Source organism: Bidens hawaiensis, unplaced genomic scaffold (genome assembly GCF_021521415.1).
Source record: "Bidens hawaiensis isolate Kalapana, Puna unplaced genomic scaffold, B.hawaiensis_p1.1 tig00003244_1, whole genome shotgun sequence".
NCBI classification, from domain to species: Eukaryota; Viridiplantae; Streptophyta; class Magnoliopsida; order Asterales; family Asteraceae; genus Bidens; species Bidens hawaiensis.
In genome coordinates this window covers 2,156,597-2,274,849 of record NW_027491178.1, presented here as the reverse complement: position 1 = coordinate 2,274,849, position 118,253 = coordinate 2,156,597, and the positions used below count along the sequence as shown (strand labels likewise).

The window sequence follows — 118,253 nt, the reverse complement described above, 5'->3', positions numbered from 1 at the left end:
TAGTGTTTCTTCATTGGCGCCATCCGTGCATAAAAGCTAGAACTATTTTAGTTTTTTCACAATTTCTGAAGAAATGGTTAACGTTACTCCGGTTCAAAGGCCAGTAACTGACCAAGAAACCCCGGTAACAACCCCAGCAACTGGGGGGAACACCGGCGGTTATACAATCCTTACGAACACTACCCCGACTACCCAAGCCGGGGCAAGTGGAGTAAATATTCCATTGGGATTCTCCGATACCCAACTGGAAAAACGAACGAAGGTCCCTCGCCAAACACTAGATCAAGTGAAGGCGTGGGCCGAAGCACGGCAAAGAGAATTCCAAGCCGAATTGGACGAACGCTTGCGTTCAGTTCAACAGGCTGACGAATTCGCCAGTACTCGCCAACACCTCAATATGAGCAGTGACTGCGAGTACTCAGACGACGAGTTGGAGTCCGACACCGACGTGAACCCTCGCCATAAGGCGAAAGGGAAGCGTAAGGAAACGGACGTCCAACCAAAAAGGAATTTTGGGGAAGCCTTTAAACCAATCGCGGAGAGAAACCCGCGTGACTTTTCCAAAACCTTTAGACCAACTGCTACAAATGCAGGGAAGTCAAAGTTCGCAAGGGACATTGCGGAAGCAATCGCCCCGAGAAGTGCCAAACAAATGTCCAACATTGGCACTTATGATGGTCTATCCGACTCAGACGACCATTTGAACAGGTTCATTGCGGGGGCTACCTTCAGCAACTGGACGGAACCCACGTGGTGCTACATGTTCCAGATGACTCTGGTCGCCAGGGCATGGTTCGATCGTTTACCGATCCACCACATATATGACTGGGCGGACTTTCAGAACAAGTTCAGCCAGCATTTCAGCCAACAGAGGAAGTACACTGAAGAGCAGTGGACGATCCTCAACTGCGTGAGAGAGGAGGATGAATCTTTACTAGACTTCATCACTCGCTTCAATTCCAAAAAGCTTAGTCTCGGCAACATAAGTGAGGATCTGGTTCGCGCCGCCTTCATCCAAGGCGCCGAATACCCAGAACTTATCCGCACATTGACGGGTAAGGATGGCATGCCATCAACTTGGGATGCCATCATGACGGCGGCAAAGCGCTTTGCCGAGACGGAAAAGCAACTGGGAAGGGATCTTCCCCAGAGTACACACCTCTACACGCAGAGGACCAGAGAGAACAATGTCCGGATCGCCCGGCAGAACAAAAAGAGGAGGCTAGGTATTTGGCAGTCAAGGGTAAACTTTGACACCTCATCCAGCTCTCGCCCTCTTGTTGGCGGAAGGGACAACACACACCCTTCAAACCGAAAACACCGGTGGACGCCACTCACGAAGAGCGTCACGGAGATATTTGCCACGGAAAAATTGCCATGGCCTAAAGCCCCATTGATCCGGCAGAAACCTAATGCGGATCAAAGCAAATCCTGTGATTTCCACGGGACAAAGGGTCATGGTACTGAAGAGTGCACATCCTTGAAGGATATTATTGAGACATTTGTCAAGGATGGAAGACTTGCACATCTTGTGGCATCGATCAGGAAGGGAGGAAGGAATGACAACCGGTACAGAGGTAACGGACGAAAGCCCGTCGATATCAGCATCAACATGGTTCATGGCAAGGTCAGAGGAAGAAAAAGACGGGTGGCAGAACCATGCGCGTGGAAGGAAGCTGAGGTGCGCTTCCCGCGAGTCCCAGGAGGCCCCAGCAAAGAAGGCCCCATCGTCATCAGAAGCCAGCTGGGGCATTACATCACTTCACGCACTCTTGCTGACAACGGCGCTTCGTTGACAGTGATGTACAGGCAGTTCTTTGATAAGCTGGATGATGAAGACAAAGAACGCTTGGAAACGGTCTACGCTTCAATGGAAGGGTTTGACGGAAGTACAGAAACACCCCTGGGTATCCTATCTTTCCCCGTTACTCTTACTGATGGGAATCATTCACGCACAGAAGACGTGGATTTTGTCGTGATGAAAAAGCCACATCACACGTACGACATCCTATTCGGAAGAGACGGGATGGCAAGATTCAACGCCGTGGTATCTTCAGTCCACGGCATGATGGGATGGCCAACAGCTGAGGGTGTAGCGATGATCTCTGGCATTCCCCAGGTATGCATTGCATCTGTTTCATCTAAACCCAAACCAAAAAAGGCTAAACCAACCATCACTGAACCAGAAAAATGGGCCTTCAATGGCAAATACCCCGACCAGGCCGTTACCATTGGACCAACAATCGTTGATCCCACTCGCACCTTACTCAAACGCTTACTGCAGAAAAACGCTGACATCTTTGCGTGGGCACCAGCTGACATGACTGGTGTACCCCGAAGTAAGGCGGAGCATAAGCTCAAGTGCGATCCGGCTGTTACGCCAGTCGTACAAAAGCGCAGAGTAATGGGGCCTGAACAAACTAACGCGTGTAGAACCCAAGTTAAGGAACTCCTTGACGCAGGCATCGTACGCGTTAGTAGATATCAAACATGGGTTGCAAATCCCGTAATGGTACCGAAGAATGACAAACAATGGCGCATGTGCATAGATTTCAAAGATTTGAACAAAGCATGCCCCAAAGATTGTTATCCGTTACCAGAAATTGATCTCAAAGTGGATTCGTTGGCACCATTTCGCCTTAAATGCTTCTTGGATGCGTATAAGGGGTACCACCAAATCCACATGGCCATTGATGACCAGGACAAAACCGCATTTCGGACGCCCGATGGGACATTTTGTTATAAAATGATGCCATTCGGACTTAAGAATGCAGGGTCCACGTACCAACGACTAATGGACAAAGAGTTTCATGCCCAAATCGGGAGAAACTTGGAAGTCTATATGGATGATTTGGTCATCAAAAGCCTCGAGCCAGAGGCGATGTTGAAAGACATTGAAGAAACTTTCAACACGCTCCGAAAGATAAACATGAAGCTCAACCCGAGCAAGTGTTCATTTGGGATGGAAGAAGGGAAGTTCTTGGGAGTCATTGTTACTAAAGATGGCTTTAGAGCGAACCCTGAAAAGGTCGAAGCCATTGTTAAAATGGAATCACCTACCACCATCAAACAGGCTCAGACACTGAATGGACGACTAGTCGCACTTAATCGCTTCTTGGCAAACCATGCGGATAAGTCGTTTCCTTTCGTGTCAACATTGAAAAACTGCTTGAAGAAAACGCACTTCCGCTTGACACCAGAAGCGGAAGCAGCTTTTCAGGAGATTCGGTCACGCCTGATCGAACTCCCAACACTTACAGCACCACAAGCGGGAGAAGAGTTAATCCTATACCTTTCCGCAACAGATAGAGCAACCGGGGCAGTCCTGCTAGTAGAACGAAATGGCATCCAGATGCCAATCTATTATGTTAGCCGTGTACTAACAGACGTAGAAACCCGGTACTCTACCCTCGAAAAATTAGTCTTAGCACTTATACACGCTTCACGCAGGTTAAGACGATATTTCCAGGGCCACCCAATCACCATTCTCACCAACTTCAAACTCTCAAACGTTCAAGGCAAACCCGAATTATCGGGACGTCTAGCCAAATGGGCAATTGAATTGGGAGAATATGCAATTAAGTACAAGCCAAGACCAGCCATAAAAGGCCAGGTCCGGGCCGATTTTATTGCAGAAGTCCCCGCTTCGCGGGAGAAAGAGTGCCAGGAGGAGGCTCAACCCTCCCCAGCACAGGACGTCAATGATGTCTGGCGACTCTACACTGATGGAGCGGCCAGTAACGAGGGTTCAGGCGCAGGGTTAAAATTAACCAACCCAGCAGGCCAAGAATATACTTACGCTATTCGGTTGGATTTTCCAAGTACGAATAATGAAGCCGAATATGAAGCATTCTTGGCCGGTTTGAGAATTGCGCGTAAGATGGGAGTGAAAAACTTGGAAGCCCACGTGGATTCCATGCTGGTGGCTAACCAAATAAATGGGACGTACACGGCTGTGAACGACACCATGGCCCTGTACCTCGCCCAGGCAAAAACCCTTATGCGTGATTTTAGTGATTGTAAAGTCATACACGTCAAGCGCAGCGAAAACAAATCTGCGGATGCGTTAAGCAAGCTTGCATCACTAGCCTTCACCCACTTGGGAAAGGACATCCGCATTGAACTCCTCGAAGCACCATCAGTCCCGCACAAGGAAATTTGTGTCATCCAAACCAGTACAGAAACGTGGATGACACCAATAATAAATTACCTTGCAGCAGGAAGACTACCAGAGTCAAAAACACAGGCAAGAAAACTACGCTGTAAAGCACTGAATTATCAACTCGTCAATGACATCCTTTACAGACGTAACTTTCTTGGCCCACTCTTGAGATGCGTGGACAACCAAGATGCCAACTACCTCCTTAGGGAAGTACACGAAGGCATCTGTGGGGTACACGCAGGTCCCCGCGCTGTTGTAGCCAAGCTAAACAACGCGGGATACTTTTGGCCGGGGATGCATACGGATGCACTGGCATACATCAGAAAATGCAGGTCTTGCCAGCTTTACGCACCTAACACGCATCGCCCGAAAAACAAACTGGTTCCAGTCACTTCTTCGTGGCCATTTCAGAAGTGGGCCATCGATGTGACAGGCCCATTTCCTACAGCAGCAGGAAATGTTCAGTTCCTAGTGGTAGCCATCGACTACTTCACCAAGTGGATAGAAGCAAAACCTTTAGCCCAAACAACCGCAAAGCATATCAAAAAATTTATTTGGGAATTTATAATTTGTCGTTTTGGACTTCCACAGAATTTGGTGAGCGATAACGGCACCAACTTTGCTGACAAGAAGCTACAACAGTGGCTAAAAGAACTTCAAATCACCCACACCTTTACCTCAGTGGCACACCCGCAAGGTAATGGTGAGGTGGAAAGAGCAAACAAAAGCATCGTTGATGGCATAAAGAAAAGACTCTCGGAGCACAGATCCGGCTGGGTGGACGAGCTTCCGCACGTCCTTTGGGCAAACAGAACGCTGAAGAAGGCCAGTACGGGAGAAACCCCGTTCAGCCTCACTTATGGCACTGAAGCCATGGTCCCGGTCGAAATTGGTCTACCCTCACCAAGGGTCTTGAGTCAGCCAGAAGACAATGATGCGGAAAGACGGTTGGATCTTATGCTAACCGAGGAACGCAGAGACTTAGCCGCAGTGCGTGAAGAGAACTACAAACGACAAATGCAAAAGTACTACAACACGCGGGTAAAACTCTGCAACTTCAAGGAAGGAGACTACATACTGCGCAACAACGAGGCTTCAAACCAAGAGCGCTCAGGAAAGCTGGCCCCGATCTGGGAGGGGCCATACATTATCAAAGAAGTCCTGGGAAAAGGCGCATACCGGCTTGAAAGGCTCGATGGCACTCCTATCCCAAGAACATGGAATGGAGCTCAATTACGCAAATGTTATATGTAGATCAATTCCAAACTTGTAAAGAAAAGGCCTAGAGCCACTTCTAATGGAAATGATTCTCCTTACACAATGTGTTGATAGCCTTGCCTTTAACTTATGAACTTCCCATGTGCCGGTATTCACCGCACCAATGCGTGAAGAAGTAAGTAGTTGCGTGTGGAAGGCGGCAAAACCCGCATAAACATAACGCTAAAAATGTTAAAAAGTTCTAAGGAAAACCTACACGCAGGTCAGACGTAAGTTAAGTTTAGCCATCCTTGTGAGTGCAAGTGACGGTCTTACCCGCACAATCACGAACAAGGAAGCAAAACTTCAACTTATCATCTACCACGTTCAAGGGTTAACTTATACTAAATAATAAGGAAAGCCTACACGCAGGTCAGATGTAAGTCAAGTTTAGTCATCCTTGTAAGTGCAAGTGACGGTCTTACCCGCACAATCACAAACAAGGAAGCAAAACTTCAACCTATCATCTACCACGTTCAAGGGTTAACTTATTCTGAACACTTAGAAAATCTCAAGGAAAAGATAAGGAAAACTTCCACGCAGGATAAATGTAAGTTTGGCCATCCTACTAAGTGCAAGTGACGGTCTTACCCGCACAATCATGAAAGAGGAAGAAAAAATAAACTTATAATTTACCATGTCAAAAAGTTAACTTATCTAAGTACTAAAGAAATTGCCAAGTGTAAACATGCGTTAAATAAAGAAAAGGACAAACACATTCTTTATTTCAACTTGAATATTACAAACATTGCTGGGTATATACCCGCATATAAAAGAAGTAAGAGCAAATATCTACGCTAGTGGTGGAAAGGGATCTTTTGGATCATGCTTCAGGACCACTCCCACTTGGACCCGCACCATCAGCAGAGTGTGACGGTTCAAGGAAAGCTCTAAGGACAGCAAGCCCATCATCAGCAGCAGCAATTTCATTTACCTTCTCCACCACCGGATGCGGGAAGGCAGCATAATGGTTCACTGCTTGGTCATAAATAGTTTCGGTATCCGCATTATACAGAGGGAAGTTGGAAGGCGGGACGCCTTTCTCAGCAAACCCTAGACCAAGCAGGAAGCCGGTCCGTTCCCCATCCTCATGAGAAGCGTTGAGAACTGCGCTCATAGCATCGTCGTAAGATGTCTCTGAAAAGACCCGATGCACAACCTACAAAAAATGTACAAGTATAAGAACTATTCTACAAAGGAAAGCGTGACGACATAAAGCTAAAATACCTGAGGCAACGCTTCTCGAAGAAGCCATTCCTTGGCAGCCAGAGCTTGGGTGCAGGCGCGTTCAGCTTCGTTCTTATTAAGATTGGCGAGAAGCACATCCTTTGCGGCGGCCTCTTCAACGCCCTTAAGCTTCTGCTCGGTCTGCGCAAGCACACCCCTCTGGTCCAGGATCTCTTGAAGCTTCTTCGCATCCTCCATAGCCAAGGCATCATGAGCCTGTTGAAGAGCCTCTAACTTAGCTTTAAGTTCTTCATTCTCCAGGCGGAGAGGCTCAGCAACAGCTTCAGCCTTGGTGGCCCTCTCGGTCGCGTTCCTCGCAGTCTCCTTAGCTAGCCGAAGCTGTTCGTTAACAGCTTGGGCAGCCTTGGAGCGGGCCTCGAGTCGCGCTTGAACCTCAACCTCGAGGGCCTTGAAGGCCTTCTCCTTCTCCGCAGATACCGCGGTCAGTTTTTGGTTCTCCTCCCGGAGAGCACGCGCCTGAGATATTTCTTTAACACGAGCTGCTTTCAACTTGTCGTTTTCACGACAAAGCAGCTCGACGCGTGGCTGCATCCGGGCCAGGAGAACCCGAAGCTCGTTGGTTAGCCTACCCTCCTGGTAGCTAACCATGGCTTCCTCCAACGCATCATGGGGAGCAGCGTGGCGAGCCCAGTCCACGCACTCCACAGGTGTACGAAGGGTTGTTCCTCGGCGTATGTTCCATCTTGGAACATACACTTCATTGGAATCCGACACTGCAAAAGAAACAAAGCAGTTAGGAAAAGATGATAAAAATTACATAAAGGACAAAAGAACCCTACGCACCTGTAGGGTCGATCACAGGCCGATAGCCACCGAACCCATCACCTGAACCTAAGGGAAATCCATCCAAAAGGTCAGGCAGATGGGAAGGTAGCAAAGATCGGCGAGAAGCCCCGCGCGTACCTGAAGGTCCAGCCGTCGAGGCCGATGGCGGAGGCGGCATGGTTTCCGCCGCAGTCGATGGCGGAGGCATGGTGTCCGTCGCGGACGCCGCCGAATAGTCAGCAGCAACAGTAACCGCCGGCTCGGTGAACGATGCTGTAAAAATTGCACTCACCGCCGGCGGTGACGTCATCTCGGCTGGAACAGTCGGCTCAGAATGAGCAACTGAACCAGCGGAAGCAGGCGCAGGCGCCTGGGTCGACGCCTCAGGTAGGCTGACCAAGCCTACCGTCATTGGCGGAGAGGTTGTACTCGGCCCCTCACTCTGGAATGCGCCAACATCCACACCTGCGTAAAGAAGAAAAGTGTTAAAAAGACTTGAAGATTAAACTATGAAAATAAAAGCTAAGAGTTGTACTTACAGGGTTTCTTCCGCTTGAACGTACGGACGGGCGGGGACGAACCCGATGGAGCCGGTCTCTTGATGCCGGTCACCGTGGTTGTCATTGGTTCTCCAGAGGTAACAGTCGTAGCCTCCGGAATAGTGGTCTTCTCACCACCGGGCTTCCCCCCGCCTCTTCACTATCTGACTCAGTGTCAGATAGGAGCACTGGATCGGCTGTGGAGGCCGCCTTCTCCTTCCCTTTCCCCCCGGCAGCCCGCTTCTTCCGCACTAACGAAGGACCATCTGCGGATTCCTCAGAAGAAGACAGGGTGTAAGGAATTCCAGCAGCGGGTACAGCACTGAGGGGTGGAGGGGAGAATAACGCCTTACCTGGCCGCCGGTGGCTCAGGATCTCGTGGTCCAGCGGATAAACCTCCACAAACCGATCCGCTGTTTGCTCCAGGATGGGCAACTCGTTCTCATCAAGAGCACGAGTACCCATCCGCACAGGATCGTCAGCTTCCCGCGGGTACAGGAGCGACTCCAAATTGTTCCCCTCTAAGAGAAAAGAAACAGTTAGAAGACAAACTCATATCAGCAAGAAGGACAAGACGTACCATAAGGAGTAGAGTTCAAACCGTATTCGAGAAGGATGGGAACCTGAGACGCCTCCTTCCACACCCGGCTCATCCCCAGCATCACCATCCCGGACTCCGCAAACCGGTAAACCGGAGATTGGACCAGGGATATCTTCGAGAACCATTCTGCCTCCTGGTAGTTGGGGGCGTGAAGGCTCGGAATTGCTTGGCCATTTTTAAACTTCATGGCAAGGGGGACGGCGCAGGCGGATATGTAGAAGAACTCCCGCTTCCACGATCGGAGACTACGCTCGGTCGCACAAATCTTTAAACCCTTGATACGGGTTGTCAGGGTGTACTACCCCTGGATGCACCTCCAGGTATAGAAGGTCATCAGGCGGTCCACATGGGGCTCGATGCCCAGAATCCGGCACACCCACTCGAAGTGGCGAATCTTGGCGACCGCCATAGGGTGCAGCTCGGTCAAATGAACACCGTGCCTCTCAAGGACACGGTAAACAAATTTTGTCAATGGGAATCTAAGATTCCCATAAACAAAAAATGCAGCATAAACCCCGATCTTGCCTCTGGGGGCATCGTACACGGTCTGGTGGGATTCAGGAAACTCAGGCTCGAGGGGATCGAGCATGAACTTCCTGACAACATACCGGTACTGATCGCCGGGCAGAGCACACTGGCACTCGCCAGCAGTACTCCTGTCGTCGGCCACAGCTTCAGCATCACGTGAAGACATCTTGCAGAGGAAGAAGAAAACGATTTCGAGAGAATGCTCGATTAAATAAAGGAGTATTCGCCGGAAATCGCCTTAAAGATGAAGAGAAGAGTGAAAAGTGTGAATTGCAAATAACCCTCTCCCCCTTTATATAGTAATCGCAATTAATGCGGTGAATTTAATGCGGAGGAGAGAGAAATCGAAGGTGCAAGGAAACTATGACACGTGGCAAAAAGCAAGCTGGCAACAGCTGTTGACAGGACGCGTGCCAGTAATTTCGCGGCCACGCGCCCGAAAAATCGTGCCCACGCGCCTGAAAAAGCGACTGGAATGACCATGTTCTGTCACGTCACCATAATTTCCTGCACGTCCTGACACAGTCAGAAGAAACCGTCGCACGACGTTTCAGATATCTGGACTGTTCTTATCCTTACCAACCTTTCGAATTTCAAAATTCAAAATTCAAAAAGATTCAAAAGTAAGCGGGAAAATACCCCTTACCTTGGCAACCAAGTAACCATAAGACGGATGCGGGTACAGTGTTCAGGCAAAACCCTTCATATACCTAGCACCCGCAGGGAATTGAAGCCAAGAAAACCCCGGCAACAAAGTAACTATAAGGCGGGTGCGGGTACAGTGTTAGGGCAAAACCCTTCACATACCTAGCACCCGCAGGGAATTGACGCCAGGGGTACCTTGAAAGTAAAGTAACTGTAAGACGAGCGCGGGTACAGTGTTATGGCAAAACCCTTCACATACCTAGCGCTCCGCAGGGAATTGAAACCAAGAAGGATCTTTTGGGCAATGCTTGTGGAAACGGAAATAACATCCCCGCATAGCGGGAACGTCGAGAAATACATTGTTTTGAGGCTTCAGGATGGAATTGGTGGTTTAAACATAATTGATCACTATGTTCAAAACCACTAAAACCTCAAGGAGAATCCACACAAGTGAGACTCAACGCTCCTGACTTGCGAGAAGGTTACATACCTACCCGCATCATACCCAAAGATCAAGCAAAAAAAAAAAAAATCGGGAATTTTTGCAAGTGACATTAGGAAATCCGCGGGAAGAATCCCCACGGAGAACCTTAAAACTAAAAACCTTTTCAAAACCCCTTGCTTAAAGTCCAAAAGTTCACCTCACTTTATTAAACATTCGTGAGAAGAACATTGGACTGGGGGGACTTGAAGAGGTAGGTCCCAGCAGAACCCAGTTGGTCCCGCAAGACTCACCTTGAACAGGGACGTCGGCGCAAAGACCATCTGCTCCCGCAGGACCCACCATGCTCATAGAACCTTACGCGCAGTACGCAAGCTGTACATGCAGGGAAAGCCTCCCAATGGTGAAGTACCCCGCCTGTTCCTGCAGTTGCGGATACAAGCCATCAGGGAAGGCTACCCGCAGACAGCAGGGCTACACGCACAAGACAATAGTTCCTTCAGTAGTCACATGAAGGAATGAGCAAGGCAGGAACAATCCCGCCTAAATGAGCCAGTCTGTATGATTCTGAAAGATCTTTTGTACTATACCTACCAAGGTATGGACAGGACAGACGATCTGACCAGAACAACCCATGAGCCAATCACAGGGTGACAGCTCACCGACAACAGTGCGAGGAGGAGCACCCTCTAGTACTGTTTGTCACTATTAGCCGCTGCCTACTCACCAACCCTTACTGTGGGACATGCGCAGCCTACAGTTGGTGGAATAGTGTTACTATTGGCCGTAACCTTTTCACCAACCAGCATGGCCTGCGTACAATCCACAGTAGGTGGGACGTGCATAATCTACAGTTGGTGGAATAGTGCAGCCGACTTTGTCACTGTTGGCCGTAACCTACCCACCAACCAGTATGGCCTGTGCATAGTCCACTGTTGGTAGAACAGGAATACTATTCAGCCGGCTGTACCTGCTTGGAAACCTACCTTCGGCTATAAATACTCCAACATCTTGGAATGGTAAGATCATCTGCTACCCAGTTATCTAGCAATCTCTTAATATACACTTATATTCAGAGCAATCTAGTCTGATTCTCACGCCGGAGGGTGGTCACAAGGAGGAACCCCCCCTTCTCAGTGACGAGCTTACGGTGTTTGTTTTGCAGGTCTCCTGAAGAACAGCCTTCTCAGTTAGACCTCATCCGTGGGAAACATTACTTAACCCCCAGATTATCTATAATCTGTCCAGATTATCTATAATCTGTCCAGGGTTCACTTAGTGTTTCTTCACAAGGAAAAAATATTTCTCACGTAGCAACATACATTTAGGCTGTAGCTACCACAGAAAACTAGTAACCTTTTTTTTAACGACGAAGGGGCATAATACGTGCTAACACATGAATTAACTACGTTCAATTCATGTAGCCACGTTTAATTTATCATTTCTATTTGATTGCATGTTTTCCATTTAAGTAGTGCATGTAGTGGGTTAGTTGCATGAGGTCCATGTTCTATTAGTTTTGCATGTTCATGTTCATGTTCATGTTCATGTTCATGTTCATGTTCATGTTCATGTTCATGTTCATGTTTATTTCTTCAAGTTAATTGTAAGCCTATATAAGGCCTTATTGTTTGTTTGATATTAAGCCGAATATAATTAAGAAGAAAAATGTCTACTTCCCTATCTTATTTCTTTGGAGTCTAGCCAGCTCAAAGGGTCTACCACTTGTGAGATTAGCCATCTCGAATCGGCTTTCTACCAGGGCACTACCACTTAAAATATCTCGGTCAAAGCAGCATGTGTCAAACGTGAATACCTCCTGAAGCTACAGGCAGAACACCTGGTAGAGAGACCCAATCTTGGGTGAAATAAATACCGCGACTTCTATCTTTTTCAAACATAGAAATTTAATTTAGTTATTTTCTGAAAACAATCTTTAAGATTTTGCATAATATTCCTTTCCATAAGATGGTTCTGAACGTCAAACTTTATAATCTGAAATTCATAGAACAAAAGTTAAATTTGCCAGCTAGATAAATAATAGATATGTGGCATTCATGATTCGCACGATATACAATTTAACAGGAAAACAAAATCAAATATAAGTAGAAAACTGAGGCAAAATAGTAAATGTAAATAACATAGTTTTTTTTACCCCTTTGAATTTTATAGAAAACGCGATCAGCACACTTCTTGTGTTGATTTATAACATGATTAACTTTAAATTCACATTTATCAACATTACTAATCAGATCATCAGAGTGAACATGTGGAGACTTCTCATCAGCAAGATTAACTTCGTTTATAGGCCTATTTTTCGTTAGAAATCACACCCCTACTCAGTTTATTTGAAACATAACCGCTTAAAATAAAAAAACAATTGAACTTTATACGTTTATGTAGCTAGTTTTTGTTTCCATTCGTTTTTATACTTACCGGAAACACTGTGAATGTGATACTTACTTTCATGGACCTTACTATCTTATTATTGGTATGGGGACCCCGATATGGCTTAGAATGTACTAGTTTTACACTCTTATGCACAAAAATAATAATAAAAAGCCCGACAAGTAGATTGCACGAGCTCAACACTTTAACAATTTTAAGTCACCCACAACAAGTAGTTAAAACTATTGTATCTACATAGATATAGTAGATAATGTACAAGCAACTTTGGTTTTTAGTATATATGTAACAATGAGAATTACATATTCATTTCTATTGGTCATAATATTTAGGAAAATTGGTTTTATTGGTCCCAACTATCGTCTTTTGGTCACTGTCGGTTCCAATTAACGAATTGGTTGTTGACGGTCCCAACTTTTAACGTATTTGTTCCTAACGGTCCGCGACTAACAGAATTCTATCGTCGTTAGTTTCAGGTCGCCGGAAAAACGTTTTTGGCCGGAAAACACATTTTTTCCCGAAAACTCAACAATTTTGTCCAAAACATCATGGTAATTTTGTAGCGTACCTTTAAGAACCATTTTCTCGTAAAAGCCTCAATTATTGAGGTCGCCGGAACCCTAGAACCATCATCGGAATCAGTTGATAGTGCTTAAGTGATGGTGGTTGGTTGACGGTGAGTCAATTGGTGGTGGTGGCGGTGTTTAAGTGGTGTTTTCCGACAAAAAAATGACTTTCCCGGCAAAAAAACTTTTTTCCGGTGACCTGAAACTAACGCTGTTAGGATTCTGTTAGCCGCAGACCGTTAGGAACAAATACATTAAAAGTTGGGACCATCAGTGACTAATTCGTTAGTTGGGACCGGAAATGACCAAAAGGCAATAGTTGAAACCAATAAAACCAATTTTCCTTAAAAAATAATATGTAACTTTAAATATAAATGAATTTGATCTTTATAAAATGGGATAATCTCCAAAATAATCATTTTGACATTCATCTTTCCATTTTTGGTCATCATACCCATAAAATCCTTAAAATAACCACTCAAGAACCCTCGCCCAACGGTAGGACTGTTCAAAGGGTATGACCCGACCCTTTTACCTAATACCATACCTGGACCCTCTACCCTTTTAGGAAAAAATGTGGACCCGAGACCCTACCCTCTAAACAATAAAAGGGCCGGGTATAAATAAGGGTTTCAAGGGCTCAACCCCTTTACCCTCTAAGATATTAATCATATCTTCTTTTTTGTATTTATTAGGTGCATATCTCATATATGACTTTAATATATGAATCCTAGAACAATTATACTTTTATTTATTAACATTGTAAAGTCTAATTTCGAAAGTTTATCAACCTTTTGAACTGATAAAAAAATATTCATATTCACAAATTACATGTAGAGAACATTTCAGTGATTTCCATATATATGTTTCCATTTAGTGGTATGGTCCTTTGATTTTAATTTTTCTTAGTAGTTGGGAAATTTATGATAAATCATATATGAAATACAAACCTCTCATAAATTTCAGATTAATCGTGAATATGATGTATATCTATATAGTAAACGGGTCAAGGGTTTGAAAAGGGTCGGACCCTTGAAACCCTTTTAACATTTAAGGTGAAATTTAAATACCCTTTACCAGACCCATATTATTTATTCGGGTCTAATTAAGGGTTTTAAGAGTCGGGTAATCGGGTTTCAAGGGTCCGACCCTTATCTTGCTCACCCCTACCCAACGGTTTTCTCATCAACCACCAACGAAATTCGTTGACCTGTAAAATATGGCCACATGTCAACGTATTAATGGACCCGACGGAATTCAATAAAAAACTGTCGGATCTAATGGAATTTTTAAGGGATCCGAGGGAATTTGTCATCTCCAACCTCTCAAACCATAAACTTTTATAACCAACCTCCATCAATGGCGCGCCAGTGGTCAAAATGATCGTTCATAAGAAACGCACTCATCAAAAACCCCAAATGTAGCGCAACTTATATATGTTATGTGAATCGTTTTCTATCGTTGATGTGGTGCCCCTACCCATGAGTGACAAGAGGGAAAGCATCTCTCACTCTCATAACTATAATAAAACTTACCATGCATATGTCATTATGTCCTACAACCTATGCCATGCATTTATAAGGGTGGACCAGAACAATTATATATCTACAAAATTTATGTTGAGTCACATAGAGAACCATAATTTTAATTAACGTTTATGTCAGAAACATAAAGATGATGGGCCTCCAGTTTTGGGATGCCCCTACCAAGAAAGGTCAAAAGATAGAATGTATGCCACAATGCATTGCATGCAACCAGTAATATTGTATATATCCAACCTTATATATATCTCCAAAAGCTGTGATTAATGGTACTCCTATGAACACGTTTTCGTGTGGTACGTTCGTACGTGAAACTAGTTCCAAACGGTCCTGCATATGGTTAGGAGAGTTGTACCATGAAAGATCCAAGACGTGTACCACAAACGCTAAGAAAGTGATCACTCGTCGAGCTGACCACAGGGTTCAGAGTGTACAATATTTGTACAACTTTGAAATGATTAACATGTGTTATTATAAAGTTTGATCGAAAAACTATATGTATGTAGATGCTATATTATTGTTCATTTGAATAGATTATGACATGGGATCATGAAAATTAAAGTTTTCATATAGTTTGAGTAATGTTTTTGTAGGAAAACTAGATAAACTAATATTCTAAGAACACAGTCAAACATGTGTTTTATAGACCACCACGACTACACTTCATATATAACGTAATCTATAGATACATTTAGCATCATCCGTAGAACCCAACACTTAATCAGTAGATGCATGAACAACATATATACTCTGGTGTTTTTGTTTGCGCCGGTGTATTGGTTCCATTTTGGGTCCGTGCATTGGGAGTTTGTTTATAACGCATAGTCGTTCAAAATAAAAGATACATGATCAACAACATGAAGAACCCGCACCCCTAATGCAGTTTGCGGGTCCTGAAATTTTTAGACCACTGCCTAACTTCATGTTTTCAATCATCGGGTAATGGGCATAGTGTAATACTAATGGGCGAATGCACATCCCTTCCAAACATTCTTAATTGCGTATTTACCAAGCCCAAATTCTCAATTGCACTTATTCCCATTCTTAATTGAGTAAAAAGTTAAATGGGTTGCAATCAATTTGTAAGCGTGCTAAACGGGTTAGATGGTTGTAACTAGTGGATTAAAGACTGGGATGTGCATGGTTTGGTCTGGGTCAGTTTTGACCCAAAACCGTAACCGTAACTGTACTTTTGACAAATCAAAAAATGATAACAATCTGTTATGTATAAGTCGATTATGACTATTTGGTTTTATATGTTGATTCGGTTTGATTATGGGCTGCTTAGAAGTGAACTCGGTTTGGTCATGAAATGTTTGGGGCTGACAAAAATAGCTCAAAACGACATATATGTTCATGAAAGTTTAGGCTTGAATATTTTTAAATTTTAACCACTTAATAAAAATGTTATTAAACATTTAAGCATAAATAATTTAAACTTTATCACTACATAGTATATATACATAGTTTAGGCTTGAATATTTGTATATACTGTATATACATAGTGGGAAACCAAACCGGTATAGTAGAAACCGGTTTGTAACCGATAATAACCATATATTAAGGACTAATTAGGATTTTCAAATAGGAACTGGTTAAGTGAACATCGGTTGATAAGGTTAATTTCAATCATTTAATGTTAAGTTCAATAGGCTACCATATGTTAATGAATGGACCGAACCGATTACATATGTTAGGGATTTTTCACTTAAATCCCAATTAGCAAACATTATTGAGATTAACCGGTTTTGACTGTTAGAACAAAAACCTGATTGGTTAATCCAGAAACCAGTTAACCGGTATTTGCACATCACCTCCAGTCACAGAGGATGCCGTTAATCATTGTCTTCTGGTCTTCAATTTTCCTGATTTTAGTCTAGCAATTCATATATTAGACAATTCAAATATTCAATTATCAGCTATCATCATACAGACTTGCAGCCTCACATTTAATCTAGACAAGTTAAATCCTATTTAAAAAACATTAACTTCCAAATCTATAAAAGATTCAACTAACATAATTTAATAAAAAGTAAAAAACCTTAAATTACCAACTCAATATACTTGTAATATAACATACTAACATCATCACTATAATCTGTGTATTTATTACATTACCTCTAAAAGCCACTTGTGAAAACTCTAGTGTACCATATAGAATGAAGAATCATATGAAACAAATCATACTTAACAGGCTCTGAATGCCAAAAGAAATGTTCTCTTACCTTCTTCACACTCTCATACATCTCAACATACTTTTCCTTCGATATCGAAAGCAAAATCGATTTCAACTTAGGAATATCCTGCTCGGGTATAAAAACCGCAAACGATCCCCAATTCAAAACATCAAAAAACGGGAGCACGTAGTTATCCGATATGATCACGGGGACACAGTTGTAAAATAAAGACTCGACCACGCGTGGGCTGTGGACCGCAAACCCACGAGCACATATACAAAACTTGCTTGTTTTCATTTGGTTAATGTAGTTTTGGTTGCCTTTCACGTGTGGCATTCGAGTTAGTATTTTCATGTCGGTGTCGTTGGCCCAATGGGCTAGTAAAGCAGGCCGGACCTGACCGTGCATGTGGCCCGCGAAAAAGGCTAAGGTCGTTCGATTAGAAGGGGGTTCGCCACCGACGTTTTTAAGAGGGTTTTTTGCGGACTGTACATATGTTGTTGGAAGTGAAACATCTTTGCCTATGTGGAATCCTGTTTGAATGTCAGCATTGCAAAGGGCTCTTATCGTGTTTAGTAAACGTCCCCTTGTTTCGGCTGGGGCCTGAAGAAATGTAAGAAACCTATTAAACGAAACTGAAATAACCGACAAAACTGAACACGGACTAATAACCAACGGTTCGAGTTTGTCTTTTTTTAACCAAAAAGTTATGTTTCGGTTTTGGTTAGCCTGAATCGCACCAAAAGTGTACCCAAATAACCAATCCAAAGTAATAACCAACAGTTCGGTTTTGTCTTTTATTTTAACCGAAAGTTATGGTTCTGTTAAACCATGACCGAAACAAAACGAACTTGTTTAATATGTTTGTTGTTGAACTTAGGACCCAAAGTCATTATTTGAGCCAAAAGTTTTAAATACAGTTAACATACTTTTCACCAAAAGTTTCAGACCCAAACCATTATGTTGTGTTAAATTATTCGAACCAAAACATTAAAGCCCAAGTGTAAACTGAAAACCGAATCAACCCTAAACATAAAACCGAAATAACTGACAAAACTGTAACCGACTCAAATTGATAACCAACAGTTCAGTTTTGTTTTTATAAACCGGAAGTTACAGTTCGGTTCGGTTCGGTTTCGGTCATGCCTCGTTAGAAAATCGAGCCAAACATGCTTATTATGTTTGATTGGATTAATGGCCCAAAGTCATTATTTGGGCCAAAAGAACTGGTTAACATACTTTTGAACAAAAGTTTCAGGCCCAAACTCACTATTTTGGGCCAATTTATTGGAGCCCAAATGTAAACCGAAAACCGACCCATAAGGCCATAACCTAACTGAACCTATAAGTAACACCAAAATAACCGATAAACTGAGCCCAAATAACTGATCCATTCTAATAGCCAACGGTTCAGTTTTGTCTTTTCTTAACCGAAAGTTACTGTTTGGTTTTGGTTATGCCTCATACAAAAACAGAACCAACCATGTTTATTATGTTTGTTACTAGATTTATAGCCCGAAGTGAATATTTAGAAAAAAAAAAAGGTTTTATACACAAATTTATTAATAACAAGTGTTAACTTGTTTTATACACAAGTATTATACTTTAGATCAGAAGGTTCAAGCTCAAATGTAAAAGTAAATGAAGGAAACACATACATACCCAATCATGGCAGGCTGCTAGAAAATGATCTGAACCATTAGTTCTGTTCCAGAATGGATATTTTGTCATAAGCATCTCAGTGTGATTCTTCATGAACTGAATCAAATTATCACGACTGTGTGAATGCGGGACGTATAATGTTAATTCAAGCAGCCGTGAACTAAACGGTATGTAAAATAAATGTGCTTCATTTGGGTCTTGTGTAACAAACTGTTTATTAGATTCCATTAGCTTCAAAAACCAACCCTCACTTGAATATATTCCCTCTAGAATATAATCATGAAATATTGGTTTTTCACCGTCTTTGTAGATGTACACTTTAAGTGTTTGTTCCATTATCTCATAACTCCTGCATATTTGATGATAAAATGTTGTAAAATTACCACAAAATGTAACTAACTTTCACTTTTTTGTCATTATAAGTATGAAAAAAGAATGTCTTTTTTTTTTCCATTGAATGCAGTAATGCAACTATATACATTCTGCAGCGATTAAATGGTGATGTGGCAAGCTGTCAAATCTTCTGAAAACCGTGACACTTAGTTTCATACGCCACGATGAAAATAAAAAAATATGTTTATATTTTCATGTAACTAACTGTTACGGGTGTAAATGGGCCAAGCCTCATGAGATTATTTAGATCGGCTCGCTAAAAGCTCGAATCGAGCTGAGCTTGATTAAACAAGCTCGAGCCTATAAATAAGCTTTTTGATAAACGAGCCTAAACTTTACTTATCGAGCTCAAGCCAGTGAGCCTAAATGAACCTATCATTCATATAACTTTTATTTATTATATGAAATATAAATCTATATTGTAATTATATTATATATAAAATTATGATAAAAAACAGCTAAATAATATATGTTATGATATGCATAAAACTTATAATTAAAATATATATAAAAAATAACTATAATGTATGTAAAGTAATAAACGAGCCGAGCCTGAGCTCGAGCTTGAAAAACTACCTCAAGCCAAGCTCGAGCTCTCCTAAGTTAAACGAACTGACGCATGGGTTGTCTCGTTTACATGAATATGCGTTATAAAGGTACCTTTTAAACATGGAAATATTCCTATAAATCGGGGCGTAAAGATCTGAATCATTGTTCACAATTATCGCATTCTCGATTTGTGATTTTGCCTCAAGTAGCTGTTGATCAACCCGTGACAACAACCGAGACGTCGTCTGTAAATAAACAACACAAACACAATAAAAAAACATATGAACACAATATTAACAATCTTTTCGCATAAACTCAAGTACACTAACCAAATCAGCATACATACGACTGAATGCGGCGAAGACCGACTCTTCCGTAGCAGTTCATTCATCTCGGAAACCGACATTACTGGCAAAGTCTCCATTTTGGTATTTTTATTATCAACAGATGATGCATTCTGTGTACTTTTTTCTGACCCGTTAAAGCCCGAATGCGAATTGTTTAGCTTGTGTGACGAGTTACCGGATATTAAACATGAAAAACTGGTAAAAACTTGATGCTGAGAGTACTGATACTGAACAGTTAATAAAACAGCAGATGCAAGTCCAAATAAACATATCCATTTAATAGTTTGCTTTAGATATAGATAGTGAGTAAACCCGAACCCGCGATCCATTTAGATCAGACGTGTTGAAACCCGATATCTAAACTTCAAGAATCACTAGGAATATGCAACAAATTTGAAACCTGATCAAATAAATGTAAAACAACAAAATGAATAAAAATAATATTAGTTTAAAGGTATACATACAAACTAACCCATGAAGATTTACTATTACAAATTCTTGGAATTAATTAAAACATGATCTATTAGAGATTTATTATAATGGGTATTGATTAAACAGATGAATTCTGTGATCAGATTAGAAATTGCATAAATATTATTAATGGAACTGAATTGTAGTAGTTTATAGGATTTATAATCAACGAACATATTTGATGAGATTGGAAATTTAAATAATTTATATTATGAATGAAAAAAGACAGGATTTAAGGAAGCACTTACTGTTAATGATCACAAGGAATAAAGGATGAAGTTGTTTGAGAAATAGTGTTTAGATCAGATTCAAATCACACAAGAAAGTTATTAATGACGAATAATGTTGTTTAAAATGGGAACACGATACTCGAGAGTCAAGCCACATGTGTCTAATTAAATTTATTTTTTCTTTTTCTTTTTTAAACCTTATTTTTTATGACTGACGGAGTAACGGATCACAAACTCATCCGATCATATTCATCTCAACTTTTAATGAGGAAGTCGCCAATAAATCGATAAAAGCTCAGCCCTTATTATTTTCTTTTGTCACAGGTGGAATTTAAACCTAAATCTTTTTTTAATTAAATACTTGAGCTGGAATCACTGACAATACAACAATATTTAATCCCCAATATTTATAGTCACTTTTAAAAATATCATTGAGATTTGTAAGAATGAGTATTTGTTTTAATATTTCATATGATTTATTTGAAATTATAATTTTTGGTTTTATAGTTACAAATCTTGTTATTTCCATTCAAGTTGTTAACCCTAGAGGTGCAAAAAAAACCCAAACTCGAAACCGGTTTTTTTATACTCAAGTTTTTAATACCTGTACCCGATCCTACCCGTAGGATACGGATAAAGTTCGTGTTTTAGTACCAAAACCAGTACCCGAACCGGACCTGATTTGTATCCGATAATACCCGAAAACCTTAAACGGTTCCATACCAGGAACCGGGTTTTTCCAATACTCGATTTGTGCACCTCTAGTTAACCCCAACTATTTTTTAACGATAAATTAAAGGAATTTCTTTCTTTTTAAATATTTGTTTATTTTATTCTTTTATTAACTCAATGTAGTACTTTTATTTTTATTTTCAATTTGTTAAAAGTTAAGTGGGTTATTGAGTTATTGTGTTCACGAGTTTTACTTAAGAGAAAAAAGGAAATAGATGAAAAGAATGAGATGATTGTGTTCTTGATTTTCATTTAAGTTGAGAAAGAAAATGATTAAAGAATATGTTTGTTTAGGAGTTTCATTAAAGAAAATAAAAAAAAGAAAAAATAGGAAGAAATGGTTACTTTCTAAATTGGTAAAATCGGAAAGGAAAAAAAGTACCGGAAGAAAGGAAAGAGAGGGGAAAAGAAAGAGATGTCAAAGGAAAGACCTCCCTTTTATTTCCTTTCTCTCGTTCAATAACTCGAGAACACATCAATTAAAATGGGTTATTGGATTTGAACCAAGAGGGATATCATTCCATCATACCAATAGGTTCAATAGTTCATATAAAAAATGGGCGATGAAATTACCACTAAAAACAATATGTTATATTCATTTACGTGCATATAAGAATATTTGTAATGGGCGAAGATTATGAGCGAATTCAGGCGAAAAGGCATGCAAACACCTCACCCCCTCCCCCCCCCCCCCCCCGAATTTTTGGGGATAAGGGGAGGGGCGCGGGGTATTTGTCGCCGGCGTTGTGTGTGTGTATTATTATTATTATTATATGTGTGTGTGATATATACATGGGGCTATAACACCATTACACCCTAAAAACAAAAATTTATCATTTGCTGACTGAGCGTCACCTGGCGCAAAACCCTCCATTTTATAGCCCCCACTACACATAGTCAATTTATCATTGAAATTCGTGTAAAAAGGATACGTTAGAGCTAAAGCCATAGTCATATATATTTTATATTGGATTTTCGGAAGGTTTAAGTGTTTTAACTATGTGGATGAAAATTTGTTTATTAGCTAAATGCTAAAATACAGTTTAATGTAGACAGATTACCCACCAAAGTCGATTGTATCGGTAACTTTAGCTTGAAAATCTTTCATTAGATAGGAAAATTGCTATCAATACAAAATATATAGCAGACTCATGTCCAAAGCAAGTGACATATTTTATTGAAGCTTGTTATTAGAAACCGCAATAGACCCACGGTTATTACTTATTAGTATTGTTAAAAATGCTGGATCAGATTTTACATCAAATGAAAATATTTTATTATTCATTACATAAAAGGAAACACAAACGAATACAGAAAGTAATAAGCTTCATGAATTCCTAGAACCATTGCACAATTTATTCAGGTTATTCCTAGTGGCAACATGTGATATGATTATATGAATAGCTTCTTCAACATGGTTATTCAAGCTTCAAATGAGATATTTAAACCATCAAACTTTTCTTTGATGACCTCGTCCAAAGTATGAATCATTTCAGTTGTAAGATAATTAACATAATCACCGACAACGCCTTTCCTAAAAAAGATATCATTAGATAAAACCTTAGACGCTTGCTTTCCATCCTTGTTTACCTCGCGTAAGTTCTCAAAACCACATAGTTCGATTATCTTTTGCATTGTTCCATTATATTCCTCTTCTTCTGTAAAAGGGTTGTCTATGAACTTGGCTAACTTCTTAACCTCATTTTCCGGGTCCTTTTTTAAATCCTCATACTTTAGGAACAATACTTTATCTGGACGTGCTAAACTTGCCTTATAGTACTCTATCACATGATCCCAGAAACTACCATATACACTGATACCCGCCTTGAAACACTCAATTAATCCATCATCTAGTTTCAGTGGCGTAGAAACATCTCCTCTTACCTTGTTTATGAAGTGCCAAATGGAAATTAACACATCTTTAGGGTTTCTACATATATAAACAATCCGACAGCCAGAGCTAATGACTGATTTAGGTAAAGAAGTGTATGGTATATGGGTAGCGAGCAGTCCATTTGCAAAAGTTGGGTTGTGTAAGAAGGACGCGGTCTCTATGAAGGGGACACAATCATGGGGGCTAATGGTGAGCAATGGGTGGGTTGTGCCTATTTTGAATTTGGTTCGGTTCAAAATAGCAAATGCAAGGGCCTTAAGCCATGTTGTGCCCGATTTTGGATAACTTGCCAAGACAATATTAGTGGGTATTGCTTGGAAATCGTCTTGCAAGGCCATAACCGCCTCAAGTGAGAAGTCAGCTTTTGAGTTAAATGAAAAACCTTGGAAATACCAAAAACCCTCATACTTACAAAGGTTATAATCCGTATTTTTGGGAAGAGCTTTGATTTTGTCTTTATATCGCTCCATGATGGTGGCCATTTTCGCCTTTAGGGCCTCTTCTTCATCTTCTGTAATGGTTGCTACAGGCGAATAGTAAGCAAATGGACCGGATAAGGAGGACATTATAATGTAAGTAGGCTCAAATGCAATATTATTATTATTAGCTTGAAGCTCATGTGCATGATCGACAGTGTATATATAACAGGATTACCATAAACAAATACGTGCAATAACCAGGGGCGTAGCCAGCCTTAGGGGAATGGATTCGGCCGAACCCGTATAAAATTTTGTTTTAATGTTATATATTAGTGTATTTTGACATCGAACCCGTAGAAATTTCAACATCGAACTCGTAGAAAACCCAAATATAAGTGGTAAACAGTCGGTCTTTTGTCCCTCAAAAATTTTCGAACCCGTAGGAAAAAATTTCTGGCTACGCCACTGGCAATAACACGCTGATAAAAAATAAACCTCAAGTTGTATTTGTTTATTTTTCTTGCTCCAAGTTGTAATTTGTTTATTAAATAAACTTAGATCTACTATTACAACTTTACAAATGGTAACGATTGACTTTTAAAACACGTCTAATCAAAAACTCTAAATCCCAAAAAATAATTCACGTGCATTATGCTTAATTTCTGATTAAACTTAAGGGAGATCTAGATCTCACCTGTTGAGAAATTATACAGTCATATATCTAATAAGACTAATTATAAGATTTTGTAATCAAAGAAGATCAAGAAATAAATTGTTAACGTAAAGTCGTGAGATGCCCAAAATGATATCGGCAGTTCGACACATTTTTTAAACAAAAGACAAAATCGTTAACGTCAAAGTTGTAATTCCACGGTTCTAATAAAATTTATATTCGAACGTCACATTGCAACGCTATAATCGGAATTTGACACATATTCTAAACAAATAAAATAAAAGTAAAACTAGTAGTTCTTGTTATAGCGAAGTGCCATGAAATTTGATATATAAAAACCAAAAAACACGAGAAAGTTTAGTTTTAAGAGGCTCATGTGAATTTCTTGTCGGACCCGCGTGAAGAAATGTCTACTCTGGTTATGTTTCTTTTTTTTTTCTTTAACATTTAATTTTCATTTTTTACAATTTTTGCCTTTTTGTGAGGTTTAAACCCTAGTGTTAGCTAGGAAACACCAACACATTTACCACCGCATCAAAAGGGATGAGGCTCAAGTTATGTTTCTTGATTTGTCACTGCAACGCGAATTATTAGTTATTGTGCCCATTTTTTGGGTTTTTTTTGTCCGGTGATTCCAACGAATTCACATTAGCTCACAACTGCAAAGCTCGGTTTTTTTGCTCGCCTATTTTTCTTTTTTGTTTAAACATGTTAATATGTTATATTTGGGCATGGACATAATTATTTTTTTGCTTTACCATAGGTGTCGTGACTTGATACTGACCAAATTCACGTTAGTTCACCACCAAAATGCGCAGTTATGATAATTTTTTTGTAACATACTTTTTTCTGGTGTTGTAACCCATCACCGATCAAATTCATTTTGACTCACAGAATTGTGGACGACACACAATAAGTTTTCTCTCGACAACTCTTAGATGATTTTGTGTTCATGAAGATGCAAGGCTAACCCTCGCGTGACCACTTCAGATGTAGGGTTTTGTGTAAACTAATTATAATCGGATTCTATGTGCTTCATTAATATAACAGAACTTATGCACAAAGCAAGTGACATATTTTATTGAAGCTTGTTATTAGAAACTGCAATAGACCCATGGTTTTTAGTATTGTTAACAATGTTGGATCAGATTATACATGCAAATGAAAATGGTGTATGATTCATTACATAAAAGGAAACGCAAACGAACTACATGAGAGTAATAAACTTTATAAACTCCTAGAAGCATGACACAACTTATTCAGGTGATTCCTAGTGGCGACATGTGACTTGAATAACTTCTTCAACATGGTTATTCATGCTTCAAATGAGATATTTAATCCATCCAACTTTTCTTTGGTGATCTCGTCCAAAGTACGGATCATTTCAGTCGTAAGATAATTAATATAATCACCGACAACGCCTTTTCTAAAATAAATATCATCAGACAAAACCTTAGACCTTTGCTTTCCATTTTTACTTACCTTAAGTTCTCAAAACTACATAGCTCAATTATCTTATGCACTAATCCATTACATGCTTCCTCTTCTATAAAAGGGTTGCCTAAGAACTTGGCTAACTTTTTAACCTCATTCTCTGGATCCTTCTTCATATCTTCGTACTTTACGAACAATACTTTATCTGGTCGTAGTAAACTTGCCTTGTAGTGCCCAACCACATGATCCCAAAAACATCCGTATGGACTCATACCCGTTCTAAGAAGCTCATATGCGCCATCCAGTGTCAGTGGCGTAGAAACATCTTCTCTCACTTTGTTCAAGAAGTGCCAGGCGGAAATGACCACATCTTTAGGGTTTCTACATATATAAACAATCCGACAGTCAGAACTAATGACTGATTCAGGTAAAGAAGTGTAGGGTATATGGGTAACCATGAGGCCATTGGCAAAAGATGGGTTGTATAAGAAAGACTCGGACTCTATGAAGGGGACACAATCATGGGGGCTAATGGTGAGCAATGGGTGGGTTGTGCCTATTTCGAATTTGGTTCGGTTCAAAATGGCAAATGTAAGGGCCTTAAGCCATTTTGTGCCTGATTTTGGATTACTTGCCAACAAAATATCCGTGGGTAGTGCATGGAAATTGTCTTGCGAGGCCATGACCGCGTCAACTGAGAAGTCGGCTTTTGAGTTATACCCCAAACCTTGGAAATACCAGAAACCCTCATACTTACATAAATGAAGATCAATATTTTTTGGAAGAGCTGTGACTTTGTCTTTATATCGGTCCATGATGATTGCCATTTTCGCCTTTCGGGTCTCTTCTTCATCTTTTGTAACGGTTGCTACAGGTGAATAGTAGGCAAATGGACCGGACATGGACATTATATTGTAAGTAGGCTCAAATATATGTTTATATTAGCTCAAATGTGCATGATCGATCGACTACGCATATATATATATGATAGGATTCCCATAACCAAAGACATGCAATAATTGCTGATTAAAAAAAAGACAAATTAAATCATCAAAATTCAAGTTGTATATATTTTGTTATCAAAAACCGTTTAAAACCGTCCAACCAGCAATGATCTATCTGTATTTTGAGCAAGAAAAACTTCAAATTGTACTTTAAAATTTGATATAAACTAAAGAGTGACGTTCATAAATATATAGTACTAGTATTTACTACAAGTGGCAACGATTGACTTTTATAGCACGCCTAATTAAAAACGAGTTTGACGTTCATAAAACAAAAAAACTAAGATATACATATACCATTACAAGTGGTAACGTTTGACTTTTATAACACCCCTAAGGCCGTGGGGTATAATCTAACCCCTACATAGGTTAAAGTGACATGACACTTTAAAAATGGATTAAATCACTGCTCACTTGTGTTAAGTGTGTTAAAAAGGCCCATGAGTTATGCTCTTAACGGGTTAAAATAAACAATATGTATTAATTACTAATTGATTTGTTATATTAATTATGTGTTAAATGAGTTAAACCATTTCCTTTGGATGACATAGGGTGAAAGTATAAAAAAATGATGATGTGGAGCTTATGTGGAATTAAGATGGGTTAGAGTATACCCCATGGTCTAACTAAAACGAGTTAATTTGACGTTAAAGTAATATGTAAGTGTATCAGATAGAAACTCGAAAAGTTGGAAAGTGAAACAATATGCAAAATTTTCAATAACAATAACAAATTAGTACTTTACCCGTCCGGTGGACGGGAACATCAACACAGGAATGCGACGCTTATATTAATTAACTTAAATGAGCAGAAGACAGGCCATATGAGATACTGAGGTAATATGGAACAATAAGTGTATGCATGGTTATATTTTGACGTGTTAACGGGTATCTTTTAGGTTTGTTTCTTGCTATACTATGCAATCCACGTTATGTGAACGGGTTGTATGTTTTTGCCTTACCAACGTTTGACATCTCAAAATATGTATTCTATAGCAATGTATGTATGATTAAAATCATTATAAACTTAGAAAACCAGCCCGATGCTACGGCGGCATGGTTTTTTTTAGCAGGACTTGCAATGTTTGATTAAAGTAGGGTTGACCGGTTGACCATATTTGGAATATTTTAATTTCATTTTATCCTTAAAAACACCATATTTGGAACTTTATAATCCATTACTGATAAACCTTGCTACACAATATATATTATATTAAAAAACCATTATTTACTAAACATTTACGGTGAATTTTACCAGCAAAGAAAGCAAAAATGGGTCGTTTGGATGCAGGTTTACGTCCAAGATTTTGTATTAGGTTTTGAGGATAGCGGATGTTTGTTTTGGGGGGAGAAACGTCTTTACCCAACTCGAAACCTGATTTATGGATGTCTGTGTATGCACGTGCCCATGAATTACCTTGTTTCATCCAGCGCCTTGAAATATGAATATAAGTAGAAAGTCAGATGCAAATAAGCTAACTTAGTTCAAACGGGCCACACGACAAAAAAGTCAAACGGGCCAAATGGTCAAACTAGTGAAAAGGGCCAAATTGGTCAATCGAGCCAAATGGGACAAACAGGTCAAACCAGTCAAACGGGCCAGATAGTTCAGCTGGTTTTCTTGATTTGCATCATAAACCATCCGGCCCTCATATGCATATATTTCCTTCATAATTAACTGCCTCTAGCTGGTGGAATATGGGCTTTTCACCTTCATTGTAGATGTAGTAACACGTTTACGTGCCAATTAGTAAATTTAGCATGGAAATTTATGTGAAACCCATCCATTTCAGACAAAAACCAGAATCATGGAAATTTAGTAATTTACCAACTTAACTTTAGCTTGAGAATCTGTCATGTAATATGAAAATTGCTATTATTAATTAGACAACGCGTGTGACATATTTTATTGAAAATTACTATTACAAACCGTAGATGAAAAAAGAACAATATTAAACTTCATAGATTCCTAGCTAGAACCTTGAAACAACTTATTCAGGTGATTCCAAATGGCAACATATGATTGAATCACCTCTTCAACATGGTTATTCATGATTCAGATGAGATGTTTAAACCATCCCACTTTTCTTTGGTGATCTCGTCCAAAGTATGGATCATTTAAGTCGTAAGATAATTAACTGAATCAATGACAACACCTTTCCTAAAATAAATATCATTAGATAAAACCTTAGACGCTTGCTTTCCATCCTTGTTTACCTCGCGTAAGTTTTCAAAACCACATAGTTCGGTTATCTTTTGCACTGATCCATTATATTCCTCCTCTTCTGTAAAAGGGCTGGCCATGAACTTGGCTAACTTCCTAACCTCATTCTTCGGGTCCTTCTTCAGATCCTCGTACTTTGGAAACAATACTTTATCTGGCCGTACTAAACTTGCCTTATAGTACCCTATCACATGATCCCAGAAACTAGAAACTACCATATGGACTGACACCCGCCCTGAAACCCTCAAACATATCGTCCAGTTTATGTGGCATAGAAACATCTCCATTGACCTTATTCATGAAGTACCAAGCGGAAATGAGCACATCTTTAGGGTCTCTACATATATAAACAATCCGACAATCAGAACTAACGATGGATTTAGGTAAGGAGGTGTAGGGTATATGGGCAGCCATGAGGCCATTTGCGTAAGATGGGTTGTTCAAGAAAGACTCGCTCTCTAAGAAAGGGACACAATCATGGGGGCTAATGGTGAGCAATGGGTGCGTTGTGCCTATTTTGAATTTGGTTCGGTTCAAAATGGCAAATGCAAGGGCCTTAAGCCATGTTGCGCCCGCTTTTGGATAACTTGCCAAGATAGTATCAGTGGGTAGTGCTTGGAAATCGTCTTGCAAGGCCATGACCGCCTCGACTGAGAAGTCAGCTTTTGAGTTATAAGAAAACCCTTGGAAATACCAAAAACCATCATACTTACAGAGATTATGATCAAGATTTAGGGAATTTTTGGGAAGACCTATGATCTTGTCTTTATATCGGTCCATAATGGTTGCCATTTTCGCCTTTCGGGCGTTTTCTTCATCATTTGTGATGGTTGCTACAGGTGAATAGAAGGGAAAAGGACCAGACATTATAATGTAAGCAGGCTTAGCTTTAAATGTTTGTATTAGCTTGAAGCTCATTTGTGCATGAATATATAATAGGATTCCCATTAACCAATACATACAATAATTGCTGATAACAAAGTAAACAAATAATGATACAGATCACCCGGATAAAAAATTAATAAAACTAATTGTATTTCATAATCAAAACTGCAGATTAAAAAATAAAACTAATTGTTTTATCAAATTTCATAATCAACTACATATTAAAATTTTGATTATCGAATAGATCTTATAATTTATCAAATTTCGTAATTAACAAAGATCACCAACTTGCATATAAAGTAAGCAAGTGACAACTAATCTGTTATTAAAAAATAATAATAATTTGTTTTTCAACATAAAACACATGATTTATAGAAGTGATATTATTTATAAGCATTATAATTGATTCTGTCTTACCAGGTATGCAATTTAGTATTTTACATCTACACTAATAAAAAAATGTATTTACTATTTACAAGATGTTTAAATAAACCACCTAGCGGTTTACTTTAATCTAGCAACTCTAGTATACCATATTGAATGTAGTATCATATGAAAAATGTCATACTTAACTGGCTTAACATGCCAAAGAAAATGCTGTTGTACCTCTTTAACTCTTTTCTGCATTTGCAAATACTTGTTTCTCGGTATCGAAAGAAGAATATTTTTCAAATCCGGGATATCTTTCTCAGGCACAAAAACCGCAAACGATTCCCAATCCAAAACCTCAAAAAACGGTGGGACAAAGTTATCGGATATGATCACGGGAACACATTCATAGAAAATAGCCTCCACAACTCTAGGACTGCTGACTTCAGAACCTTTAGCACATATACAAAACTTGCTGTTTTTCATAAAGTCAACATAGTTTTTGTCGTCTTTGACTTTTGGAAGTTTTTTAAAGATTTTCATGTCTGGATCTTTGTTTTCCCAGTGGCGTAAGAGGATTGGACGAAGGTAGCCGTGCATTTTGCCAGCAAAGAAAGCAAAAATGGGGCGTTTGGATGGCGGTTTACCTCCAAGATTTTGTAATGGGTTTTGAGGATAACGAATGTTTGTTTCAGGGAGAGAAACGTCTTTTCCCAACTCGAAACCTGATTTTTGGATGTCTGTGTTGCATATGGCTCTTATGCAGGTACCCATGAATCGCGTTGTTTCGTCTGGCGCCTTGAAATTGAATATAAAAGCAGAAAGTCAGATGCAAATAAGTGAATAACAGAATAAGCTAAAAAGTTCAAGCGGGCCAAATCGGTCAAGCTAGTTAAATGGCCCAAACAAGTCAAAGAAGCCAAATGGATCAAGCTAATCAAACCGGCCAAGCGGTAAATGAGCCAAATGGGTCAAACGGGCCAAATGGGTCAAACAGGCCAAATTGGTCAAGCTAGTCAAATGGGGGCTAAATTGGTCAAACTAGTCAAAACAGGCCAAACTAGTCAAATGGGTAATATATAAAAAAAATTCCTACACCTTTCTAATATGTAGCACGTTATTTATTAAAGAAACTAAAAACAAAAATATAAAATGATAAACTAGGGTGTGCATGGGTTGGTGTTGGATTCAAACCATAAGTTTTGGAAAACCATTCGATTCGGTTTGTTGGGTTTTACCATTTGGGCTTCAAGTTCTTGGGTCAAAAAAATTGGCCCAAAATAATGAACTTGGGTCCAACACTTTGGGCTTAGATAGTTTTGTTACTTAACAATTAATTGGTTATTATACATTTATGCTAAAATACTTGGGTTACACTATTTATTAAATTCTTAAAAACTACTTAACATTTTTAATGAAAAATGAGAATCTATAAATTCAGTTTGGTTCGGTTTTTTCGGTTTTAATTACATGCAAAACCGAACCTGAACCAAAAATTCCGTTTTCATGGAAACAAAAAGCCAAACCATCGGTTTTTGTTTGTGTTCAGTTTTTTCGGTTGCGGATCGGTTTTTCAGTTTCATTCACACCCCTACCGAAAACAGACAAACCCATTCGGACCCGTACTCTAAAGCTAACCTTTTTGACCGCTACATCATGGCTTACCCAATCATGACAGGCAACAAGAAAATGGTCAGCCCCACCGGTTCTATTCCAGAAAATGTATCTCCCTGAGATCATGTCAATATAGTTCTTCAAATACGGTACCACGCTTTCCCGATTATAGGAGTTGGGTGATAAAGTTGCTTTTAATAATTTAGAGCTATAAGGAATGTAAAACAAATGGGCTTGTTTTGGTTTTCTTGTAATGAATCTTTTGCTTGATTTCATTTGCATCATAAACCATCCTTCAGATGCATATATTCCCTTCATAACCGCCCCGGGCTGGTGGAATATTGGCTTTTCACCTTCTTTGTAGATGTAAACTTTGAGTGTTTTTTCCATTAATTCATAACTCCTGTATTAAAATGAGCCATATGTTATATTCGGATTATGCATTTATGCGAAAATAAGCAATTTTAGCATGAATTTGTGTAAAAAGGATACACGTGAAGGTCAAAGATTAAAAACACATGAAATAGTATGTTTACCTCCTAAATAATGATATATTACGGAACACTGAAGGATAAAGGGTATGATCATCTTCATTAAACGAAGCATTCTCCATTTGCATCTTTGCATTCAGTAATTCTTGATCAGCTCTTGAAGTCCAAAGCGGTTTCTACATAAATATATGTGAAATCATGTAAAAAGTTAAAACAACAAAAATCAGCATAATGAGTTCAAGAAGCTTTATACCATTGAATGAGATGAAACACGATTACGGGCTAAAATAACACGCATATCAGAAACCGACACTACTTTCATCGGTTGCTTCCTACGACGGACTTTAGTCGCAGCGGATAAATTGGCTGATGGGACCGTATCTCTAGTTGATGATTCATTTTTTGTGAAACTATGAATCAAATTGGATACATTTTTGTATGTTTCAGACATGTTGGAATCTAAGAGAATTTGAGGTGGTGGTAAAACACGAGTAGCATTATCAGTAGAGCAATTGCTAATGCTACCAGTACTGTTTGTACCATTGGCTTTATGCATCTTGCTAGCAGAAAATAAAGATGATATAACATCACCATAAGGAAACTCAAAATACTGCAACATTATTATAACAGCAAACACCGCTCCCCCAAAGTATGCCAATCTTTGAATTCCCAATATATGTTGAAATCCATGGCCCATTTGTATATAATATAAATTGTTCTCCAAGCAAATTGGCCCTCAAGAATTCCCCTAAAATATAGGTATTATTATCAATTTTAGTTATCAAGCCGCAAAATGTTTACTCAAATATAACCAAAGTGCATTGAAGGATAGACAATAACAAAAAAACATATAATGAAGAATATAACTGACACCTTAATCTAGAATCATAACTCAAAATATATTATGCTTATTCAATCATCCAAATAACAAAAATCATACACTGAAACATAACTGCCAGGTTAACCTAGAATTGTAACTCCAAATTATCGATTAATCAAGCAGAAGTGACTGTAATCTGCTTATGCAATCATCCAAATAACAAAAATGATATGCTGAAGAACATAATTGACAGCTTAATGGGAATATCATACCTCAAAATTCACCATTAATCAAGCAGAAGTGGCAATAATATGCCAATTCAATCTATCCGAATAACAAAAGTCATATACCGAAGATCATAAATGACTGCTTAATCTAGAATCATAACACAAAATTCACCATTAATCAAACTAAAGTGACAATAAATAAACTGCTTATTCAATCATCCTAATAATATTAATCATATACTGAAGAACATAATTGGTAGCTTAACATATAATCATAATAACTCAACTTAACTATTAATGACAGTAATTTTCTTAATCAATCATCAAAAAAAAAAAAAAAAACTACTTCTGAGTTTCCAGTCCATTTGAATCTCAGCCTGTGTAATTAACACTATATATGAATTTTACATCGAATGATCAAAATTAAACTGAATAATACTATAATTGAGTTAATTTATCTAATTATTGATGTATGAACAGCACCTGTGATCACGAAGCTTCCTGAATCAGCCGCAGATTATTCTGTAATTACAAGTTTCAATAATAATAATAATTGTACCAAAGTATCTGAGTTTATTATTATTATTATTATTATTATTATTATTATAATGATTTGTTAACAGTCAGTGTAATCGGGAATAGTGAAAAAGATATTAATTAGTTATTATATAAAAATAGTATTAAGTATTGATGCATGGTTGAAAGTTGGGAATTTGAATGCTAGTAAATAGAAAATAAAAGGATAAAAACAAAATAGAAGGTTGTTACTTTCATCTCCTACAACATAAATAGTTTTGTGTCAGTAGCCAGTACACGTGTAAAGTCATACCCATTTATTGATGATACGTGTCAATTAGTCTAGGGTGTCTTTGTAATAACTCCAAGTCTAAGGTCTGTTTTGTAATAATAGTTGATTGTCTACTAAATCAACTGATGAACGGTCAATGAATCTACCGATTAGTTTTGTGACCAATTTCTTAAGGCAGCTTCACGTGTCATTTTTGTTGACCATCTTGTATAAAAATTATTGTGTTTATAAAAATAATAGTGACCCTTAATAAAGAAAATTTGGTACTATATATACACACCATCTGACAACATAATGTGGGTGGTATGGCTATGCCAGTAGTGCGCGTGGCCACATCCGTCACTTTTGTGACTTTTGTGTCATTGTAACTTTGTAACATATCATACGACTAATATTAGGGGAGGCTCGGAGGATGTGCGGGCCGCATCATCTGCCGGGGCACAAATACATATTACATATATATATATATATATATATATATGTTTTTTTGTGTTAAAAATAAGGTTATTTCCTATGGTTTATCAGATAAGTACATGCTCATAATGATTTCTGCTTATAATAAACCAGTCGATAAAAGTCTTAGCCATGTACACCAACGAATATAAAAAATTTTCGTTAAGGCATACGAGCAGTGGCGAAGCTTGGACAAGTTCGTCGGGGGAGGGGGGGGGGGGGCTGACTCAAAATGTATTTTAAAAAAATCTTAAACGAGGGGGGCCGGACTCAACTTTTTTGTCAAACACAGGTAAATGTACACTACGTATATAAATTTTCGGACGAATAAATGGTCAATTTACACTACAGCGCAAAAAAACAGGGAGCGAGGCCACCCTGGGCCCTAAGGAAGCTTCGTCCTTGCATACGAGCCTTTTTTTTATTTACTCAGCCGAGGTATTTAAATTATCGGAGACGACCCTGACTAATATGATTATGCAAACACAACTCATGAAACATTATGGCACGCATGATGTGTTACCATAACAAGTCATGCTAATATTTCAAAACTACAGCAATTATTAGAATAAAACAAGATTAAAATAAAAAAAATCTAAACGACTTATAATCTATTTCATTAAAAATGATATGACAACTTATTGGAAGTTTGGAACTCAACAAATGACAAATCTATTCACAACAATGCTCAAAACATAGAAACCTTAACCAACCGGATATACTCTAAAAACTCTATTGTACCATATAGAATGCAATATCATATGAAATATATCATACTTCACAGGCTTAACATGCCACAGAAAATGTTGTTGCACCTTCTTAACTCTTTGTTGCATCACCGAATACCTGCGGTCTGATATCGACAAAAGAATATTCTTCAAATTCGGGATATCTTTTTCCAAAACGAAAACCGCAAACGACTCCCAGTTCAAAATCTCAAAAAATGGAGGCGCACTCGTGAAATAGGGCCTCTACGACCCGTGGACTGTTGACTTCATAACCTTTTGCGCATATACAATACTTGCTGCTTTTCATGTAATTGATATAGTTTTTATTGCCTTTGGAGTTTGGAAGTTTTTTAAAGATTTTCTATCAGGATCTTTGTTTTCCCAGTGTTTTAAAAGGATCGGGCGGGTTTCACCGTGCATTTGGCCCGCAAAGAAAGCGAGAATCGTACGTTGGGAAGAGGGTTTCCCGCCGATTTCGCGTAAGGGGTTTTGAGGTGAGCGGACGTATGTTTCGGCGAGAGATACGTCTTTTCCTAGTTCGAAATGTTCCTTACCGACATCTGAATTGCATAGAGCACGTATGCAACTGTTCATTGATAATCTTGTTTCGTCTGTAGCCTGAAAATATAAAAGTTTTTTTTATGTTTATGTTTTTGTAATAACCGAACTTCCGGTTCATTTATGGTTTTGCATGTAATAGTGTAATAGAAACTGAAAAAAACAAACCAAACCAAATTATAGATTCTCAAATTTATGTGTTTAACTTTTATATAATTTATAAGAATTTAATCAATAGTATAACCCAAAAATTTTAGCTCAGATATATAATAATAAAATATTTATTAATTAATAAAAATAAGGCCCAAACTCATTTTGGGCCAATATTTTTTGGCCCAGTAATTTCAAGCTCAAATGGCAAAAATAGGAAAAGTGGAAAACCAAACAGAACAAAATCCAAACCAGAAACCAAAAAGAGCCAACTGAATTTAAAATTAGTAAACTGACCCAAAAGCCGAATTCTAACTCAGTTTGATTGTGGTTTCGGTTTCAAACCCGAAAACTCAATCTTTAACAAAATGGGTGCTCATCAGTTCAAATTTCGAGTTCCTCAATTCAGTTTCCTCGGTTTTGTAATGCGCTTATGTTTAATGGGCCATTATAAATAAGAAAATTTTAAAAACCAATTTACCTATTCAAGTTTAGTTTACAAACCAAATATGTTATTCAGTTTGATTTTAAACAGTTTCGGTTTCAAACCAGAAACTTTAATAAGATGGGTGCTCATTGGTTCGGTTTTAAACAGTGTAGGTTTGGTTTTCGGTTGAACTGATTTGAAACCAAATACTTCACACCCCTAAACGAAACCTCCGTATCATTAACATTAACAATATAGATCAAAGCGCTTACCCAATCATGGCAAGCAACGAGAAAATGATCGGACCCACCGGTCCTATTCTACGAATCATATCTCTCAGAAATCAAATGAATATAATCCTTCAAATACTGCACCATGTTGTCCCGACTTCCGGACCCCCTCACATATAACTTTTCTTCCAGCATTCTTGAACTAAAAGGAATATAAAACAAATGGGCTTCTTTTATATTATGAGTAACAAATTGTTTGTTTTCTTGCATATGTTTCATGATCCATCCTTCAGATGCATAAATCCCACTTAGCTCCGATTGTGGCTGATGGAATATTGGTTTTTCACCCTCTTTGTAAACGTAAACCTTTAGAATCTTTTCCATTAATTCATAGCTCCTGCATTTTGTAAAGTGTTCAGTCAAGAAACAAGATATAAGAAATAAGATATTGGGAATTAGATTTGTGTTTTTCTTACGTTTTAAATTTTGAAACGATACAAAGGAGGGTATAGTGAACGGTCATTGTGGTTTACTGGAGCGTTCTCGATTTGTAGTTTTGCATCTAGTAGTTCTTGGTCAACCGGTGAAGGCCATTGTGGCTTCTGCAAAGAATAAAGTTGCATATGTAATTGTAATAAACATGTCCATAGGGGTGTTCGTTATTCCGTTAGGACTTGAAAAACCCGAAATTCAATTCGAATAACAAATTTGAACTCTGGTTTCGAATATTTCAATAGGGTCCTTTTTATAACCGAATCTTGAATTTGGTATTAAAATCAAATTCGAATCTATGAATTTTGAACCAACCCGGCCCGACCCAATTATTTGAAAATTATTTTATTTTTTATAAAAAATACATATTTTTACAGATATTATTTACTTCATATTTTTTCACTAATTCAAACATTTATATTCAAATCAGTTTTGAACTATTCGAATTCGGTTTCAGAAATGTAAAATCCGAATAACTCACATTCGAATAACAAGAAATGTACAAGAACATGCATACCATTGAACGAACCGTAGCGCGATTATAAAGTAAAATGTCATGCATATCAGAAATTGTCACAACGTCTCCAATTGGCTTCGGAGGAACTGGTTTCACTGGCGGGACTTTCTTCACTGGTGACTCACCAGCTGACATGGCAGGAGTGTTCTCTGATGGAGAAGCTTCCTTCACCGGTGACTCGCCAGCTGACTTGGCAGGATGGTTCTCTGATTCAGAAACTTCCTTTACTGGTGACTCACCAGCTGACATGGCAGGACTGTTCTCTGATGTTGCAGGCTTCTTTAAACCAGGGTCCAAATTCGGTGCATTTACTTCTGGTTTAGAGGTATTATTTTCCAAAGCTACCGAAGGAGATATTACCGTTTCATTAACTGTTGTTGGGAGTGTTGAAGCAGCTGGTGGTTCACTAGGTGGTGGACTAGTAATTGAATCATTTGATGGATTACTGCTCTCAATGACAGTATCATTACCATTATCAAGTGTATCAATAGGCATTGTGTGATTGGTGACATCAAAAATGGTAATGTTGCCTAATGATTTGGGGATTTCTGACGAGGTTTCGGTTTCAGTTTGGTTGGTTCGAGTTTGAGTTTGACTGACTGATGGTTGCACCCGACCGATGGTAAAAATAGAAGACGCAACATTACCATATGGGAATTCAAAGTACTGGAACATTATAACCACTTCAAATACCACTGCCACTAGCCGTACTAATCTTTTGGATTCCAATATATACTGAACTTCATGACCCATAGTTATAATAAACCAAAACCACTAAACTAACTTGTACTCAGAGCACTGCATATAACATATATCCCATCAATCTCACTGCAAAACTGCCAATTGATTATAATCAGATGCATCTTATTCAGATATAACATGTAAGCAAAAATACATGAAAATATGAAAATCAAACCCAATAAATCAATCTAGCATTATCACAAAGATGAACTCATCCTATCAAGTCAATTGAAATATTGTTGCGAGCCAAATATCAATTCAGAAAACACAAATTAAATTGCTATTTGAGAAGCAGTAGGTGTAGGGGTGCAAACAAGCCAAGCTACTCGATATTGGCTCGTTAAAAACTTGAACTGAGGCGAGCTCAAATGAGCCAGAGCCCGAGATCTTATTGAGGCTCAATGAATAAACGAGCTTGAACCTGAGCTTCACATATCAAGCCCTTGCCAGCTCACTAGCCTAAACAAGCTTTTTATTTATAAAATTTTTATTTGATATGTTTATATAAAAACTATTATTAAATTATATACTATACTATATATAAAAACAATAAAATATCATAATTATATATATATAGGTATTTAATTATAAAAATATATAAATAAATAAATAACTGAATAAATAATAAACGAGCCAAGCCCGACCGAGCTATATAAACAGAGCTTTAACGAGCCCTCTTAAGTTAAAAACGAGCCGAGCTCGAGCCTTAAGGAGCTACGCGTGAGCAAAATACCAAATCTAGGTCTGAATTTGGTACAAACAGAGTGAAATTAAGCTTGTGTTAGTGTGAACCAATCAAATCCTCAAATTAGCAGTCTAAACAGCGAACAAACATGAACAACTTACTCAATAGTCAAAATTCAACAGCATTTTACCAATTAGTATCCAAATTCCAGCAACATGCAATCATGCATACACAAATCCAAACTTAAACCCTAAACCACTCCATCAATATCAACCATATATCACAATCACACATTAAGGCATGCGAACGTTAAGTCACCTCGATCACCAGATCGCAAAATTAAACTAAACAGATCCATTAGTTTTCGTGTACGCAAATATTCCGTGATCGTAATAATCAAATCGCATTGAAACAAACGAATAATGAAAACCGATACCGGAATTTAATGCAATTGCATGAAGATTATGAATTAAATATTATTATTAAATATATGAGAATTAAATGTACCCTACCTAGGAGAGAAGACGTGGTTTGAAGCTTTGGCAGCTTGTTCAAGGTTTTATGACAGGTGTTGTAATGGCGTTATGCCGGCACAGGAATATATGTATGTATAATGTATGTATATCTATCTATATATATATGTGTGTGTATTCTTGTTATTATAAATATATATTTTTTATTTTATTTGTTTGCTTGATTTGGAAATGATGTATCACCTTTTATAAAGTCTTGACTGAGATGTTATTGCAATTTGGTACTATACTATGTAGATTTGTACATTTTGATCATTATTAATATTTAATAGATAGAATAATGGTATTGCTTCTTGTTTTATTCTTTCTACGCGTCAAAAAGAACACGCTTTTTGCAACAGAAAATAAAAGGAAGAGTGTCCTGGTAAACATTTAAGTTTTGTAATGATGATGATCCAGATTAAGAACATATTTATTACCATTTTTATAGCTAATTAAAGGGGGTATATTCTTAATTAGTTTGTATTTATTTGAAGGGAATACAGATATCACAGAAATTTAAAATGCTACTGGATAGGGATATACAAATGGTACCGTATCAAGTTTATAAAAAATTTGGCATATGGAATTTCGTGATCGGTACCGGCATTTACATAATTTTTGCCTTCGGTGCCGGTACTTACCGGTACCAAACGAACATTTTTGGTACCGGTACCAAGTTTTTGAAAAATTTAGGATCAATACCATACTAGCTGGTACCGATTACCAACACCTATTGTCCACCACCACCATCACCCACCAACCACCGTCCGCCACCACCACCCACCACCACCATCAATCACCATTACCGTCCACAACCCACCATCATTGTCTACCACCATCATCCACCACCATCGTCCACCGCCACAACCTGTTTATATTAGCAGTCTACATACGTTAAAAACAAGCGCAATATTTTTCTTACAGAGATTTGGTTCTTTTACATATGTTTGCAGATGTGGTCCACACTTCACATGTTGCAAACATTTTACCTCTAATAAACAAAAAACCACCTAAGTTTTTAGCATGGTCCATCACATAATAAATCATGTACAATTCACGTGTAGCTGGTGGTGAGAGACACTCATGAAGGTGTTGGTGGTGATACTCTTTACTGGCCTATTGATTGGTATCTTTCTTGCTCAAATATTATTTTTCTTTTATGTTACATTATTGTTTTTATTCTTATCATAGAATATGTTAATTTGATGCAGTTGCCAAATTTAAATTTCATAAAATGAAGTTAATTACTGAGTTTTTTTTCCCATATTTGAACAGCCGGATTAATGTTTAATTTTTTAAAGCTAACTATCATAGTAATAATCCCATAAACCTATTATATACGTAACTTGTAGAACTTGAACACTCCAACTCTAAGGACTGAGATAGATAGATAGATAGATAGATAGATAGATAGATAGATAGATAGATAGAGACACCTTACCACCACCAGATGCATGCCTCTTGTGACGTCAGTTTGTATTCAAAGTTCAGTTATGAAGGCAATGAAGGCAATCAAAGAAAAGCAGCACACTTGGGAGACTAAAAGCGAGATCATTATTAATTTTTAGTGGAGAATTATTATCTTATTAAGAAGAAGTTTTTCGTGATTTTAAAAAATGTACAACTCGTATTTGTCACTTGATGGCTTGATCAATCACATGTCGGGAGTTGTTACTAATTTTCAAGCTTGTCTAAGATGAATATGGAGCCCAAGCAAGAAACCTTTTATTAGCTTTGAACTTGGCTCATTTCAAGCTTGATCAATAAATTTCGAACTCTGTTCGACGGCCCCCGGCTTGACACCTTGCTAGGCCCGAAATTCTTGGAGCCGGCCCTGCTCCTTTCATTAATATGTATTTTTAAGAAAAGCGCTATGTATATTTAATGTTTAAACTCAATTAAATGGCAACTAGCTTGGCGTAGTGACAAAGTGGTATGACTCTTGAGTAAAAGGTTGTAGGTTATAGTCACATTTGAGACTTTTTTAAGCCTATTTTTATACATAAGTTTTTACACAACCTAAATCATAGCCAAGGAAGAGCATTCTCAACCCGTTCCTTAAAATATTTGAGGTAGATTTGCAAATTATATGATATGTTTATGAGTGGTTGTGAATAGAATAGAGAGAAAATGTTATATGGAAAAGTTAAATTTGAGGTTTCGCAATTAATACAATATAATATTTTAATATTTTCTGAAAGTGGTTGTAAGTGGAGGAGAGAAAAAAATATAATGATAAAAGTATAAAAATATTATTTAATTAAACAAGAAAAAAATACATGGTTTTAATGTAATTATATGATAAATGCAAATATATGGTAAGGAATGGGCTGAGAATATTTTAAACCCATTTAAAATTAAATTGTATAAACTCAATAAAATACTCATTTTATTTAAGACTCACAATATTTTTCACCTTCGTTCCAAATTTTTTTTTTCAATTCTCGGAGCCGGCCCTGTTTCGTTTGTTAATAGTTTTTCAAACTCGAGCTCGACTCACTTGTACTTTTTTAAGTTTACAACAACTTATTATATTAAACATAAACGTAAGGATTGATGCCGAATATGTTAACAGTGGGTTTAATATTAGTGTTATAACCCAACCCCAACCCCCCCCCCCCACCCCACCCCCCCCCATCCAACCCCAAATGAATTAATAATTGTATTGGGTTGAAAATTTTGAAGGTCTTTAAACTTGGAAGAAAATAAGAAAGTTATTACTTGAGCCGGGCACCGATGGATATTGGAAAGGGTCAAGTTGCAATTGATTGGGAGTTTGACACGTGGGATTTCATGCCTAGCTTCCAAGCTGTGTATTTCAGCCGTAAACAGAAGCTAAAGGTCAAACCAACGTATGTCAACGCCAACACACCATACGTGGCGTAATGAAGTTTTCTTTCACTATAACTCGATACAATAAGGTTTATGTGGTGAAATATCACTTAATTAGCAATTAAAAAGAATAAGTGAAGTATTTAATCACTCATTTTCGTGTCTTTCACTTTTTTTTTGTAAATAGAATGTAAATTGTATAATTTGTTTTTTATTACTGTATAGCGTTAATGATACCTTACTTGTAACTCTTATGTTATTTAGGTTTTCACATGAGTTGACTACAATCATCACCGATATCTAAGTTAGCAAATTTATAAGACTCACATTAACCTAGTTTGAATAAACTCAAAATAACTAATCAAACATAATGAAAGCAGGTCACACGTTACAAAAGAACGATGAGGAAAAACGTATGGAAAATAAATGAAATGACATCCGAAGTTGGGCGCACAAGTGACTAATTAACGAGGCATGTTGTCAAATTATGTCACACAAACTAGTTTTATACTTGTTTATTGTTCGGGTATTTTAATGCAACAAAATGAAATCTGAAGTAGACATTCGAATAACATAACATGACATAAGAGAGTTTGGCTTCAACAATAGCGTGATTAATAAATAAGGGTCTATTAATGCCTAACAACGTATATTGATGTGAACACAATGGTCGAATTCCTGATAAAGTGTTATTTCAGTTTTCAAGTAAGCTACATTCAAGTTCTATCCGCAAATGATCTTGATATCTATTGTTGAACCTGTATATTTATTGTTATTGTTCTTGTTAATATTATATAAAGGTGAGTAATAATTAATAAAGATATCATCAAGAACTTGAAATTGAGAAATGAACGTGTATGGGGCCATGGAGGTAAAGTATTCATTTCAATGGAAACATGTGGGCTAGGGTTCTCATGGGCCTCTATGTGTTAGTCCTAAAACCATGGCCGGACCCATTTTAGGGACATACTCTACATGTAGCATGAAATAGAGGTGTACAAAAAAACCCGGTTTTAGGCAAACCGAACCGAACCGGTTTGGGTTTAAAACTGGTTTCACCCAACCGTCAGTTTCAGGATCGGCTCCCTTTAAAATCTACCAAACCGGTTTTAAAACTGAATCGGTTTGAGAAAAACCAGTTTTTAAAACCGATTTATACACCGGACCGAACAGACTTGACCAAGCCGGCCTATCTTGCTTCTAATCCGGTTTATAAACCGAACAGGTTTGAGTCAAACCGGTTTTGACCGGCCGTTGACCAAACCGGTTTAGTTTATAAACCGGTTCGATTTGGGTTTAAAACCAGTTTTGTACACCTCTAGAGGCCCATGAATAAAATTTTCTTTCATGCAACAATAATCAATAACACATACCAGAAAGAAAATTGTTGTGAGTTGCTGGATGTAGTGAAGCACAAACTTGCCGACTGATCATGTCCAAGTAGAAAGAGTTTCAAGACCCAAATTATTTGGTGGTATTTTAGCCCAATAGGATGGAAGCCCATTATCATTTCTTGGCCCATCAGAAACAATGAGAAGCATTGTGATCCAGAAGAATAAGCGTTGACTGATCGAAACCTTTGGACCCGAATGAATCAAAGACCCAAATCCATTGTTTTCTTTGTTTGTCTTTAATAAAAGAAAATAATAATAAATAATAAATAAATAAAAACAAAGATTATTCAAGGTTTTGCCCACTTCATAATCGGTTGTGTCAAGCTTTCTAAAGCCCAAAGTGGATGCCTACAGATGTGGTCCGCTGACTGCAGACATTTTACCTCTGAAAAAACAAACAATACTTAAAACTTATACTCATTTTACTAAAAAAACATTATTTTACAGGCCCAAAGGATCCGTGATTTTTCTAAGCTGAATCTTTGTTCATCTTAACTCGATATCTGATCATTTAATTTATGAGAGCTCAAGCTCTATACGAAGCTTGAGCACCGTTAGATTCATTGTTTTTTTTAGAAATCGATTATAAAATATCCAGTTGACCAACCCGGTTCTTTGGTTTGGGTTATACCATTTGTTGTGCACCTCTACATATATATAAGAAACATGAAAGATATACATAGCCTACTGTTATATGAAATAAATATAGGTGACAAGTGTGACGTTAGTCAAGTTTGAGGACAAATTAATTTGTATAACTTGAACTTGTGTTGTCATTTTGTACCTAAAGTCTACTGTTAGACTTCAAATATGCTTTGTATTCTATGAAATATTTACTGCATTCACACACAATGTATATGTCTATACGTGTGCGCACCTTAGTTTGTGTTCATAATAAATTTATAGAAATCTAAAAACATATGTAAACTGTATAGAAATGTTCCCCTGAATATAAGTTCTTCTAAAGTAGCAGTTATTAGCAAGTATAATCTATCAGTCTTTTTTTTATTTAATTTAAAGTTAAAGTTTTGGCACATATTTAAACATCTGGCTCCAAGACGTGTTAAAACTCTTGAATTCTAATAAAACCAGCTGACTGTACCACTTGTACCACAATAATAATATTCTGAAGATCGAGTGAATCTATAAATTACTCAACCTAGTTAATTAAAGGTAAATATCAAACTCGTGTGTTTAATTTTTATAGTATTCTATAGATTATACCTTTGATGCAATAAATTGAATAATTCAACTTGCTTCAACGTGACGTACGTATACGGTCTAATTCAACGAAGAAAAAGTTTATTTTGTTTGCGAAAACACCTAAGTTAATATTTGTTATATGAAAATAGAATTTGAGTCATCTCTAAGAACACGGTAGTACTTTACTGCTATTTTCTCTCCTTTCAATTCCAACATTGACTCATTGTAGGCTAGTACGCCATCCCTTTCTAACCGAAACATGTTTGAGATTTGTTTAAGGTTAGTGATTTAAAAAATGATTTAGGTATACATGTTTTGAAGTTGTTTTGGGATGTTTTAAGGTTTTGATTAATTTGCATGTATGTAAGTTTAATTATTAGATTTGTAATCTATAACATAGAGTAACAAGTCTTAGATTATTTTTATATAAAATTATTCTTATTCACATTTTAAATATATTCAATTGGACAAAACAATAAATTTATTAAAACATCATCATAAGACGACTTCATGCAAGACTTGAAAGTACTCTAGGATGATTAAACCACACAACAACACAAGTACTTTCTCTGAAATTTCAAGAGGGAACAATCCTAGTAACTACATTTGTTGAAAATTAAAATAACCATAATTTCATCATGTCTTCAAAAAGCCATATATCCAATTCCAATATACATTAATCATATTATCAATTTGTATTCTTACTCCAAATTAAACCATCATGAATCGTCTCCTCTATGAGACAGTTCTAAAAGGTGACACCACCACCTTCTTTAAACTCATTCAAGAAAACGAAACCCAAATCACACAAACGGTGTCCGAATCCTCAAACACCGTCTTACACTTGGCCGCAAGGTTCGGTCACGTTGAACTAGTGTCTGAGATACTAAAAAGGTGGCCGGAGATGGTGGAGGTGGAGAACGGGGACATGGAGACCGCGTTGCATGAGGCGTGTAGAGAAGGTGAGGTTGAGGTGATGAATATGCTAATGGCTGCGGATGAAGGGGTGATCGGAAAGGTGAATTGTAGAGGCGAGAGTGTGTTGTTTGTGGTGTGTGAGAGAGGTAAGGTGGAAGTGGTGAAGCATTTGATAGGGTTTCAATGGCTGCTTGTGCATGAACTTGATGCGTTTATGTGTTCTATACATGTTGCTGCAGCTGCTGGACACACAGGTTTATAATATTATTACTAATAGTACTTTACAGTTTATACTTTTATGATAGTAAGTACCTCTCACGACATCGAACATCCTGAAAGTTTTTCATGAGTTTAGTCGGTGTTCGTCGTTTTTGAAAAAAAAAATAGTTAAATATGGTATACCATACTAAAAACTAGAGTTAAGTGTCATTTTAGTACCTGTAGTTTGATCAAATATGTACGCAACTTTAGTACCTATTTTTTATTTTGTGCAAATGGCTACCTCAGTTTAAAAAAACTTGCATTTTTAGTATTTTTTTTCTAACCCGTCTATTTTTTTCATTAAGTTAAAGATAATTTGGTAACTTCGTTATTTTCTTTGTTTTTTCTTTTCTTTTACACGCTTATATCTTGTAAACCCCAAATCCACAATCATAACATCGAAATCCAAATCATAAATCCTCAAACCCTTTCTCCATATCATCATAGGGTTTGAATTTTTACGATATTTAGGGATTTAGGATTTGGATTTTGATGTTTTAGTTTGGGGATTTAGGGCTTACAAGCTATAAGCGTTTAACATAAAAGAAAAAAAACAAAGAAAATAACGAAGTTACCAAATTATAACTGACTTAACGAAAAAAATAGACGGGGTTAGAAAAAAGTACTAAAATTGAAAGTTTTTTTTTGAAACTGAGGTAACCATTTGCACAAAATAAAGAACATGCACTAAAATTGCGTAGTTAACCAAACCACATGTACTTAAATAACACTTAACTCCTAAAAACTATACTGATAGAAAAAGGTGTATTCTATACTAAAAACTATACTTTGATTAATACATGTGATTTAACTAGTTTTTGTATCAACTATCAAGTCACAGTATACCAATTATTAGTGGATGATAAATGCTCAACGACTTATTCGTTCCACACCCCAGAATTAAGGCCCTACATGTTTTAAAAATTTTGTGTCATCACATCACATGAAAGCAAAAGTCGATCGACTTTATGCGTTTACTTGACTTACGCGTTCACATTAGATATCTAGTATCACCTATGATTTGTGTGTGAAGGGTGATCCTACCGGTCAAACATGTCAATTGCGCTATCGATTTGGTTACCAACTTGCAAGCCAATGGACTTAGACGTAAATGAAATGTACGGTTTGGAGTTAACAAGGAAAACCGGTGAAACTTGTCTCATTTTGTCGATTGACTGGTTTTTGAAATTCAACCAATTAGTTTTACGACAATTATGAGGCGCTTTGAACTTCAATTCATGATCTCCCAGCACTTTATACAAATCACCTGAAAAATTTAATGGTGAGCCATGCAAATGGTGGACCAATAGAATTTAAGGAGGGAGCGTTTCACCCTCTTCCAACTACACCCGGTCTTGGGCCATCTTTATAGACCATTTTTTGCTAAATATTAAAAACTTTTATATATGTGTTTTCATAATTATTCACTTATTATTTTAATCATTTATTTGTTTATTATAATGTAAATAAATATATAAATTATATTTAAATATAAACTTTGCGATTCAAAAGGGGATAGCGGCGCAACTTGTTGCTCGCTTACCCATTATCCAGATGTAGCTCGGTTTGTGTTATATATAAAAATTTCCTATTAATAAAAAAAAATATAAACACTATTTATTTATACAAAAAAAAAGGAAATTTCATACTTGTACTCATCACAAGTTCTCATGGGAAAAACCAAAAAGTACATAAAAAGTTAAAAACCATGATAAATTTCATTTCAATCTTTGTGGCTTACGTACGTACCCACGCCCCACGGTTGATAATTTTGTGGTCGTTAAATTAATTTTTAGTATAGAAAAAATTTTACATGATTCAAATGAATGCCGTCACAAATTAATTTTGGGGAGAGAAATAATATTATATTTATGCATATTTTAAAAATAAAAATATGTCGACCAACATCACAAAAACCTATGTGGTCCGAACTGTATACCGATGTGATTAAGCTTTAATTTGCATACTAACTTTTCTATCATATATTTTTATATAGAAATTGTGAAGGAGATACTTAAGGTGCGACCGGAGTTTGCAAGAAAGTATACTTCAGAAGGATACTCACCGTTACATCTAGCTTGTAGTAAAGGTCACATAGACACAATACGAGATATTCTATGGTTCGAGCCGGATCTCATGTACCTTTGAGATCACAAAGGTTGGACACCCCTACATTGGGCATCAATGAAAGGGCGGGTTGGAGTTCTTGGTGAAATAATCAAGATAAGCCTTGAATCCGTTGAGATGGTTACCAACCATGGCGAAACTATTCTTCATATCGCAGTTAAGTATAACCAGTATGATGGACTAAAATACCTAATGGAGACACTTAACATCCTAGAACTTGTGAATAGACAAGACAATGATGGGCAACACAGTGTTACACTTAGCGACGGCCGGAAAACTTACTACGGTAATTGTACATCTTTATAATCTCTTTATAAGTGGCAAAATTAGGTTTCAATAGAGTGACTTGGGTGTCAATCATGTTCGGTGAATTAGAACCCACACACAACTCATATACTTACATATTTATGTCAAAAATATCAACCCTATAGCTGACACAATACATTCATGAACATGTAATGAATAGTGTAATCCATTTATCCAAACGAGTTAGCAGGTTATGATGTGTGGATCGATGGTTAGTGATACCTGTGATTTTTTTTTACTAACTCATTTATCTATATAAAAAAATTAAACATCTAGCTCTTTAGTTATTATTATAATTTTGTTAATTGTTGTAGGATATAGCTCGTGGAATACACGGATGGTTAAAAAAGTACAATAAAAAAGTTAAATTTAATAATATACCTAATAACATACTTTATGTATTCCTAAGATAAAAATAATAATAATTAAAATTTTATAATTTATAAATATATAAAAATCTCATTTAATACAACATTTAGAGTTACATCTGTATATATGAAATAATAATTTAGTTGACATTTTAGTTGATTACTCTAGTTGAATGACATATGAAAAAATAGTTTTGTTTTAGTAGTATAAATAGATTTATACATAATACATCTAGCTCTTTAGTTATTATTATAATTTTATTAATTGTTGTTTGTTACACACAAATTAACAGATGGTGACATATTTACTTAAACATGGAGTGGATGTAAACGCCATCAATCAAAGAGGGTACACAGCACTAGATATAGTCGAAGCCAATGGAAGCAACTCAGCTATTCTCCAAATTATGCCAGGCCTTATAGATGCCGGTGCAAAAACATGTGCCCAGTTACCCCCTAGAGACATCCCAGAAGTAGTTCGTCACAAATTAATCACACATAGATCCCCAACGAATGGGAAAATGGAATCCCCACATAATCAACATCATCACTACAGAAAGAAAACTCATCGAAGATCGAAACAAATAGAGCTTCACAACGAGGGTTTATGAAATGCAAGAAACACGATAACAATTGTTGCAGTTTTGATAGCAACCGTTACGTCTTCAGCTGGAATAAACCCTCCTGGCGGTTTTAGTCAAGAAACCGGAAAGGCTAAAATGGGAACAAAGCTCCCGTTTAAGGTGTGCAACATTATAGCATTGTTTTTATCTCTAGGAATTGTTAGTGTTTTAGTTAGTGTGATTCCGTTTAGACGGAAATCAATGATGAATTTGTTAGTAGCCACACATAAAGTTATGTGGGTGTCTACTATGTTCATGGCCGCAGCCTATATTGCTGCGACATGGACCATTTTGCCACATAAGCCAGGCTCGAGATGGTTGGACATTGGATTGATGATTGTTGGGGTGGGATGCACGTTAGTTGTGCTTTTAGGGTTGGGTGTGTTGTTGGTGGAACAATGGTCAAGAAAGCGAGAATGGCGGAGAAGAAGAAAGGGGGAAAAAAAGAAGGATGGCACGCCTAATAGTAGTCTTAATAGTCGTGTTAAGAATAGTCATCAGTCGTTTTCTAGTAACTCGGACATTGAAAGCTCTGATAATGGTTACCATGTTTACTAGTTAAGATTTCATTATATGTTTGTAATTTTGTTAGTTTTTTGTATGGGGTGGTTGATATAATAACTGGCTATTCTATTTTTGTAACCCTCTTGTTACATATATTAAGGGGTGATTAATGTGATCCAAGTTCATGTATGTATAATTATCTTCTACTGCGGTTTCTCTCTCAACATGGTTTAGCTTCACCTATAAACGCGAAATAGCCTCACTACAATAAGCATTGTCAACGAGAGTGCATTGAACAACGCTAGGGTTATTTTGTCATATACATAGTCTCGGATAATCAATATCAGGAAATGCGTTGTTGACATCCACTTGTCTAATAGCGCAACTACGAGAGAAAGCGATAGATGAAACCAACCTCATAGTTGTAGGTTTGACAGTCGTAGATTCGTTGTGGATGTCTGATAAAATCGTTTTGCAACAAGTTGATATGTATATGAGCTAACAAATCAAACGGGTTATGTTTGATCTTGTAAACCCAATTACATCCAACAAATTTTAACTAAGAAGGACTTAATTGCATCAATATCCAAATGTTGTTGGAGTGTATAACAACAATCTTCGAATGTATAGCATTGCACCATATCGGAGATTATGACATGACTGAAGAAAGGTATGAGATTCATAAGTAGGAGTGGAGGAGACATGGAGAAGAACTGGTTAGGGAAGTGTTTAGGTTGGCGAGTGGAATCATGTAACATCCGGCCCCTCGCATAACTAATATTGTCCGCTTTTTCACGAAGAGCTCACATATTTGTTTTTTGCTATCACGGTGAAGACCAGAAGGTCAACCATCCAAATAATACTTCCACCTGAGCACGGTTAACTATGGAGCTTTCCTCTCATCCACTAGCATTAAACCAACAAACGTTGTTGATTTAAGAGGTATAATATTTATTAATGAAACAAGAATCTCTTGTCCAAGAATGTGTGACCTTTAGATGAGAAGGTCAAGAAGAGGGATAATGTCTTGGCGGTCCCCAAGAATCGTTAAAAATTTTTGGGCCGAAGTGAAGTAAAAATCTGGCCTTTAAATAAAATATAAATTGGATAACTCATATATATATATATATATATATATATATATATATATATATATATATAATAAGTAAATAGTATTTCTGATTTCTTATATTAAATTTGGGTTTTCTTTTATTAAAAACATAGTTAAAAAAGAATATAATTCATTTTATAATTTTCAGACCTATATGGGTGATCGACACCCCCCCCCCCCCCCAATCCCGTCAGATACGCCCTTGGGTAATGTAGGGCGGGCGATTAATGGTAGGAGGTGGGGTTAGACAGGTGACCGGTTAGAAATAATAGGCGGGGTAGGTTATCGATTAGAGGTAGCTAGGAGGCCCGGTAGGTGGTTGTTTAGAAGTAGAGTAGCTTATTAGTTAGACTATGTGTAGTCATAACTCTCTACATACATGCATTATGCGTCACGTGTCGCCCAGTCAGAATTATGGTTTTTTACAAAAACAGGCTGTAGTCATAACTCTCCACCCCCAGGCATTATGCGCCTCGTAGCGCCCAGTCACTTTTACACTTTTTTTTTTTTTTTAATTTTTAATAAGAATAATCAAATAACAATAATATTTTATTAAATAAATATTACATGAAAACAAAAAAAAAACTATTCGTCGTTGTTGTCATTGTCATCGTCTTCGCCCTCGTCTCTTCACCCTCTTCGTCGTCGTCGCCCTCGTCGTCGTCGTCGATCTCGTCGTCTTCATCGTCGTTTTCATCGTCTTCACCGTCGTCGTTGTCTTCATCATCGTCTTCATTGTTGCCCTCGTTTTGATCATCGTTTTCACCAGGCAGAGGCGATACATCCAAAGATGTTGGACCAAATCCTCCTTTAGTGCGTTATGTATCTCTCTTGACCGCACGGAATCCGAGTTTTCGAGTCGTTGCTCCATACTTGCCGGAGTCCGTGGTGGATCCGGGTCCGGTATGAAAGTTGGACATATTGCTCTTCCCTCGTCCTCGATGATCATGTTATGCATTATGATACACGCATACATAGCACATCTCATTCTTTCTAAAGATCACAGACGACAAGGATTTTTAACATAATGCCATCGTTGTTGAAGAACACCAAAACACCTCTCGATATCCTTTCTCGCAGACTCTTGCACTTTCTTAAAATACTGTCTTTTTTCATCCATCGGATCTCTGAATGTTTTAACGATTATCTCAAACTCTGAATATATTCCATCACCCAGATAGTACCCATGATTGTAGAAGTTATCGTTAGCCCAAAACGAAGCGACGGGAACAGTCCCATATATGTAACTCTCCATCACAGGAGACTGCTCTAAGACGGTTATGTCATTGTTGGAACCGGGAAAACCAAAGAATGCCGACCAAATCCAAAGGTCGTATGAAGCGATCGCTTGAAGGCTGACCGTTGGTCCCTTTTGGTCACCTCATGTGAATTGACCTTGCCATGCAGTTGGACAATTAGCCCATTCCCAATGCATGCAATCTACACTCCCTATCATGCCGGGGAAACCATGCACCCTTGTATGTGTCTCGTAAAGACGTTGTAGATCGTTAACGTTGGGCTCTCTCAGATAATGTGGTCCATATAGTTTAAATATTCCTATATTTTACAAAACTTTTATAAAATAAATGATCACAGTAAACAAGTGATAAACTATTTGAAAAAAAACAAAACGTACCGTAACAAAAATACTCCAAGGTGTCCCAAGTTGTTTTTTCGGTCATCTTTAAATACTCGTCGTTGATGTCGGTCGTGTTTCCGTAGGCGAGCACGCGTACGGCTGACGTAACCTTCTTGTTGGTGCATAATGTCAGTAGTTCAGTATCTTGTATTTTGTATGTGTCTGTAATCGTTTTAGATTGTTTGTTTGGTTTTGAATATGGTTTTGTATAAGTTCGCCTGGGATGTAGGCGAACTTGGAGGATAAGCGAAGTTATGACAACTTCGCCTAGTATGTTAGGCGAAGTTGTCGAGGTCTATTTAAACCTCCACTTCGGCTTATCATGTTTTAAGTTTGTCCGAACGTGTGTTAGTGATTATTGATATCACGTGTTGAAGTGTTGCAATACAATCGAGTTTATTAGTATTGTGTCGTGAGTTTGTTTTATCGGTTCAACGTATTATCTATCTTACGCTCGTATCGTATTACGTGGGGATTCCGCACCCTCGTGTTACGAGATATTCCTGTGTGATCCGGCTGGGAACCTACAATTGGTATCAGAGCATTTGCTCGTGATTGTGTGGTTCGGGATTATCACACGGGTGTTAAGATCGTTCCGTTCGACTATTCGCGGAACGAGTTTACGTTGAAATACCTAGTTTTTGTGTCTTGCCCATCTTCCACCATCAAATATACCCCAAAACACCTCCGCATACCTCGCAATACATCCAATTAAAACCTGCAAAACCTTGTCTTCATCAAGCGAAGTTGTCGTCAACTTACGTAGGGCTTAAGCGAACTTATAAGGTTTAAGCGAAGTTACTGTGAAGGCGAAGTTAATAAGAGGCGAAGTTAGGAAGTAGCGAGGTTGAGTGTTCAGCGAAGTTAAGCTTCAAGCGAAGTTAAGTTAAGCTTCAAGCGAAGTTAAGCTTCAAGCGAAGTTGTAATAACTTCGCTATCTGATCACTGTTCACAAAAAGTACTTTCTTTTTATTTCGAGTCGTGTTTCTTTCAACTATGACTTCAATAAACATTACCGAACTGGTAAAGATGGAGGTTGAAGCCGGTTCAGCAAGTAAAGCTCCAAAAATGCTTAAGGGTACCGATTTCATTGCATGGAAAGATCGGTTTGAACAGTATGTGAAGTATCAAGATGCTAAGATGTGGGTTTGCATTCAAGACGGATACATTCCACCAACATCCTTGTTTGAAGGTCGTGAACAGATTAAGAAGTACAGTAAGATGGAAGAGGAGGAAAAGAAAATGTATGAGGCAGAGAGTAAAGCTCATGCAGCTATAACAATGTCTCTTCCACAAGAGATTCTTCATACCTTCAAGAAATACAAAACTGCTAGAGAGCTATGGGAAGCACTAGAAAATAGATATGAAGGTAATGTGGGGATACGTGCTTCCAAGACAAAGCTGCTAAAAACCCAATTCTCTGTATTCAAGTATTTGAAAAATAAATCACTTGACGATATCATCACAAGATATTATCACTTGATGATCGAACTAAGTAATTACTCCATTGAATACAAGGAAGAAGAGATAGTAGAGAAACTTCTTGATGCTCTTCCACCGAAATGGGAAATGTACACTGTTCTAATGAGAGAAGATAAAGACTTTACCAATATTAATTTGGAAACAGTGGTCAATAAGTTACGAAATTTTGAACTTAACATGGTTCGGAAGGAGACACCAACTGATCAGGCTCAGGATCCAGGAATGTATGGTGCGAAAGTCTCTCCAAGCTCAAGTTCAAAATCAGAATCTTCTGCCTACTACTCAAAGGGAGAATCAAACTCAAACTCAACTCGAGATGGTCATGTGATTCTCAATATGGATGGTGACGTATGTTTCGTAGCTGGATGTAGTAATCCTTCAAAACCTCAAGCCACAACTGGAAATTTCTCGTCAAATGTTCCAAGATACAACTACTCACAGATTCCCATGAGTGTTAAATTAGCTGAACAACAGTTTGCTCTCTATGCATCCTTCATTGCATCCTATGAGAACTACATCAAAGGTAAAATAGTCGACCCTGCAACTTTGGATGAAGACTATGATCAGATCGATGCTGATGATTTGGAAGAGATGGACCTGCAGTGCAGATGGCTATGATAGTAAGAAGGGTAAAGAGATTCATGAAGAAAACGGGTAGAATGTTCGTTGGAGAAAGACCAGGGTTTGATAAATCAAAGGTTCGATGTTACAACTGTCAACAAAATGGTCACTTTGCTAAGGAATGTACAAATGAGAGAGTCGAACGAAGTCAGAACAGGCCTGCACAACAAAATGGGAGTGGTAGTGAAAATAGGGCTATGGTATCTAGACAGAATGGTAGATACAACTGGAATATACAAGTTGAGGAAGTTCGAACATGCTAATTTGGTAAACATCAAAACTGGAGGAAGTGAGAGGGAGACGGGAGAAAATCAAGCATATATGGCAGAAGTGAACGATCAGCTCTCTGAGGTAAGTTCTGAACTTCATTGTGAACAATGTGAAAATCTGTCTGAACAATTGAAAACAATAACTGATCAGTTTGTTAGTTTGGACACACAATTTAAAACCTTAAAAGAAGATCATCACTATACTAAAACTAGAGAAAACAGTTACTCGGTAAAAATGAAAGCTAGTGAAAAGGATATCAGAAGTCTTAAAGCCAGTCTAGCTGAAAAAATACAAGTAATTGATCTTAGTTATGAAGTGTTAGAAGAAAAAACCAAACTAATTGCTGAAAAAGATAAAAAGATAGCTGATTACCAGGTAAAAGTGGTGGAACTAAACAGAAAAATTGAACAATTTAGAAATTCTTTAGCAATGCTAGATCACATCATAAGTGTTCAACGTTCCCCGGTTAACACAGGAGGAATTGGATTTTCTGAAGTTCCCCCACCGTATAACAATAACTATACTTATGATCCTAGTAATCAGCAATCTGCGAATGTTGAGATTAGTCAGACAGTTCCAATCAAAATTTCTACTAAAGAAACTGAAGTTAATAAGAGCGAAATGAGTAAGTCAAGTTCTAATATTGCGATTTCTGTCCCTAGCTCTGTCTCATCAAATTCGGACAAGTCATCCGAATTGGGTGAGATAAAAGAAGATGTAGTGTTACTAAAACGTGGGGAGGAATATAAGCCCGATGAAAAGAATTCTTCCCTAAATCCGTTCGTCCCACCATATGTTAGAAAAACGGGTAGTAATGCAACCTCGACATCTACAACAACTGTTGAGACGAAACTTCAAAACAGAAGTTGTTTCAGATGCAATAAAGTAGGACACCTTATTGCTGATTGTCCTCTAAAACAGAGAAAATTTAGAGGTATGAGGCCTCCGAAAACTGAGAATAAAACGAATACTAATTATGATACTGGTAAAAATGTGAACACACCAAATTTCAGTCATTGGACTAATCCAAGATTTCAAAGAAATCAGTCACATTTTTTCCCAGTTAACTACGAAACCAACAATTATAATTCAGTTAATTCACTAAGGTTTGGATGGCCTCATAGCCAGTCCTCTAGAAGGTTTCCTTTCAGAACTTACAGAAACCATCCTCAAACTGACTTTGGGCAACCAAAGTACTGGATGTCGGTCAACAGATTTAATCGAGACCCAAGACCAGTAGGTCTTGGGTCCCCAGATTTTAATATATTTCTTTAATTGTGCTTGAACAGTCAAACAGGGTAGTAAACAATATGCGGGTTGTTGACAGTGGCTGTTCCCGGCACATGACTGGTAACAAGAAATTGTTACGTGACTGGAAATCTGTTCAAGGAGGAAGGGTTAGTTTCACTGGAGAGAGTGGAGGTAGAATCAGTGGTATTAGAACTGTGAAGAATGGAAAAATGAAGTTAGAGAAGGTGAATTTTGTGGAAGAGTTGAAGCATAACTTGTTGAGTGTATCTCAGATTTGTGACAAAGAATACACGGTGCATTTACTAAAAATGAGGCAATCGTTCTTTATCCTGGTTTCAAGATACCAGAGGCCTGGGTGGTGATGAAAGCTCCAAGAGAAAAGAACACGTATGTAATGGATATGAGGTCAACGAGTCTGAGTCAGAGTTATGGCATCGAAGAATGGGACATATACATCTTCGCAAAATGAATTACATTGTCAAGAACGGGCTGGTGCTTGGAGTTCCCTTGAAGAATTTTAACTTTGAAGATCAATGCTTGTCGTGCAAGAAAGGAAAGCAACACAAAAAACCTCATCACTCCAAGAAGGTTAACTCAATTGTCAGTACCCTAGACCTACTACACATGGATCTCTTTGGTCCTGTGAATGTAAAGAGTCTAGGTGGAACGTCATACTGCTTGGTTGTAACCGATGATTACTCTCAATACTCTTGGGTATACTTTCTGAAGGCAAAAGATGAGACAGTTCAATTGGTAATTAACTTGATTACCAAGGTTGAAAATATTGTTGGGAGAAAGGTTAAGTACATCTGGAGTGATAATGGTACAGAGTTCAAGAACTATCAGATGGAGATGTTCTGCTTACAGAAAGGGATAGAACATCACTACAGCGCCCCGTATACTCCGCAACAAAATGGAGTAGCTGAGAGGAAGAATAGAACGCTAATCGAAGGAGCCAGAACCATGCTAGCAGATGCTAAACTTCCCGTGGTGTTCTGGGCTGAGTTTGTTTATAACGCATAGTCGTTCAAAATAAAAGATACATGATCAACAACATGAAGAACCCGCACCCCTAATGCAGTTTGCGGGTCCTGAAATTTTTAGACCACTGCCTAACTTCATGTTTTCAATCATCGGGTAATGGGCATAGTGTAATACTAATGGGCGAATGCACATCCCTTCCAAACATTCTTAATTGCGTATTTACCAAGCCCAAATTCTCAATTGCACTTATTCCCATTCTTAATTGAGTAAAAAGTTAAATGGGTTGCAATCAATTTGTAAGCGTGCTAAACGGGTTAGATGGTTGTAACTAGTGGATTAAAGACTGGGATGTGCATGGTTTGGTCTGGGTCAGTTTTGACCCAAAACCGTAACCGTAACTGTACTTTTGACAAATCAAAAAATGATAACAATCTGTTATGTATAAGTCGATTATGACTATTTGGTTTTATATGTTGATTCGGTTTGATTATGGGCTGCTTAGAAGTGAACTCGGTTTGGTCATGAAATGTTTGGGCCTGACAAAAATAGCTCAAAACGACATATATGTTCATGAAAGTTTAGGCTTGAATATTTTTAAATTTTAACCACTTAATAAAAATGTTATTAAACATTTAAGCATAAATAATTTAAACTTTATCACTACATAGTATATATACATAGTTTAGGCTTGAATATTTGTATATACTGTATATACATAGTGGGAAACCAAACCGGTATAGTAGAAACCGGTTTGTAACCGATAATAACCATATATTAAGGACTAATTAGGATTTTCAAATAGGAACTGGTTAAGTGAACATCGGTTGATAAGGTTAATTTCAATCATTTAATGTTAAGTTCAATAGGCTACTATATGTTAATGAATGGACCGAACCGATTACATATGTTAGGGATTTTTCACTTAAATCCCAATTAGCAAACATTATTGAGATTAACCGGTTTTGACTGTTAGAACAAAAACCTGATTGGTTAATCCAGAAACCAGTTAACCGGTATTTGCACATCACCTCCAGTCACAGAGGATGCGTTAATCATTGTCTTCTGGTCTTCAATTTTCCTGATTTTAGTCTAGCAATTCATATATTAGACAATTCAAATATTCAATTATCAGCTATCATCATACAGACTTGCAGCCTCACATTTAATCTAGACAAGTTAAATCCTATTTAAAAAACATTAACTTCCAAATCTATAAAAGATTCAACTAACATAATTTAATAAAAAGTAAAAAACCTTAAATTACCAACTCAATATACTTGTAATATAACATACTAACATCATCACTATAATCTGTGTATTTATTACATTACCTCTAAAAGCCACTTGTGAAAACTCTAGTGTACCATATAGAATGAAGAATCATATGAAACAAATCATACTTAACAGGCTCTGAATGCCAAAAGAAATGTTCTCTTACCTTCTTCACACTCTCATACATCTCAAGATACTTTTCCTTCGATATCGAAAGCAAAATCGATTTCAACTTAGGAATATCCTGCTCGGGTATAAAAACCGCAAACGATCCCCAATTCAAAACATCAAAAAACGGGAGCACGTAGTTATCCGATATGATCACGGGGACACAGTTGTAAAATAAAGACTCGACCACGCGTGGGCTGTGGACCGCAAACCCACGAGCACATATACAAAACTTGCTTGTTTTCATTTGGTTAATGTAGTTTTGGTTGCCTTTCACGTGTGGCATTCGAGTTAGTATTTTCATGTCGGTGTCGTTGGCCCAATGGGCTAGTAAAGCAGGCCGGACCTGACCGTGCATGTGGCCCGCGAAAAAGGCTAAGGTCGTTCGATTAGAAGGGGGTTCGCCACCGACGTTTTTAAGAGGGTTTTTTGCGGACTGTACATATGTTGTTGGAAGTGAAACATCTTTGCCTATGTGGAATCCTGTTTGAATGTCAGCATTGCAAAGGGCTCTTATCGTGTTTAGTAAACGTCCCCTTGTTTCGGCTGGGGCCTGAAGAAATGTAAGAAACCTATTAAACGAAACTGAAATAACCGACAAAACTGAACACGGACTAATAACCAACGGTTCGAGTTTGTCTTTTTTTAACCAAAAAGTTATGTTTCGGTTTTGGTTAGCCTGAATCGCACCAAAAGTGTACCCAAATAACCAATCCAAAGTAATAACCAACAGTTCGGTTTTGTCTTTTATTTTAACCGAAAGTTATGGTTCTGTTAAACCATGACCGAAACAAAACGAACTTGTTTAATATGTTTGTTGTTGAACTTAGGACCCAAAGTCATTATTTGAGCCAAAAGTTTTAAATACAGTTAACATACTTTTCACCAAAAGTTTCAGACCCAAACCATTATGTTGTGTTAAATTATTCGAACCAAAACATTAAAGCCCAAGTGTAAACTGAAAACCGAATCAACCCTAAACATAAAACCGAAATAACTGACAAAACTGTAACCGACTCAAATTGATAACCAACAGTTCAGTTTTGTTTTTATAAACCGGAAGTTACAGTTCGGTTCGGTTCGGTTTCGGTCATGCCTCGTTAGAAAATCGAGCCAAACATGCTTATTATGTTTGATTGGATTAATGGCCCAAAGTCATTATTTGGGCCAAAAGAACTGGTTAACATACTTTTGAACAAAAGTTTCAGGCCCAAACTCACTATTTTGGGCCAATTTATTGGAGCCCAAATGTAAACCGAAAACCGACCCATAAGGCCATAACCTAACTGAACCTATAAGTAACACCAAAATAACCGATAAACTGAGCCCAAATAACTGATCCATTCTAATAGCCAACGGTTCAGTTTTGTCTTTTCTTAACCGAAAGTTACTGTTTGGTTTTGGTTATGCCTCATACAAAAACAGAACCAACCATGTTTATTATGTTTGTTACTAGATTTATAGCCCGAAGTGAATATTTAGAAAAAAAAAAGGTTTTATACACAAATTTATTAATAACAAGTGTTAACTTGTTTTATACACAAGTATTATACTTTAGATCAGAAGGTTCAAGCTCAAATGTAAAAGTAAATGAAGGAAACACATACATACCCAATCATGGCAGGCTGCTAGAAAATGATCTGAACCATTAGTTCTGTTCCAGAATGGATATTTTGTCATAAGCATCTCAGTGTGATTCTTCATGAACTGAATCAAATTATCACGACTGTGTGAATGCGGGACGTATAATGTTAATTCAAGCAGCCGTGAACTAAACGGTATGTAAAATAAATGTGCTTCATTTGGGTCTTGTGTAACAAACTGTTTATTAGATTCCATTAGCTTCAAAAACCAACCCTCACTTGAATATATTCCCTCTAGAATATAATCATGAAATATTGGTTTTTCACCGTCTTTGTAGATGTACACTTTAAGTGTTTGTTCCATTATCTCATAACTCCTGCATATTTGATGATAAAATGTTGTAAAATTACCACAAAATGTAACTAACTTTCACTTTTTTGTCATTATAAGTATGAAAAAAGAATGTCTTTTTTTTTTCCATTGAATGCAGTAATGCAACTATATACATTCTGCAGCGATTAAATGGTGATGTGGCAAGCTGTCAAATCTTCTGAAAACCGTGACACTTAGTTTCATACGCCACGATGAAAATAAAAAAATATGTTTATATTTTCATGTAACTAACTGTTACGGGTGTAAATGGGCCAAGCCTCATGAGATTATTTAGATCGGCTCGCTAAAAGCTCGAATCGAGCTGAGCTTGATTAAACAAGCTCGAGCCTATAAATAAGCTTTTTGATAAACGAGCCTAAACTTTACTTATCGAGCTCAAGCCAGTGAGCCTAAATGAACCTATCATTCATATAACTTTTATTTATTATATGAAATATAAATCTATATTGTAATTATATTATATATAAAATTATGATAAAAAACAGCTAAATAATATATGTTATGATATGCATAAAACTTATAATTAAAATATATATAAAAAATAACTATAATGTATGTAAAGTAATAAACGAGCCGAGCCTGAGCTCGAGCTTGAAAAACTACCTCAAGCCAAGCTCGAGCTCTCCTAAGTTAAACGAACTGACGCATGGGTTGTCTCGTTTACATGAATATGCGTTATAAAGGTACCTTTTAAACATGGAAATATTCCTATAAATCGGGGCGTAAAGATCTGAATCATTGTTCACAATTATCGCATTCTCGATTTGTGATTTTGCCTCAAGTAGCTGTTGATCAACCCGTGACAACAACCGAGACGTCGTCTGTAATAAACAACACAAACACAATAAAAAAACATATGAACACAATATTAACAATCTTTTCGCATAAACTCAAGTACACTAACCAAATCAGCATACATACGACTGAATGAGGCGAAGACCGACTCTTCCGTAGTAGTTCATTCATCTCGGAAACCGACATTACTGGCAAAGTCTCCATTTTGGTATTTTTATTATCAACAGATGATGCATTCTGTGTACTTTTTTCTGACCCGTTAAAGCCCGAATGCGAATTGTTTAGCTTGTGTGACGAGTTACCGGATATTAAATATGAAAAACTGGTAAAAACTTGATGCTGAGAGTACTGATACTGAACAGTTAATAAAACAGCAGATGCAAGTCCAAATAAACATATCCATTTAATAGTTTGCTTTAGATATAGATAGTGAGTAAACCCAAACCCGCGATCCATTTAGATCAGACGTGTTGAAACCCGATATCTAAACTTCAAGAATCACTAGGAATATGCAACAAATTTGAAACCTGATCAAATAAATGTAAAACAACAAAATGAATAAAAACAATATTAGTTTAAAGGTATACATACAAACTAACCCATGAAGATTTACTATTACAAATTCTTGGAATTAATTAAAACATGATCTATTAGAGATTTATTATAATGGGTATTGATTAAACAGATGAATTCTGTGATCAGATTAGAAATTGCATAAATATTATTAATGGAACTGAATTGTAGTAGTTTATAGGATTTATAATCAACGAACATATTTGATGAGATTGGAAATTTAAATAATTTATATTATGAATGAAAAAAGACAGGATTTAAGGAAGCACTTACTGTTAATGATCACAAGGAATAAAGGATGAAGTTGTTTGAGAAATAGTGTTTAGATCAGATTCAAATCACACAAGAAAGTTATTAATGACGAATAATGTTGTTTAAAATGGGAACACGATACTCGAGAGTCAAGCCACATGTGTCTAATTAAATTTATTTTTTCTTTTTCTTTTTTAAACCTTATTTTTTATGACTGACGGAGTAACGGATCACAAACTCATCCGATCATATTCATCTCAACTTTTAATGAGGAAGTCGCCAATAAATCGATAAAAGCTCAGCCCTTATTATTTTCTTTTGTCACAGGTGGAATTTAAACCTAAATCTTTTTTTAATTAAATACTTGAGCTGGAATCACTGACAATACAACAATATTTAATCCCCAATATTTATAGTCACTTTTAAAAATATCATTGAGATTTGTAAGAATGAGTACTTTGTTTCAATATTTCATATGATTTATTTGAAATTATAATTTTTGGTTTTATAGTTACAAATCTTGTTATTTCCATTCAAGTTGTTAACCCTAGAGGTGCAAAAAAAACCCAAACTCGAAACCGGTTTTTTTATACTCAAGTTTTTAATACCTGTACCCGATCCTACCCGTAGGATACGGATAAAGTTCGTGTTTTAGTACCAAAACCAGTACCCGAACCGGACCTGATTTGTATCCGATAATACCCGAAAACCTTAAACGGTTCCATACCAGGAACCGGGTTTTTCCAATACTCGATTTGTGCACCTCTAGTTAACCCCAACTATTTTTTAACGATAAATTAAAGGAATTTCTTTCTTTTTAAATATTTGTTTATTTTATTCTTTTATTAACTCAATGTAGTACTTTTATTTTTATTTTCAATTTGTTAAAAGTTAAGTGGGTTATTGAGTTATTGTGTTCACGAGTTTCACTTAAGAAAAAAAGGAAATAGATGAAAAGAATGAGATGATTGTGTTCTTGATTTTCATTTAAGTTGAGAAAGAAAATGATTAAAGAATATGTTTGTTTAGGAGTTTCATTAAAGAAAATAAAAAAAAGAAAAAATAGGAAGAAATGGTTACTTTCTAAATTGGTAAAATCGGAAAGGAAAAAAAGTACCGGAAGAAAGGAAAGAGAGGGGAAAAGAAAGAGATGTCAAAGGAAAGACCTCCCTTTTATTTCCTTTCTCTCGTTCAATAACTCGAGAACACATCAATTAAAATGGGTTATTGGATTTGAACCAAGAGGGATATCATTCCATCATACCAATAGGTTCAATAGTTCATATAAAAAATGGGCGATGAAATTACCACTAAAAACAATATGTTATATTCATTTACGTGCATATAAGAATATTTGTAATGGGCGAAGATTATGAGCGAATTCAGGCGAAAAGGCGTGCAAACACCTCCCCCCCTCCCCCCCCCCCCCCGAATTTTTGGGGATAAGGGGAGGGGCGCGGGGTATTTGTCGCCGGCGTTGTGTGTGTGTATTATTATTATTATTATTATTATTATTATTATTATTATATGTGTGTGTGATATATACATGGGGCTATAACACCATTACACCCTAAAAACAAAAATTTATCATTTGCTGACTGAGCGTCACCTGGCGCAAAACCCTCCATTTTATAGCCCCCCACTACACATAGTCAATTTATCATTGAAATTCGTGTAAAAAGGATACGTTAGAGCTAAAACCATAGTCATATATATTTTATATTGGATTTTCGGAAGGTTTAAGTGTTTTAACTATGTGGATGAAAATTTGTTTATTAGCTAAATGCTAAAATACAGTTTAATGTAGACAGATTACCCACCAAAGTCGATTGTATCGGTAACTTTAGCTTGAAAATCTTTCATTAGATAGGAAAATTGCTATCAATACAAAATATATAGCAGACTCATGTCCAAAGCAAGTGACATATTTTATTGAAGCTTGTTATTAGAAACCGCAATAGACCCACGGTTATTACTTATTAGTATTGTTAAAAATGCTGGATCAGATTTTACATCAAATGAAAATATTTTATTATTCATTACATAAAAGGAAACACAAACGAATACAGAAAGTAATAAGCTTCATGAATTCCTAGAACCATTGCACAATTTATTCAGGTTATTCCTAGTGGCAACATGTGATATGATTATATGAATAGCTTCTTCAACATGGTTATTCAAGCTTCAAATGAGATATTTAAACCATCAAACTTTTCTTTGATGACCTCGTCCAAAGTATGAATCATTTCAGTTGTAAGATAATTAACATAATCACCGACAACGCCTTTCCTAAAAAAGATATCATTAGATAAAACCTTAGACGCTTGCTTTCCATCCTTGTTTACCTCGCGTAAGTTCTCAAAACCACATAGTTCGATTATCTTTTGCATTGTTCCATTATATTCCTCTTCTTCTGTAAAAGGGTTGTCTATGAACTTGGCTAACTTCTTAACCTCATTTTCCGGGTCCTTTTTTAAATCCTCATACTTTAGGAACAATACTTTATCTGGACGTGCTAAACTTGCCTTATAGTACTCTATCACATGATCCCAGAAACTACCATATACACTGATACCCGCCTTGAAACGCTCAATTAATCCATCATCTAGTTTCAGTGGCGTAGAAACATCTCCTCTTACCTTGTTTATGAAGTGCCAAATGGAAATTAACACATCTTTAGGGTTTCTACATATATAAACAATCCGACAGCCAGAGCTAATGACTGATTTAGGTAAAGAAGTGTATGGTATATGGGTAGCGAGCAGTCCATTTGCAAAAGTTGGGTTGTGTAAGAAGGACGCGGTCTCTATGAAGGGGACACAATCATGGGGGCTAATGGTGAGCAATGGGTGGGTTGTGCCTATTTTGAATTTGGTTCGGTTCAAAATAGCAAATGCAAGGGCCTTAAGCCATGTTGTGCCCGATTTTGGATAACTTGCCAAGACAATATTAGTGGGTATTGCTTGGAAATCGTCTTGCAAGGCCATAACCGCCTCAAGTGAGAAGTCAGCTTTTGAGTTAAATGAAAAACCTTGGAAATACCAAAAACCCTCATACTAACAAAGGTTATAATCCGTATTTTTGGGAAGAGCTTTGATTTTGTCTTTATATCGCTCCATGATGGTGGCCATTTTCGCCTTTAGGGCCTCTTCTTCATCTTCTGTAATGGTTGCTACAGGCGAATAGTAAGCAAATGGACCGGATAAGGAGGACATTATAATGTAAGTAGGCTCAAATGCAATATTATTATTATTAGCTTGAAGCTCATGTGCATGATCGACAGTGTATATATAACAGGATTACCATAAACAAATACGTGCAATAACCAGGGGCGTAGCCAGCCTTAGGGGAATGGGTTCGGCCGAACCCGTATAAAATTTTGTTTTAATGTTATATATTAGTGTATTTTGACATCGAACCCGTAGAAATTTCAACATCGAACCCGTAGAAAACCCAAATATAAGTGGTAAACAGTCGGTCTTTTGTCCCTCAAAAATTTTCGAACCCGTAGGAAAAAATTTCTGGCTACGCCACTGGCAATAACACGCTGATAAAAAATAAACCTCAAGTTGTATTTGTTTATTTTTCTTGCTCCAAGTTGTAATTTGTTTATTAAATAAACTTAGATCTACTATTACAACTTTACAAATGGTAACGATTGACTTTTAAAACACGTCTAATCAAAAACTCTAAATCCCAAAAAATAATTCACGTGCATTATGCTTAATTTCTGATTAAACTTAAGGGAGATCTAGATCTCACCTGTTGAGAAATTATACAGTCATATATCTAATAAGACTAATTATAAGATTTTGTAATCAAAGAAGATCAAGAAATAAATTGTTAACGTAAAGTCGTGAGATGCCCAAAAGGATATCGGCAGTTCGACACATTTTTTAAACAAAAGACAAAATCGTTAACGTCAAAGTTGTAATTCCACGGTTCTAATAAAATTTATATTCGAACGTCACATTGCAACGCTATATTCGGAATTTGACACATATTCTATACAAATAAAATAAAAGTAAAACTAGTAGTTCTTGTTATAGCGAAGTGCCATGAAATTTGATATATAAAAACCAAAAAACACGAGAAAGTTTAGTTTTAAGAGGCTCATGTGAATTTCTTGTCGGACCCGCGTGAAGAAGTGTCTACTCTGGTTATGTTTCTTTTTTTTTTCTTTAACATTTAATTTTCATTTTTTACAATTTTTGCCTTTTTGTGAGGTTTAAACCCTAGTGTTAGCTAGGAAACACCAACACATTTACCACCGCATCAAAAGGGATGAGGCTCAAGTTATGTTTCTTGATTTGTCACTGCAACGCGAATTATTAGTTATTGTGCCCATTTTTTGGGTTTTTTTTGTCCGGTGATTCCAACGAATTCACATTAGCTCACAACTGCAAAGCTCGGTTTTTTTGCTCGCCTATTTTTCTTTTTTGTTTAAACATGTTAATATGTTATATTTGGGCATGGACATAATTATTTTTTTGCTTTACCATAGGTGTCGTGACTTGATACTGACCAAATTCACGTTAGTTCACCACCAAAATGCGCAGTTATGATAATTTTTTTGTAACATACTTTTTTCTGGTGTTGTAACCCATCACCGATCAAATTCATTTTGACTCACAGAATTGTGGACGACACACAATAAGTTTTCTCTCGACAACTCTTAGATGATTTTGTGTTCATGAAGATGCAAGGCTAACCCTCGCGTGACCACTTCAGATGTAGGGTTTTGTGTAAACTAATTATAATCGGATTCTATGTGCTTCATTAATATAACAGAACTTATGCACAAAGCAAGTGACATATTTTATTGAAGCTAGTTATTAGAAACTGCAATAGACCCATGGTTTTTAGTATTGTTAACAATGTTGGATCAGATTATACATGCAAATGAAAATGGTGTATGATTCATTACATAAAAGGAAACGCAAACGAACTACATGAGAGTAATAAACTTTATAAACTCCTAGAAGCATGACACAACTTATTCAGGTGATTCCTAGTGGCGACATGTGACTTGAATAACTTCTTCAACATGGTTATTCATGCTTCAAATGAGATATTTAATCCATCCAACTTTTCTTTGGTGATCTCGTCCAAAGTACGGATCATTTCAGTCGTAAGATAATTAATATAATCACCGACAACGCCTTTTCTAAAATAAATATCATCAGACAAAACCTTAGACCTTTGCTTTCCATTTTTACTTACCTTAAGTTCTCAAAACTACATAGCTCAATTATCTTATGCACTAATCCATTACATGCTTCCTCTTCTATAAAAGGGTTGCCTAAGAACTTGGCTAACTTTTTAACCTCATTCTCTGGATCCTTCTTCATATCTTCGTACTTTACGAACAATACTTTATCTGGTCGTAGTAAACTTGCCTTGTAGTGCCCAACCACATGATCCCAAAAACATCCGTATGGACTCATACCCGTTCTAAGAAGCTCATATGCGCCATCCAGTGTCAGTGGCGTAGAAACATCTTCTCTCACTTTGTTCAAGAAGTGCCAGGCGGAAATGACCACATCTTTAGGGTTTCTACATATATAAACAATCCGACAGTCAGAACTAATGACTGATTCAGGTAAAGAAGTGTAGGGTATATGGGTAACCATGAGGCCATTGGCCAAAGATGGGTTGTATAAGAAAGACTCGGACTCTATGAAGGGGACACAATCATGGGGGCTAATGGTGAGCAATGGGTGGGTTGTGCCTATTTCGAATTTGGTTCGGTTCAAAATGGCAAATGTAAGGGCCTTAAGCCATTTTGTGCCTGATTTTGGATTACTTGCCAACAAAATATCCGTGGGTAGTGCATGGAAATTGTCTTGCGAGGCCATGACCGCGTCAACTGAGAAGTCGGCTTTTGAGTTATACCCCAAACCTTGGAAATACCAGAAACCCTCATACTTACATAAATGAAGATCAATATTTTTTGGAAGAGCTGTGACTTTGTCTTTATATCGGTCCATGATGATTGCCATTTTCGCCTTTCGGGTCTCTTCTTCATCTTTTGTAACGGTTGCTACAGGTGAATAGTAGGCAAATGGACCGGACATGGACATTATATTGTAAGTAGGCTCAAATATATGTTTATATTAGCTCAAATGTGCATGATCGATCGACTACGCATATATATATATGATAGGATTCCCATAACCAAAGACATGCAATAATTGCTGATTAAAAAAAAGACAAATTAAATCATCAAAATTCAAGTTGTATATATTTTGTTATCAAAAACCGTTTAAAACCGTCCAACCAGCAATGATCTATCTGTATTTTGAGCAAGAAAAACTTCAAATTGTACTTAAAATTTGATATAAACTAAAGAGTGACGTTCATAAATATATAGTACTAGTATTTACTACAAGTGGCAACGATTGACTTTTATAGCACGCCTAATTAAAAAAGAGTTTGACGTTCATAAAACAAAAAAACTAAGATATACATATACCATTACAAGTGGTAACGTTTGACTTTTATAACACCCCCAAGGCCGTGGGGTATAATCTAACCCCTACATAGGTTAAAGTGACATGACACTTTAAAAATGGATTAAATCACTCCTCACTTGTGTTAAGTGTGTTAAAAAGGCCCATGAGTTATGCTCTTAACGGGTTAAAATAAACAATATGTATTAATTACTAATTGATTTGTTATATTAATTATGTGTTAAATGAGTTAAACCATTTCCTTTGGATGACATAGGGTGAAAGTATAAAAAAATGATGATGTGGAGCTTATGTGGAATTAAGATGGGTTAGAGTATACCCCATGGTCTAACTAAAACGAGTTAATTTGACGTTAAAGTAATATGTAAGTGTATCAGATAGAAACTCGAAAAGTTGGAAAGTGAAACAATATGCAAAATTTTCAATAACAATAACAAATTAGTACTTTACCCGTCCGGTGGACGGGAACATCAACACAGGAATGCGACGCTTATATTAATTAACTTAAATGAGCATAAGACAGGCCATATGAGATACTGAGGTAATATGGAACAATAAGTGTATGCATGGTTATATTTTGACGTGTTAACGGGTATCTTTTAGGTTTGTTTCTTGCTATACTATGCAATCCACGTTATGTGAACGGGTTGTATGTTTTTGCCTTACCCAACGTTTGACATCTCAAAATATGTATTCTATAGCAATGTATGTATGATTAAAATCATTATAAACTTAGAAAACCAGCCCGATGCTACGGCGGCATGGTTTTTTTAGCAGGACTTGCAATGTTTGATTAAAGTAGGGTTGACCGGTTGACCATATTTGGAATATTTTAATTTCATTTTATCCTTAAAAACACCATATTTGGAACTTTATAATCCATTACTGATAAACCTTGCTACACAATATATATTATATTAAAAACCCATTATTTACTAAACATTTACGGTGCATTTTACCAGCAAAGAAAGCAAAAATGGGTCGTTTGGATGCAGGTTTACGTCCAAGATTTTGTATTAGGTTTTGAGGATAGCGGATGTTTGTTTTGGGGGGAGAAACGTCTTTACCCAACTCGAAACCTGATTTATGGATGTCTGTGTATGCACGTGCCCATGAATTACCTTGTTTCATCCAGCGCCTTGAAATATGAATATAAGTAGAAAGTCAGATGCAAATAAGCTAACTTAGTTCAAACGGGCCACACGACAAAAAAGTCAAACGGGCCAAATGGTCAAACTAGTGAAAAGGGCCAAATTGGTCAATCGAGCCAAATGGGACAAACAGGTCAAACCAGTCAAACGGGCCAAATAGTTCAGCTGGTTTTCTTGATTTGCATCATAAACCATCCGGCCCTCATATGCATATATTTCCTTCATAATTAACTGCCTCTAGCTGGTGGAATATGGGCTTTTCACCTTCATTGTAGATGTAGTAACACGTTTACGTGCCAATTAGTAAATTTAGCATGGAAATTTATGTGAAACCCATCCATTTCAGACAAAAACCAGAATCATGGAAATTTAGTAATTTACCAACTTAACTTTAGCTTGAGAATCTGTCATGTAATATGAAAATTGCTATTATTAATTAGACAACGCGTGTGACATATTTTATTGAAAATTACTATTACAAACCGTAGATGAAAAAAGAACAATATTAAACTTCATAGATTCCTAGCTAGAACCTTGAAACAACTTATTCAGGTGATTCCAAATGGCAACATATGATTGAATCACCTCTTCAACATGGTTATTCATGATTCAGATGAGATGTTTAAACCATCCCACTTTTCTTTGGTGATCTCGTCCAAAGTATGGATCATTTAAGTCGTAAGATAATTAACTGAATCAATGACAACACCTTTCCTAAAATAAATATCATTAGATAAAACCTTAGACGCTTGCTTTCCATCCTTGTTTACCTCGCGTAAGTTTTCAAAACCACATAGTTCGGTTATCTTTTGCACTGATCCATTATATTCCTCCTCTTCTGTAAAAGGGCTGGCCATGAACTTGGCTAACTTCCTAACCTCATTCTTCGGGTCCTTCTTCAGATCCTCGTACTTTGGAAACAATACTTTATCTGGCCGTACTAAACTTGCCTTATAGTACCCTATCACATGATCCCAGAAACTAGAAACTACCATATGGACTGACACCCGCCCTGAAACCCTCAAACATATCGTCCAGTTTATGTGGCATAGAAACATCTCCATTGACCTTATTCATGAAGTACCAAGCGGAAATGAGCACATCTTTAGGGTCTCTACATATATAAACAATCCGACAATCAGAACTAACGATGGATTTAGGTAAGGAGGTGTAGGGTATATGGGCAGCCATGAGGCCATTTGCGTAAGATGGGTTGTTCAAGAAAGACTCGCTCTCTAAGAAAGGGACACAATCATGGGGGCTAATGGTGAGCAATGGGTGCGTTGTGCCTATTTTGAATTTGGTTCGGTTCAAAATGGCAAATGCAAGGGCCTTAAGCCATGTTGCGCCCGCTTTTGGATAACTTGCCAAGATAGTATCAGTGGGTAGTGCTTGGAAATCGTCTTGCAAGGCCATGACCGCCTCGACTGAGAAGTCAGCTTTTGAGTTATAAGAAAACCCTTGGAAATACCAAAAACCATCATACTTACAGAGATTATGATCAAGATTTAGGGAATTTTTGGGAAGACCTATGATCTTGTCTTTATATCGGTCCATAATGGTTGCCATTTTCGCCTTTCGGGCGTTTTCTTCATCATTTGTGATGGTTGCTACAGGTGAATAGAAGGGAAAAGGACCAGACATTATAATGTAAGCAGGCTTAGCTTTAAATGTTTGTATTAGCTTGAAGCTCATTTGTGCATGAATATATAATAGGATTCCCATTAACCAATACATACAATAATTGCTGATAACAAAGTAAACAAATAATGATACAGATCACCCGGATAAAAAATTAATAAAACTAATTGTATTTCATAATCAAAACTGCAGATTAAAAAATAAAACTAATTGTTTTATCAAATTTCATAATCAACTACATATTAAAATTTTGATTATCGAATAGATCTTATAATTTATCAAATTTCGTAATTAACAAAGATCACCAACTTGCATATAAAGTAAGCAAGTGACAACTAATCTGTTATTAAAAAATAATAATAATTTGTTTTTCAAACATAAAACACATGATTTATAGAAGTGATATTATTTATAAGCATTATAATTGATTCTGTCTTACCAGGTATGCAATTTAGTATTTTACATCTACACTAATAAAAAAATGTATTTACTATTTACAAGATGTTTAAATAAACCACCTAGCGGTTTACTTTAATCTAGCAACTCTAGTATACCATATTGAATGTAGTATCATATGAAAAATGTCATACTTAACTGGCTTAACATGCCAAAGAAAATGCTGTTGTACCTCTTTAACTCTTTTCTGCATTTGCAAATACTTGTTTCTCGGTATCGAAAGAAGAATATTTTTCAAATCCGGGATATCTTTCTCAGGCACAAAAACCGCAAACGATTCCCAATCCAAAACCTCAAAAAACGGTGGGACAAAGTTATCGGATATGATCACGGGAACACATTCATAGAAAATAGCCTCCACAACTCTAGGACTGCTGACTTCAGAACCTTTAGCACATATACAAAACTTGCTGTTTTTCATAAAGTCAACATAGTTTTTGTCGTCTTTGACTTTTGGAAGTTTTTTAAAGATTTTCATGTCTGGATCTTTGTTTTCCCAGTGGCGTAAGAGGATTGGACGAAGGTAGCCGTGCATTTTGCCAGCAAAGAAAGCAAAAATGGGGCGTTTGGATGGCGGTTTACCTCCAAGATTTTGTAATGGGTTTTGAGGATAACGAATGTTTGTTTCAGGGAGAGAAACGTCTTTTCCCAACTCGAAACCTGATTTTTGGATGTCTGTGTTGCATATGGCTCTTATGCAGGTACCCATGAATCGCGTTGTTTCGTCTGGCGCCTTGAAATTGAATATAAAAGCAGAAAGTCAGATGCAAATAAGTGAATAACAGAATAAGCTAAAAAGTTCAAGCGGGCCAAATCGGTCAAGCTAGTTAAATGGCCCAAACAAGTCAAAGAAGCCAAATGGATCAAGCTAATCAAACCGGCCAAGCGGTAAATGAGCCAAATGGGTCAAACGGGCCAAATGGGTCAAACAGGCCAAATTGGTCAAGCTAGTCAAATGGGCGCTAAATTGGTCAAACTAGTCAAAACAGGCCAAACTAGTCAAATGGGTAATATATAAAAAAAATTCCTACACCTTTCTAATATGTAGCACGTTATTTATTAAAGAAACTAAAAACAAAAATATAAAATGATAAACTAGGGTGTGCATGGGTTGGTGTTGGATTCAAACCATAAGTTTTGGAAAACCATTCGATTCGGTTTGTTGGGTTTTACCATTTGGGCTTCAAGTTCTTGGGTCAAAAAAATTGGCCCAAAATAATGAACTTGGGTCCAACACTTTGGGCTTAAATAGTTTTGTTACTTAACAATTAATTGGTTATTATACATTTATGCTAAAATACTTGGGTTACACTATTTATTAAATTCTTAAAAACTACTTAACATTTTTAATGAAAAATGAGAATCTATAAATTCAGTTTGGTTCGGTTTTTTCGGTTTTAATTACATGCAAAACCGAACCTGAACCAAAAATTCCGTTTTCATGGAAACAAAAAGCCAAACCATCGGTTTTTGTTTGTGTTCAGTTTTTTCGGTTGCGGATCGGTTTTTCAGTTTCATTCACACCCCTACCAAAAACAGACAAACCCATTCGGACCCGTACTCTAAAGCTAACCTTTTTGACAGCTACATCATGGCTTACCCAATCATGACAGGCAACAAGAAAATGGTCAGCCCCACCGGTTCTATTCCAGAAAATGTATCTCCCTGAGATCATGTCAATATAGTTCTTCAAATACGGTACCACGCTTTCCCGATTATAGGAGTTGGGTGATAAAGTTGCTTTTAATAATTTAGAGCTATAAGGAATGTAAAACAAATGGGCTTGTTTTGGTTTTCTTGTAATGAATCTTTTGCTTGATTTCATTTGCATCATAAACCATCCTTCAGATGCATATATTCCCTTCATAACCGCCCCGGGCTGGTGGAATATTGGCTTTTCACCTTCTTTGTAGATGTAAACTTTGAGTGTTTTTTCCATTAATTCATAACTCCTGTATTAAAATGAGCCATATGTTATATTCGGATTATGCATTTATGCGAAAATAAGCAATTTTAGCATGAATTTGTGTAAAAAGGATACACGTGAAGGTCAAAGATTAAAAACACATGAAATAGTATGTTTACCTCCTAAATAATGATATATTACGGAACACTGAAGGATAAAGGGTATGATCATCTTCATTAAACGAAGCATTCTCCATTTGCATCTTTGCATTCAGTAATTCTTGATCAGCTCTTGAAGTCCAAAGCGGTTTCTACATAAATATATGTGAAATCATGTAAAAAGTTAAAACAACAAAAATCAGCATAATGAGTTCAAGAAGCTTTATACCATTGAATGAGATGAAACACGATTACGGGCTAAAATAACACGCATATCAGAAACCGACACTACTTTCATCGGTTGCTTCCTACGACGGACTTTAGTCGCAGCGGATAAATTGGCTGATGGGACCGTATCTCTAGTTGATGATTCATTTTTTGTGAAACTATGAATCAGATTGGATACATTTTTGTATGTTTCAGACATGTTGGAATCTAAGAGAATTTGAGGTGGTGGTAAAACACGAGTAGCATTATCAGTAGAGCAATTGCTAATGCTACCAGTACTGTTTGTACCATTGGCTTTATGCATCTTGCTAGCAGAAAATTAAGATGATATAACATCACCATAAGGAAACTCAAAATACTGCAACATTATTATAACAGCAAACACCACTCCCCCAAAGTATGCCAATCTTTGAATTCCCAATATATGTTGAAATCCATGGCCCATTTGTATATAATATAAATTGTTCTCCAAGCAAATTGGCCCTCAAGAATTCCCCTAAAATATAGGTATTATTATCAATTTTAGTTATCAAGCCGCAAAATGTTTACTCAAATATAACCAAAGTGCATTGAAGGATAGACAATAACAAAAAAACATATAATGAAGAATATAACTGACACCTTAATCTAGAATCATAACTCAAAATATATTATGCTTATTCAATCATCCAAATAACAAAAATCATACACTGAAACATAACTGCCAGCTTAACCTAGAATTGTAACTCCAAATTATCGATTAATCAAGCAGAAGTGACTGTTATCTGCTTATGCAATCATCCAAATAACAAAAATGATATGCTGAAGAACATAATTGACAGCTTAATGGGAATATCATACCTCAAAATTCACCATTAATCAAGCAGAAGTGGCAATAATATGCCAATTCAATCTATCCGAATAACAAAAGTCATATACCGAAGATCATAAATGACTGCTTAATCTAGAATCATAACACAAAATTCACCATTAATCAAACTAAAGTGACAATAAATAAACTGCTTATTCAATCATCCTAATAATATTAATCATATACTGAAGAACATAATTGGTAGCTTAACATATAATCATAATAACTCAACTTAACTATTAATGACAGTAATTTTCTTAATCAATCATCAAAAAAAAAAAAAAAAAACTACTTCTGAGTTTCCAGTCCATTTGAATCTCAGCCTGTGTAATTAACACTATATATGAATTTTACATCGAATGATCAAAATTAAACTGAATAATACTATAATTGAGTTAATTTATCTAATTATTGATGTATGAACAGCACCTGTGATCACGAAGCTTCCTGAATCAGCCGCAGATTATTCTGTAATTACAAGTTTCAATAATAATAATTGTACCAAAGTATCTGAGTTTATTATTATTATTATAATGATTTGTTAACAGTCAGTGTAATCGGGAATAGTGAAAAAGATATTAATTAGTTATTATATAAAAATAGTATTAAGTATTGATGCATGGTTGAAAGTTGGGAGTTTGAATGCTAGTAAATAGAAAATAAAAGGATAAAAACAAAATAGAAGGTTGTTACTTTCATCTCCTACAACATAAATAGTTTTGTGTCAGTAGCCAGTACACGTGTAAAGTCATACCCATTTATTGATGATACGTGTCAATTAGTCTAGGGTGTCTTTGTAATAACTCCAAGTCTAAGGTCTGTTTTGTAATAATAGTTGATTGTGTACTAAATCAACTGATGAACGGTCAATGAATCTACCGATTAGTTTTGTGACCAATTTCTTAAGGCTGCTTCACGTGTCATTTTTGTTGACCATCTTGTATAAAAATTATTGTGTTTATAAAAATAATAGTGACCCTTAATAAAGAAAAATTGGTACTATATATACACACCATCTGACAACATAATGTGGGTGGTATGGCTATGCCAGTGGTGCGCGTGGCCACATCCGTCACTTTTGTGTCATTGTAAGTTTGTAACATATCATACGCACTAATATTAGGGGAGGCTCGGAGGATGTGCGGGCCGCATCATCTGCCGGGGCACAAATACATATTACATATATATATATATATGTTTTTTTGTGTTAAAAATAGGGTTATTTCCTATGGTTTATCAGATAAGTACATGCTCATAATGATTTCTGCTTATAATAAACCAGTCGATAAAAGTCTTAGCCATGTACACCAACGAATATAAAAAATTTTCGTTAAGGCATACGAGCAGTAGCGAAGCTTGGACAAGTTCGTCGTGGGGGGGGGGGGGCTGACTCAAAATGTATTTTAAAAAAATCTTAAACGAGGGGGGCCGGACTCAACTTTTTGGTCAAACACAGGTAAATGTACACTACGTATATAAATTTTCGGACGAATAAATGGTCAATTTACACTACAGCACAAAAAAACAGGGAGCGAGGCCACCCTGGGCCCTAAGGAAGCTTCGTCCTTGCATACGAGCCTTTTTTATATTTACTCAGCCGAGGTATTTAAATTATCGGAGACGACCCTGACTAATATGATTATGCAAACACAACTCATGAAACATTATGGCACGCATGATGTGTTACCATAACAAGTCATGCTAATATTTCAAAACTACAGCAATTATTAGAATAAAACAAGATTAAAATAAAAAAAATCTAAACGACTTATAATCTATTTCATTAAAAATGATATGACAACTTATTGGAAGTTTGGAACTCAACAAATGACAAATCTATTCACAACAATGCTCAAAACATAGAAACCTTAACCAACCGGATATACTCTAAAAACTCTATTGTACCATATAGAATGCAATATCATATGAAATATATCATACTTCACAGGCTTAACATGCCACAGAAAATGTTGTTGCACCTTCTTAACTCTTTGTTGCATCACCGAATACCTGCGGTCTGATATCGACAAAAGAATATTCTTCAAATTCGGGATATCTTTTTCCAAAACGAAAACCGCAAATGACTCCCAGTTCAAAATCTCAAAAAATGGAGGCACGAAACTGACCGATATGATAACGGGAACGCACTCGTGAAATAGGGCCTCTACGACCCGTGGACTGTTGACTTCATAACCTTTTGCGCATATACAATACTTGCTGCTTTTCATGTAATTGATATAGTTTTTATTGCCTTTGGAGTTTGGAAGTTTTTTAAAGATTTTCATATCAGGATCTTTGTTTTCCCAGTGTTTTAAAAGGATCGGGCGGGTTTCACCGTGCATTTGGCCCGCAAAGAAAGCGAGAATCGTACGTTGGGAAGAGGGTTTCCCGCCGATTTCACGTAAGGGGTTTTGAGGTGAGCGGACGTATGTTTCGGCGAGAGATACGTCTTTTCCTAGTTCGAAATGTTCCTTACCGACATCTGAATTGCATAGAGCACGTATGCAACTGTTCATTGATAATCTTGTTTCGTCTGTAGCCTGAAAATATAAAAGTTTTTTTTATGTTTATGTTTTTGTAATAACCGAACTTCCGGTTCATTTATGGTTTTGCATGTAATAGTGTAATAGAAACTGAAAAAAACAAACCAAACCAAATTATAGATTCTCAAATTTATGTGTTTAACTTTTATATAATTTATAAGAATTTAATCAATAGTATAACCCAAAAATTTTAGCTCAGATATATAATAATAAAATATTTATTAATTAATAAAAATAAGGCCCAAACTCATTTTGGGCCAATATTTTTTGGCCCAGTAATTTCAAGCTCAAATGGCAAAAATAGGAAAAGTGGAAAACCAAACAGAACAAAATCCAAACCAGAAACCAAAAAGAGCCAACTGAATTTAAAATTAGTAAACTGACCCAAAAGCCGAATTCTAACTCAGTTTGATTGTGGTTTCGGTTTCAAACCCGAAAACTCAATCTTTAACAAAATGGGTGCTCATCAGTTCAAATTTCGAGTTCCTCAATTCAGTTTCCTCGGTTTTGTAATGCGCTTAATGTTTAATGGGCCATTATAAATAAGAAAATTTTAAAAACCAATTTACCTATTCAAGTTTAGTTTACAAACCAAATATGTTATTCAGTTTGATTTTAAACAGTTTCGGTTTCAAACCAGAAACTTTAATAAGATGGGTGCTCATTGGTTCGGTTTTAAACAGTGTAGGTTTGGTTTTCGGTTGAACTGATTTGAAACCAAATACTTCACACCCCTAAACGAAACCTCCGTATCATTAACATTAACAATATAGATCAAAGCGCTTACCCAATCATGGCAAGCAACGAGAAAATGATCGGACCCACCGGTCCTATTCCACGAATCATATCTCTCAGAAATCAAATGAATATAATCCTTCAAATACTGCACCATGTTGTCCCGACTTCCGGACCCCCTCACATATAACTTTTCTTCCAGCATTCTTGAACTAAAAGGAATATAAAACAAATGGGCTTCTTTTATATTATGAGTAACAAATTGTTTGTTTTCTTGCATATGTTTCATGATCCATCCTTCAGATGCATAAATCCCACTTAGCTCCGATTGTGGCTGATGGAATATTGGTTTTTCACCCTCTTTGTAAACGTAAACCTTTAGAATCTTTTCCATTAATTCATAGCTCCTGCATTTTGTAAAGTGTTCAGTCAAGAAACAAGATATAAGAAATAAGATATTGGGAATTAGATTTGTGTTTTTCTTACGTTTTAAATTTTGAAATGATACAAAGGAGGGTATAGTGAACGGTCATTGTGGTTTACTGGAGCGTTCTCGATTTGTAGTTTTGCATCTAGTAGTTCTTGGTCAACCGGTGAAGGCCATTGTGGCTTCTGCAAAGAATAAAGTTGCATATGTAATTGTAATAAACATGTCCATAGGGGTGTTCGTTATTCCGTTAGGACTTGAAAAACCCGAAATTCAATTCGAATAACAAATTTGAACTCTGGTTTCGAATATTTCAATAGGGTCCTTTTTATAACCGAATCTTGAATTTGGTATTAAAATCAAATTCGAATCTATGAATTTTGAACCAACCCGGCCCGACCCAATTATTTGAAAATTATTTTATTTTTTATAAAAAATACATATTTTTACAGATATTATTTACTTCATATTTTTTCACTAATTCAAACATTTATATTCAAATCCGTTTTGAACTATTCGAATTCGGTTTCAGAAATGTAAAATCCGAATAACTCACATTCGAATAACAAGAAATGTACAAGAACATGCATACCATTGAACGAACCGTAGCGCGATTATAAAGTAAAATGTCATGCATATCAGAAATTGTCACAACGTCTCCAATTGGCTTCGGAGGAACTGGTTTCACTGGCGGGACTTTCTTCACTGGTGACTCACCAGCTGACATGGCAGGAGTGTTCTCTGATGGAGAAGCTTCCTTCACCGGTGACTCGCCAGCTGACTTGGCAGGATGGTTCTCTGATTCAGAAACTTCCTTTACTGGTGACTCACCAGCTGACATGGCAGGACTGTTCTCTGATGTTGCAGGCTTCTTTAAACCAGGGTCCAAATTCGGTGCATTTACTTCTGGTTTAGAGGTATTATTTTCCAAAGCTACCGAAGGAGATATTACCGTTTCATTAACTGTTGTTGGGAGTGTTGAAGCAGCTGGTGGTTCACTAGGTGGTGGACTAGTAATTGAATCATTTGATGGATTACTGCTCTCAATGACAGTATCATTACCATTATCAAGTGTATCAATAGGCATTGTGTGATTGGTGACATCAAAAATGGTAATGTTGCCTAATGATTTGGGGATTTCTGACGAGGTTTCGGTTTCAGTTTGGTTGGTTCGAGTTTGAGTTTGACTGACTGATGGTTGTACCCGACCGATGGTAAAAATAGAAGACGCAACATTACCATATGGGAATTCAAAGTACTGGAACATTATAACCACTGCAAATACCACTGCCACTAGCCGTACTAATCTTTTGGATTCCAATATATACTGAACTTCATGACCCATAGTTATAATAAACCAAAACCACTAAACTAACTTGTACTCAGAGCACTGCATATAACATATATCCCATCAACCTCACTGCAAAACTGCCAATTGATTATAATCAGATGCATCTTATTCAGATATAACATGTAAGCAAAAATACATGAAAATATGAAAATCAAACCCAATAAATCAATCTAGCATTATCACAAAGATGAACTCATCCTATCAAGTCAATTGAAATATTGTTGCGAGCCAAATATCAATTCAGAAAACACAAATCAAATTGCTATTTGAGAAGCAGTAGGTGTAGGGGTGCAAACAAGCCAAGCTACTCGATATTGGCTCGTTAAAAACTTGAACTGAGACGAGCTCAAATGAGCCAGAGCCCGAGATCTTATTGAGGCTCAATGAATAAACGAGCTCGAACCTGAGCTTCACATATCAAGCCCTTGCCAGCTCACTAGCCTAAACAAGCTTTTTATTTATAAAATTTTTATTTGATATGTTTATATAAAAACTATTATTAAATTATATACTATACTATATATAAAAACAATAAAATATCATAATTATATATATATAGGTATTTAATTATAAAAATATATAAATAAATAAATAACTGAATAAATAATAAACGAGCCAAGCCCGACCGAGCTATATAAACAGAGCTTTAACGAGCCCTCTTAAGTTAAAAACGAGCCGAGCTCGAGCCTTAAGGAGCTATGCGTGAGCAAAATACCAAATCTAGGTCTGAAGAGTGAAATTAAGCTTGTGTTAGTGTGAACCAATCAAATCCTCAAATTAGCAGTCTAAACAGCGAACAAACATGAACAACTTACTCAATAGTCAAAATTCAACAGCATTTTACCAATTAGTATCCAAATTCCAGCAATATGCAATCATGCATACACAAATCCAAACTTAAACCCTAAACCACTCCATCAATATCAACCATATATCACAATCACACATTAAGGCATGCGAACGTTAAGTCACCTCGATCACCAGATCGCAAAATTAAACTAAACAGATCGATTAGTTTTCGTGTACGCAAATATTCCGTGATCGTAATAATCAAATCGCATTGAAACAAACGAATAATGAAAACCGATACCGGAATTTAATGCAATTGCATGAAGATTATGAATTAAATATTATTATTAAATATATGAGAATTAAATATACCCTACCTAGGAGAGAAGACGTGGTTTGAAGCTTTGGCAGCTTGTTCAAGGTTTTATGACAGGTGTTGTAATGGCGTTATGCCGGCACAGGAATATATGTATGTATAATGTATGTATATCTATATATATATATATGTGTGTATTCTTGTTATTATAAATATATATTTTTTATTCTATTTGTTTGCTTGATTTGGAAATGATGTATCACCTTTTATAAAGTCTTGACTGAGATGTTATTGCAATTTGGTACTATACTATGTAGATTTGTACATTTTGATCATTATTAATATTTAATAGATAGAATAATGGTATTGCTTCTTGTTTTATTCTTTCTACGCGTCAGAAAATTCTTTATTTGGCAAAAAAGAACACGCTTTTTGCAACAGAAAATAAAAGGAAGAGTGTCCTGGTAAACATTTAAGTTTTGTAATGATGATGATCCAGATTAAGAACATATTTATTACCATTTTTATAGCTAATTAAAGGGGGTATATTCTTAATTAGTTTGTATTTATTTGAAGGGAATACAGATATCACAGAAATTTAAAATGCTACTGGATAGGGATATACAAATGGTACCGTATCAAGTTTATAAAAAATTTGGCATATGGAATTTCGTGATCGGTACCGGCATTTACATAATTTTTGCCTTCGGTGCCGGTACTTACCGGTACCAAACGAACATTTTTGGTACCGGTACCAAGTTTTTGAAAAATTTAGGATCAATACCATACTAGCTGGTACCGATTACCAACACCTATTGTCCACCACCACCATCACCCACCAACCACCGTCCGCCACCACCACCCACCACCACCATCAATCACCATTACCGTCCACAACCCACCATCATTGTCTACCACCATCATCCACCACCATCGTCCACCGCCACAACCTGTTTATATTAGCAGTCTACATACGTTAAAAACAAGCGCAATATTTTTCTTACAGAGATTTGGTTCTTTTACATATGTTTGCAGATGTGGTCCACACTTCACATGTTGCAAACATTTTACCTCTAATAAACAAAAAACCACCTAAGTTTTTAGCATGGTCCATCACATAATAAATCATGTACAATTCACGTGTAGCTGGTGGTGAGAGACACTCATGAAGGTGTTGGTGGTGATACTCTTTACTGGCCTATTGATTGGTATCTTTCTTGCTCAAATATTATTTTTCTTTTATGTTACATTATTGTTTTTATTCTTATCATAGAATATGTTAATTTGATGCAGTTGCCAAATTTAAATTTCATAAAATGAAGTTAATTACTGAGTTTTTTTTCCCATATTTGAACAGCCGGATTAATGTTTAATTTTTTAAAGCTAACTATCATAGTAATAATCCCATAAACCTATTATATACGTAACTTGTAGAACTTGAACACTCCAACTCTAAGGACTGAGATAGATAGATAGATAGATAGATAGATAGATAGATAGATAGATAGATAGAGACACCTTACCACCACCAGATGCATGCCTCTTGTGACGTCAGTTTGTATTCAAAGTTCAGTTATGAAGGCAATGAAGGCAATCAAAGAAAAGCAGCACACTTGGGAGACTAAAAGCGAGATCATTATTAATTTTTAGTGGAGAATTATTATCTTATTAAGAAGAAGTTTTTCGTGATTTTAAAAAATGTACAACTCGTATTTGTCACTTGATGGCTTGATCAATCACATGTCGGGAGTTGTTACTAATTTTCAAGCTTGTCTAAGATGAATATGGAGCCCAAGCAAGAAACCTTTTATTAGCTTTGAACTTGGCTCATTTCAAGCTTGATCAATAAATTTCGAACTCTGTTCGACGGCCCCCGGCTTGACACCTTGCTAGGCCCGAAATTCTTGGAGCCGGCCCTGCTCCTTTCATTAATATGTATTTTTAAGAAAAGCGCTATGTATATTTAATGTTTAAACTCAATTAAATGGCAACTAGCTTGGCGTAGTGACAAAGTGGTATGACTCTTGAGTAAAAGGTTGTAGGTTATAGTCACATTTGAGACTTTTTTAAGCCTATTTTTATACATAAGTTTTTACACAACCTAAATCATAGCCAAGGAAGAGCATTCTCAACCCGTTCCTTAAAATATTTGAGGTAGATTTGCAAATTATATGATATGTTTATGAGTGGTTGTGAATAGAATAGAGAGAAAATGTTATATGGAAAAGTTAAATTTGAGGTTTCGCAATTAATACAATATAATATTTTAATATTTTCTGAAAGTGGTTGTAAGTGGAGGAGAGAAAAAAATATAATGATAAAAGTATAAAAATATTATTTAATTAAACAAGAAAAAAATACATGGTTTTAATGTAATTATATGATAAATGCAAATATATGGTAAGGAATGGGCTGAGAATATTTTAAACCCATTTAAAATTAAATTGTATAAACTCAATAAAATACTCATTTTATTTAAGACTCACAATATTTTTCACCTTCGTTCCAAATTTTTTTTTTCAATTCTCGGAGCCGGCCCTGTTTCGTTTGTTAATAGTTTTTCAAACTCGAGCTCGACTCACTTGTACTTTTTTAAGTTTACAACAACTTATTATATTAAACATAAACGTAAGGATTGATGCCGAATATGTTAACAGTGGGTTTAATATTAGTGTTATAACCCAACCCCAACCCCCCCCCCACCCCACCCCCCCCCATCCAACCCCAAATGAATTAATAATTGTATTGGGTTGAAAATTTTGAAGGTCTTTAAACTTGGAAGAAAATAAGAAAGTTATTACTTGAGCCGGGCACCGATGGATATTGGAAAGGGTCAAGTTGCAATTGATTGGGAGTTTGACACGTGGGATTTCATGCCTAGCTTCCAAGCTGTGTATTTCAGCCGTAAACAGAAGCTAAAGGTCAAACCAACGTATGTCAACGCCAACACACCATACGTGGCGTAATGAAGTTTTCTTTCACTATAACTCGATACAATAAGGTTTATGTGGTGAAATATCACTTAATTAGCAATTAAAAAGAATAAGTGAAGTATTTAATCACTCATTTTCGTGTCTTTCACTTTTTTTTTGTAAATAGAATGTAAATTGTATAATTTGTTTTTTATTACTGTATAGCGTTAATGATACCTTACTTGTAACTCTTATGTTATTTAGGTTTTCACATGAGTTGACTACAATCATCACCGATATCTAAGTTAGCAAATTTATAAGACTCACATTAACCTAGTTTGAATAAACTCAAAATAACTAATCAAACATAATGAAAGCAGGTCACACGTTACAAAAGAACGATGAGGAAAAACGTATGGAAAATAAATGAAATGACATCCGAAGTTGGGCGCACAAGTGACTAATTAACGAGGCATGTTGTCAAATTATGTCACACAAACTAGTTTTATACTTGTTTATTGTTCGGGTATTTTAATGCAACAAAATGAAATCTGAAGTAGACATTCGAATAACATAACATGACATAAGAGAGTTTGGCTTCAACAATAGCGTGATTAATAAATAAGGGTCTATTAATGCCTAACAACGTATATTGATGTGAACACAATGGTCGAATTCCTGATAAAGTGTTATTTCAGTTTTCAAGTAAGCTACATTCAAGTTCTATCCGCAAATGATCTTGATATCTATTGTTGAACCTGTATATTTATTGTTATTGTTCTTGTTAATATTATATAAAGGTGAGTAATAATTAATAAAGATATCATCAAGAACTTGAAATTGAGAAATGAACGTGTATGGGGCCATGGAGGTAAAGTATTCATTTCAATGGAAACATGTGGGCTAGGGTTCTCATGGGCCTCTATGTGTTAGTCCTAAAACCATGGCCGGACCCATTTTAGGGACATACTCTACATGTAGCATGAAATAGAGGTGTACAAAAAAACCCGGTTTTAGGCAAACCGAACCGAACCGGTTTGGGTTTAAAACTGGTTTCACCCAACCGTCAGTTTCAGGATCGGCTCCCTTTAAAATCTACCAAACCGGTTTTAAAACTGAATCGGTTTGAGAAAAACCAGTTTTTAAAACCGATTTATACACCGGACCGAACAGACTTGACCAAGCCGGCCTATCTTGCTTCTAATCCGGTTTATAAACCGAACAGGTTTGAGTCAAACCGGTTTTGACCGGCCGTTGACCAAACCGGTTTAGTTTATAAACCGGTTCGATTTGGGTTTAAAACCAGTTTTGTACACCTCTAGAGGCCCATGAATAAAATTTTCTTTCATGCAACAATAATCAATAACACATACCAGAAAGAAAATTGTTGTGAGTTGCTGGATGTAGTGAAGCACAAACTTGCCGACTGATCATGTCCAAGTAGAAAGAGTTTCAAGACCCAAATTATTTGGTGGTATTTTAGCCCAATAGGATGGAAGCCCATTATCATTTCTTGGCCCATCAGAAACAATGAGAAGCATTGTGATCCAGAAGAATAAGCGTTGACTGATCGAAACCTTTGGACCCGAATGAATCAAAGACCCAAATCCATTGTTTTCTTTGTTTGTCTTTAATAAAAGAAAATAATAATAAATAATAAATAAATAAAAACAAAGATTATTCAAGGTTTTGCCCACTTCATAATCGGTTGTGTCAAGCTTTCTAAAGCCCAAAGTGGATGCCTACAGATGTGGTCCGCTGACTGCAGACATTTTACCTCTGAAAAAACAAACAATACTTAAAACTTATACTCATTTTACTAAAAAAACATTATTTTACAGGCCCAAAGGATCCGTGATTTTTCTAAGCTGAATCTTTGTTCATCTTAACTCGATATCTGATCATTTAATTTATGAGAGCTCAAGCTCTATACGAAGCTTGAGCACCGTTAGATTCATTGTTTTTTTTAGAAATCGATTATAAAATATCCAGTTGACCAACCCGGTTCTTTGGTTTGGGTTATACCATTTGTTGTGCACCTCTACATATATATAAGAAACATGAAAGATATACATAGCCTACTGTTATATGAAATAAATATAGGTGACAAGTGTGACGTTAGTCAAGTTTGAGGACAAATTAATTTGTATAACTTGAACTTGTGTTGTCATTTTGTACCTAAAGTCTACTGTTAGACTTCAAATATGCTTTGTATTCTATGAAATATTTACTGCATTCACACACAATGTATATGTCTATACGTGTGCGCACCTTAGTTTGTGTTCATAATAAATTTATAGAAATCTAAAAACATATGTAAACTGTATAGAAATGTTCCCCTGAATATAAGTTCTTCTAAAGTAGCAGTTATTAGCAAGTATAATCTATCAGTCTTTTTTTTATTTAATTTAAAGTTAAAGTTTTGGCACATATTTAAACATCTGGCTCCAAGACGTGTTAAAACTCTTGAATTCTAATAAAACCAGCTGACTGTACCACTTGTACCACAATAATAATATTCTGAAGATCGAGTGAATCTATAAATTACTCAACCTAGTTAATTAAAGGTAAATATCAAACTCGTGTGTTTAATTTTTATAGTATTCTATAGATTATACCTTTGATGCAATAAATTGAATAATTCAACTTGCTTCAACGTGACGTACGTATACGGTCTAATTCAACGAAGAAAAAGTTTATTTTGTTTGCGAAAACACCTAAGTTAATATTTGTTATATGAAAATAGAATTTGAGTCATCTCTAAGAACACGGTAGTACTTTACTGCTATTTTCTCTCCTTTCAATTCCAACATTGACTCATTGTAGGCTAGTACGCCATCCCTTTCTAACCGAAACATGTTTGAGATTTGTTTAAGGTTAGTGATTTAAAAAATGATTTAGGTATACATGTTTTGAAGTTGTTTTGGGATGTTTTAAGGTTTTGATTAATTTGCATGTATGTAAGTTTAATTATTAGATTTGTAATCTATAACATAGAGTAACAAGTCTTAGATTATTTTTATATAAAATTATTCTTATTCACATTTTAAATATATTCAATTGGACAAAACAATAAATTTATTAAAACATCATCATAAGACGACTTCATGCAAGACTTGAAAGTACTCTAGGATGATTAAACCACACAACAACACAAGTACTTTCTCTGAAATTTCAAGAGGGAACAATCCTAGTAACTACATTTGTTGAAAATTAAAATAACCATAATTTCATCATGTCTTCAAAAAGCCATATATCCAATTCCAATATACATTAATCATATTATCAATTTGTATTCTTACTCCAAATTAAACCATCATGAATCGTCTCCTCTATGAGACAGTTCTAAAAGGTGACACCACCACCTTCTTTAAACTCATTCAAGAAAACGAAACCCAAATCACACAAACGGTGTCCGAATCCTCAAACACCGTCTTACACTTGGCCGCAAGGTTCGGTCACGTTGAACTAGTGTCTGAGATACTAAAAAGGTGGCCGGAGATGGTGGAGGTGGAGAACGGGGACATGGAGACCGCGTTGCATGAGGCGTGTAGAGAAGGTGAGGTTGAGGTGATGAATATGCTAATGGCTGCGGATGAAGGGGTGATCGGAAAGGTGAATTGTAGAGGCGAGAGTGTGTTGTTTGTGGTGTGTGAGAGAGGTAAGGTGGAAGTGGTGAAGCATTTGATAGGGTTTCAATGGCTGCTTGTGCATGAACTTGATGCGTTTATGTGTTCTATACATGTTGCTGCAGCTGCTGGACACACAGGTTTATAATATTATTACTAATAGTACTTTACAGTTTATACTTTTATGATAGTAAGTACCTCTCACGACATCGAACATCCTGAAAGTTTTTCATGAGTTTAGTCGGTGTTCGTCGTTTTTGAAAAAAAAAATAGTTAAATATGGTATACCATACTAAAAACTAGAGTTAAGTGTCATTTTAGTACCTGTAGTTTGATCAAATATGTACGCAACTTTAGTACCTATTTTTTATTTTGTGCAAATGGCTACCTCAGTTTAAAAAAACTTGCATTTTTAGTATTTTTTTTCTAACCCGTCTATTTTTTTCATTAAGTTAAAGATAATTTGGTAACTTCGTTATTTTCTTTGTTTTTTCTTTTCTTTTACACGCTTATATCTTGTAAACCCCAAATCCACAATCATAACATCGAAATCCAAATCATAAATCCTCAAACCCTTTCTCCATATCATCATAGGGTTTGAATTTTTACGATATTTAGGGATTTAGGATTTGGATTTTGATGTTTTAGTTTGGGGATTTAGGGCTTACAAGCTATAAGCGTTTAACATAAAAGAAAAAAAACAAAGAAAATAACGAAGTTACCAAATTATAACTGACTTAACGAAAAAAATAGACGGGGTTAGAAAAAAGTACTAAAATTGAAAGTTTTTTTTTGAAACTGAGGTAACCATTTGCACAAAATAAAGAACATGCACTAAAATTGCGTAGTTAACCAAACCACATGTACTTAAATAACACTTAACTCCTAAAAACTATACTGATAGAAAAAGGTGTATTCTATACTAAAAACTATACTTTGATTAATACATGTGATTTAACTAGTTTTTGTATCAACTATCAAGTCACAGTATACCAATTATTAGTGGATGATAAATGCTCAACGACTTATTCGTTCCACACCCCAGAATTAAGGCCCTACATGTTTTAAAAATTTTGTGTCATCACATCACATGAAAGCAAAAGTCGATCGACTTTATGCGTTTACTTGACTTACGCGTTCACATTAGATATCTAGTATCACCTATGATTTGTGTGTGAAGGGTGATCCTACCGGTCAAACATGTCAATTGCGCTATCGATTTGGTTACCAACTTACAAGCCAATGGACTTAGACGTAAATGAAATGTACGGTTTGGAGTTAACAAGGAAAACCGGTGAAACTTGTCTCATTTTGTCGATTGACTGGTTTTTGAAATTCAACCAATTAGTTTTACGACAATTATGAGGCGCTTTGAACTTCAATTCATGATCTCCCAGCACTTTATACAAATCACCTGAAAAATTTAATGGTGAGCCATGCAAATGGTGGACCAATAGAATTTAAGGAGGGAGCGTTTCACCCTCTTCCAACTACACCCGGTCTTGGGCCATCTTTATAGACCATTTTTTGCTAAATATTAAAAACTTTTATATATGTGTTTTCATAATTATTCACTTATTATTTTAATCATTTATTTGTTTATTATAATGTAAATAAATATATAAATTATATTTAAATATAAACTTTGCGATTCAAAAGGGGATAGCGGCGCAACTTGTTGCTCGCTTACCCATTATCCAGATGTAGCTCGGTTTGTGTTATATATAAAAATTTCCTATTAATAAAAAAAAATATAAACACTATTTATTTATACAAAAAAAAAGGAAATTTCATACTTGTACTCATCACAAGTTCTCATGGCAAAAACCAAAAAGTACATAAAAAGTTAAAAACCATGATAAATTTCATTTCAATCTTTGTGGCTTACGTACGTACCCACGCCCCACGGTTGATAATTTTGTGGTCGTTAAATTAATTTTTAGTATAGAAAAAATTTTACATGATTCAAATGAATGCCGTCACAAATTAATTTTGGGGAGAGAAATAATATTATATTTATGCATATTTTAAAAATAAAAATATGTCGACCAACATCACAAAAACCTATGTGGTCCGAACTGTATACCGATGTGATTAAGCTTTAATTTGCATACTAACTTTTCTATCATATATTTTTATATAGAAATTGTGAAGGAGATACTTAAGGTGCGACCGGAGTTTGCAAGAAAGTATACTTCAGAAGGATACTCACCGTTACATCTAGCTTGTAGTAAAGGTCACATAGACACAATACGAGATATTCTATGGTTCGAGCCGGATCTCATGTACCTTTGAGATCACAAAGGTTGGACACCCCTACATTGGGCATCAATGAAAGGGCGGGTTGGAGTTCTTGGTGAAATAATCAAGATAAGCCTTGAATCCGTTGAGATGGTTACCAACCATGGCGAAACTATTCTTCATATCGCAGTTAAGTATAACCAGTATGATGGACTAAAATACCTAATGGAGACACTTAACATCCTAGAACTTGTGAATAGACAAGACAATGATGGGCAACACAGTGTTACACTTAGCGACGGCCGGAAAACTTACTACGGTAATTGTACATCTTTATAATCTCTTTATAAGTGGCAAAATTAGGTTTCAATAGAGTGACTTGGGTGTCAATCATGTTCGGTGAATTAGAACCCACACACAACTCATATACTTACATATTTATGTCAAAAATATCAACCCTATAGCTGACACAATACATTCATGAACATGTAATGAATAGTGTAATCCATTTATCCAAACGAGTTAGCAGGTTATGATGTGTGGATCGATGGTTAGTGATACCTGTGATTTTTTTTTACTAACTCATTTATCTATATAAAAAAATTAAACATCTAGCTCTTTAGTTATTATTATAATTTTGTTAATTGTTGTAGGATATAGCTCGTGGAATACACGGATGGTTAAAAAAGTACAATAAAAAAGTTAAATTTAATAATATACCTAATAACATACTTTATGTATTCCTAAGATAAAAATAATAATAATTAAAATTTTATAATTTATAAATATATAAAAATCTCATTTAATACAACATTTAGAGTTACATCTGTATATATGAAATAATAATTTAGTTGACATTTTAGTTGATTACTCTAGTTGAATGACATATGAAAAAATAGTTTTGTTTTAGTAGTATAAATAGATTTATACATAATACATCTAGCTCTTTAGTTATTATTATAATTTTATTAATTGTTGTTTGTTACACACAAATTAACAGATGGTGACATATTTACTTAAACATGGAGTGGATGTAAACGCCATCAATCAAAGAGGGTACACAGCACTAGATATAGTCGAAGCCAATGGAAGCAACTCAGCTATTCTCCAAATTATGCCAGGCCTTATAGATGCCGGTGCAAAAACATGTGCCCAGTTACCCCCTAGAGACATCCCAGAAGTAGTTCGTCACAAATTAATCACACATAGATCCCCAACGAATGGGAAAATGGAATCCCCACATAATCAACATCATCACTACAGAAAGAAAACTCATCGAAGATCGAAACAAATAGAGCTTCACAACGAGGGTTTATGAAATGCAAGAAACACGATAACAATTGTTGCAGTTTTGATAGCAACCGTTACGTCTTCAGCTGGAATAAACCCTCCTGGCGGTTTTAGTCAAGAAACCGGAAAGGCTAAAATGGGAACAAAGCTCCCGTTTAAGGTGTGCAACATTATAGCATTGTTTTTATCTCTAGGAATTGTTAGTGTTTTAGTTAGTGTGATTCCGTTTAGACGGAAATCAATGATGAATTTGTTAGTAGCCACACATAAAGTTATGTGGGTGTCTACTATGTTCATGGCCGCAGCCTATATTGCTGCGACATGGACCATTTTGCCACATAAGCCAGGCTCGAGATGGTTGGACATTGGATTGATGATTGTTGGGGTGGGATGCACGTTAGTTGTGCTTTTAGGGTTGGGTGTGTTGTTGGTGGAACAATGGTCAAGAAAGCGAGAATGGCGGAGAAGAAGAAAGGGGGAAAAAAAGAAGGATGGCACGCCTAATAGTAGTCTTAATAGTCGTGTTAAGAATAGTCATCAGTCGTTTTCTAGTAACTCGGACATTGAAAGCTCTGATAATGGTTACCATGTTTACTAGTTAAGATTTCATTATATGTTTGTAATTTTGTTAGTTTTTTGTATGGGGTGGTTGATATAATAACTGGCTATTCTATTTTTGTAACCCTCTTGTTACATATATTAAGGGGTGATTAATGTGATCCAAGTTCATGTATGTATAATTATCTTCTACTGCGGTTTCTCTCTCAACATGGTTTAGCTTCACCTATAAACGCGAAATAGCCTCACTACAATAAGCATTGTCAACGAGAGTGCATTGAACAACGCTAGGGTTATTTTGTCATATACATAGTCTCGGATAATCAATATCAGGAAATGCGTTGTTGACATCCACTTGTCTAATAGCGCAACTACGAGAGAAAGCGATAGATGAAACCAACCTCATAGTTGTAGGTTTGACAGTCGTAGATTCGTTGTGGATGTCTGATAAAATCGTTTTGCAACAAGTTGATATGTATATGAGCTAACAAATCAAACGGGTTATGTTTGATCTTGTAAACCCAATTACACCCAACAAATTTTAACTAAGAAGGACTTAATTGCATCAATATCCAAATGTTGTTGGAGTGTATAACAACAATCTTCGAATGTATAGCATTGCACCATATCGGAGATTATGACATGACTGAAGAAAGGTATGAGATTCATAAGTAGGAGTGGAGGAGACATGGAGAAGAACTGGTTAGGGAAGTGTTTAGGTTGGCGAGTGGAATCATGTAACATCCGGCCCCTCGCATAACTAATATTGTCCGCTTTTTCACGAAGAGCTCACATATTTGTTTTTTGCTATCACGGTGAAGACCAGAAGGTCAACCATCCAAATAATACTTCCACCTGAGCACGGTTAACTATGGAGCTTTCCTCTCATCCACTAGCATTAAACCAACAAACGTTGTTGATTTAAGAGGTATAATATTTATTAATGAAACAAGAATCTCTTGTCCAAGAATGTGTGACCTTTAGATGAGAAGGTCAAGAAGAGGGATAATGTCTTGGCGGTCCCCAAGAATCGTTAAAAATTTTTGGGCCGAAGTGAAGTAAAAATCTGGCCTTTAAATAAAATATAAATTGGATAACTCATATATATATATATATATATATATATATATATATATATATATATAATAAGTAAATAGTATTTCTGATTTCTTATATTAAATTTGGGTTTTCTTTTATTAAAAACATAGTTAAAAAAGAATATAATTCATTTTATAATTTTCAGACCTATATGGGTGATCGACACCCCCCCCCCCCAATCCCGTCAGATACGCCCTTGGGTAATGTAGGGCGGGCGATTAATGGTAGGAGGTGGGGTTAGACAGGTGACCGGTTAGAAATAATAGGCGGGGTAGGTTATCGATTAGAGGTAGCTAGGAGGCCCGGTAGGTGGTTGTTTAGAAGTAGAGTAGCTTATTAGTTAGACTATGTGTAGTCATAACTCTCTACATACATGCATTATGCGTCACGTGTCGCCCAGTCAGAATTATGGTTTTTTACAAAAACAGGCTGTAGTCATAACTCTCCACCCCCAGGCATTATGCGCCTCGTAGCGCCCAGTCACTTTTACACTTTTTTTTTTTTTTTTAATTTTTAATAAGAATAATCAAATAACAATAATATTTTATTAAATAAATATTACATGAAAACAAAAAAAAAACTATTCGTCGTTGTTGTCATTGTCATCGTCTTCGCCCTCGTCTCTTCACCCTCTTCGTCGTCGTCGCCCTCGTCGTCGTCGTCGATCTCGTCGTCTTCATCGTCGTTTTCATCGTCTTCACCGTCGTCGTTGTCTTCATCATCGTCTTCATTGTTGCCCTCGTTTTGATCATCGTTTTCACCAGGCAGAGGCGATACATCCAAAGATGTTGGACCAAATCCTCCTTTAGTGCGTTATGTATCTCTCTTGACCGCACGGAATCCGAGTTTTCGAGTCGTTGCTCCATACTTGCCGGAGTCCGTGGTGGATCCGGGTCCGGTATGAAAGTTGGACATATTGCTCTTCCCTCGTCCTCGATGATCATGTTATGCATTATGATACACGCATACATAGCACATCTCATTCTTTCTAAAGATCACAGACGACAAGGATTTTTAACATAATGCCATCGTTGTTGAAGAACACCAAAACACCTCTCGATATCCTTTCTCGCAGACTCTTGCACTTTCTTAAAATACTGTCTTTTTTCATCCATCGGATCTCTGAATGTTTTAACGATTATCTCAAACTCTGAATATATTCCATCACCCAGATAGTACCCATGATTGTAGAAGTTATCGTTAGCCCAAAACGAAGCGACGGGAACAGTCCCATATATGTAACTCTCCATCACAGGAGACTGCTCTAAGACGGTTATGTCATTGTTGGAACCGGGAAAACCAAAGAATGCCGACCAAATCCAAAGGTCGTATGAAGCGATCGCTTGAAGGCTGACCGTTGGTCCCTTTTGGTCACCTCATGTGAATTGACCTTGCCATGCAGTTGGACAATTAGCCCATTCCCAATGCATGCAATCTACACTCCCTATCATGCCGGGGAAACCATGCACCCTTGTATGTGTCTCGTAAAGACGTTGTAGATCGTTAACGTTGGGCTCTCTCAGATAATGTGGTCCATATAGTTTAAATATTCCTATATTTTACAAAACTTTTATAAAATAAATGATCACAGTAAACAAGTGATAAACTATTTGAAAAAAAACAAAACGTACCGTAACAAAAATACTCCAAGGTGTCCCAAGTTGTTTTTTCGGTCATCTTTAAATACTCGTCGTTGATGTCGGTCGTGTTTCCGTAGGCGAGCACGCGTACGGCTGACGTAACCTTCTTGTTGGTGCATAATGTCAGTAGTTCAGTATCTTGTATTTTGTATGTGTCTGTAATCGTTTTAGATTGTTTGTTTGGTTTTGAATATGGTTTTGTATAAGTTCGCCTGGGATGTAGGCGAACTTGGAGGATAAGCGAAGTTATGACAACTTCGCCTAGTATGTTAGGCGAAGTTGTCGAGGTCTATTTAAACCTCCACTTCGGCTTATCATGTTTTAAGTTTGTCCGAACGTGTGTTAGTGATTATTGATATCACGTGTTGAAGTGTTGCAATACAATCGAGTTTATTAGTATTGTGTCGTGAGTTTGTTTTATCGGTTCAACGTATTATCTATCTTACGCTCGTATCGTATTACGTGGGGATTCCGCACCCTCGTGTTACGAGATATTCCTGTGTGATCCGGCTGGGAACCTACAATTGGTATCAGAGCATTTGCTCGTGATTGTGTGGTTCGGGATTATCACACGGGTGTTAAGATCGTTCCGTTCGACTATTCGCGGAACGAGTTTACGTTGAAATACCTAGTTTTTGTGTCTTGCCCATCTTCCACCATCAAATATACCCCAAAACACCTCCGCATACCTCGCAATACATCCAATTAAAACCTGCAAAACCTTGTCTTCATCAAGCGAAGTTGTCGTCAACTTACGTAGGGCTTAAGCGAACTTATAAGGTTTAAGCGAAGTTACTGTGAAGGCGAAGTTAATAAGAGGCGAAGTTAGGAAGTAGCGAGGTTGAGTGTTCAGCGAAGTTAAGCTTCAAGCGAAGTTAAGTTAAGCTTCAAGCGAAGTTAAGCTTCAAGCGAAGTTGTAATAACTTCGCTATCTGATCACTGTTCACAAAAAGTACTTTCTTTTTATTTCGAGTCGTGTTTCTTTCAACTATGACTTCAATAAACATTACCGAACTGGTAAAGATGGAGGTTGAAGCCGGTTCAGCAAGTAAAGCTCCAAAAATGCTTAAGGGTACCGATTTCATTGCATGGAAAGATCGGTTTGAACAGTATGTGAAGTATCAAGATGCTAAGATGTGGGTTTGCATTCAAGACGGATACATTCCACCAACATCCTTGTTTGAAGGTCGTGAACAGATTAAGAAGTACAGTAAGATGGAAGAGGAGGAAAAGAAAATGTATGAGGCAGAGAGTAAAGCTCATGCAGCTATAACAATGGCTCTTCCACAAGAGATTCTTCATACCTTCAAGAAATACAAAACTGCTAGAGAGCTATGGGAAGCACTAGAAAATAGATATGAAGGTAATGTGGGGATACGTGCTTCCAAGACAAAGCTGCTAAAAACCCAATTCTCTGTATTCAAGTATTTGAAAAATAAATCACTTGACGATATCATCACAAGATATTATCACTTGATGATCGAACTAAGTAATTACTCCATTGAATACAAGGAAGAAGAGATAGTAGAGAAACTTCTTGATGCTCTTCCACCGAAATGGGAAATGTACACTGTTCTAATGAGAGAAGATAAAGACTTTACCAATATTAATTTGGAAACAGTGGTCAATAAGTTACGAAATTTTGAACTTAACATGGTTCGGAAGGAGACACCAACTGATCAGGCTCAGGATCCAGGAATGTATGGTGCGAAAGTCTCTCCAAGCTCAAGTTCAAAATCAGAATCTTCTGCCTACTACTCAAAGGGAGAATCAAACTCAAACTCAACTCGAGATGGTCATGTGATTCTCAATATGGATGGTGACGTATGTTTCGTAGCTGGATGTAGTAATCCTTCAAAACCTCAAGCCACAACTGGAAATTTCTCGTCAAATGTTCCAAGATACAACTACTCACAGATTCCCATGAGTGTTAAATTAGCTGAACAACAGTTTGCTCTCTATGCATCCTTCATTGCATCCTATGAGAACTACATCAAAGGTAAAATAGTCGACCCTGCAACTTTGGATGAAGACTATGATCAGATCGATGCTGATGATTTGGAAGAGATGGACCTGCAGTGCAGATGGCTATGATAGTAAGAAGGGTAAAGAGATTCATGAAGAAAACGGGTAGAATGTTCGTTGGAGAAAGACCAGGGTTTGATAAATCAAAGGTTCGATGTTACAACTGTCAACAAAATGGTCACTTTGCTAAGGAATGTACAAATGAGAGAGTCGAACGAAGTCAGAACAGGCCTGCACAACAAAATGGGAGTGGTAGTGAAAATAGGGCTATGGTATCTAGACAGAATGGTAGATACAACTGGAATATACAAGTTGAGGAAGTTCGAACATGCTAATTTGGTAAACATCAAAACTGGAGGAAGTGAGAGGGAGACGGGAGAAAATCAAGCATATATGGCAGAAGTGAACGATCAGCTCTCTGAGGTAAGTTCTGAACTTCATTGTGAACAATGTGAAAATCTGTCTGAACAATTGAAAACAATAACTGATCAGTTTGTTAGTTTGGACACACAATTTAAAACCTTAAAAGAAGATCATCACTATACTAAAACTAGAGAAAACAGTTACTCGGTAAAAATGAAAGCTAGTGAAAAGGATATCAGAAGTCTTAAAGCCAGTCTAGCTGAAAAAATACAAGTAATTGATCTTAGTTATGAAGTGTTAGAAGAAAAAACCAAACTAATTGCTGAAAAAGATAAAAAGATAGCTGATTACCAGGTAAAAGTGGTGGAACTAAACAGAAAAATTGAACAATTTAGAAATTCTTTAGCAATGCTAGATCACATCATAAGTGTTCAACGTTCCCCGGTTAACACAGGAGGAATTGGATTTTCTGAAGTTCCCCCACCGTATAACAATAACTATACTTATGATCCTAGTAATCAGCAATCTGCGAATGTTGAGATTAGTCAGACAGTTCCAATCAAAATTTCTACTAAAGAAACTGAAGTTAATAAGAGCGAAATGAGTAAGTCAAGTTCTAATATTGCGATTTCTGTCCCTAGCTCTGTCTCATCAAATTCGGACAAGTCATCCGAATTGGGTGAGATAAAAGAAGATGTAGTGTTACTAAAACGTGGGGAGGAATATAAGCCCGATGAAAAGAATTCTTCCCTAAATCCGTTCGTCCCACCATATGTTAGAAAAACGGGTAGTAATGCAACCTCGACATCTACAACAACTGTTGAGACGAAACTTCAAAACAGAAGTTGTTTCAGATGCAATAAAGTAGGACACCTTATTGCTGATTGTCCTCTAAAACAGAGAAAATTTAGAGGTATGAGGCCTCCGAAAACTGAGAATAAAACGAATACTAATTATGATACTGGTAAAAATGTGAACACACCAAATTTCAGTCATTGGACTAATCCAAGATTTCAAAGAAATCAGTCACATTTTTTCCCAGTTAACTACGAAACCAACAATTATAATTCAGTTAATTCACTAAGGTTTGGATGGCCTCATAGCCAGTCCTCTAGAAGGTTTCCTTTCAGAACTTACAGAAACCATCCTCAAACTGACTTTGGGCAACCAAAGTACTGGATGTCGGTCAACAGATTTAATCGAGACCCAAGACCAGTAGGTCTTGGGTCCCCAGATTTTAATATATTTCTTTAATTGTGCTTGAACAGTCAAACAGGGTAGTAAACAATATGCGGGTTGTTGACAGTGGCTGTTCCCGGCACATGACTGGTAACAAGAAATTGTTACGTGACTGGAAATCTGTTCAAGGAGGAAGGGTTAGTTTCACTGGAGAGAGTGGAGGTAGAATCAGTGGTATTAGAACTGTGAAGAATGGAAAAATGAAGTTAGAGAAGGTGAATTTTGTGGAAGAGTTGAAGCATAACTTGTTGAGTGTATCTCAGATTTGTGACAAAGAATACACGGTGCATTTACTAAAAATGAGGCAATCGTTCTTTATCCTGGTTTCAAGATACCAGAGGCCTGGGTGGTGATGAAAGCTCCAAGAGAAAAGAACACGTATGTAATGGATATGAGGTCAACGAGTCTGAGTCAGAGTTATGGCATCGAAGAATGGGACATATACATCTTCGCAAAATGAATTACATTGTCAAGAACGGGCTGGTGCTTGGAGTTCCCTTGAAGAATTTTAACTTTGAAGATCAATGCTTGTCGTGCAAGAAAGGAAAGCAACACAAAAAACCTCATCACTCCAAGAAGGTTAACTCAATTGTCAGTACCCTAGACCTACTACACATGGATCTCTTTGGTCCTGTGAATGTAAAGAGTCTAGGTGGAACGTCATACTGCTTGGTTGTAACCGATGATTACTCTCAATACTCTTGGGTATACTTTCTGAAGGCAAAAGATGAGACAGTTCAATTGGTAATTAACTTGATTACCAAGGTTGAAAATATTGTTGGGAGAAAGGTTAAGTACATCTGGAGTGATAATGGTACAGAGTTCAAGAACTATCAGATGGAGATGTTCTGCTTACAGAAAGGGATAGAACATCACTACAGCGCCCCGTATACTCCGCAACAAAATGGAGTAGCTGAGAGGAAGAATAGAACGCTAATCGAAGGAGCCAGAACCATGCTAGCAGATGCTAAACTTCCCGTGGTGTTCTGGGCTGAGGCTGTTGCCACAGCCTGTTATATCCTTAATCGTGTTTTAACTGTTAAAAGATTAAATAAAACTTGTTATGAACTTATGCATGGTAGAAAGCCAAACTTGAATGGTCTCGAACCTTTCGGGTCCCCATGTTCGATATTAAAGACAAACTCTAAATTTTGTGAGAAAGCCGACGAAGGTATTTTAGTCGGATATGTTGTTAGGACTCCCAACAGAAGAGTCTTTAATTTATCGAACAGCAAGGTTGAGGTGGTCTGTAACTCTGAAATTACGAATTACAAATCACCAAGGCCTAGCATGGGACCCGCTGAAGCTTTCGACTATGATAAACTATTCAAATCTTTTAATGTGTCTTACTTGGATTTTGCAGAAGTTGATGAGAAAATTGCTTCACAGATTCTGTATGACGAGGAGGAAAATTTTGCAGAAGTTGATGAGAAAATTGCTTCACAGATTCTGTATGACGAGGAGGAAAAAATTGTGCAACGTCCGCAATACGATGAAAGTCAACCAACCTCGTCAAGTGCCGTTGATACTCCTGCTGCCTCTACTGAAGAAGAATTCTACAATCCATTTCACACTCAACATCAATCACACACTGATGAACTCTCTTCATATTTAGAAAACAATCTGGAAGTCGGTCCGGTTCAGACTACTGGAATTCACAAAAATCACCCTTTGGAGAACGTGATAGGTAATCTGTCTGACGGTGTTCAAACAAGAAGAAGTTTGGATGAACACACATGTGTTTACGCAAGCATTAAAGACACGGGTATCATAAATGAATGCTTGTACACCTGCTTCATCAGCCAGATTAAACCGAAGAATTATCAAATGGCTCTAAAGGATAGCTCGTGGGTTGAAGCTATGCAAGAAGAATTAGCACAGTTTGAGAAGATGGAAGTATGGAATTTAGTTGAAAAACCACAGAACGTAAATGCTATCGGTACAAAGTGGGTTTTTAAATGTAAGAGAGATGAGAAAGGGATAATCATACGGAACAAGGCAAGACTGGTAGTAAAAGGGTTTAATCAGCAAGAAGGAATCGATTACAACGAAGTGTTTGCTCCTGTGGCAAGATTGGAGGCAATTCGACTATTTTTTGGCATTTGCTGCACACAAAGAGATGAAAGTGTTCCAGTTAGATGTTAAAAGTGTCTTTCTTAATGGTAAATTCGATGAGGTGGTGTATGTTGAACAACCTCCGGGTTTCCCTGACCCAGATTTTCCTGATCATGTGTACAAACTGAGTAAAGCTTTATATGGGCTACATCAGGCCCCTCGTGCCTGGTATGCAACTTTGTCCGATTACTTGCTTGAGAATGGGTTCGAAAGAGGAAAGATCGATAGCACGCTGTTTGTCAAGAGAAAAGGGGGAGATTTTCTACTCGTTCAAGTCTATGTGGACGACATCATTTTTGCTGCATCAAAAGTCACCATGTGTCAGGAATTTGAAGCAGTCATGAAGAAGAGGTTTGAAATGAGCGCCATGGGCGAATTAACTTTCTTTTTGGGATTGCAGGTAGATCAGAAGAAAGATGGGATGTTTATTCATCAAACAAAATATGTCCATGATGTGCTCAAACGCTTCAAGATGGACGATAGCACCCCATTTGACACTCCAGTTTGCGTCAACCACAAACTGGGTGCTGATTCTGACAGTGATGAAGACGTTGATCCCACCCAATATCGAGCAATCATAGATTCTTTAATGTATCTAACTGCATCTAGACCTGACATTATGTTTGCAGTTTGTCTTTGTGCTCGTTTTCAGGCAAGCCCGAAGGAATCTCACATGAAGGGAGTGAAGAGAATCTTGCGGTATCTCAAAGGCAAGCCTAAGTTGGGATTGTGGTACACGAAAGGGGGAGAACTGGATTTGGTAGCTTACACAAATTCTGACTATGGAGGTTGCAATCAGAACAGGAAGTCAACAACCGGTGGGTGTCAGTTTCTCGAAGGAAGATTGGTGTCTTGGCAGTGCAAGAAGCAGACCTCAGTAGCCATTTCCACCTGCGAAGCAGAGTACATGGCAGCATCAAACTGCTGCTCCCAGGTTTTATGGATACAACAGCAATTGCGCGATTATGGTCTGAATTTCACTCAAACTCCTATTTGCAATGATAACACTGCTGCAATCTCAGTAACTAACAATCCCGTTAAACACAGCAAAACTAAACATATTGACATTCGTCATCATTTTATACGGGATTGTGCTGAGAAGAAATTAATTGTGCTTGAAAAGGTTGATTCTTTGGATAATTTTGCCGATCTTTTTACTAAAGCGTTTGACCGATCCCGTTTTCAAAATCTTGTTGAGCTTAATGGGATGATCAATCCCGAGTAACCTTGTTTTCCGTTTTATTTAAAAAAAAACATCACTATCGCTTAAAATTATGTCGGTTGCTTAAGTTTGAAGGACACATCTTCGAATATGTTTGGTCCTTACTTCTACTAGTAGATTATGAGGATAGCCATTAACCAGATGACTGAAAGTGACCGGGGCGGTTTATGATGGGTTTTTATTCTTTCTCTGAAAAATAGTCGTTCATACTTAGTTAGAAGGACACATACTCGTATGTGGTCGGTCCAGCTGATCCATTGGATCTTCAGGATAGCCGTTTACCTGAAGACTTTGACTTGATCGGGGCGATAGAATTTAAATTTTTTTTAGGGAGATGATATAATTTTTCAAGTCTATAACTTCGTAAGAAGTTTCTATACGATGTTTAAAAGAAAACTGATCCATCCTCGGAAAGTGATAGAAAAACTGATTTTGTGTGCTCAACTGGTGAAGTTATTAGGCCTAAAAGACTCTAGAACAGTCATTGTATGTTATGGTAGCTTTCTATGGTGCGTAAAAGTAGAAGTGATACAAACTAAATCTCCTCGATTTAATGTGGAGAATCATTCTGAGTTGTGCATGTCTCCATGTACATCTTTCCGAATGATAGGCAGAAAAGTGATTACCCAGTCATACACGAGCCCGTGAGTGTTCTGATTCCCGAAAAGATAGTGTCAACTACCTGCAGTGATCCAGATTCGGGACTTGCAGTTGTCTACAATTTGAAGCTGTCTTAATGTCTTTATTAAAAAAAAAACATGTATATTGTTAAGCCTTTTGAAGCTTATGTTGTTTCAAATATCAAGAAAGAGGCAAGAAAGAATATTTCAAGCATAAAAAAAAGAACGGGAAGAAGACTCTAAAGATCGATGTCTGCTTACTGTTTAATCAGACACTACGGGTCGAAGTCAACTCGGGGTGACATGGGGAAAGCCAAATATGCTTTGAGAATAGATAGGAGGCATCACAATCTCTCATGTGATGTCCATCTAAAGTTTGAGCTTAATTGAACCTAATCCGTATCACAGAAGCGATGAAAACCATACTAAGTTTTATACCTGCTTACAACCTGTTTCTTTATGTCATAATACCGCTGAACATGGATCTATGTGACAGCCTCTTAATTAGTATGATTCCTGTTCGGATCTTTTCTAAAACATGCAGGTCCTCGTCAAGACTGAAATTTGATCCCGTTTATTTTATTACTAAAATTTTCATTGCCTATTTTGTCTAATGGTTTAAGACTTGTTTACTTGTTTCTTTGATCGTAAAGTTTAAATTTTTAACGGAGAGTTTTAAAAGCGTGTTGCATTTTGATTTATTTTATAAGGTTCTGTTTGTAAATTGACTATAGGCGAAGTTAATTGGTAATCTAATAGGCGAAGTTAACCACCAGGTTGACTATAGGCGAAGTTAATATTGGGCGAACTTAACAGATGGGCGAACTTAACATAGCTTCGCCTATGTGGTTGCTTCTAACTATAAGAGGGGTTCGGTGGTCAAACGAGTCAAAGTTTCTTCAAACTCTAACCCTCGACAACTTCGGCGAACTTATACCCACAAACCTCTAACCCTCGGCTAACTTATACCTCGAACGAACCTCATTATTATCTATTTTTTGTCTATGATAAAGGTGTGTAGGATCGGTTTAACCTGTAATTCATATTAATGGTGATAATCAGAAGCCTTGGTGATCCGATTTGTGACATAATTTGTGCAACCCTTTAAACACTCGATAAACTATCTGTTTTTACTGTGTTTGTAACCCATTTGGTCTTCTAGATCTCAATTGAACAATCTTTTCATGTTTTCATTCTCAAATACTACCAAACAAAACCATGATCGGATCTCCGTAATACGATGATTCAGATGGAGGCGAAGTTAGGGTTTATGCGAAGTTGTACTCAACTTCGCCATATGTTTAACTTCGTCTCCTCAAGAATATTTTGTTTAAGTATTCTGGTTTGTTCTCAGGCGAAGTTAGGGATTAGGGCGAAGTTGTACTCAACTTCGCCATATGACTAACTTCGACTGCACATGAAAATTTTACCTAAGTGTTCTGATTTGTTTACTCAGGCGAAGTTGGGTTCTGCAAAGTTAAACATAAAAGATATCATAACTTCGCTCATGGTAATAGGCGAAGTTATGATATGCTACGTTAATGTTCTAACTTAGACCGTTTGTTGTGCAGATATGGCTGCTGTGGCAGGGGCTGGTGGTGCTGGTGGTGACGAAGGTGGTGACAACAACCGACAGTTCTTTCCGGGTCACAACATGTATATCACTTTGGATCCGGATGCTAGTGGTATAGACGACTATCGTGAGATAATTTCATTCCTCGTTCGCTCACGTATTTTTCACGCCATCACGCCTACTCTCCTCATTTCACTACCAAATATCGAAGACTTTTGGCGAACGGTAGAATATGACTGTAGAGTTGATCCTCCGGTTATGCGCGCTACAGTGAACAATCAGGTGGTACAGTTCTCGGCAGATCAAATAAGGGTCGCTTTATAGTTCGGGGTTGAATCTACAAATGATCCAACGGATTTTCCGGCTCCATTCAGAGATGGTGCGTTTATGCGTATGGGTTATTCGGGTCCGTTAGGTGACACTCAACGGAGAAAGGGATTTTTATTAGATCAGTGGCGGTTTCTGATGCACATGATGATAGTGTGCATGTCGGGTCGTAAAGCTGGTACAGACGGTATGGGGGCAACGATGCAATCTGCAATGACTGCCCTGACTTACAACAAGCCCTACAGCTTTAGTCAGATGGTGTTTTATGAAATTGATCGTCAGAGACGTGCGGTTGCCAGGGAAAGATTTTTGATGTACCCGAGATTCCTACAGATGATTCTGAATCACGTAGCCCCTACGCTGCCTCAACGACGTCCTATCCGTTATGTTGAAAGTGTGAGTAAGAGAATTTTTGCGCAATGTAGGTCATCAAGTGCTCGTAGCAAACCAGAACTTCGTGCACGACACACTGCATCGTTTGGTTATTTGGTGAATCCTGCTTATGTTGCTCCTCCAAGAGATGAATTTCGTGACCCGGCACCGCAACAGGCTAATGTTCCTCAACCACCTCCTGTGGTTCAACCACTGCCTGCGATCCTATTGCAGCTCCGGAAGAACAGGTCGATCTTGAAGTCGCCTTTGGAGGGCAAGGGTTCTTTGACATGGAACAAATTGATCCAGCTGCTGAGGTTCGAGCCCCAGTAGCTGAGGCATCTGGTGTGAATATTTCTATGGTCGCTACGTCTGTGGCAGATTCTGAGAGAACCGACTCTGACTCCTCCACTGACGATATTGCTGAAGCACAACAGATTCTGGTCAGACAAGAAAGAATACAAGGCAAGAGAAAGAAAGACTCGGATGACAGTGAATCTGACTATGGGAGGAGTTAGACAAGTTGGTACGAAGATCGAAGAAGGTCAGAGCTGGTGAAAGTTCAGGAGTTGGTGAAAGCTCAATGGTGGTACGTTTCTCTCCACCCTCGTTATCTGGTATGACTATGGTTCCTGCTTCAATGACTGTGACAGTACCGATTACCTCAAGTGTTCCCGTGGTGACCACATCGTCATCCTTTGGTGTTCCTCCGACCACGTTTCAATTTACAGCACCGGAGATTGTCTCCTTGCCACCTCCTACTGTCACTCCATCGGAGGTTGTTGCAAGATTTGTTGAGTCAACGTTGGTTGCTACTGCGGGGTTGCCTGTTTCAATACCACCCGCAGTTACTTTTCAGACTACTTCTGATATTCCAGCTAGTTTGGGCATTCCTCCACCGTATGCTCAAGACATTTCTCACATAAGGTATGATTTTGATGCTACTTTATCAGATTCCGAGAGGATAGCAGCTCTTGAACGGGTGGTTGCTGAACAGTCAAGAATTAATCTAATCCAAACTCATGCCATCCAGAGACTTGTGGCAGAGAACCGGTTACAGTCGTCCCTCCTTGTTGAACACGGTAAATTGTTTGATGCTCTTAAAGAGTTCTTAGCATCTCAGGGGGAGACGAGCTGCAAGGGCGACGAGTTGAGAACCAAGAAGAGACAAGATAGAGACGATGATCCCAATGCATCGAAAGGTGCAGGTGGTGAGTTGCCAAGAACTGAACAAACTCTTGGGACTTCCACATCTCAGGGGGAGTCAACTGGTACATCAGGTGGATCAGGTGGTGAGAATGTCGTTGTTGTTGATGATGAGGAAATGTTGGGTGATGATGATGATTTAACAGATGATGTGTTAACTATTGATGAGATTGAAAAGATAGGAGAACAGATTGTGATTGATAGTGAGATAGAAGAAGGTGAAATTGTGGATGATAGTGTAAAACATGATATTCCAGATGTTGACAAGGTGAATGTGAGTCAAGATATGGATGTGTCAGATAAGTCTGAGTGGGAAGAACAGCCGAGATGGAAAGAAGGCTATGCTCAGTGGTTTGTTAAGACAAAGAAGCCAGCGGTTCCAACAATGTTCAAAAAGAGTTACAATATCAATGGGTATGCTGAGTCGAAGAAAGGTATTATTTGTTGGCTGTATGATGAGCAGTTAAAGTTATTTGTGATTAAACGCTTTGATGGGATTCAGTATTTTAAGAGGACTTTGAGATCGCTCAATACCTTGCCTGAGTGTGAGGTGAAGGATTTGGCTAAATTGAGATTGATTAATAGGAGTGATGACAATATGGCTAGAATAATTGGGAAGATCGTGTGGAAAGAAAGTGTGAAAGAGAAGAAGTTTGAGTTGTTAAAGCTTCAGAAAGGAAAGTTAGTTGAAGATAAGGAAAGGGGAATGCGAGCTGATGGCAAACCTTGGATGGTGATGAAATATAAGCCGATTCGGTGTTTGAAAGAAGTGCCGATGAAGATAATGGCCAAGGATGTTTTAAAGAGTCTCAAGTGGTGGCACGTTGATAGTCAAACAACTGAAGCTGTTATGGAAGATGAGGACGAACAGGAGATTCTGAGAGTGTATGATCTCATGCACTTGGTAAATTTGTCTCAGGCTGATTTGCAGGTACTAAACGATAAGAAGATATTCTACATTCCTGCGTGGAAAGATGAAGCCAAGAAGTACCAGAGGGTGGTCTCTGTCTGTGTAAGACAGGGCGTTCATGCTTGAAGACGGGTGGAACGAGATTTTTGGGATTACTAGACACGAGAATGAAGATAGAGATATGAAGCTACTGCCAAGGGGTGCATAATGTCAGTAGTTCAGTATCTTGTGTTTTGTATGTGTCTGTAATCGTTTTAGATTGTTTGTTTGGTTTTGAATATGGTTTTGTATAAGTTCGCCTGGGATGTAGGCGAACTTGTAGGATAAGCGAAGTTATGACAACTTCGCCTAGTATGTTAGGCGAAGTTGTCGAGGTCTATTTAAACCTCCACTTCGGCTTATCGTGTTTTAAGTTTTTCCGAACGTGAGTTAGTGATTATTGATATCACGTGTTGAAGTGTTGCAATACAATCGAGTTTATTAGTATTGTGCCGTGAGTTTGTTTTATCGGTTCTACGTATTATCTATCTTACGCTCGTATCGTATTACGTGGGGATTCCGCACCCTCGTGTTACGAGATATTCCTGTGTGATCCTGCTGGGAACCTACACTTCTGAATAGCCGTGAATCCTAGTGTCCCTCTAGCGTCAGGCTTTCGCTGAAAATAATCAAACTCACGCTCCAAATCATTGGTGATGCGCATAAATAAATTTTTAGACATCCGAAAATGATGCCTAAAGGTCTTCGGGTTCTTGTATCTCGGCGAGTCGCAGAAGTAATCCGCCATCAGCCGGTTGTTGGCTTCGGCACGATCTCGTTCGATATATGCTCTTTTTGAAACGGGGGGTGGAGAGCTAATCGCACTCGTAACGGAACTAATATACTTTGTCGCGAGCATAATCGCACTCGTAATCGCCTGTTCCTCCTCCACGTCCTCGGCTTGTTGGTCGGGCCCGAAAAACTGTTTATATATAGATGGAGGATCCATATATAGTGAATTTTGTGTAAAGGAATTATAGAGTTGTAGAGTTGAAAGAGAATTTTTATAAATTTGATGAGTTTTGATTGGGAATTAGTTGGTTTAATATATAAAGAAATAAATTTTTTTTATTCTCCAACGGTAACATGTAACGGTCATTTTTTGATTTGTGTGCCATTCCTGCGCGTTTTGTATACAACGCAGGAAAAAAAACACATAACGTTGGTTGTTGGTGATGAAGAGTGTGGTTGTGGAGATAATGGTGCACAGGGAAAGAAGATGGTGGAACATATGAGTGAGGTGGTATGGTATTTGTAGATGGCATAATGAAACTAGTGGGAGAAGAAAATCAAGAAGATTGTCTAGTGAAGTATGACATCATGTGATGTCTATGTGAGGCATGTGTGAGGATCATAGCATAGATATCCATGATGGTTAGGGACATTTACATTCTCACTAGCTTTGTGCTAAATGGATATTCTAAGTTCTTTCTTTTGGATGTTCTTCATCTCTCACAGCGATGATACTTTTTTGATATCTTGTAGAGCCTTAGTTTCGATCTTTGTCTACTCATGTGGCTCATGAAGATCACTTGTGGTGGTGTTCCATTAGCCAGTCCTTCAGAAAAAGGGCTTTTGGCGGTGGTGCAACTCACCCACCTTGGGGTCTATTCGATGGGTAGGCGGCTTGCTTTCCACATTAATAAGCATGCGGCACAATTTGAAGACGAGGATATCACTTGACAAGATTGATACACACAGGGCCGGCCCGTGGGCCATCAAAACCAAGCAATGGCTTGATTAGGCCCACACTTAATTAACGTCTTTAAATTAAAAAAAATCATTAAATATAGATATATATTATAATGAATAGAGTAAACTCAAAATTGTATATTGGTCTCATAGTAAACTTAAGTGCTTTTTAAATGTAGGTCTTGAGTTTAGCTTGGTTCTAATTTCTAAGCAGTTTCTTATTTTTGTTTTCATTTACAATTATCATGAAATATCGTAACACAAAATCTTATTTTAATATAGGCCTTCAAAATCATTGAGCATGAACACACACTTAATAAAAACCTTAAGCACTAATACCACAATGTTGGATCAAATTTTACAAATAATTGAACATGCAATAAACAATATGTATTATTCATTACATAAAACTGCTTACATAGCTGGACGTTTACAAGAAAGTAAACACACAAACCAAAAAGTAAAAACTTTTAAAAAATCCCAAAACCACTCACACATGCTAAAGACCGCGAACTCACACCAATGCACACAAGTTTATTTAGGTGGTTCATAACGACACACATGTAATATAAATTACTTATTTAACATTGATAACCATATAAAGTAACTTATATTCATGCTTCAAATGAGATATTTAAGCCATCAAACTTTTCTTTGGTGATCTTGTCTATAATTTGGATCATTTCAGTCGTAAGATAATTAACTGAATCACCAACAATGCCTTTTCGAAAGAAGATATCGTCGGACAAACCCTTAGAAGTTTGTTTTCCGACCTTACTTACCTTGTGTAGGTTCTCAAAACAACATAGCTCGATTATCTTATGCACCGATCCATCAATTTCCTCTTCTTTTGTAAAAGGGTTACCTATGAAATTGGCTAGTTTCTTAACCACATTCTCGGAATCCTTCTTCAAATTCTCGAAGGTTAAAAACAATACTTTATCGGGTCGTTCTAAACTTGCCATGTAATACCCAATGGCATGATCCCAAAAATTTCCATATGGAACAACACCTTTAATAAATAACTCAAATGCACCATCCACTTTCAATGGTGTATTTCTCACCTTGTTGAAGAAGTGCCAATAAGAAGTGAGCACATCTTTAGGGTCTCTACACAAATAAACAATCCGACAATCGGAACTAATGATGGATTTAGGTAAACAAGTATAGGGTATATGGGTAGCCATGAGGCCATTAGCATAAGAAGGGTTGTTCAAGAAAGACAAACTCTCTATAAAGGGGACACAATCATGGGGGCTAAGAGTGAGCAATGGGTGTGAACCATTGCATGTTTTGTACTTATTTCGGTTTTGAATGGCAAATGCAAGGGCCTTGAGCCATGTTGCACCTGATTTTGGATAACTTACCAAGAAATCGTCCTGCAAGGCCACAATCACTTCAAGCGAGTAGTCGGCTTTTGAGGTTTGATGCCATAAACCTCGCTTATACCAAAACCCCTCGTATTTACATAGATTATGTTCGGCAACCATGGGAAGAGAAGAGACCTTATCCTTGTATTTCTCGATGATGATTGACATCTTCGCCTTTCGTGCATTTTCTTCTTCTTTTGTAACGGTTGCTAGTGATGAATAGAACGGAAAAGGAAAGGACATTATGATGTATGTAAATAATCTTAAAATGTACGTTTGTATTAGCTTGCAGCTCATATGCTCCTGATCTACTACATATATATAACATGCATGCAATAATTGCTGATTTGTTTCAAAATATCTGTATGTACTTTATACCTTTGTTTTAGTGTTATAAAAATAAAATATATTTACAATTAACTTTGAGACGCTACGTGCTTCTTATCTAAAATACTATTTGAAATCAATCTTATATAAGTGCGCTTCACTTTTTTGTTTCCGTGAACGCTCGCTCAGACCACTGACGAGTCGCTAATCCTTCCGATCATCTTTATTATACCCTTAGAAAAAAACTCATCATATATATTTAAGAAAACCTCGAAAATTAACTTGAAACCCTCTATTTTTTTTCCTATTACATATGTGATTTGAACACAATACCTACCTTTTCTGTGTGTCACTTATCTGTAATTATATCCCATAAGGCCATAAGTGTGTTATTATTGATAGTACTATCATTGAATATTATAGCAGCTTGTAGCTCACTTATTCATGATGACATGATGTACTGCATTTACTATAGGATTCCATCAACCAGCTATTGTTTTGTCGAAAGGAATGTTTTTAAACTTTTTAACCTATATGTTAGATTGTTAGGTGTACATGTTATTTTTCTTTTTATTTTAGAATGTCACGTCAACGTCATATCATAGCGCACACTCTACTACACTATTTTTCATAATACTATGGAAATGGTCCCTAATTCATCACTTATCCCCATTTTCAAAATAAATAATAATATTTATATAACTAAAATTAATTTAATACAAAATTAAAACTTAAATATAAAAAAAAAAGTTGCATTCATTCGGCCTCGTTGGTTAATATAGCGTCTACAGCAGACACGATCATGTGAATAAAAAGTGAACAACCGAACTCGACTTGTCATCGGATAAAAATTCCAAAACAAAATTGAATTAAATGTTTTGAGTTGAGAGAGATTTATAATTTTTTAATATGGAAAAAATTAAGAAAGAAGGGGTTTGTTTATTTATATGATTTAATAATAAAAACAACCGTAATAAAAAAGGAATTTTTGTTCTTTGAAATGCTATATCCAATAGCCTTGAAGGCACTTGTTCAATCTCATGAGTCAAGGCGGTGGCCGCTAGTGACGAGTGAGTTTTAACACAAATAAAAACAAAACCACTTTTAACTTTTTGACACGTTTTTAGACCATGTGTAGTACTACATAAAGTCTTAATCATGGACATTATACGTCACGTGGCGTCCAGTCAGAGTTATGGTTTTTTATAAAAATAAGGTGTAGTCATAAAGCCTCCATAACTTTGTTATTCGTTTTTTTTTTAATTTTGTGCATTCCACCTGCGTTATTTACAAAATGCCACAAAAAAATATAAACCAAAACGCCGAGGGGGGTGTGCCCTCGGCTTTATCCACCATAAAGCCTCCATAACGCATGGAGCACATAATCTTAGTTTGATATTAAGTTTTATCCCACAGTACGGTATTTGATGTAACATTTTAATAATTTTTGTTTATGTTAGTTTGTGTTTTCTTTTTGGCATGTACGTTTATGCTAATTGTCGCGCGTATGTTTACGTTACTTTTTGTGTTTATATATATCCAACCTACTATATTTTTTTTAATGCTCTAATGTGTTAAGTCTTCTTTACCCTATTTGTTTAGACCCAATTCATATTTTGCCCCCGTACCAAAAATTTATGTAGTCACCACTTCGGAATTTATCTTTGATTTGAATATGTTATTACAAACTTGAAAGGTGATAATAAAGTTTGATAACTGGAAAAAGGGCTTTTGGACCATCGGCATTCAACAAAATAGTCAAATGTCACATTAGTTTTCCTTTATATACCACTAGCTTTTAAACCCATGTATTACACGGGATTTGTCAAATAATAAAAATAAAAAGATTTATTATTTGAAAGAAATGAACAAAAATTAAAGGTAAAAATAAATTATATAGTACAAACAATAATAAGTCTAGAATCTCAAATTTACAAAATCGATTCTTTTATATACAATATTTGCATAAATTGTTTCGACCAATTACCCGTGGATAACTATGATGAATGAGATGAGAGATTAGAGAATTAGAATGAAAATTATAACCCATTTCTCAAAATTGTTTTGTCCCATGACCCATGAATTTTTAGAATAAATAATATGATAAATTAGATAATTAGAAATGAAATTATAACCCATTTGTCAAAATTATCTTGACCCATGGATTGTTAGGATGAATTAAATGAGAGATTATAGTATTAAAAAGGAAATTATAACCCATTTATCAATATGGTTTTGCTCCATAACCCATGGATTAATAGGATGAATGAGAAAAGAGATTAGGCCAAGAATGACTGTGGGATTGCCACATCATCCTCATTATTTTCTTTTATTAGTATAGTTAGATTAGATTAGATTAGATTTGCATAAATTGTTTCGACCAATTACCCGTGGATAACTATAATGAATGAGATGAGAGATTAGAGAATTAGAATGAAAATTATAACTCATTTCTTAAAATTATTTTTTCCCATGACCCATGGATTGTTAGAATAAATAATATGATAAATTAGATAATTAGAAATAAAATTATAACTCATTTGTCAAAATTATCTTGACGCATGGATTGTTAGGATGAACTAAATGAGAGATTATAGTATTAAAAAGGAAATTATAACCCATTTATCAATATGGTTTTGCTCCATAACCCATGAATTAGTAGGATGAATGAGAAGAGAGATTATGCCAAGAATGAATGTGGGATTACCACATAATCCTCATTATTTTCTTTTATTAGTATAGTTAAATTTTTTATATACTATACCATTATACCATTTCTACCATGTATAACCCGTATATAATGGAATTGTGATATTTTTATATTTTATTTAAATTTACTAAACACATAAACTAAAGGTTAACTCTATTAAAAATGTATTGAACTTTACACATAGTAAAATTGCATGTAGCATATTAAAGAAATTATTTTTCAATTTTGCATACCTATGAATTTTACTTTAATGTATCAGGCTGCTTTAAGAAAAGATGAATTGTATCATCTGTTAGTAAATTCATACGGCATGTACAAGTTGATGAGTTTGGAAGAATCTAAGTTGGCAAGTCAGTCAAGTTAGTTTAACTCTCACATTGTAATAATATTAGTATGGTAACGTTGTTGATCACCAAATTAGTGTTAGATCTATATAGGGTTTGGGTAGAGAACTTGAATATTGGAACAAGTTTTTGAGATGGTTTTTTCTTACAATAATAAAGTATTTATTGATCATGTGTCGTGAAGTGGTATCAAAGCTTGGTATAATTGCGGACCAAGTTCAAGGTACCCAAGATTGAAACCAAAATCTAACTGACACATGGAAGCATGTTGTCATTGTAAGGAGATCTAGGGCTAACCAATCAAAGACGCCAAACTAGGAAAGATATATGATTGTCAACTAATTGTTTCAAGAAGTCACGTCTAATCTTTTATTAATTCTCGGAACAACGAAACCAAAGGCAAATAAACTTGTTGCCCAAGTTAGCGACTAGAAGAATATTGATCAAAGTTTTCGGTTAAACAGATCATATTTTTATCTCAAGTTGGAAATTGACCCGTGATCCGAAGGACTAGATTAAGAAACGAAGACAAACAATGGCTGATGAACAAGAAAAATCGAGTTATTGTTACTATTTCGAAATTACAAGGGTGAATCTAGAAGGACGTAAGTTAACAAGTCGGTCTAGTAATTGGTTTAGTTACTAATATGTAACATCACGTAAATTTCAAGTTCAAAATGTCAATTTTCCAAAGTATAAGGACCAATTCTGCCAAAATCCAAACCTTAGGGTTTAAATTGAAAATTCTGATTTTTCTGACCCGTCGCGATACGCGACGGATCATCAGAGAGACCCATCGCGGTACGCGATGGGGCTTCTGACACGTTTTGACACGTGTGCCACGTGGCACACGGTGGCACTATCTGCTGCCACGTGTCACCGCGTGGCAACACTGCTGCCACGTGTCGCACGTGGCGCGGCGCCTGCCACGTGTCGTCACAAGGCAAGCCTACACTGTGACTCAGCTGAGCTACGTCGCGGTACGCGACGATCCAGCTTAAGGACACATCGCGGTACGCGATGGGATCCAAAATTTCGTCTATAAATAGCAGCCAAGGGGTGGATCATTCTTCACACCAAACACAGCTCTCAACTCTCTCTCTAGCTTCTCTCTAAAAACCAATAATCATATAAACGATTTGCCTCGATCCTTCGTTTGTGTACCGACGTTTCCTCGAAGTGCGTGCCACCCTCCACCCACATACCAAGAAGGTGTTTGTTGTAATGATGATATATCCCGTAAAGCATGTCGACGAGTGTTGAAGTTTGGCGACGATCAAGGAAGTAAAGCGGCGTCGGAGTGCTGCTCAATTTCGTAGGGTTTTCAATACGCCACTAAGGTTAGGCGTAACGACCAATTTCAATATAATATAATATTATATTAAAGACTTAAGCCTTAAGTCGAGGTTATACTCGATACCTCGATAAAAGAGAAATAAACATAACAAAGAAATAAATGAAAGATAAGATATTGAATATGGATACGTATATATGTGTCTAAGTATATATGTATGCTCTTTGTTATGAAAATATTATGTAATGAATAATGAGTATTCTTAAATAATAAAAGAAAAAGAATACGTTTCTTGGAGAAGAAGAAACGTCGGGTTTTTAAATATAAACTAAAGGTTTATAATTTACTTTTAAACTAAAGGTTTTCAAGTAAAAGAAAATGAACTAAAGGTTCATCGAGGTTGAGATATACAATAAGAGTAAAGGTCTTAAGCCGGATCGTGTATCCGACTAACAAATATTTATACTCGTACTATAGGTGCGAGATAAAGAAGAGAAAGACCCTTGGACGGTGAGTGAAGCCGATCCTAAAGCGATAAGGTGAATACGCCCCCAAACTTTTATAAACTTGTTTTTCAAATAAGTCAAACGTGTTATATGAAATTGTTTACAAGGAACTACGTGTTTCTAAAAGCGTTATAAATAAGGGTATGAACCTAGCCCTCAGCCTGTGGTATACGTATGTCTGGATCCTTACATAGGCGGTACTATGTGGTGAATGGGCACATCGCACCACCCTTGGTCGTAGGACGCTCTCCTGCAGGGAGTACGACCGTTGTGTATATTTACGGGTACTTAACTAAGTCGAACGCTGAGGTGTTTGCTGAGGTGACCTAGAGTAGAGGCTCATGTTTATAATGTGTTATTTGACTTTATTATTCCTAAGCCACGTTGGGCCGAGGCAGGCGTAGTCTCGAGGGGTAATTAAGTAAAAGAGTTATTTTTGCGTCAGCTTGTTCACCAGCATTCGTTGCTGACGTATTTTCTTACATTTTGCAGGTAAACAAGTTTAGCACTTGGAGTGACGAAGTGCTTTGAATATCCGATGGCTCGGATTCTTTTTGTAAACTTAATATATTAAATGATGGTTTGTAAACATAAACAAGTAATACTTTTGTTAACTTAAACGGGTGTTTATAATCCCGTCTTTTGAATGTATATATAAAAGTTACATTTTGATCCTTAAAGTTTTATAAGTCTTCCGGCAAACTAACGCAACTCTGATTTATTTACAATTACGATACCAACTTATGGGTCGCACTCCTAAGCCTAAGATGGGGGTGTGACACTAATAGTAATAGGATATTATAATTAGTATGTAATATTTTGGTCACCCTAAAAAAGGTTCTATCTATAAATATAGAGATTGAGTAGGCTGTGGATGCCTGATCAATAGAGTTGTAACAATTTTGTTATGTCAGTGTCTTGTTGCAATAAAGTACATGTTTATCGATCATGTACCTTGATCATCATCGCACTGTCCCTCACTTGCTCATTTAGTGAACTTGCATTACTGGTGTCAATACATTGTTGGTTGAATATTTTGAGTCATATATTGCAAGATTTAGAGTTGCTTAACATCCTTGCTTTCACACATATTGTGGCTAAATATCTCTGCAGGAAGAATACTCTATTAAGCGCCTTGGCTTTTTAGATGTGACAATAAATATGCTTGTTTATGTAATTAACAAATACTTGCTATAAGACATTATCGATTTTATAGATTCACTAGTGATATATAACTTAGCAAATTTTAATATTTCTTTCCCAGTATTTAAAGCACCTATTTCTCAGTGATATTTCCAGTCAGATTCAATCATGTCACAAATAGAAAGCTAGTGAGTGGGCAATAAGACTCCACCAGAACTGTTTGCCCGTAAATGGCAGATGAAGCAACAATTATTAATCATTATCATTGAAGCATGGACAAGACTCCACCAAATAATAAGTTGGTTAAAACTTATCATCCAAATAATCATCTGGCATGCTGGCTACATCATATACTAGACGATTCATTGAATGCATTAGAATCACATAACTTAAACCGGCCGCATTTGTATCAAACATAACCATAACTATTCAACATTGTAATAAAAAAAGAAAGTTACTATATAACATAATGAAACTAAAAACATGTTTGGGATTGAGTTTTAAAATACCTTATTGGCTTATTGACTTTCTAAAAAAGCCAATAAATTAAAAGTTGTTTTTCAATCACAAAAATCCTTTTTATTTAGCTTTTTAAAAGGATTAAATAATTTTTTTAAAGCCTCAAATTATGGTTTTTCAAACTGGCATTTTAAAAAAGCCAATAACACAATAAGCATTTTTCAAACCTAATCATAAACATGCTCTAAGCCAATTCCGTTAGAAGATAGACACAGTGAAGAAATTCATTCATAAATTCAATATGAAATATCTAAACCATTATACTTAATTTTCTCAACCCTAATGAAACTAATCTCAACCTTACAAATCTAAAATCAATAGAGTAGATATCTTTCCTGGGAAGATAAACTTCTTATCTAACCTAACCCTCTAAACCATTATACTTTTCTAATTTGATCTTGTCCAAAACCTAGATGATTATAAATGTTAGATAAATGATCGAGTCACCAACTTTGCTTTTCCGAGCGTGTGCATAATTATATACTATTGATTTGTCGTGTCACAAACCAAATTTTTGTGTCGGCGTTTTAAGTAAAGCTTGTGTTTGTGCTAAGCACAAATACGTCCATTTAAAATTTAATTTAGGTTCATGATTCATCATTATGGCAGCTCAGTTCTTTTGCTTAAGGAATATTGGATTTTAATAATCCCTATTAAATGGTATTGGCCGATAATAATCCATATTCGTTTTATCGTCACTGGCGGTCCCAAATTCAAAAAAGTTGGCCCCCAATGGTCCCTCGTTAAATTTGACTTAACGGCGTTATAGTTTATTCCGAATTTCAAACCAATTTTTTAGGGCTTTTGATCGTTAGGAGGATACGAGTCGCTTGGTGTAAAATTTAGTTTGAAATAGTGCTTCAAAATGACGAAACAATACTTCAATTCGGGTGTTTGAACTTACAATTAACCAAAATCAAGTCGTTTGGATCATTGTTTCGAGCTAAGTTTTACATCAATCGACTCGTATCCTCCTAACGATCAAAAGCCCTAAAGCATTGGTTCGAAATTCTGAAAAAACTGTAACGCCGTTAAGTCATTTTTAACAGGGGACCATTGGGGGCCAACTTTTTTGAATTTGGGAGCGCTAGTGGAGATAAAACGAATAGGGATTATTATCGGCCAATATAATTTAATAGGGATTATTAAAATCCAATATTCCTTTGCTTAAAAGGTTTTTTTTTATTTTATTTTTATTTATTTATATATTTATTATCTTAATGTTAGACAATGCCTTAACAATTGCATTTTTTTCGGTTCGCGCGTCTGTTTGATATCCGAAAGCAGTTATTTGATGGTATTTCTTAATCTATGATCTGATATGCAAACAGGTGAACCGTAGTTAAGCTCAACCCTGGCAGCAACAGTTTTTGTTAACCCACAAATTGAGGATCTT

At 36.7% G+C, this 118,253-nt stretch overlaps 4 protein-coding genes and 11 pseudogenes across 10 annotated transcripts; 2 read left to right on the top strand and 13 right to left on the bottom strand.

The window, feature by feature from the left end:
- Positions 1-16,634: 16,634 nt before the first annotated feature.
- LOC143623022 (putative glycosyltransferase At5g03795) lies at positions 16,635-20,209 on the bottom strand. Of its 2 annotated transcripts, none has more exons than XM_077094029.1 (4): positions 19,828-20,209; positions 19,593-19,726; positions 18,540-18,888; positions 16,635-17,480 (listed from the first exon to the last, which is right to left on the bottom strand). In XM_077094029.1, exons 1-4 carry the CDS (start codon positions 20,155-20,157, stop codon positions 16,821-16,823), a joined length of 1,473 nt encoding a protein of 490 aa, XP_076950144.1. In that variant the 5' UTR covers positions 20,158-20,209; the 3' UTR covers positions 16,635-16,820. The 2 variants fall into 2 exon arrangements, with proteins under 2 accessions (XP_076950144.1, XP_076950145.1); XM_077094030.1 differs by having other exon boundaries at positions 16,640-17,480; positions 19,811-19,997.
- A 2,474-nt stretch (positions 20,210-22,683) lies between these two features.
- LOC143623023 (flavonol sulfotransferase-like pseudogene) lies at positions 22,684-23,733 on the bottom strand (annotated as a pseudogene).
- A 1,828-nt stretch (positions 23,734-25,561) lies between these two features.
- On the bottom strand, positions 25,562-26,611 carry LOC143622846 (flavonol sulfotransferase-like pseudogene; annotated as a pseudogene).
- A 2,122-nt stretch (positions 26,612-28,733) lies between these two features.
- On the bottom strand, positions 28,734-29,826 carry LOC143622912 (flavonol sulfotransferase-like pseudogene; annotated as a pseudogene).
- Positions 29,827-30,297: 471 nt separating this feature from the next.
- LOC143623021 (putative glycosyltransferase At5g03795) lies at positions 30,298-33,835 on the bottom strand. Of its 3 annotated transcripts, none has more exons than XM_077094026.1 (5): positions 33,798-33,835; positions 32,521-33,015; positions 32,313-32,443; positions 31,828-32,179; positions 30,298-30,960 (listed from the first exon to the last, which is right to left on the bottom strand). In XM_077094026.1, exons 2-5 carry the CDS (start codon positions 32,962-32,964, stop codon positions 30,298-30,300), a joined length of 1,590 nt encoding a protein of 529 aa, XP_076950141.1. In that variant the 5' UTR covers positions 32,965-33,015; positions 33,798-33,835. The 3 variants fall into 3 exon arrangements, with proteins under 3 accessions (XP_076950141.1, XP_076950143.1, XP_076950140.1); XM_077094028.1 differs by lacking the exon at positions 33,798-33,835 and having other exon boundaries at positions 32,521-32,726; positions 32,808-33,105; XM_077094025.1 differs by lacking the exon at positions 33,798-33,835 and having other exon boundaries at positions 32,521-33,105.
- Positions 33,836-35,185: 1,350 nt separating this feature from the next.
- LOC143622845 (putative glycosyltransferase At5g03795) lies at positions 35,186-38,606 on the bottom strand (annotated as a pseudogene). The gene is made up of 4 exons (XR_013151789.1): positions 37,678-38,606; positions 37,145-37,270; positions 36,711-37,065; positions 35,186-35,921 (listed from the first exon to the last, which is right to left on the bottom strand). The product of XR_013151789.1 is annotated as a putative glycosyltransferase At5g03795 (transcript).
- Positions 38,607-45,766: 7,160 nt separating this feature from the next.
- Positions 45,767-50,233, top strand: LOC143622844 (uncharacterized; annotated as a pseudogene).
- Positions 50,234-58,264: 8,031 nt separating this feature from the next.
- On the bottom strand, positions 58,265-62,210 carry LOC143623020 (putative glycosyltransferase At5g03795). Of its 2 annotated transcripts, none has more exons than XM_077094023.1 (4): positions 61,851-62,210; positions 61,617-61,750; positions 60,564-60,912; positions 58,265-59,505 (listed from the first exon to the last, which is right to left on the bottom strand). In XM_077094023.1, exons 1-4 carry the CDS (start codon positions 62,178-62,180, stop codon positions 58,846-58,848), a joined length of 1,473 nt encoding a protein of 490 aa, XP_076950138.1. In that variant the 5' UTR covers positions 62,181-62,210; the 3' UTR covers positions 58,265-58,845. The 2 variants fall into 2 exon arrangements, with proteins under 2 accessions (XP_076950138.1, XP_076950139.1); XM_077094024.1 differs by having other exon boundaries at positions 61,834-62,020.
- A 2,515-nt stretch (positions 62,211-64,725) lies between these two features.
- LOC143622911 (flavonol sulfotransferase-like pseudogene) lies at positions 64,726-65,764 on the bottom strand (annotated as a pseudogene).
- A 1,840-nt stretch (positions 65,765-67,604) lies between these two features.
- Positions 67,605-68,654, bottom strand: LOC143622843 (flavonol sulfotransferase-like pseudogene; annotated as a pseudogene).
- Positions 68,655-70,775: 2,121 nt separating this feature from the next.
- Positions 70,776-71,868, bottom strand: LOC143622910 (flavonol sulfotransferase-like pseudogene; annotated as a pseudogene).
- Positions 71,869-72,340: 472 nt separating this feature from the next.
- On the bottom strand, positions 72,341-75,148 carry LOC143623018 (putative glycosyltransferase At5g03795). The gene is made up of 4 exons (XM_077094022.1): positions 74,564-75,148; positions 74,356-74,486; positions 73,871-74,222; positions 72,341-73,003 (listed from the first exon to the last, which is right to left on the bottom strand). The coding sequence occupies exons 1-4, from the start codon at positions 74,864-74,866 to the stop codon at positions 72,341-72,343; spliced, it is 1,449 nt and encodes a 482-aa protein (XP_076950137.1). The 5' UTR covers positions 74,867-75,148.
- A 2,038-nt stretch (positions 75,149-77,186) lies between these two features.
- Positions 77,187-80,790, bottom strand: LOC143623017 (putative glycosyltransferase At5g03795; annotated as a pseudogene). Its single transcript, XR_013151814.1, has 4 exons — positions 79,710-80,790; positions 79,177-79,302; positions 78,743-79,097; positions 77,187-77,952 (listed from the first exon to the last, which is right to left on the bottom strand). The product of XR_013151814.1 is annotated as a putative glycosyltransferase At5g03795 (transcript).
- A 7,011-nt stretch (positions 80,791-87,801) lies between these two features.
- On the top strand, positions 87,802-92,268 carry LOC143622841 (uncharacterized; annotated as a pseudogene).
- A 16,964-nt stretch (positions 92,269-109,232) lies between these two features.
- On the bottom strand, positions 109,233-110,311 carry LOC143622909 (flavonol 4'-sulfotransferase pseudogene; annotated as a pseudogene).
- Between the last annotated feature and the right edge of the window lie 7,942 nt (positions 110,312-118,253).

Bases quoted from the DNA above. Each gene is read 5' to 3' on its own strand.
- LOC143623022 (XM_077094029.1), bottom strand. From the start codon at position 20,157: ATGGATCGCGGGTTCGGGTTTACTCACTATCTATATCTAAAGCAAACT. The intron at 19,727-19,827 runs GTATGTATGCTG...GTTTATTTACAG, and splicing joins GGTCTTCGCCGCATTCAGTC to ACGACGTCTCGGTTGTTGTC. The intron at 18,889-19,592 runs GTACCTTTATAA...TCAAATATGCAG, and splicing joins AATATTTCCATGTTTAAAAG to GAGTTATGAGATAATGGAAC.
- LOC143623021 (XM_077094026.1), bottom strand. From the start codon at position 32,964: ATGGGCCATGGATTTCAACATATATTGGGAATTCAAAGATTGGCATAC. The intron at 32,180-32,312 runs GTAAACATACTA...ATTTTAATACAG, and splicing joins AATATATCATTATTTAGGAG to GAGTTATGAATTAATGGAAA. The intron at 30,961-31,827 runs GTAAGCCATGAT...TTCAATTTCAAG, and splicing joins TTGTTGCCTGTCATGATTGG to GCGCCAGACGAAACAACGCG.
- LOC143623020 (XM_077094023.1), bottom strand. From the start codon at position 62,180: ATGGATCGCGGGTTTGGGTTTACTCACTATCTATATCTAAAGCAAACT. The intron at 60,913-61,616 runs GTACCTTTATAA...TCAAATATGCAG, and splicing joins AATATTTCCATGTTTAAAAG to GAGTTATGAGATAATGGAAC. The intron at 59,506-60,563 runs GTATGTATGTGT...ACATTTCTTCAG, and splicing joins TAGCAGCCTGCCATGATTGG to GCCCCAGCCGAAACAAGGGG.
- LOC143623018 (XM_077094022.1), bottom strand. From the start codon at position 74,866: ATGCATAAAGCCAATGGTACAAACAGTACTGGTAGCATTAGCAATTGC. The intron at 74,487-74,563 runs GTATAAAGCTTC...ATATTTATGTAG, and splicing joins GTGTTTCATCTCATTCAATG to AAACCGCTTTGGACTTCAAG. The intron at 74,223-74,355 runs GTAAACATACTA...ATTTTAATACAG, and splicing joins AATATATCATTATTTAGGAG to GAGTTATGAATTAATGGAAA.